Here is a 137,804-nt window from a genome sequence, read left to right as displayed (position 1 = left end):
CTCAATCTATCAAAAACCGAGATTCTGATCTTTCCGGGCAACAATTCCCCTCAGCAAAACCTTTCAATTCAAATTGGCTCGCTACTGTTAACACCCACGGCATCTGCAATAAGCCTTGGAGTTTGGATAGATGACAAACTGAGTTTGAACCATCACATTGCTGCGATCTCCAGATCCTGCAGGTTCACTCTCTACAACATTCGCAAGATTCTGCCTTTTCTCTCGCAACAGGCTACGCAGCTCCTCGTCCAGGCAATGGTCATCTCCAAACTCGACTATTGTAACTCTCTCCTGGCTGGAGCCTCTGCAGTCACCATAAAACCACTTCAGATGATCCAAAATATGGCAGCCCGTCTCATCTTCAATCAGCCAAAATACACCCATGTTACACCTCTTCTTACCTCTCTCCACTGGCTCCCGGTAGCTGCTCGCATTGAGTTCAAATCCTTGATGCTTGCCTACAGGGCTGTAAATTGATCTGCGCCCTCCTACATCAAAACAATACTACCTAGCTACACCGCTGCACGCTCTCTCAGATCAGCAAATGAAAGGAGACTAAAAATTCCTTCTTCACGGGGTCTCCGATTCCAATCATCTCTGTTCTCCGTTGTTGTCCCTGGCTGGTGGAACAACCTGCCCTCCTCCACACGACTAGCCGAGACTATCACCACTTTTAAGAAGCAGGTGAAAACCCTCTTGTTCAAAAAATATTACAGACAAATCTAACACTTACACACGCACATGCGTACACATTGCACAAAAATACAAAAATGTATAAATACATTATAATTTTTCTTTGTCTAGCACCTAACAATCTCTGAGCATGCTCTTCACTGACAAGTTGAGCCTTATCAGGGCTCTTAGTTTGTAAACTCAATATTCTATAGAAATCGAACGAGAATTGCTGGTGTCTTCCTCTTGTAAGTCGCTTTGGATAAAAGCGTCTGCTAAATATAGTAAAGTAAAGTAAAGTAGTCCGTAACACACTCACCTATGAACCAGAAGACCCAGGTTCAAATCTCACTTACTACAAGGTGGTAGTAGCCTAGTGGGTAACACACTCGCCTATGAACCAGAAGACCCAGGTTCAAATCCCACTTACTACCATTGTGTCCCTGAGCAAGACACTTAACCCTAAGTTGCTCCAGGGAGACTGTCCCTGTAACTACTGATTGTAAGTCGCTCTGGAAAAGGGCGTCTGATAAATGCTGTATGTGTAAATGTAAATGTAGATCACGACCCATGAGATTAAATGAGCAACAATTAGTGTACAAAAACAAATGCTTGAATAGTGAGTGAGTAGGAGAGAAGCAAGAAAGGGGCACGGTGAAGTATACTTTCACTTTAGTTCCAGTGACACCAATTGAGTAGATACATTTTCCACTGTGCATCATTCAGGGTAAATCAGAATTTTTTATTACAGAATAGGTCGCACCAGAATCAACAATAAAGGAGATTTCATCTCCATTGACAGTCAAATTGAACATGGGGAGAGACTGAACACTCTTCTCAGTGGGAATCTGCAGCATAATGTGCGGAATGTGTGTGTCTTCGTTTCGTGTCTGTCCTTTTGGGTGTGCATGACCTTATGTGGAACTTCCTTCAGGGCTGCAAGCATGCCTCGTCTGAAGCTCCACCTCGCGTCACCCAAAAATCCAATTGGGGATGGCCATGGTGGACGTGTCCTCCACTGTGTCCACATCTTCTGCCATGGGGGGCGCCACGTCTCCTTCCATGTCCTCTTCCTCTGTGTTTGTTTCTTTTCTTCTCTTTTTTTTCCCCAAATGCAGCACTGTAAAAGGCTTAAAACACTTCTCTATTCTTAGATAAAATAAAATAAAATCAAAACCAGAAAAAACACGCACCCATAAGCAAAGCACACATATAATAGTACAAAAATTGTATTATTAATCTATTTATTTACACTCAAAGCTTTACTTGGTCTTACTTGGAAACTCAGGTTTAATAACAACTGGTCTTGCTAAAATAAACTCACAAATTTAACATTGATCTTGCACTTGGCTCACAATTCTCCCGTTTGACTTTTTTCTCCATTGATCTTGCCTATTATAGCTCACAAATAACTTACAGAATCTCATCCTAATGACTCACAGATTAGCTTTTACAACTGATCTTGCTATAAAGGCTTACAAATAATTTCCATGATCTTGGCTCACAGGGCTTTAACCTGTTCTCGTGTGGTGGGAATTTTCCCGGCTGGGGAGCTACAATAAAGAATGTCAACTCAGTTGATTGCCAAGTATAATTGACCATGCACATTGGGGTAACTCGCAAGAGAACTCCCACCCCCTGATTACAGTTCACAAGCTTTTATACAATGGGGCATACAAGGTTGAAAGACAAGCTCAAAACACTTTGGATAGTGGCGCCCATCAAGGTCACAGAACCTTCCCCTTATCAGCTTATGTTCAGCTTTTGCTTCAACAAGGTCAAACATAGGATACACAGTTGTCTTCTGATTGTTTCATGACCAAAGGTGGTGGTCAAATAACACGTGAGAAGTTCAGGCCCATACATTTTGTCACCGGATGAAGAAGAAATTCCGGTGCAGACAGCCGAAGACACTGACCGCAGTCCCAGTCACTCTGAACTCTAAGAAAGGTTTTGGAGACCCCTCCGTTCCGGTCTTCGATGGACATGCCTGAAATCCCACTTCTTGACACCAAATTGTTGTGGAATTCTTTCCAGCACCATACATCTGAGAAGCCACAATGAGAAAACAGTCAACTGAATTTAGTCAAGTTTTATTTAACGTGCACACGGAGGGAATCGCTATAACAGATACCCCAAAGTCTGAACATGTGTGTATATATAGTTTAGTGATTTCGCAACAAAAGCTCTGCTGGTGTTTTTCTGTGCCTCATCATGCCTGGAAGAGAAGATGAGCCCAAACATTCCTCAAAGATAAGGCTGAAGAACATGAAGATATATGGTCTTGTTTTGCTGGTCCTGCAGAGAAAGTCTATGTTCCAATACGTTCCTATGTTCCATACGTTTTCCTTCATTTAGAATGCTATCCTAGTGACATTATCTATGTGTGAATTGAATGAGAGACCTGCATCAATGATGACACCTAGATCCTTTACTTCAATACTTGGTGAAATAGAAAAGCTATCCAGGGTTATGGTGTAGTCTGCCATCTTATGACTGGCTGCTTGAGGCCCAAGTACAAGAGCTTCCGTCTTGTCAGGGTTTAACAGGAGAAAGTTGGTGAGCATCCACTGTCTAATGTCTTTCATACAATTCTCTATTATGTTCAGCTGCTGCCTCTGATCTGGCATTGCTGTCATCAGCATAGCAATGAAAGCTAATACCATGTTTGCGAATGACATGTATAGGGAAAAAAGTAACAGACCTAGGACAGAACCTTGTGGAACACCAAACTCTACTTTACTATGTGAAGACGTTATCTGAGATAATTTCAGATTGCGGAAGAGTAACTATATCTTCTATATTTAAACCGAAGGTTAGTACAAGATCGAGCGTGTGACCACCTTCATTAGTAGGTCCTGTTATATGTTGGTTAACTCCAACTGAGTCTAATAAAGACAGGAATGCTGTTCTTAGTGAGTCTTCTAATTTATAACAGTGGATGTTAAAGTCTCCGACAATTAGGGCTTTATCCACAGATACAACTAAGTTGGAGACAAAATCTGTAAATTCACTAAGAAACTCAGAATAAGGTCCAGGGGGTCTATAAATAATAATCAATAGAATGAATTTTATTTTGTGAGACTACATGAGTTATGTTGGTATGTAGAATCTCAAAAGAGTTAAATCCTTGTCCGGGTTTATGAGTAATACCGAGGTTATCCTTATAAATTGCTGCGACGCCACCTCCTCTTCCAGTTAAGTGAGGTTGGTGTACATAGTTCAGGAGGACTGGACTCGTTCAGTGCTACAAATTCGTTTTGTTTTAACCAAGTTTCAGTCAGGCACAGTACATCGAACCCCTGAACTGTAATAATTTCATTGACAATGAGCATTTTAGGTGTAAGGGATCTAACATTTAATAATCCTATTCTTATATCGGGGGTGCTGGTGGTACGTTCAGAGGGAATGATAGTAACGGGTAGTAAGTTGCTGAAACAGACACCCCGTCCAGCCTGGGGAACAGACACAGTGTCAGCATATTTATGAGTTTTATTATTAATGTTTCTTGTAGAATCTCTTGTTTTAATAGAGCGAGGTACAGACACAGTGTCAATATTGTACACGCTGGGTGACAGCTCTACGCAAATGGCAGACACTCGGTTTAGCCAGTCTGTATGCTGCCTGGTCTCGGCTCTGGTGAGTCAGACTATGAACTAAGTTTTTTGGACAACTGAGTGGCGCCCGCCCAGTTGGGGTGGATGCCATCTTGCCCAAAAAGTCCAGGCTTCCCCCTAAAATTTTGGCCAGTTATTAATAAAGCCCACTTTATTTTTTGGACACCACTCCGACAACCAGCGATTTATATCGAGGAGCAGCTACAGGTCTCATCACTACGCCGAAACTGTGGTAATGGGCCAGAGCAGATTACTTTATCCAACATCGTGTAGCGTCTGCGTAGGGTAATAGATGGCCGATCTTCAAAGACCCTTTTAACCTTTGACATTTACATATAAATTACAAACCTGGACCCTCAGCCTACACTTATATTGAAGCTGGATTGCCCCGTCCTCCCCCACTGTCACAAACATGATGCTAAACAGACTATGCTATGCTAATGCCCTCTTACAGGCCGCTTGCTAAAGTCAACAAACCGGTAAGCAAATACAAGTGTGGCCAGAGGGGTCTTCAGAGGTTTTACAGGACTGCTTTAACTCCACAGACTGGAATATGTTTAAACAGGCTGCCACTTACAACAACAGCATTGACCTCCAGGAGTACACAAAGACTTTTACAGCCTACATTAACAAATGCACTAAGGATGTAACAGTCACCAAAACCATCACTGTCTGTGCCATCCAAAAGCCATGGATGACAGGGGAGGTCTACAGGCTGCTGAAAGCTCGGAACGCTGCCTTCAGAGTTGGAGACGAGGCGAGCCTGAAGACAGCTAGGGCCAACCTTTCCCGTGGCATCAGAGAGTCTAAGAGACAGTACTTCAGAGGAATATCTTGTCACTTCAATGACAGCAGAGATACACGGAGCCTGTGGCGGGGCATACAGACCATCACAGATTACAAGCCCCCTCCACAGACCTGTGATAGCACCATCTCCCAGCTGAACAAGCTGAACACCTTTTTTGCTCGCTTTGAAGTGCAAAACAGCCCCACAGCACAGAAAACCCCACCCCCTCCTGGTGACCAGGTGATGACTCTGTCCCCGGACAGTGTGAGGAGATCCCTCAGCAGGATCAACGCTTGCAAAGCTCCGGGTCCTGACAACATTCCTGGTCGTGTACTGAAAGACTGTGCAGTGGAACTCACTGATGTCTTCACAGACATCTTTAACATCTCACTCTCCCAGGCTGTCGTCCCCACCTGTTTCAAAGAAACCACAATCATTCCGGTGACAAAAAAAGTCATCTCCTTCCTGCTTTAATGACTACCGTCCAGTTGCATTTACCCCCATCCTCATGAAGTGCTTTGAACGGCTAGTCATGAAGCACATTAAGTCTGTCCTTCCGATGATGCCATCTCCACTGCACTCCACTCAACACTCACACATCTGGACAAAAAAGACTCATATGTCCAAATGCTGTTCATAGACTTCAGTTCAGCATTTAACACTATAATCTCACAACAGCTCACACAAAAACTGATCCAGCTGGGGCTCAACACTTCACTGTGTAACTGGCTGTTGGACACAGGAAGACCACAAGCAGTACGGGTTGGCAGTAACACATCCATTTACATTTATATTTACAGCATTTATCAGACACCCTTATCCAGAGCGACTTACAATCAGTAGTTACAGGGACAGTCTCCCTGGAGCAACTTAGGGTTAAGTGTCTTGCTCAGGGACACAATGGTAGTAAGTGGGATTTGAACCTGGGTCTCCTGGTTCACAGGTGAGTGTCTTACCCACTAGGCTACTACCACTAGGCTACTACCACATCCAGCACCATCGTTCTAAACACGGGGGCTCCTCGGGGATGTGTGCTGAGCCCCCTTCTCTTCACTTTGCTGACCCACGACTGCACTCCATCACACTGCTACAACCTCTTCATCAAGTTTGCGGATGACACCACTGTGGTGGGTCTCATCAGAAACAGGGATGAGTCAAATTACAGAAGCGCGGTGAGCCGCCTGGCCAAGTGGTGCGGAGACAACAATCTCTCTCTGAATGTGGAGAAGACGAAAGAGATTGTTGTTGACTTCAGGAGAGGAAATATTCAGCATGCTCCTCTGACCATCAATGGTGCATCTGTGGAGAGAGTGAGCAGCACCAAGTTCCTGGGTGTGCACATCACTGAGGATCTCTCCTGGACAAATAACACCACTGCACTGGCCAAGAAAGCACAGCAGCGTCTCTACTTCCTCCGCAAACTAAGAAGAGCAAGAGCACCAGCCCCCATCATGTACACATTCTACCGAGGAACCATCGAGAGCATCCTGTCTAGCTGCATCACTGTGTGGTTTGGAGCCTGCAATGCGTCCTGCCATAAAACTCTCCAACGCATAGTCAGAGCAGCTGAGAGAATCATCGGTGTCCCTCTCCCCTCCCTCCAAGACATCTACAGCACACGTCTCACCAAAAAAGCCCTCTGCATAGCAGCCAATCCCACCCACCCAATGCAAACCTTCTTCAGCCTGCTGCCATCAGGGAGAACACTGCGGAGTCTCCAGGCCAGGACCAGCAGACTGAAGGACAGCTTCACCCATCAGGCTGTCAGGAAGCTTAACTCTGTCCCGGCTCTGTCCCCACTCCCCTCTTCTGCCCCACAAACTTTTTGAAACTTTTTTAATTCTAACACACACACACACACAAAAACTGACCTGCACCAGTCACTCTGTGCAGCATTGGTCTGCCAACTACCTCACACTACTCAGTCAGTTACAAGACTGCTCTGACACTTTACACTTTACAAGCTCTGTTGCACTACATTGTTCACATTGTTTACGTGGTTTGCACTCTCCACCACGTGCCCTTATTTGTATATTGTGTTTTTAAATTTTATATATTATGGTTATTTTTATACCCTTGTATTTAATGTTATTGTTGTATTTAATGTTACTGTTTGTATTTTAATGTTACTTGTATGCACCATGGGTCTGAGAGTAACGCAATTTCAATACTCTGTATGTCCTGTACATGTGGCAGAATTGACAATAAAGCTGACTTTGACTTGACTTTGACTTAGGTCATTACCCAAAGCTCATGACCATAGGTGAGGATTGGGACGTAGATCGACCAGTAAATCAAGAGCTTTGCTTTCTGGCTCAGCTCCCTCTTCACTATGACAGATCAAGCCCAATCCGCCTGTCAATCTCCTGCTCCCTTCTTCCCTCACTCGTGAACAAGACCCTGAGATACTTAAACTCCTCCATTTGAGGCAGGAACACTCTCCCGACCCGGGAGTTGGCAAGCAACCATTTTCTGTTTGAGAACCATGGTCTCAGATTTGGAGGTTCTGATCCTCATCCCAGCTGCTTCACACTCAGCTGTAAACCTACCCAGCAAGAGCTGAAGGTCTGAGCCTATGAAGCAGAGACGAGATTCTCCTGCCACCAAACTCGACATGCTCCACACCCTGGCTGCACCTAGAAATTCTGACCATATAGGTTCTGAACATATAAATTCTGACCATAACCAGTGACAAAGGGCAGCCCTACAAGCTCACGCTCCTCTGGAGCTCCCTTAATAAAAGGCCATCCACCCCATGCTCCTGGAGTGCCCCCTATAGGGTGCCCCTGGGGACAGGGTCATAAGCCTTCTCCAAATCCACAAAACACATGTGGATTGGTTGGGCAAACTCAGTCACTCCGTCAAGGGTAAAGAGCTGGTCCACAGTTCCACGGCCAGGATGAAAACCACAATGCTCCTCCTCAATCTGAGATTCAACTATCGACCAGACCCTCCTCTCAAGTAGTAGACTTTTCCAGGGAGGCTGATGAGTGTGATCCCCTTATAGTTGGAAAATACCCTCTGGTCCCACTTCTTAAATACGACTTTACTTTACTTTACTTTGCAGACGCTTTTATCCAAAGCGAATTACAAGAGGAAGACACCAGCAATTCTCGTTCGATTTCTATAGATTTTGAGTTTACAAAACTAAAAGCCCTGATAAGGCCTAACTTGGCAGAAAAAGAACATACTCGGAGATTGTTAAGTGCTAGACAAGGAAAATGTTTTAATTTTGTGCAGTGTGTGTGCATGTGTAAGTGTTAGATTCATCTGAAATACTTTTTGAATAATTGGGTTTTCAACTGCTTCTTAAAGGTGGTAGAAGTCTCGGTTAGTCGAATGGAGCAGGGCAAGTTGTTCCACCAGCCAGGGACAACAAAGGAGAATAGAGTTGATTGGAAATGGAGACCCTGTGAAGAGGGAATTTTCAGTCTCATTTCATTTACAGATCTGAGAGAGCGTGCCGGAGTGTAGATAGCTAGTAGTGTATTGATATAAGAGGGTCCACTTCCATTTACAGCCCTGTAAGTGAGCATCATGGATTTGAACTCAATGCGAGCAGCTATTGGGAGCCAGTGGAGAGAGGTAAGAAGAGGCGTGACATGGGTGTATTTTGGCTGATTGAACATGAGACAAGCTGCCACATTTTGAACCATCTGGAGTGGTTTTATAGTGACTGCAGAGGCTCCATCCAGGAGAAAGTGACAATAGTCGAGTTTTGAGATGACCATTGCCTGAACGAGGAGCTGCATAGCCTGTTGTGAAAGAAAAAGCTTAATCTTGCGAATGTTGTAGAGAGTGAACCTGCAGGATCTGGAGATCGCAGCAGCATGATGGTTCAGATTCAGTTTGTCATCAATCCAAACTCCAAGGCTTTTTGCAGACACTGGGTGTTAACAGTAGCAAGTCGATTTGAATTGAGAGGTTTTGCTGAGGGGAGTTGTTGCCCGGAAAGATCAGAATCTCATTTTTGTATAGGTTGAGTTGGAGGTGTCGCTCAGACATCCATGCCGATATGTCTGAGAGACAGGCCGAGATTTTTCTGTCGCACTAGTGGCATCTTCTGGTGGGAAAGACAAATAGAGCTGAGTGTCATCAGCGTAAGAGTGATAAGAGAAGACATGTGATGGGATGATGTGATCAAGTGAGCAAGTGTATATTGAGAATAGAAGGGGGTCAAGGACAGAGCCTTGTGGAACCCCTGTAGTTACCCTAGAGAGGACAGATGTCTCACCTCCCCATGATACCTTGAAAGACCTGTCGTGAAGATAAGAGGTGAACCAATTTAGTATGGTTCCTGTAACTCCTAAATCTGTGAGTTTGGTGAGAAGAATTTCATGATTAACTGTGTCGAAGGCAGCAGATAGATCAAGTAGGATAGGGAGAGATGATCTGTGGGCCGCTCTTGCAGCACAAAGGTCATCCATCATTGCCAGGAGAGAGGTTTCAGTCGAATGTCCTTTACTGAAACCAGACTGAAAAGGGTCGAGAAGATCATGCTTGTGGAGAAATGAAGAAAGTTTGTGTGTCAGAGCAGATACTATGGTGGGCTGTATGGACTGAAGGAGGTATGAGGGGATTGGATTCAGGGAGCAGACCGGAGAAGTTTAGACACGTCCAATTGAGAGAGCGACCACCACCCCAGTCTGCCACTCCATCGGAACTGCCCCCGATGTCCACGCAATGTTGCAGAGACGTGTCAGCCACGGCTGCCCTACAACATTCATAGCCATGAGATGTCCAGGACGGATCTCATCCACCCCCAGGCTCCAACGCTGTGTAGCTGTTTGACTACCTCAGCAACTTCTGCCCCTGAGATTGGACAGTCCATACCTAGGTATCCCAGCCCTTGTTCCTCCTCGGAATACGTGTCGGTCTGATTGAGGAGCTCCTCAAAGTATTCCTTCCACTGCCCGACTCTAGCCCCAATTGACATCAGCAGCTCTCCATCCCTACTGTAAACAGTGTGAGCGAATTGCTGCCTTCCTCTCCTGAGGTGTCAGATGGTTTGCCAGAACCTCTTTGGAGCTGATCGGTAGTCATTCTCCACGGCCTCACAGAACTCCTCCCACGCCCGAGATTTTGCCTCAGCTTGGCCATCCATTACCTGTCTGCTGCTTCTGGAGACCCACAAACCAGCCATGCCCTGTAGGCTTCCTTCAGCCTGACAGATCCCTTAACCTCTGTCCACCAGCGGGAACGGGGGTTACCACCATGACTGGAACCGGCCACCTGACGACCACAGCTAGCAACAGCTGCCTCAACAATCGCAGAGTGAAACAAGGTCCATTCGGATTCAATATCCCCCACTGCTCTCTGGATGAGGTCAAAGCTCTGCCGGAGGTAGGAATTATAACAAGAAAGAATGCTATCCTAGTTATAACAAGACCATATTGACAGGTTCTTCTTCCAGCCGTTCCCAGCAGACCCTCACTATACATTTGAGTCTGCCAGGTCTTCGTGGCATCTTCCCCAGCCATCTGATCCAACTCACCACCAGGTGGTGATCAGTTGACAGCTTCGCTCCTCTCTTCACCCAAGTGTCCAAAACATAAGGCCGAAGGTCACATTATACAACTACAAAGTCATTCATTGACCTGCAACCTAGGCTGCCCTGGAACTAAGTGTACCAATGCGTATCCTTATGTTTGAACATGGTATTCGTTATGGCAAATCTGCAGTTTGCACAGAAGTCCAATAACCAAACACCACTCGAGTTCAGATCTGGTGGGCCATTCCTCCGAATTACACCTGTCCAGGTCATGCTGTCATTGCCCACGGGAGTCCCCAGTTGGAGTATCCCAGGGACTCCCAAAAGGGTGGGTACTCTGAGGTGCTATTTGGCGCATAAGTGCAAACAACAGTCAGGACCCATTCCCCAACCCTCTCATCCCCCGGGGTAAACCCCAACAAACAGGCTGGGGGTAACAAAAAGCCAACCCCAGCCCTCCGCCTCTCACCCGGAGCAATTCCAGTAAAGTATAGTGTCCAACATCTCTCAAGGACTTGCGTTCCAGAGTTAATGCTATGTGAGTCCAACTATATCTAACCGGTACCGCTCAACCTCTTCCACAAGCTCCAGCTCCTTCCCCACCAGAGAGGTGATGTTTCATGTCCCAATAGCCAGTTTCCTTTTCCAGGGATCAGATCGCCAAAGCTCCCGCCTCGGTCTGCCACCCGATCCACATTGCACCGGACCCTTCATGTTCCAACTGCGGGTGGTGGGTCCACAGTTGGATGAGCCATGGGCGAAAGCCCGGCCACCGGGAGCACTCTCACAGTCCCCAACCCCAGGCCTGGCTCCAGGGTGGGACCCCGGTAAACCTCCGGGCCGGGTACTCTGACTCTTTGTTGTTCCTTCCATGCAAGATCTTCTGAGCTTTTCTTTGTCTCACCCTTTACCTAAGACCAATTTGTCATGGGAGACCCTACCAGGGGCACCAAGTGGCCCAGACAACCTAGCTCCTAGGATCATTAGGGCTCTCAAACTCGTCCACCACAATAAGGTGATGGTTCAAGGAGGAGAAATTAACAAATCGATTTTAAAAAACTTCTTTTTTTTTAGTTTTTATTGAAATTCTGTATCAATTGTTACATGTACATCCATCTTAAGTATTAATCACAAAGTATCAACATGAATGTCTGTTTTCCAGAAATAAAGAACATAACTAAAATTAAATAAATAACTAAATAAATAATAATTTTTAAAAAAGGGTAACAAAACAAAAAAATTGAACACTTAGGGAGTGAAGTATGGTTACTGCTACGTATACAACATATTATTGTCTCAGGCTAAGCAAATCAAAGTCTGGCCCTGTGTGGTGTTAAATAGTCCATCCATTTCTTCCTGCGTAAAACAAAGAAGTCCTTCTTATAGTTCAAATCTGCAGTTAATTTCTCCATCCTGCATATATCCATCATGATGTCCATCCACACGGTCAATGTTGGACTCTCCTTGAAAGCCATTTTTTGTAAGTGCCTTTTTGCCTGCCACTAACAAAATACTAAACAAATGTTTGTCTCAATTGTCGATCCATCAGGCATAAGTCCAAAAAAAGACTTTGCTTTCCAAGGCTCCAAGGCTCCAAGGCTCCAAGGCAGGTGGCTCCCAAAAATTTATTGTATTGCTTTATGTATTTCCTTCCAATAAGTTTTAACAACCTGACAACCCCCAAAAAAATGATAATGATTTGCATTTATATTTCCACAATTTCGCCAACAGGTGAACAGACCTTTATAGTGTGATTTTTAATGAGGTGTAATAAAATATCCTATTAGGTTCTTCCAGCCAAACTCCTTCCAACTTTGCGAGCTGCTACATTTCCATTGATATTCCCAGATTTTTTCCCATTCATCCTCTGACAGCTCTATTTCACCTTTCCTTTCCCACTTTGCTTTAATGTACAGGGTTGAATGTACTTTCTTGTTTATAAGCCCTTCATATAAACCTGAAATAATTCCCCTATCTTTGTATGCACCATAAGCCCTTTTAAACAGATCTAACAGCCGATTACTTGATTCAGATACATACTTTAACTTGTCTCTGATAAAGTGTCTCAGCTGCAGGTAGCGATAAAAATCCTGTGACTCTAGAGCATATTTCTCTTTAATTTGTTCAAAACTAAGGACTGTATTTTATTTTGTTATCTTGCATAGAGCTGTTACTCCTTTATTTGTCCATTCCTTAAATCTTGTATCTAATTTATTTGGGACAAACTGTGTGTCGTATGCACACCATTTAAGGACCACAATATCCTCTTCTAATTTGTCTTCTGTTATTACTGTTTTCCATATTTTAAGTGTCAACTTTAACCATGGGTTTTCCATATTTTTCATGAATTCTTGCAGTCTACTATAAGTGCTTGTATGGGGATGGAAGTCAGACCCTCTTCAACTGTGCATCGTATGATGGGTTACACCAATATATCATAGGTCTCAATTGTGCTACCCAGTAATAATCCCAGTAATAAGTCCCCATCCCCCATTTCCTTTGGTCAATTGAAGGGTTTTAAATCGGATTCGGGGTCTCTTATCTTGCCAGATATATCTGGACAACATTTTGTCCCATTCATTAAATAGTTTTTGATCTATTTCTATCGGTAGGGTTTGAAATAAAGAGTAATTTTGGTACAATGTTAATTTTAATCGAATCTATTCTTGAACTGAAACTTAAATATGGAATTAAATTCCATCTTTCTATATCCTCTTTAATTTTCTTTTGTATCGGTAAGTAATTATATTGCATATATATAGTTCTGTGAGATCCTTCGGTATTACAGCCCCCAAATATCTAAGATATTCCGTTTCCCATGCTAAGTCATCTTTATTCCTAATTTCATCTGGTGGTATATAATTGTAATTAAGCAGTTGTGTTTTATTTATGTTAATTTGGTTTCCTGATAGTCTGCCAAAGTATTCAAACGATTGCATTAATTTGGGTAGGGAATTTGTTGGTTGCCCCTGAAAAATCTAAATATCATCCGCGTAGCAGGCCAATTTCTGCTCTTTATCCTGGATATTTATGCCTATTATTTCTTTGTTTTGTCTTATATATTGGGTTAACGGTTCTAAATACAATGCAAATAGGAGAGGTGAACATGCACAACCTTGCCTCGTGCCCCTTTCCAATGTAATACTATTAGATAAGCTGCCATTTACCTTAATTGTAGCATTGGGCTTATCATATAATGCTTGTATTGTTTTAATTATGGTCTCGTGTAGGCCAATTTTATGTAAGACTCGATAAAGAAAAAAGTCAAAAGCCTTTTCTGCATCAATACTACTTATCAAATACTACTTGTAAAACCCATTCTTTTCAATTTCTCATGTTCCTTAAAATCCAGGTGGGGTTCTTGTAAATATACTATTTGTGCTTGTTCTTTTTTCATTTTAGTTAGTATCTTATTACGTTTTATAGGATTTAACAGGCCCTTTACATTATATGAAGTAATTTTTATCTTGCCATTAGCCATAATCTAATTGTCTGGGTGTTTTTGAAATAGCAAAACCTGGCGCAATCCATACACTCCCTGAACATACATAACCAACCATTATATAAACATTGGAGCTGTATTGAACAACAGCTGCAAAATGAACATTGAATTGTATTTGAACAAATACAGAATACAGAATGTTGACTTCCAACTGTGGGGTCATCAAAAACACCCTGGGTAAGCCCCGATGAAAGGGGGGCTTTGAGGGAGGTCCTCCCTCACCTGTAGGTGCGAGAGGGCTTTCATGCGCTGTCCGGCTGCTGTCCATTCTTTTCACAGCACAGATAGAACTCCTGACCATTTTAATGATCTCTATTGCCACATTTAATGAAGTTCCAAAAAAAAAAATTCTTTCCTCTCTTCCTTTCCCTTCTTCCTCTCTCCTTCCTCCCCTTTTCAAAACAAAGAAACCCCTTATGCTTCTCACCTTAACTATCTCTTCGGGGGGAAAAAAGAGCAAGAGAAGAAAAGAGAAAGAAAAAAAAAAGGTGGAGAGAAACACCTCACCGTCAGTCCTCTCCATATGTCAGTTTTCATGTCCTGTTGTTACTCCTGTTCCTTTCATCTGACTGCTTGGAGTTTCTCCTTGTAACCCCGGGTCCCATCCTTACCCATCTGACCCCTGGTCTTTCTTGTTGTGCACCACGTTAGGCGTCAGACTTGTTCCGTAATGGTCTCCGGGCATTTAATGACCGTGACCGGGAATATCCTTTTCGCCAGATCGCTAGTTGCTTCCTCCACCGAGCCGTATAACACCGGCCTCTCTGGATAGAATACTCTCATCTTTGCTGGAAATGGACTCTGGAACCGGATTTTCTTCTCTTTTAACACAGATTTAACCTCTGCATATTCCTGCCATTGCTTCAGAACCTCCAGTGCATAATCATGATCCAGGTTAACTTTGTTACCGAGATACTCAAACCCACGTTTCCGCCAGGCTAATTTTAATATTTCTTCTTTTGTTCTGTAACTGGCCATTTTGGCAACAATAGACCTTGGCGTCGCATTAGGTACGAGGGCGCGGTGTGCTCTCTCCACTCGCACTTCAGCTGACTCAGGCAACTCCAGTTTGTGCCTTAATAAACGAAAGCAACCATTGATGGTGCATCGTCTTCTGATCCCTCTTTGACACCGTATATCCTGATATTTTCTCTTCTGTACTGCCCCTCCAGATCCGTCAGCTTCGCGTCCATTTCAATATGCAGTTTAAGCATCTCAGTTACTGCTTCCTCATTAGTTTGTATTCAAGTTTCAGCGTCTTTGATTCTTTCCTCCACCTCCTCCACTCTCGTATTTGTCTTACTTATATCCTCTCGGATCCCCTTTAGCTGCGCATCGTTATCTTTCCCAAATTCCTTCAGTTCTCTGAGTATGAGGTTCAGACTTGCGTTGCTAGCTTGTTCTCCTTCGTCTATTAGCACGTTGTTGTCCTCCATAGCGCTGCTAGCAGACGCGGTCTCTGTCTCTCTCGTGTAACTCACTCTGTGTAGATTTCTTATTGCTTTTGATTCTTGGCATCTTTGAGGTCCCTTCTTATTTTTTTTTTTGCAAACCTTTTTACGAATTTGAGTTACTGTTTGCTGTTTTTCGTCTCAAAGTTCGGGAGCACGTTCTCCTATGCTGCCATCCTCTTTCAGGCCAAACCAGAATTCCAAAAAATCAACTTCAATGATTTATCAATATTTAAAGGTTACGGCACCTGGTATTCCCAGGCAGTCTCCCATCCAAGTACTAACCAGGCCAAAACCTTCCAAGATCAGACGAGATTGGGGGTTCTTCGGCTGGTATGGCCGTAAGCAAACCTTGCATGAAAATGTTTGACTTTTAAAGGAAAAAAAAGAAGGAAATGGGCAGGAAAACAAATCAAAGAGTGTAAATACTGACTGCGGTTTGGGATTGCTGTGCAATTTGTAATGATTCCAGTGCAGTGAATGGAAGTGGGTCCAACCATGAACACTGGTTTCACCTGTCTCACTTGTCATTATTTTTAAAAATAGCAATATTTTTTACTGTGTTACTCCTCCTCCAGCAGTGAGGGTATTAGTGAATTACTGAACTCCCAAAGGAGGAACACCTCCTCTTACCTCCCTCCACTGGCTCCCGGTAGCTGCTCGCATTGAGTTCAAATCCTTGATGCTGCCTACAGGGCTGTAAATGGAACTGCACCCTCCTACATCAACACACTACTACCTAGCTACACTCCTGCACAGAAGCTACAATACTACCTCCTACATCAACACACTACTACCTAACTACACTCCTGCACAGAAGCTACAATACTACCTCCTACATCAACACAATACTACCTAGCTACACTCCTGCACGCTCTCTCAGATCGGCAAACGAAAGGAGACTAAAAATTCCTTCTTCACGGGGTCTCCGATTCCAATCATCTCTGTTCTCCGTTGTTGTCCCTGGCTGGTGGAACAACCTGCCCTCCTCCACACGACTAGCCGAGACTATCACCACTTTTAAGAAGAAGGTGAAAACCCTCTTATTCCAAAAATATTACAGACAAATTTAACACATACACATGCATACACATTGAACAAACAAATACAAAATGTATAAATACATTATAATTTTTCTTAGTCTAGCACCCAACACTCTCCGAGCATGCTCTTCAATGACAAGTCTAAGCCTTATCAGGGCTCTTAGTTTGTATACTCGATATTCTATAGAAATCGAACGAGAATTGCTGGTGTCTTCCCATTGTAAGTCGCTTTGGATAAAAGCGTCTGCCAAATAAAGTAAAGTAAAGTAAAGTAAAGGAACATGGCTATTTTCCAAAACAAATTAACATTAACACACACACTTCCCTCGATTTCAAATATTGCTGCCATAAAATGAAATCATTTGAGAGTACATCTGTCTGTTTAAACATATGCAAATTTAGTTTTCTTTAATAAATAGAGGCTTACAGAGGTTGTGTGTGCACTCCTGGTTTTTAATGCAATAAACCTGACAAACCTGGATGAGTCTGCACCCAGTGTCCCTGGATGGGCTCAGGCAGTGAGTGAGTTAACTAAATTATGTCCAATGCACAGTCCTGGTGCATACATGTGAATTAATGAGGAGTGTGCTGTTTTGGTTTGTTTTATTTATCCCCTTTCTCTTCATTCACAATTTTCTTAAAAATCACATCCAAATTAATCTTACTACAACAGCAGTTCGTTATGGACTCAGGACCGGTTTTCGCAACAAGTATTTCAAGAAAAACTCTACAGCCATTCCTGTCGACACCGATGACGTTCGGAGGACGTTTCCGTGGAAATCCGATGTTCCACCAATCAAACCGCGTTCTGCTGTCAGTAGAAATAACTCAGAGTGGTTATATGCCAGGATTCGACACCATACACCTAGTACTTTACAAATGGCCGACTCAATTAATTTATTATGACAATTTCGTGAAAATTAACGTCGTATTTTTCTATTTAAAACTTTGCTTGTAAGATCTGAATAGGGTTATTCGTACCAGCGTGTCCTTTCTGTGTTTTTTTAACGTTTCATCCTAGACGCTAAGAGCACATTCGCATGAATTGAACATTCAAGATGGCGACCAGACTTCCGTAGACAGGATGAGAGTCTCCATTCCAGTGTTCTGTCTCTACTGAACCGAGCTCAGGCTGGTTTCGCTGACGGCCCGCCTGCGTCGTCTGCCGGACAGATCGGGCTGAAAGAGCGGAGAACTACAGAGAAGAGCCACGGAGAAGAAGGCGAAATGTTAAACATGTGGAAAGTGCGGGAGCTGGTGGATAAAGCGTGAGTTTTTCCAGAGATACTTCATTTTTTGGGCGATTAAAATGACACGTACCCACTCCTGACGTCAGGGCGGCGTGTTTCCTGCTGCTGCTGCTACGAGACTTTAAAAGAAAAGTTTAGTAAACACATAAAGTCCCCTGGTGATGTGCGTGGATCACTGAACAGGTCACATGCTTATGAAAATTAACTCCGTTTTCTTTATTAATAGTGCATGTAATGTAATTTATTGCAAACTAGTCAAATGATCAAAACTAGCAAACGAGTTCCTAGCCACCGTGTTACTGTTTATTAACAAACAGAGGTCTGTTATACTGGTATGGTTGATCCGAATTTTAGTCTCTTTTAATGTAAAAGTTTTCCATTGACTATTCCCGGCATCCGATAAGGTTTTATTAGTGTCCGTGAGATCACAATATTCACGTTGGATGTTGTTTTAAAAAGATTTTATTAATTTATTAATGTTTTACTGAACCTAAGTCGTAATGTTACTTATTATTTTGAAGAGTTTATGTTCAGATTGAGTGTAGAGTGGGTGTCTGAATCTCACTTCCGGGTGTCAAAGTCCTTTCCCTGTCGGCGGATTATGGAGTTTAAATCCTGCAACTTTTTAATGAACAATTCCTGCTAATGTGATCCAACGTAACGTTGGTGAGTAGAGGACTGTAAAGTAGACCTGATGTTTATAGCAGCACTGATGAAGATCATGATGAGCTGCTGTAGTTATTGGGTCATTCCATGTATAATGCTTTGCTTTACTTTACTTTACTTTACTTTACTTTATTTAGCAGACGCTTTTATCCAAAGCGACTTACAAGAGGAAGACACCAGCAATTCTCGTTCGATTTCTATAGAATATTGAGTTTACAAACTAAGAGCCCTGATAAGGCTTAGACTTGTCAGTGAAGAGCATGCTCAGAGATTGTTAGGTGCTAGACAAAGAAAAATTATAATGTATTTATACATTTTTGTATTGTTTGTGCAATGTGTACGCATGTGCGTAAGTGTTGTAATTTGTCTGTAATATTTTTTGAACGAGGGTTTTCACCTGCTTCTTAAAAGTGGTGATAGTCTCGGCTAGTCGTGTGGAGGAGGGCAGGTTGTTCCACCAGCCAGGGACAACAACGGAGAACAGACATGATTGGAATCGGAGACCCCGTGAAGAAGGAATTTTTAGTCTCCTTTCGTTGGCAGATCTGAGAGAGCGTGCAGGAGTGTAGCTACCACTATGTACCATCCGACCTCTACAACTAATACAAAATGCAGCAGCACGACTAATCTTCAACCTTCCCAAGTTCTCCACACCGTCCCTCTGCTACGTTCCCTCCACTGGCTCCCAGTAGCTGCACGCATCAGGTTCAAAATACTGATGCTGGCCTACAAAGCCAGACATGGAGTAGCACCATCCTACCTCACAGCCCTTATTACACCTCGCACTGCACCTGGTATACTCCGAGCCTCCAGTACTGCTCGCCTGGTCCCTCCATCTCTGAAGGTACGAGGAAGACGCTCATCTAGACTCTTCTCCGTCTTGGCCCCTCGGGGGTGGAATGAACTTCCAGCTCAGTCACTGAGCACCTTCAAACGACAGCTCAAGACCTTCCTCTTTAGAGAAGATTTAGATTAAATTGTAATTTTCTTGTTGTCGAACTTTGTACAGAATCTACAACAGAGTGAATAAAATAGATGTATTCATAGTTGGGGGTCCTAGTGAACCGGAATTGATCTCTTCATCGATGGTAACTTGAAAGCACGTTGTAAGTCGCTCTGGATACGGGCGTCAAATGCCGTAAATGTAAATGTAGCTAGGTAGTAGTGTGTTGATGTAGGAGGTAGTATTGTAGCTTCTGTGCAGGAGTGTAGCTAGGTAGTAGTGTGTTGATGTAGGAGGTAGTATTGTAGCTTCTGTGCAGGAGTGTAGCTAGGTAGTAGTGTGTTGATGTAGGAGGTAGTATTGTAGCTTCTGTGCAGGAGTGTAGCTAGGTAGTATTGTGTTGATGTAGGAGGTAGTATTGTAGCTTCTGTGCAGGAGTGTAGCTAGGTAGTATTGTGTTGATGTAGGAGGTAGTATTGTAGCTTCTGTGCAGGAGTGTAGCTAGGTAGTAGTGTGTTGATGTAGGAGGTAGTATTGTAGCTTCTGTGCAGGAGTGTAGCTAGGTAGTATTGTGTTGATGTAGGAGGTAGTATTGTAGCTTCTGTGCAGGAGTGTAGCTAGGTAGTAGTGTATTGATGTAGGAGGTAGTATTGTAGCTTCTGTGCAGGAGTGTAGCTAGGTAGTATTGTATTGATGTAGGAGGTAGTATTGTAGCTTCTGTGCAGGGGTGTAGCTAGGTAGTAGTGTGTTGATGTAGGAGGGCGCAGTTCCATTTACAGCCCTGTAGGCAGCATCAAGGATTTGAACTCAATGCGAGCAGCTACCGGGAGCCGGTGGAGGGAGGTAAGAAGAGGTGTAACATGGGTGTATTTTGGCTGATTGAAAATGAGACGGGCTGCCATATTTTGGATCATCTGGAGTGGTTTTATGAATGCTCCCACTCCACCGTCTCAGATTTGACTGGAATTCCAATTCCAGGAGGTTCACTTCCCAATAACAAATGTCCACATTTTTAGCTCCCAACACCTAATAGTATTTTACAAATAACCTCTGACCCATTTTGAGTAGAATTCTGGGTTATTGTGTGTATGTTTCTATTGCTCGGTTCTTGTTGTGCGTATGTAGATGTCGCTTTGTTCTTGTTGTGCGTATGTAGAATTTAAAAAAAAGAATTTTCCAGGTCTTGAAAACTTTACTTAGTGAGCAACGTCATGTGGTCCTGCGTGGGTTGCTTCCATATTTCAGCACCTTTGCCGCTACGTGTGTCCCTTTAAAGGTAAATTACTGCTAATCTTCACCGGAACCTGATGCTGGCCATTTTATTTTGGCCCGGGCTTGCGTGTTCAATGTTTTGGTTGCACCGGCGAGGTGTCTGCATGCTGAAATTGGGATAATAAGCTGTCGCCGAACTTGGAGGAAGAAACGCTCTGTGCTCATTCTGGCCGGAATAAGAGTTTTATATTTGTAACAGGGTGGCTGCTCTCTGACACTACACAACGAAGACGTTGCCTAACCATACACTGACACCAAACTGTCTTTAACTCCCATGTGACACACATTTCAACAACAATTTACATCCAACCCGCTCATTTCCTTTCGTTCTTAAGGCAGAAATATACTTGCTGTTAACTAGGTACTTAGGTATGTATGTACAGCCACGGTCCAAATCCACAATGTTCTTTTGTGGCGGTTTTTGTCCACATACTCAAAAATGAACAGAATGTATATAGAGATGCAATACCTGCGTAATTTTATTGGGGCGGTGTTGCGAGATCTACACTCAACAGACTGGAGTTGTACATTTCAGTGAGAGAAAAGGTGGCGACCAGTTAAAGGTCCCCTATTATGATTTTTTTGGCTTTTATATACGTAGGTCTGAGTGGTCCCGTAATACGTGTATCTGAAGTGTCTTTCCGATATTCCGCTGTGGTGCCACTTTTAGCGACCTTCACCAACAGAGGGATCTGGCTGCAGCAGTTACCACCTACATCCACGGGAGCTAGTCAAGGAGTATAAATACCTGAGCACCATCTTTGACCACCTACTGAAGTTCTCCTCAAACACAGAGATCCTTAGAAAGTGTGATCAGTGGCAATACCTCCTTAGGAAGCTCAAGTCCTTTTGAGTCAGAAAAGACAATTTATGGACCTTTTACTATTCCTTAATAGAGAGTGTCATATTATTCTCCATCATCTGCTGGTTCCATTTCACCAGTATGCTGAACAGAAATCGGTTACAGAAATCAGCGCTGTCAGCATGTGCTCCAAGATTATTGGACTGCCTGTGAGATCCTTATCACACATCTGTGACCAGCAGACATGCAGCCTGGCACTAATTAGAGACCCCTCACATTTACATTTACCCTTATCCAGAGTGACTTACAATCAGTAGTTACAGGGACAGTCCCCCCCTGGAGACACTCAGTGTTAAGTGTCTTGCTCAGGGACACGATGGTAGTAAGTGGGATTCGAACCTGGGTCTTCTAGTTCATAGAACTCTGCCTTTGAGTGGCTCCTGTCCAGACGCCGGCTATGATGCCCCGGCTGCAGGACACAGAGGAGGAAGGTTCCTAAAGCTGTTGAAATCTGGACATCCCCCCAAAACAACCATTATCACCTCACACACTTTTTAAATGATGCACCTTACTGCTCCTGTTATGTATACAGTTATTTATCATTGTTCATAGTGCAATACGAGGAAAATGTTATTTTGTGTTGTAACAAGTGTTATACATGAGCTGCTCCACTGTGCCTTCTAAATTGCCCCTCGGAGACAAATACAGTTCTTTGAAATTGAAAGGACACGCTGTTTTGGTGTCTGTCTGTAGGGAGGAGAGAGAGAAATGATGTCATCAACACTCAGACAGGTCGTCGTGTCTGGATTTATCGTGATATAGCTTAAAAATGATGTTGTTGGTGTCTGTGTGTGTGTCTGTTTGTCTGTCTGTAGTTGCCATGTTTTCGTTATGGGTCTGTTTCTGTCATTTACATTTCCAGCATTTACCAGACGCCCTTATCCTGAGCGACTTACAATCAGTAGTTACAGGGACAGTCCCCCTGGAGACACGCAGGGTTAAGTGTCCTGCTCAGGGACACAATGGTAGTAAGTGGGGTTTGAACCTGGGACTTCTGGTTCATAGGCGAGTGTGTTACCTACTAGTCTATTACCACCCTTAGTCAGACTGGATTCAGCACAGGTTTCAGACACGTGGAGCAGGTTAGGAACCCTGAGGGCTTGTTTGATCACATGACTGAGGCCACTTGTTAATGTGTAATGTAGAATAAACAAGAAGCTAAAATAGTTATGACGAAGTATCACATAAAATGTCAACCTAGATCTTTCCAGGTTGGTGTCAGAGCTGAGCGATCAACAGGTTCCCAGTTCCGGTTTCTGCTGTGGTCTGTAGGGATTTGTGGGACCTGAGCAGGGTGATTGGAGTCCAGACTGGGCCTGCGGCTGTCTGGATGCTTTTGGGTGGTGGACAACTGATCCAGTCCAACATCCCAGCAGCACATCAGTGCATCTGAAGAAAGAAGAAGAAAGTGAAGTGATTGTCACGTGTGATACACAGCAGCACAGCACACGGTGCACACAGTGAAATTTGTCCTCTGCATTTAACCCATCATCCTGAGTGAGCAGTGGGCAGCCATGACAGGCGCCCGGGGAGCAGTGTGTGGGGACGGTACTTTGCTCAGTAGCACCTCAGTAGCACCTTGGCGGATCGGGATTCGAACCGGCAACCTTCTGATTATGGGGCCGCTTCCTTAACCGCTAGGCCACCACTGCCCCGCTATCTGGGCACATCTTACCACCTTTGTCTGGTGTCGTCAGCAGTAACTGACCCTGATGAACGGGCTGGGGTCACTTCATGTCAGTGAATCGCACTGTTGCCTAGTTTCACTGTAGTTGCTTCTGCTGTTATGCAGGTTCCAGTTTGAACAGGATGACCTCGTAAATCAGGGTCTAGTGTTTCCCTCTGCAACAGAGCTTTTCTTATTCATGTGTGTGTGTGTGTGTGTGTGTGTGTGTATTGGGGCTCAATTCTTTTATATTAGATAGGAAACTAGAATATAAAAAAACACATTACTTTTATAACCCCTTGAGATTCTGGAGTGAGAGTGGATGAGATGATTAGAAGATGTATCTGCTTATGTCCATGTGCTGTAGGTTTGTGCAAAAACAAGGAGGATCTTATTGGCTGTCTGGTATCATGGGTGGTGATGGTCTCACTGGTCACATAGGAGGTCAGAGGTCAGTCATGTGGGAAATGGCCACACCCATTTTACCAGTATGGTTGATTAGGTGGAGGCGTTTTTTTGGGGGTTTTTTTGTCTGTCTGTGTTTGCGTTGTTGGTGGTCATGTGACCATTTTGACTAAGTAATCAGAGTAGCTATATTCACCATGACAGATGCAACAGTGACAGATTTTAACAGTGTGTGCTGCAACACTGATTGTGATGCCTTCCTGGCTGCCTGCCCTGAAACAAGCCACATTACAAAACTCATATATAACTTAGTCCAACTCACTTTGCACCGATATGTTTCCCAGAAGGACCTGTGAGCTGTCCATGAGTGTGATATTAAGGAAATATTATTTTTGTTTTATATCTTTTCTGTTTACATTTTCTATATTGCACAGTTGCTTTTTATGTAGGAAAAAAAACAAGGAAAATTATTATGTGTCTAATATTTGGGAGATTTGACCTATGTTTTATTGTTTTTTCTTAATGGCAGAACCCACACACAAAATTGTTTGATCATTTAAGAATTTAATTGTTGCTTGCTAGATGTTCTCAACAAGCAATTTTTCCCAAAAAAATCAAACATAAAACTGCTCAATCTGGCAACAACATCCTTTCTCCTGTCAGAAGACAAACACAATCTCAGGACAACGTCCTCCACAAAACCATATGTTCGGGTAGACCATCAGCACTTTTTATTTTATTCTGAACTAGTGAATCTGACATTTCAGCATCAAAATACACCCTGTTTGATCCTCCCTCTATTCTTTGAGCTGCTCTCTCTCTCTCACTCACACACACACACACACACACACACACACATACCATCCGCCCCACCCTGTCTGGATCCTGACATTGCCTTTTGTATAATCATGTTCAGCAGGTTTTCAAGTGTATGTGTGTGCATGTTTTGGTAAGATTCTGTTGTCTCTTTAAGAAATTAACACATTGGAATCTCCTGATTTCTATAATATTGAAAGTGAATAAAAGATTGTATAAAATGAATGGAATTTCCTTTGTTTGTGGCTGAATTAGATGAATTTGTGGTTGTTTCATTTGCTCCTCTCATTCAGCACCAACGTGGTGATGAATTATACAGAGATAGAGTCAAAGGTCAGAGAAGCCACCAACGATGACCCCTGGGGACCGTCCAGCCAGCTGATGGGAGAAATCGCAAGGTGAATTAAATGAACAGTTTTCTTCCACACACACCTGCAAACTGTGCTCACATTTCATCTCTGTGTCTCAGGGCCACCTTCATGTACGAACAGTTTCCAGAGGCCTTGAACATGCTGTGGTGTCGAATGCTAAAGGACAATAAGAAGAATTGGAGGAGAGTTTACAAGGTGTGACCTTTTAACCGTTACCCCTGAGCACAGCGATTGTGCCTGTTATGGGGGTGTTTGTCCAGCTGTCTGTACCTCTATTAGAAAATGTGTCTAAAGACAAAAATGTTCTCATCAGTTTTATGTTCAGTATTTTTTTTGCGGGTGTAATCATGGCTGGTTGAGACACTGCAGATCCTGACTCCGCCTCTAACACGTCCCTCTCCCACAGTCCTTGCTGCTGTTGGCCTATTTGATCAGGAACGGTTCAGAACGTGTTGTCACAAGCGCTAGAGAACACCTGTATGACCTGCGCTCCATAGAGAGCTACCACTTCATAGGTATACACACACACACACACACACACAGAATGAATACACTTTCACTTCTAATTTGAATACAGCCACATCTCACAAATATATGCAGTGCCTTTGGTGCTGTCATCATGACATCCCGTTACTCACTGTTGTACCCAGTAAGATGGATTTTTTATAAAGGTGTAGATGCTGTGCTGTTTTTGTACAAGAAAAACAGTCAGATGCTGCATACGATCTGTGTGGCTTACGTTAAATGAATAATTCAGCCAAAACCACATAACATAACATAACTGAATTTTGGACTATATTGGTATACAACAGTATTGATATTTGATGTTTCTGTATCAACACAATATCACCACGTAAAATATCACAATATATTGCTGTGCTGATATTTTCTAACACCCTTACGTATAACTACCTATTCTCTGTGTGTGTGTGTGTGTGTGTGTGTGTGTGTGTTAGATGAGAATGGTAAAGACCAGGGCATCAACGTGAGGCAGAAGGTTAAGGAATTGATTGAGTTTGTTCAGGACGATGACCGTCTGAGGGAGGAGAGGAAGAAAGCGAAGAAGAACCGAGATAAATACATTGGTGTTTCTTCAGACAGCATGAGCGGATACCGATATTGTGAGTCATCAAAAACACACACACTGTCTCATCCTGTCTTCTTTTTATCTCATTCACACACTTCTTGTCAGTTTTAATATCAGATAGAACAACATACACTTTTATACACACACACACACACACACACACACAGAGCTGTAACGGCCTGACAACTAAAATCCCCGGCTTTATTGGCATGTGCTAGACTAAGAGGAAATGGAAAAGTAAAGTGAAGTTATTGTCACACGTGATACACAGCACACGGTGCACACAGTGAAATTTGTCCTCTGCATTTAACCCATCACCCTGAGTGAGCAGTGGGCAGCCATGACAAGCGCCTGGGGAGCAGTGTGTGGGGACGGTGCTTTGCTCAGTGGCACCTTGGTGGCACCTTGGCAGCTCAGGATTCAAACCGGCAACCTTCTGATTACGGGGCCACTTCCTTAACCGCTAGGCCACCACTGCCCCAGGAAATGTGCGGGAAAGTGAGTGGGTTGAATGTTGTATATTTGAGATGTGGGGTTAAACAGAGTTTATTGTAGATGGGCTGTTAGGCACAGTCTCCATTGTGCGGTGCCAGAGAGTATTGATTACACCGCTGGTTCTGCCCACCAGCTTGTATTAATTAAAATTCAAGAGTGAGTCATTTCAAATCCTGAACCACCAAGGTGCCACTCAGGTCCCCTTGAACAAGGTACTGTCCCCACACACAAAACGGCGTGTGGGGTCAGAGAACCGTGCGCGTTCCACATTTCCTGCGACGCCTCTGAAGGATACAATCAATAAGTGCACCAATCAAATTACAGTTATTGATAGTCAATAGTCCAATTTGCCAAAACATATTTGAGAGAATTTTTTCACATTTTTAAATGCCTTTTGTGACTGCTTCAGACCCATACGATTTAGTCTTACAATAATTCACCATCTAATCTAAACTGAAGCACTGCATTAAGGGATCTGTAGATTGTGTTATCAGTGCTTGATCAACATGATTTTAACTTTTCATGCTGGAAAATCAAATCTATTATCATGCACAGGATGATTCAAGTGGAGTTGTGCTTGTACCACCAAACCAATCATGCAGACAGATTATCAGTTTATCAGGCATCTCTTTTCATCTTGCCACATGAAGCACCCTGATTCTGGAGTTTCAACGAGGCGCATATTTTACGTGTGCTGCATGATCACCAAAATAATTACTTAAAAATAGCAGATAAAAAAAAACTATTATCAGTTCTTAGTCTGTGTCTAAAGCCACAGTTTCTGAGCAAGACACTTAAACCTGAGTGTCTTCAGGCTGACTGTCCCTGTCACTAAATTGTAAGTTGTTCTGGATAAGGCCGTACGATAAATGTCGTAAAAATGTACATATATGATCATTTTAATAGTAATCAGTAATCAGAGTAATTAATGGCATTCCACTAAAAATGTATGTCATATATTGAACTAAAATGAATTGATTTAACCTGTACATAAAAATTACACATTCAAGCAAATACTTCTGTACTTTTACTCAACTAGAAATGTAAATGGAGTAAACTTTTACCCAGGGTAAATCTACTTTTACTCAAGTACTTCGTCCACCACCGGTCACTGTGTGCTGTGCAGCCATGTTTTACAATGACTTTCACTTTCACATCTCTCTCCCAATAATTAAAATGCATCACCTGACGACGGTGGTTGAGATTTGCAAATCAAATAAACAAATCATAAAAATGAACCTTTAATAAACCAAATTTACAAAACTCTTAACTAAGTGAAATAAATATATAAGCAGCGAATCATACTGAAAGGACTGGTACTGTAGATCGAAGTTTGTGTTTGAGGATCATTACCGCACGGACTCGACGTGACCGGCAGGTTACAGCTCTAACACACATCATTCTCCAGCACATCAGCTCTCCTCAGGCTCCTCAAGGTGTCCAGACCTCCCAGCAGCCTACAATCATCAGGACTGTTCTGCTGTTCTGTCCCAACAGTAGTGGACTTCTACACATTCTTGTCTCTCTCCTTCAGCGGGAGACCAGTATGAGTCTCGGGAGGGACGCTCTCGCTGGGATGATGACTGGGACAATAAGGGCGGCTTCCCATTTAGTGAAAAGCTGGGGGAAATTAGCGATAAGATCGGCAGCACGATTGATGACACCATCAGCAAATTTCGGCGGAAAGATCGGGACGAGTCACCTGACCGATTCAGGTTGGTCAAATCGCTCGCTTCATTTGTCTTCCCCCCCCCCCCCCCCCCCCCCCAAACTAATTACCAGTTTTCTCTTGTTCCCAGTGACATGGAGGAAGAGAGGAATAGAAGAGCTCGTAATGGCAAGTCTGAATTCAAAGATGAGGAGGAAACTGTGACAACAAAAAGTGTACAGATCGTCCAGGCAACAGAAACAACCACCGCAAGTCGCAAAAAAAGTTCCACCCCATCCAAAACCGTGGACCTCGGAGCTGCAGCACGTTACACTGGTGACGGCGCTGCCCAGATGAGGAGTGACGAGGTATGATGCTTCTGTGGGAATTTGACTCGTTGTGAACAATGCCCTCTGATTGTGGCTTTTCTTGTAGAGCTCAGATTCTTCAGCCAGCCAACGTACTGGTGGGGGCCTAGTAGACCTTCTAATGGTGGACTCCACCCCACATCCTACAAATACAGGTAACCCCTGAAGACACACCCAGCCATCTGAACTGAATATACAGAAACGAACACACACATCAAATGCAAGTAACTGACACACACCCACAGAGTGACTTCTGGCTCTGTTAGGATAAGTCACTGTGAAACACAGCACAGCACACTGTGCACACAATGAAATGTGTCCTCTGCTTTTAACCAGGCAACCTTCTGATTGCGGGGCCGCTTCCTTAACCGCTAGGCCACCACTACCCATAAAGACCGTCACTTTGTATTTATAGTTCATATCGTGCACCGATGCACCAGGTCTGTAATGGAACCCGGAGTGTATGAGTGGACGGACGTTTCTGTAGCAGGATGAATTCAAATTCAAATTTTATTTGTCACATACACAGTCATAAACGGTGTGATATGCAGTGAAATGCTTTTAGCAACTGATACAGACCACAGTATCGCAAATGTTGCAAGTATACAATGAAAACCAATATGCAAATATTGCAAACATTACCAAATATTAAACTTTTATGTCTTTAACATAAAATATGTGTAACAGGTAGGGTGAAGGTGTGCAAATGAGTGAAAGTCAATATAAAGATAAAAAAAAATAGTAAAAAGAGCAGAGATTATGTGCAAAGAGTAAAAAGAGCAGAGATTTCAGAGAGTCCAGAGTGATTGAAAGTGATATTGCTGATGATGACAACATGTCCTTCACACACAGGTGGATCCTCAGATCTTGGAGGATTTGCTGATTTCTCTTCAGCAGCTGCTGCAGCCAGCCTCTCAGCAGGTGTGTGTGTGTCTGTGTGTGTCTGTGTGTCTGTGTGTCTGTGTGTCTGTGTGTCTGTGTGTCTGTGTGTCTGTGTGTGTGTGTGTGTGTGTGTGTGTGTGTGTGTTTTTCTAATGTCCCCAGTAGGGGGAGCCCATGCACTGATCAACCTGTTCTGTACCTACAGGGGATTTGTTTAGCACTAATTTTGTGTTTTTTTTTTTTTTCATTTCAGACCTTAACATATAATGTGTGTGTGTGTGTGTTGCAGCTGCAGGTGGCAAAGATAATGGAGAATTTGGTGAATGGAATACATTCCCCTTTGCTGCACCTCCCGTCCAGTCTGGACCTTCTGCGGCGACAGACCTCTTCGCTGCGTTCCAGTCAGCCCCAGACCTCATAAGCCCCAACCCCACCATCACTTCAACTAGCTCCGTCACTGCCACAGATCTGTTCGACCTCATGGGTCCACCCACCCACACGTCGTCCCTTATTGCATCCCAAAGTGTGTCCTTCACCACAACGTCCCACTCACAGGTGTCCCAACAACTCCACACTTCTGGATTTAATATACATTGTGTTTCAAATTAACAGTTAATTCGGCCTTTAAGGTCATTATAGTTATTTGATTAATTTTACTTAATTTCCCCCTGATAAATAAATAACTTGTGTGTATCTGTAGCCTCTCAATCTGGGGCAGCCACTGGAACCCAAAGCTGTGATGGAACAGAAGCCAAACCTGCAGGGTCCAAAATCCAGTATTCCATCCACCTGGTCTGACTCCAGCGTGAATATCAGCCTGGATTACCTGTCACCAGGATCACAACCACCAAAACTAGCCCAACCTACTCTTCATATGATGCAGCAGCAAGGTGATGCGCACACACACACACACACACACACACTCTCTCCTGAGCAAGGCCACCCCATGTGTTCCAGTCATCTTCATGCCTCTCTGTTACTGTAGCCACCACGCCATCGTCAATGTTGAAAATGATCGTGTTTTTATAAAGCACTTGTGCCACTTACTGCAGAATCCAAACCTGCCAGGATCTGAACATTTGTTTTTCTTGCAGCAGTTCAGACTCCGGTTGGCATGGTAACCCAAGGCCTTCATGGCATGACTCTGGGCATGCCAGCTGCCCCACCCGTCCGACCCCCCACCAGCCCTGTGATGTACAGCGGAGGTGGTACGATGGGGATGTCCACCATGTCCATACCATTTAACCAGGGAATGATGGGAATGAACATGAGCATGAACATGCCAGCAATGGCCATGGGAATGCCAGGGAACATGGGCATGGGGATGCCCATCATGGGAGTGGGCACCACTGTGCCAACAGCCAAATCCGATGCCTTTGCTGACTTTGCCAACTTTGGCAAATGAGGAAGAGCAAGAACGACAAAGATGAAGGCCTTATAAACAAAAGACTACTTGAAAAGATGTCAAACACAACCGCCCAGAGCATCTTTATTTTAATAAATGTAAATCTCTGTTATCAAATCTAATATAAATATTTTAATCAAATTGAAGCAAGAATTCTCACTGGAGACATTTTTCTATTGATTATGTAGGTGACAGAAAATGATTTTATGTAACAATTACTGCTAAACTTCTAATATTGGTCCAGATTGTAACACATACATCTCTTCTTCCAAGAGACTCTGTTCATTTCCCATGAATCCCTGCTGGCCGGAAAGCTGTTTGATTATGTGACTGTTGAGAAATGATCTGTCCACTGTGCAGAATCTGTAAAGAATTCTACCCAGCCAGCTGACATAATGAGATGTGAATTCTGTAAATTAACTGGCCAGTATAAGAAGTTTTATGGTAATTAGTGGAGTGGGGTTTTCCTTTTGAAATGAATCAAACCCAGAATTGCAAAAAACAGTAGAAAAGATAAAAAAAAATGTATCTACACTCTGGTGTTTGTGCTTTGGAACTGAAGGAAAAATGCTGTTTGTGTGAATGTCTTGAGGGCTTTTGGAGTATCAGTGAACTTTGACCCAGATCCTTTAATCCTGACTCATTCTTGTTTTATCGATTTAAATGAATGGTTTTGTGTGTGTGTTCAGAACCTCCACTGCCAAGTTTCAGAATGTGTGTGCGAGTCAAGAAATGTGCTTATTCAGATGAGGCGTGGCCAAACATAGATTTCTGAACACTGATGGGCGGAGCTTGTACAGGTTCAGTAACCTGCACTTAACATAGCATGACAATCCCTGTGGGCAGACATCCCAGAATAATTAATTGCACTGATGTCCTGTAGGTGTGACATCAGTGTGTGGTGTGCCTTCTGCAGATACCAAGGCCTTAAAAGAATGTGAGTGTGTGCGTATGTGCGTGCATGTGTGTTATTTTGTTTGCAACATGAATAAGCCTTCCAACCTTCTGAGTACAGAGGGAATCTTCTTCCTGTTCATGGGGCAGTTTGGCCTTTCTCAACATCCACCTGGAGATTTTTCTGTTAGCTGGTTTAAGTTACAATTGAAGTCATGATTAACCAATTGGTAGTCATAAATACTTCTCTCTTAAGTTAACCCAGTTATCTAATGAAGTGAACAAGATTTGAGAAGATGGTCCAACGCCTCCTGTAGTTTTGAGATTTTGGTCAATCTGCTGTCTGTTGCGTGGGGGTGTTTATGAAGAACACTAGACTGTTATATGAGAAATCACTGTCTTCTTTGTTTTTGAGCATTAAAGGGTTGATTTTGCCTTTGAAAGATGAGGTCAGTGGTTTCTTTGTTAAAAGAGAAATGGCAATTAGTCCTGAAGCGTTGCTAATGAAGAATAAAAAGGGGGTGAAGGAAGCGCTGGAGACAACCGTAGAACATTCTGCACTTTATTTCCATTTCGACAATACGTATCAACATGATACAACAGACCTCCCCAGACCTGACCTACCTGGAGAGGTTAAAGGCTCCACCCTGCATGGGTGTGTGTGCACACGTGGGTACTCGGTCATTACATCTCATAGCAGGCGTGGTCAAGTCGGTGGGATATTAACCAACAACACGTTTTCACCCCGGATGAAGATCTGGTTGAGGTGCCGAGTGTGGACCCTCCCATACGGGGGTCCATGTTGTCCCACCTGCTGGTCTGGACCTGTCGCTCTGCTGGTCTCCTGGCTCTCCTGTACTTTCAGCTTCTCAAAAAGCTAGAGAATGGCATTTTATATCCTTACTTCTCTTGTTAACAAAGTTTGACCTTTGAACCTGTAGTCTGAAGCGTATAATTTTTAAACTAGCAGCATGCAGACACTTCTGTAAAATAAGACCTGTTACCCGTGTGATGGTGAGAGCTTTCTCGTGGTAAAGTGCCTCCCCCAGCAACGGTTCCCTGTACGTCTCATCAACGTCGACCATCGCCTGGTGTGAACACACACAGTTACACGCGGAAACATCTCCGAACATCTTCTATTATCCTACACACTCAGGGTTAAGTGTCTTGCCTTCAATACGACTACAGTTATGGGTGCATCCCATCCGTTCTTCGATACGTGGGAGAGAGGAGTTTAAACCTCGTCTGAAGCAGGTTTGAGCTTGTGACTGGTGGTTAACTGTCATTTTACTGAAATGCCACCAGTTACTAAGAGAAGTGAAGGTTTACCAGGTTCCAGAACTTGTCGAATGCCATGATGAACCCGGAACACACCCCCCGAAGCCCTTTAAAGGTGCGGATGTGAACTTTGATGCGAATCTTCTCCTGAATGCAGCGGTTCAGCTCTCCGAGGGGACTGCCGGCAAGAGCTGCAAAACAGAAGAACAACTTCTTCAGATCTTCTGACTCTGTAGCAGCTCAGGGTTCAGACCCCAGTCAAGCTGGCAGGGAGGAGTTCTGCATTCATAGAACTTTCTCTCACTCGTTTTTACTCTGCACGGTTTAGCTTTTTAACAATTTATCGGCTGCAGCAATTGAAAAGGCAACGTGTGAACTTCGTGAAAGTGGAGAACCGCCTGCCAACTTGACTGAGGAGGAACATCAGAACTCCAGCAGTACGGACCGGCCATCCTGGTCAGGACGTTTTTGGGGGCTCGCTGTTTCCGTCCGCGCCTCTTATCTCCGCTGGATCCCGGTTCTTCTGCTGCTTCTGGCTTGATGATCAGGTTCCTCAGCCTCTCCAGGCGCTCCGGGTCCGGAGCTGCAGCCCGCGCCTTCCGCAGCTTCTTCTCCACGTTCTCCGGCTTCGCTCGGCCCCGGCCGCCCTTCAGGAAGCTCTGGTACTCCGCCACGTTGTTGAAGCGCTTGATGTTGGGGAAGGGAAGATCCATCGTGGGGGAATAGAGAGCCAGGAGGGGGTCAAACCGCTCCGAGCCGATGTCCAAACGCCCGGCGCGGTCATCGTCGGGGATCGGGCCGGCCGTGGGTGCAGCAGTGATGGATTCCGGCTGGTCATTCCTACCGGGTTTGGGGAGCTTCTCTGCACTCTCCTCCATGTTTGAATGCCCCGCAGACCAAGTTGGAGGGGATTATTGTTGGTTCTGCACTCTGTTTTCACTGTGAACAGAGACTGTGAACTGTTTGAAGTATTTACGTTGTGTTCAACCTGCAACACCTGCCGTGCAAACGCAACACGGTTAACAATAACGTGGTAGCGGAACCAAAGTTTGAGTCTGTGTTTACACGGCACTCTTTCAGAGTTGCAGCTGTTTCACTGGTCTGAGATCAGTTTTTCGGTCTGATTCTGCGATATCAGCCGGGCTTGAAAAATGATCCTTTATTAGTCCAGTAAGTGGGATAAAACTTTACATGGATGGTTTTATCTGGACGTGTTAATGCATTTTCATCATTAGATAGCGCAAATCTAACACTTTATCAATCAAGTCGTCTCCGCGCACCACACCGTGAAACGGACAATAAGCAGTAATACAGACTACATAAAAAAATCACGTTGCAGCTGGTAAAATGTATATGATGTATTTTGTTACAATGACATGGGGGCACCTGAATTTGTATTTTATACAGATTTTTGTAATAGAATTTTATAAGATAATTGTCGGTGTCGGAACCATTGAAGAGGGTCGATGTAGCACGTCGGCGCCCTTTACGTTACGGGCCCCCGCGGTTCTCGTGTGAGTTCTGTAAACAGGATTGTACTGAACCCGACACCTTGTTCGTTCTATATGTTCCACATTTGTATATATCGTCCAGAAACGACAGATTTTGTTTGTGACCGCAATGAAAAAGGAAACTGAGAAGCCGAATGGGACTCAGGTCACGCTGATTACACGTATGTTACACACACATGCACACACACACTTTCTCAGTCAGCTAACTGTTTCATACTGGTGACACTCGCAGTGATCTATTTACAAGGAGATACATACTAAGAAATGTATAAAGATAATGAATAAAACACAACAAACACACTTACCTCCCATTGGTATCAGTCAACACAAATTCAGACTAGTTTTTCCATTTACTCCGTTATCCTCAATCTCTTCAGACAGATCTATATTTTGGATGAATTACATCATCAAAGATTTCATGTTTCCCCTTTAAAACACAAGTCTTTATATCATTTGCCTTGTCCATAAGAGTGATTTTAGGTCCATTTGTCCTCTTCCATAACATTGCTATACATCTTTGCATTTAACAGACTGAGGTCCATCAGTGTCCACCAGCTCTTATTATTATAACTGGGTCCAGTGGGACTGGTTTAGAGATCATCTTCTCCATCACAACCCGCAGATCCTCCCAAAATGTTTTAGCTTTATTACACTCTCAGACACAATGAAACAGGGATGTTTTTGATAAATCTATTACGTTTTTCTGGTGTTACATATGTCCGCATTAGCCATTTGTATTGTAGTTACCTAACACTTTGATACATACAGTCTGCCATGTTTTAAATCTGCTCTCCATGCATCCAATTTACACAATGAATTTTCAGTTGATTGCGATACTAGCAAGTTACAATTTTCTGAAAGGATTCTTTTTCTTAAATGGTCCCTGAACATACGTTCATCAACTCGTGTTTGTTGAGGTTTTCCAAGCACACCTTTCTGTTCTTTATATATAAAAGGTACTTATGGACATGTTTATTAAGTTTATATTTGTGTCTGAGCTCTTCAAGTGACTTCATGCTTTCTACAAAGTATAAAATGCAACTGCACGTTTTCTCACTGGTACAAACAGGCGAGATCACATAACCTCGATCTTAGACTCACTACACTGGCTCCCTGTCTAAGTTCGTGTTAAAATTTATTTTATTAGTTTTTAAATCACTGAATGGCTCGACACCAGACTATTTGTCTCTCATTACAAGCACAGAGGTGACAGGGCCTTTGTCTCATTTAAATATTCACTTTTACACCCTTGTTTTTAACCCAGTGTGACGTGGTTCTTGTACGGAGTTCTTATGCAGTGTTTTATGTGGTTTCTTATGCAGTCCTTTCTGAACTCTTTGTTGTCTTAAATATTTTCTGTTTTATTTAACCCCTTTTTTAATTCAAATTGCTGCATATTTTTCTCTTATTTTATTCTGTCCTGTTCATGGTAATTTAATTAATTTTTTATTTTAATGGTCAGCTCCTTGTTTGTGCCTTATAAATAAATATGCTGGTGTAATAAAAATCTCTCCTGTTTGGGTAAATGTATATTATACTCTGTTTATACCGCTGATAATGATAACTGATATCAGTATACCTTCTGAGGAGAAGGATGTCTGCCATGAATCCAGTTTCAGATTCTGTGTAAAATTTTGAGTGTGTGAATTGATATCATATCATTTTTTCTCTACAGAATCCATATGCAGAGACTGATAACCCAGACGTTGTTGAGAAGGTTTCTAAATAAATGTCCCACACACACAGATCGTTTGATCTCCCTGAGTGCCAGGATGGCCAAGAGTAAATTTGAGTACGTGCGGAACTTTGAGATTGATGACACATGCCTACGGAACTGCTACATTGTGGTCCGACTGGATGGACGCAACTTTCATAAGTAAGAAATTTTAATGTGAGGAGAAATAATCAAGATCCCAGTGCAAGGCCTGAATATTAGTATGACAGATGAAATGCCCCGTCAGGAAGTATCGTAAAGTTGAGTTGGTTTTTTTTAACACAGTTTATCAGCTGAAAGGGGAAGGATGTGGTCACATCAACGTTAGAAGTTTGCACGAGGTACAGATGTTGTCACGGCCGCATTGCTGAATCAGTATCGCCCAGCACCAGTGTGACCAGATAAAAGGATGCAGACCAGTATAAACCCAGCACCTGCTATGAGTGTCCTGCTATGAAATGCTTGATGCCAAAGATGATGATTGGTTGTGTTTGGCAGGTTTGCAGAAGATCACAACTTCTTGAAGCCCAATGATGATCGAGCTTTGGCCCTTATGGTCCGAAGTGCCACCTCTGTCTTGGAGGAGCTGGAGGACATCAACATTGCTTACGGTCAGAGCGACGAGTTCAGCTTCGTCTTCAAACGCTCCAGCACCTGGTTCAGGAGGAGAGCAAGGTGATCCCCACCATCCCAATTACAAACAGGAAGTGGTGAAGAACTAACAGGAAGCTGACTGCTAGACTACAAAATGAATTGATATTTAATAAAATGAACTGGATTTATAAATACTGTAGATCCAAGAATCATTTTCCTGTCACTAACTAGAACGTAGTGAGATAAAATGATCACAGCAGATATAGAGCTAAACTGACGGTTGTCTAACATGCAGACATACCAGACTTTTCTTGGTGGAGGGAAATGTAGAAATCTGGAATATTGATGTTTGATGAGGTACAAGCAGAAACATTAAAACAAAAAAAAAACCTTCTCCTCCTGCAGTAAACTGATGACTCATGTGGCGTCTCAGTTCTCGTCCAGTTATGTCTTTTATTGGGGGGAGTTCTTCTCTGACCAGCCGTTACTCCACCCCCCAAGCTTTGACGGGCGTGTGGTGTTGTATCCTAGCAACCGCAACCTGAGGGACTACCTGAGCTGGCGCCAGGCTGACTGTAAGAAATCCTGTTAGAAGTTAGAGGTTCCAGGTGGGGTCCAGACATCTTCATGTTGTTTTGTTTTGTCCAACATCTCCAGGCCACATCAACAACCTGTACAACACGGCATTCTGGGCTCTGGTGCAGAGGGGCGGCTGCACTACCGCACAGGCTGAAGAGCGCTTGAAGGTAGGAGGAAGTATGCTTTATCCCAGATGATCAGGGTTCCTGAGGTTCAGCCACATGATCACAAATAAATCCAAACCTCCTTTTTTTTTACCGTCCACTCTTCTGAAACTTTACCCTACGGTGAACTCTGCTGCTGACCAGGGCACCGTGGCTGCAGATAAAAATGAGCTCCTGTTCTCCGAGTTTAACATCAACTACAACAATGAGCCATCGGCCTACCGGAAAGGGACCACGCTGCTGTGGGGGCGGGTGAGTCGGTCCTGTTGCAGGACAGGAATGGGATGATTGGTCCATGAATAAGAAGCACTGATCTCAGTGGAAAGCGATGCATGTTCAGAAATAAGATCTGGTGGGAAAGTGGGATTCGATTCATTCTTTGTTTTTTGGGCTTTACAGACAGACGAGGCTTCCACAAAGAAGATTAAACCTTCCAATGGGGATGAGAGGCAGGTGCTGGTGACACGCAGCAGGCGACAAGTCACCACCCACCACTGTGACATCATTGGGGACCAGTTCTGGGATGAACACCCAGATATTCTAGAACCAGACGACTGATTCCAGCATTCCAGATGTTGTCAGACTGTAATGGAACAGGATCGCCTTCTAATAAAATCTTTCATCTCAACCTGCTTCTTAATTGAGCCTGAGGTGCAGAGCTAGGTGACATCAGATCAAGAACATTTTCAGGGTTTTTAGAAACACACCTGTAGAACGGGAGAACCAGCATGCTGTGCTTCATGTTAGGTCCTACGGTAGGACTGCGAGAGCTGTCAGTCATGCCTACAGGCTCCTCCCCCTTTTTAAGATAAGATAAGATAAACCTTTATTAGTCCCACAAGTGGGAAATTGCACTTGTCATGACAGAAAGTGGACAGAAGCAGAAGGTAATAACAGCAAAAACAGAGGTAATAGCATCACAAAAAATAACATAAATATGTATCTGTATATATGTACAAGTTAACAATTTAACAGAATGTGCCAAAGGCACATTTTAAACTTTGCCACACCTTTGTTTTTTACAGATTTGAGTTTTTGCATGAGGTACAGGCATCTTGTGTGCTGGTGTTTAGTGGCAGATAAATGACCAGGACATATTTTAATATACAAGATCTGACACCTGGTCACCCAACCGGCAGTTTCCCTCAGTCTCTTTAATCCTGGTGATGGGTTTGGGGTCGTTATCGTGTGGAAATACCATCACCATCCCGATCAGCAACCACTGGAAACCACCATCACCTGGTGACACCAGCCTGGCGCCTTAAAAATAACGACAGTGTCCGTGATTTTCCTCCAATGTCTATCTATTGATTTACGTACATACAGTACATGTGCAATGAATTCACAGCGTTTTCAAATCTCCTCAGAATTGTACCCACAGAACGCCATAATGACGAGGTTGAGGTTATTGAGGTAAATGTATTAAAAATACGATGCTGTGTGACCGTGAGGAAGCGTTGAGGGGCGGGGTCTTTTTGGATGACGCTGAAAGGGGCGGGGCGACGCGTCTGATCAGCGCTGCAGGACCGCGCGTTGCGTTTCTTTGCGTTGCGTTGCTTTGCTCATCATGTTTCCGCGACTCCGGTTCTTTGTTTCTTATCTGCTGTTTTTCTGCTGTTGGAGATGCAGCGCTGGTGGAGGTAGGAAGAGCATCCCTGCTCTCATCTCCTCATCTTCTGCCATGGAATGACGGAGAGCGATGCATTTATTAGAAATTAGATTATTTAATTTTTGGAATTGGCATTGTGCTCCTCAGAACTCCGGACATTTTCCGGATAAGTTCGGCTTCTGTGTACAAATGCTGCAAACTGATGAAATATTGAAATATTAGCACTTATAATACAGCATAATAACCAGAGTGCACTTATAATCATACACAGAGGAGCGACATTTGACTCAAAATATATCAAAAATGTTATAGAAAATTCCATAAAACGGAATAAACATGTTGAGGTTCCTTCATATTGAAGCGGTTTCAGGTTGGTTGTGGATGGTCATCAATGGAACTGGACATCTAGACACTGTACACTGTCAAGGTGGTTGTTTTGTGTGCAGTGACCCTCCAAACGAATGATGGAACGTATGAGGTCACACGTCCCCAGTGGCTGCAGCTGCCCAGAGTTCAGAGGTCAGCTGGTGAGCAGGTAGCGAAGGTTACTCTGGTTTTATGTCCCTCGTCCCTCGTCCTTCGATGATGAAACTGTATTTATTTGTTGTTGTGGTGGGCGCCGCACCTCCAGCACCCTTCCAGAGTGGAGGTGGCGATCAGGGCTGGAGGGGAGCAACTCGTTCTGGACCTCCACAAGAATGTGTGAGTAGAATCATCTTCTCATCTTTCTGACTGTCAGCAGAACAAAACTCTCTGAGAGGCGGAGTCTGTCGAGCTTTTCAGAGGCGGGGCATATGCATTCTACACACCCAGAATTCCACACTGGGGGTTGGCATTCAGCTTCTAACACACACACACACACACACACACACACACACACACGGTGGAGTAGCTGTTGCTAGGGCGATGCTTTATCCAGAAGCTGGCACTGAGCGTTGCATTACTCAGATGTGGTGACAGCTAATGGCCCAGTGTCACAGAGTTTGTGTGTGTTTGAAAGTGAGGTGACAGAGGCTTAGCAGAGTTCAGAGGTCAATGACAAAGTATAGGTGACGCCCCCTTTCAGGCCATGATTTACAGGAGATTCATCTGAAGAACACACATACACACACACCACAGAGCAAATGTTGAAATATTTCAACAGTGTGTGTGTGTGTGTGTGTGTGTGTGAGAAAGAGAGACACTGACTCAGCAAAGCCACACCCATCTCTTAACAGGATTACTGCTCTACACCACTCACATCTTGTCATTAAGATAAAAGCATTGTGTGTGTGTGTGTGTGTGTGTGTGTGTGTGATGAATTTCTCAGTGAAGGTTTGAAAGTGATTATTTGTCCCATGTGACACAACACAGCACAGTGAAATGTGTCCCCTGCATTTAACCATCACCTGAGGGTGCAGCCATGACAGGCGGAAGCAGTGTGTGGTAACGCTACCTTGATCAAGGGGACCTCGGTGGCATCTCAGTTAGAGATTCGAACCCACAACCTTCCGATTAGGGGTCCCCTCCCACACTGCCCCTCAAGACAGAACACACGTGCACACTCTCTCTGTGCAGTCCAGTTTCTGCCATTAGAAACCTTGATGCATCAGTATTACATAAAGAGTGTGTCTGTGCAAGATAGAGAGAGGGAGATAGCAAGTGTGTGTGTGTGTGTGTGTGTGTGTGTGTGTGAGTTTTGAGCATCCCTCTTGTTTTGTCCAGTGGTCTCTTCTCTCCCGGGTATCAGGAGGTCTGGTTCAGTCCCACCGGCGGCCGACACGCCTCTACGCGTGCTGCAGGGGTGGGTCCTGCAAACCAACACAAAATATACAACTCGTCCCCGACTCCATACAACATGGTGTGTGTGTGTGTGTGTGTGTGTGTTGCAGGATCACTGTTTCTACCACGGTGCTGTCCAGAACATTGATGGTTCCAGTGTTGCTGTAAGCAGCTGCTCTGGTCTCAGGTAACACAACCAGGCACTAGAGTACAGGCTGACACACACACAGTTCAGCACCAGATCCAGAGCAGCTGAGAAGATGCAGCTGTGTGGAGAACCTCAAATAAACACACACACACACTTGTTCCTGGCCACTCCAGCTGAGTGTGTTTCTCTTCTCAGGGGTGTGATTGTGCTAAACAGCAGTGTGAGTTTCTTCATCGAACCACTGGACAACCAGACGGAGCCTGGAGGTCACGCGGTGTTCAACACTCAGGACCTGAACTTGTGTCACAGCTGCAGCCGTCACCATGACAACGAGAATCACAGGCGCCTTCTGAGAGATTTCATTGGTGGAATGGCTCACACACACTGGGGAATGAGGGTGAGAGTGTGTGTGTTGGTGCGTTGAATATGGCATTGTGTTGCATTTTGGGAAATAAAAGTTGAACCGTTTCCTGCAGGAAAGGCGGGACATCAGCAGAAACATGAAATATGTCGAACTGATGATAGTGGCAGACTATGCTGAGGTACCGTGTGTATGTGTGTGTTTGTGTGTGAATATCGGAGCCACATCCTGATGATGTTGTGTCTAGTTTGTAAATCAGGGGCGGGACTTGCACAGAACGAGGATGAAGCTGCTGGAAGCAGCCAACCTGGTCGATAAGGTGAGTCTCACACACACACATACGCACAACTACACATGTAAACACACAAACATAGTTCTGCATGTCTGTGTGTGTGTGTTCAGTTCTACAGAACCCTGAGGATTCGAGTGGCTCTCATCGGCCTGGAGATCTGGTCAGATCGGGACAAGATCCCTGTCTCGGAAAACCCGTACAGCACCCTGGGAGCGTTCCTGCACTGGAGACAGACAGAGCTGCGCCGCCTGCCCAATGACAACGCCCAGCTCATAACGTACGTCTGTCAGCGGCCAATCACAACTCTCAATGTAATCATGTCAGTTGGCGTCCTGACATCTGAAAGTGTGTGTGTGTCCGCAGGGGTCTGCGCTTCCAGGCCTCCACCATTGGCCTGGCGCCCCTCAGAGCCATGTGTTCCGAGTACCAATCAGGAGGAGTCAACTCAGTACAGCACACAGACACACAAACACACACTCTCACACTGTCAGGCCCCGGCTGTAGCTTCTCGCTCCTTTTCTGTGTGTCAGGATCATTCCGAAGTCGCTGTAGGCGTGGCTGCGACCGTTGCCCACGAGATGGGACACAATTTTGGCATGAACCACGACAGCGAGAGCTGCTGCCAGGCCGACCCGGCAGATGGAGGCTGCATCATGGCCGCTGCTACAGGGTGAGAGAGGCCTCTGAACCAGAAGACCACTTACTACCACTGTATCCCTGTGTGTCTCCAGGGGGACTGTCCCTCTAACTACTGATTGTAAGGATTGTGTGTGTGTGTGTGTGTTCAGGCATCCGTTCCCCCGTGTCTTTAATTCCTGTAACCAGCGAGAGCTCCAGCGATATTTAGACTCTGGAGGCGGGAAATGCCTTTTCAACTCCCCCAACACACGGATGATGGTGGAGGGACGTCGCTGCGGCAACGGATACCTGGAGGAGGGGGAGGAGTGTGATTGCGGTGAGGAAGAGGTGAGAGTTGTGATTGTGTGTTTGTGTCACAGTACTGGCTGCTTTACATATAAATGTATCAATGTGTTAATGTCAATGTTAATAATACATGTCAATGTGTCAAGCAGTCATTGTGGGTCAGTGGTGGCCTAGCAGTTAAGGAAGCGGCCCCGTAATCAGAAGGTTGCCGGTTCGAATCCCAATTCGCCAAGGTACTACTGAGCAAAGCGCCGTCCCCACACACTGCTCCCCGGGCGCCAGTCATGGTGCCCACTGTCACCAAGGGTGATGGTTAAATACAGAGGACACGTTTCACTGCGTCACCGTGTTCTGTGCTGGTGCGTTTCACAACGACAATCACTTCACTTTTACGTAACAAGAAACCAAAAGTCCAGAAAAAAATTGAATAAGTGCGGGCATTCATAAAAATAAAGTAAAAAAGGTCATTTTAGTTTTTGACTTGTCGTGGAGGCGATAAACATAACGGGTGGGTTTTCAGCCTTTTTACCACAGTTTTCCGTGTTTTTCCTGATTCTCCCAACACCTGTTGGCAGCACTGACACATTCGATATGTCAAATTGTGCACCTCGCCTCGACTCGCCTTCAACGGATACCCACAGGGGCCAAAAACAAGAATAAGTTGTCTGTCATGACTGACAGGCCCAAACTGACAAAAGACAGACACACAGAGAATAATCCAACAACAGACCGTTGTCCTGTAACAGCAGACCCCCTCTCTGGTGTGTGTGTGTGTGTGTGTGTGTGTGTGTGTGTCAGGAATGCTCCAGTCCCTGCTGTAATGCTGGTAACTGCACTCTGAAGGCCGGTGCTGAATGCGCCCATGGGATCTGCTGTCATGACTGTAAGGTACAGTTCACCTTCACACCCAGACAGGAACAGAAATGGTCAGATATTTGTTTGGTTTTTGCTGATACTGACGCTTGGGTGGAGTTCCCGTGGTCCAAGAATATGATGGACATGAACGAATATTAACGTTGGTCCAGTGATCCCTGTTCACTTGTCCTGCAGTTGAAGGCACCAGGAGACTTGTGTCGGCCACCCGTGGGACCATGTGACCTCCCGGAGTACTGTGACGGAAAGTCTGAGGCGTGTCCAGCTAACTTTTACCTGCTGGATGGGGCGAGGTGTGCAGGGGGAGGGGCTTACTGCTACACAGGCATGTGCCTGTCTTTGGAATCACAGTGTGTGTTACTGTGGGGCCGAGGTACAGCACACACACACTAATGAGTGTTCAGTTGGCTGTTGTGCACTGTGTGCAGTGCTTAGCTAATTGTCTGTGTGTGTGTGTGTGTGTGTGTGTGTGTGTGTGTGTGTGTGTGTGTGTGATAGATGCTCGTCCTGCTCCTGATGTTTGCTTTACGGAAGTGAATCAGGCTGGAAATCTGTATGGAAACTGCGGCAAAGACCTGATGGGAAATTACAGAGCCTGTTCTCCCAGGTACACACACACACAACTACACAGCCTGTTCTCAAAAGCACATATATCTTGTATAATCAGGCCATATAGTCAGCTACTTAATCACCTGATCAGAATCAGAATCGCATTTATTGTCCAAGAACACATAGAAGGAATTTCATTCCGGTTGATGGTGTCTCATGCACAAAAGTCAACAATATATATAAATATGTTGGTGGCAGTGGTGGCCTAGCAGGTAAGGAAGCGGAATCAGAAGGAATCCTGATCCGCCAAGGTGCTACTGAGGTCCCCTGGATGAAGGTACCGTCCCCACACGCTGCTCCCCGGGCGCCAGTCATGGTGCCCACTGCTCACCAAGGGTGATGGTTAAATACAGAGGACACATTTCACTGTGTCACCGTGTGCTGTTCCTTTCATTGTGTACTGTTCTACTCCATCATCTTCCTCACTTCTCTTATCCATTTCCTGTAATTTGTCATTTTTCCCTTCCTTCTCCTGAAGCTCTTGTAAAACTTGAATCGTGTGTGTTTGTGCGTGTTTGTCTTAGAGATGCTATGTGTGGAAAGATCCAGTGTGTAACATCAGCAACAAGTCCCATTGAGACCAATGCCGTGGCCATCGACACCACTGTCCGCATAAACACACGCTCCATCCTGTGTAAGGGCACACACGTGTACCAACCAGTCATCCTGCAGGGCGACGGGGCGGAGGCGGGGCCGGGCGACACCCTGGACCCGGGACTGGTTCTGACCGGGACCAAGTGTGCTGAGAATGGGGTGAAGCAAACATAGTTCACCAGTGATCACTTCACATTGTGTCTCATTCCATATGGTTTTTATTCATAACTGCACTACATGAAATATCTCTGTGTGTTTTTAGGTCTGTTTTGAAGGAGAATGCAGGAATGCCTCTTTCCTACAAGAGAATGAGTGCAGCAGTAAATGTCACGGACATGGTGTATGGAGTTATTTCACTCTTCTCTCAAACACACACACACACACACACTACAAACACATATCAACATACCGTAATCAATCCATTTTCATTTATACAGCACGTATTACAATATGAGCAGAAAGCGGCTGACACTAGAACAGCAGCCAAAGGTGACAGTGGCACATTCCCTGAAAAAGGGGAAGCCGTACTCTGGTCACCACTGGATCACCCAGGAATGGACCCGTCAGTCACAGTCCTAGTGAAGAGCGAGATACAGCATAGACAGATTATTGCAGTCATATATTAGAGATCTAGGCATTTTTTGTAAATGATCTCCAATGAGGGCTGTACATTAATATCCTTTCCTGTTGGTGTTGGTTAAGTGTTTGTTAAGAACTTGAGTGTATAAGTAGGTGTTTGAATGCTGTTGTGGTATTATTGTATTTTTCTGTATTGAAGATATTAGACTATATTGTATATCAACCAGAATTAAATGCAATTCAGATTCTGAAATATTGAGTAAAGCAGCAAAACATCCATAAAACTGATATTTACAGTTGTCTGATATACACATATTTACCATCCAGTTAAGACGCTCTGTTACAGTTTAATCTGTAATGATTGTGACTCTTCACAGCGGTGCAACAATAACCACAACTGCCATTGTGAAGCGGGCTGGGCGCCACCATACTGCCACACGGGGGGGTCTGGAGGCAGCGAGGACAGTGGCCCGGTCATTCATACCTGTAAGATCTGAGTTATTGGTGCTGCTTACTCTATGAAATAGCAGGGATGTTTATGAATATGACAGTGATGTGTCTTTTTGAGTGTCATGACTTTATTTCAGTCCAGTTGATCAGATTTACATAAAGAGATATTGGTATTATAGAACAAATGTTTGCTTCCACAGACAACCTACTTCCTGTCATTTTACTCCTCCTCCTCTTTCTGGGGATCATGGGATTGGGATTCTGGTGGTTCTACAAGCATAAGCTCCACCTACTAAAAAGACCTGCCAATCATGGGCCTGACGTCAAGTAATGTTTCTTCAACCTTTAATATACATTGAGAAGATTTAAACATATAGTCCCACACCCTCCCTGTCAAGTTCTACTGATCATTAAAAAAAAAACATTTATCCATTCAAACATTCAATCTAACCATGTCCTTTACTACTGATGATGGTGTGCCTTTTGAACTCACTGTGTGTGTTTCTCCAGCCCCTCAGGTTCTTCTTCTGTCACGCACGGTCACTCCAACCCCACGTACCAGCTGAAGAGTGCAGAACCAGACAGATCTGAACAGGTAGCACTGACATGTAATGAAACTAATTAAAGCAGCTAATTGAAGCAGATCTCCTGTAACTCCCTGTGTTTCGTCTCGAGGCACGTCAGCACTCAAGCCCCGCCCACTCCATCATTCGACCAGCAGTGAAGCCGCCACCAATCCCTGTTTACGCTTCATCAGGCAACATGCAGACCTCACAACCTGCTCACAAGCCTCAGATAGAACAGCCACACCTTCTCAAAACCCGCCCTCAACACCCAGCCACACCCCAGTTCAGAGCTCCAGCACAAGCCCCGCCCCTCTCTCTCTACACTCCACCATCTTCTGCACCTCTTAAATACCGCCCCCCTCCACCCAGCCGCCCACCGCCCCCATGCCCCTCTCCTAAACCAGCTCAGGTGAGTGACCCCGCCTTCTCACAGCGCTGCTGTATTACTGCTGTATTCGAAAAGAAGTACAACTAATACTGCATCCATATTGGTGCAGAGCTGCCATCGTAACAGCTTTTGATGATTTTGTACATCTAATTTTGAACACTATAATAAAATCCTTCTCCACAGCAGGACGTTTAAAATGCTGCCACCTGTTGGACAAACTAAAACCAGGTAATGGTAGACGGGTTCTGCTAACATGGGTTCATGTATTAATAACTTTGAATAAATAATATTTACTGCTAAATAATTATTTACTGATAAGTAAAGTAAAGTAAAGTAAAGTAAAGAATAATCCAGGTATCTCCATTTTTGTACGTTTCAGACAAAGACACATCTGTGGCATTATCAATAATTCTGGACATGATGACTGGTCTGCTGTTCAAAAACGACGTTTGAAATGTGGTTTTAGTGCAAATTTCACCCAAACTGTGCTGCTGTGGCAGCTGAATGTGCATCGTATCAGCACAGCGGTATTTGTCGTATATCTTGATGCGCTGGGATGTTGTAGGTGGCATCAGTACCTACACTGTCAAGTCACTCTGAGAGACTTTTGGTATCTGTAGTGGTGGCCTAGTGGACCCGAAATCATGGCTGCCCACTGCTCACTATGGGACACATTGTGGCACTGTGTGCTGTGCTGCAGTGTATCACAATGACAATCGCTTCACTTTCACTAAATCTAAGCGTTGACCTATAAATCTGGCCAAATCATTTCATGTAATATTATGTCTACCCACATCAAGAAGCCTGGGGAAGTCTAATATCACTTTTGAATTCTGTATTGTTGTTTTGCATATTTTAATGCATATTTGAACGGCGATTGGACAGTATGTTGGTGTGGCGTCTGTGCCTAAATGCACAGTAAACCAGCGTCTCATTATTACCTACCTGGCCTGTCCATAATGGGACCTCAGGAACAAAGTGTGTTTCCTGGCTGAAACTGTGAATATGAACTTCATCTCTGCGCATGTTTACCTTGGCCATGTTCACATATTCAGGAATATTTCCTGAAACCAGTGGTTAATTATTAGTAATTGACAACATGAATACCTCCACCACACCCTGGGGATGTACGTACAAGAATGGCCTCGACTTTACTGTCAATATGGTGCTTACGGCTGGTGTCAACTGGACCATTTCTGTAGTTTTATATCATGATGTTTTAACGCTGTGCACTTTAATATTTTGATTCAGCTGTACTGTACTCTGCCTTATCACTTGCACCTACAATAAAAGCTGCAGACGTTGCCTTCAGTGCTTCTTTAACTACATTCAGCGCATTTTCGTCCAGATCCGACTTTCTCTGTTCCAGAATCAGTTCATTAAAAACCTTTCTTAACGATTTAAACTTCATCGACTTGTTAAGCGTGTCCTGAGATCGGTTACGTTTACAGCCAAACATCAGCCAATAACAGTCTTCGAAAAGTTGACCACGTGATTCATCTGACCACTGGCGTGGCAGGACGCTGGCGTGTCGCCGTCCAATCAGACGCTGTTTTCTCCCGTAATGGCGGAACTGATAGAAGCAGACGGCGTTGGGCTCAATGGCAGCGGGTGATCTTATAAACCTCTTTTTAAAACATTCTTTTTTTCCCGCGGCCTTTTAATCCCCTTTACGGAACGATTGGGGTTTCATTTCGCTTCGTCTTGTACATGAGAACTGGTATTTGTTAAAGGAAACGGAATGCTGTTTGTGCTGGATGTCCGCTGACCCGCTGTGTTGTCTGATCTGCAGCATGGCCCAGCCACATTTCCCCCCGCAGTTCGGCCTGATGCGGGGACCACCGCCGCCGGCCAGACCCCCGTTCACCCGACTTCCCTTTGACCCCAGAATGCCGCCGCCAATGGCCGCCCCAGTACAGGTAATAATGTACGATGTAATTATCATGGACTGTAGATAACAGTGAAAGTGACGTGATTGTAATTTTGAAGCACAGCACACGGTGAAACGGTGAAATGTGTCCTCTGTATTTGACCATCACCCTTGGTGAGCAGTGGGCAGCCAGTGATCAAGGGGGCCTCAGTGGCGGTTCGGGATTCAAACCTGCAACCTTCAGATCACGTTTTTGTCAGTTTTTTTCTAATTTTATAATTTGCTCCCTGAGGAACATGTTTTTGTGTTATTGACCTTGATAAATTGATTTCTTCTCTTATTCATCAAATTCCTTTGCAGCGCCCACCATTCCTGCCCCCTCCACCCGGTATGATGTTTCCACCAGGGGTTCCACCAGTGGCAGCACCAGCCGAAGAGATTTGGGTGGAGAACAAAACACCAGAGGGAAAGGTATGTGATGGAAACTGAAGTTACAGTTAGTTGTACTTTATGTTCCATCTGCTTTTTATTGCTGTGAAATGGTAAGTGTCATAACTGATAAATACAGGTGTATTACTACAACGCCCGAACACGGGAATCGGCCTGGGCAAAGCCAGAGGGTGTAAAGGTCATTCAGCAGACGGACCTCGGGCATCTGATGAGCGCCCAGCCCTCGGCCGCACTGGGAGCACCAGGCAACCCCGTAACCACTGACTCCCCACAGAATTCGGCCAGTCACCTGGACGGCAGCCCTCCTTCCACAGCCGCAGGTTGATATCCTCATCGCTTCCATTACTGTTGTGTATGCATGTCAAACACTCATCAATTTTGCTTCAATCCTTCAGCCCTTGAGCCTGTAGAGATGCCTCCAGATGTCATCACGGCCCCCAGCGCTATGGTGAGTGCGGTGGTGTCCCCTCTGGCTCCAGTCAGTGTTCCCACAATGGCTACTATTGTGACAACGGGACCCCACCCCCTCCCACCAACACTGGGTGCCACGGGACCCACCGTCCCCACGTTTCCGCCCATCATGGTGCCGCCTTTCAGAGTGCCTATGCCAGGGGTGCCCATACCTCTACCAGGTCTGTTATTACAGGACCATGTACACATCGTGTTTTAAAAAAACCAACATAAAACACTGTTTAAAGACCTGCTCACTGATTTCTCTATCTGTCAGGGATATTGCCAGGCATGGCCCCGCCTTTAGTTTCCATGATGCACCCCCCCATGTCAATGCTTTCTACCAACACTACTGCTGGCCCGCTGCTCTCTGAGTGGGTAGAGTTTAAGACACCAGAAGGGAAGTCTTATTACCACAACAGCCGAACCCTAGAAACCACCTGGGACAGGCCCATGCAGCTCAGGGATCAAGGTCAGAGTTCAGAGTTCATTGCCATGACTTGTTTGACAGTTTTCAGTATGTTAACGGTGATGCTTCTTGTTAGTAGAAAGTAGTCTGGAGAAGATGAAAGAGTCCAGCATGATGCCAGACCCAGCAGATCTGATGGACTTTCATGACATCAGACCCCAGATTAACCCAGCACTGCTTGTCAAACTGGTACCTCGGTTTCTCCAGGGTTCTCAACTACATACACCCCTGCAACTACAGAGCTGAGTGTGTGTGTGTGTGTGTGTGTAGGAGCTGAAGGAAGAGGAGATGACTGAAGAGGAGAAAGCAGCTCAGAAAGCGAAACCTGTGGCGACCACAGCCATCACTGGCACACCGTGGTAAGTCTAATTACATTAACGTTCCAGATGTTTTATCATTTCAGTATCTATGGCAGACAACACACACACACATTTATATACAATGCAAGAAAAAGTATGTGAACCTTTGAGTTAATTGGAGCCCGGTGTTCACATCCCTGGCAAGTCGATCAGAAAATAAGTTTGGAGATGTGGAGCTGCTCTGCAAAAAAAATCTCCTCGAACTTTGAGAATAAATACCCAGATACTCGTTCAGTCCCTAGTAATCTCACAACTGGATTACTGTAACTCCACTGGGGTAGTGGTGGCCTAGTGGTTAAGGAAGCGGCCCCGTAATCAGAAGGTGCCACTGAGCAAAGCACCGTCCCCACACACTGCACCCCGGGCACCTGTCATGGTGCCCACTGCTCACTCAGGGTGATGGTTAAATTTCACTGTGTGCACTGTGTGCTGTGCTGCTGTGTATCACATGTGACAATCACTTCACTTTCACTTTTAAAAAAACTCCCTTCAAGCAGGTCTACTGCTGACTGCCATCCGGCCTCTATAACTAATACAGAAAGCAGCAGCACCTTCCCAAATTCTCCCACACCACCTCTGCTATGCTCCCTCCACTGGCTCCCAGTAGCTGTCCCCCCCACATCAGATCCAAATATGGGGTTTCACTTATTATACCTAACACTGCTCCTCACACTCTCCAACCCTCCAGTACTGCTCGCCTGCTCCCTCCACCACTGAAGGTACGAGGAAGACACTCGTCTAGACTTTTCTCTGTCTTGGCCCCTCGGTGGTGGAATGAACTTACTCTTGAGGTCAGAGCAGCTCAGTCACTGAGTATTTTCAAACGGCAGCTTAACACCTTCCTCTTTAGAGAGTATTTAGACTAACTTGTAGCTTTCGTATAGTCTGACTTATGTAAAAAAAAAAAAAAAAAAAAACCTTACTACAGAGTGAAATATTTGTACAAAATGATTGTATTCATGGTTTGAGTCCTGGTGAACCAGAACTGATTACGTCACTGATGGTAACATGAAAGCACGTTGTAAGTCGCTCTGGATCTGCCTGTGTGGAGTGAGCATTTTTCTAACAAGACTGATATATTTGTCTAGGTGTGTTGTGTGGACCGGTGATGAACGCGTCTTCTTCTACAACCCGACCACACGCCTTTCGAAGTGGGACCGCCCAGACGATCTGGTTGGCCTTGTTGAGGTGGATAAGATCATACAGGATCCTCCGCACAAGAGAAGTTTGTATGGTCTGCGGAAGCCAGGTGAGCATGAATGGGTCAACCTGATTTGACCTCAGTTCTTTTTGCTCCTTTACTCCACCTACCACTGAATGGTCTGAAGACCCATCGCACTTTTGTACAGGCACTGTGCATTTGTAGAAATGTGGTAGAATTGTGCTTACTGGCTTAGAGGACTCAAGTATGCAGAGTTTATGTTTGAGAATTCACCTTTTCAGCTTGTACAATGTGGAATGTGTGTGTAATTATTGATTTAAGGGGATTGTGATTCATGACAAACTGACTTGTAGTTACAGTGGCTCCACCCGAGGATCCAGAGGAAGGACCTGAGGATCACCAAGAGATTGATCCATCTAAAGCCAAGAAGAGGAAGTAAGTTCCCATCATCCTTTTTGTGTATGTGGGTTAGTTTTTGTCTGACAAGTAGTGTTTTTAGGAAAGAGGACAATAAAGAGTCTGAGAAGGAGTCTGCGATGGAGGCGGAGCTCCAGGCTGCGCGGGAGAGAGCGGTGGTTCCCCAGGAGGCACGCATGAAGCAGTTCAGAGACATGCTGCTGGAGCGCGCGGTAAATAACACAAATAACCCAACAAACACAGAGGTGGAGCTGAAAGACGCCAACACATCTGTACAAATCGGGTAGTAAGGGTCATTTTTGGTTGCACTTTTTCTGGTTGCACATTTTGAAAGGTTTTCTGCGATTTTTTTTATTTTTTTTTAATTGACCTTTGTGTGTTCATGACCCATAATTACCCATATTCTCTTAGAGCGGACGAGTGACTTCTGTCATCTGTAATTAATCTGTGTCCAGCGTTCTTTATTTCTAAATGTCGTGGGGCGGGGCCGGTTTGGGCTGTGCCCTTAGGGAAGCCAGGGGACATGAAAGCAGACTTTGAATCAAAAAAGGCCAAACATCAAGGTGCCTATCCCCCTGCTCAGAATAGCCTGTGGCCATATATGGGGGGTCACAGTTCCACCCTGTGTGTTGTCCAATTAGTGCAGACACGTTGGGGGAGGGGGCCGGAACCCTGACAGGCACCTTATTCATTAGTGTTGATGGACAGGAGTGATGAGACGTACACAGATTAATAATTATTGCAGGCAGCGCTAATTGATGTGCAAACCCTGTGTCAATGAGAAACAACCCAAGGCCGCTTTATAAGAAATGCACATGGTTCGCAGTCTCATTTTTAAATATTATGCATCATAACACCAGTATAAAATGTTTGCTAGTTAGAAAGAATCTCCCTTTTTCCTTTTTAGGTCTCAGCATTTTCTACATGGGAAAAGGAGCTGCACAAAATTGTGTTTGACCCCCGATATCTCCTCCTGAATACCAAAGAAAGGAAACAGGTGATGTAGTGTCCAGATCCCTAACCTGCCCGTATTACTCACGGCGCCGACCGTAACCACAACCCGCCCGTATCACTCAACGTACCGACCTTAACCATAATTATTAAATATATTCATACACATGGATGACTGTCCTGGAACTGTAGGTGTTTGACGAATATGTGAAGACACGAGCAGAGGAGGAGAGGCGAGAGAAAAAGAACAAAATACTTCACTGCAGGGAGGAGTTCAAGAAGATGCTGGAAGAGGCCAAACTCAGTATCAGGTAAGAGCTGCAGACCAGACTAGGCATCTCAGTTCTTCATTGCCTACAGCACTTCTTCATTCAGAACACTGATACATGGACATAGAATTAATTGGTTTGTTTGTGTGATTTCATGGATTCTTCTATACATTCAAGTTTCTCAGATAAACTGAGTCTCCCACATGTACAGCATTTTTTCCAGTGTGTTTTACAGTTGGGGTGACAGGGACAGTCTCCCTGGAAGAATTCAGATTAGTAAAGGACCAGACCACTCAAGATCTGTTTGTGTGTATACACATTTATTTTGGTCTGCAGAACTACGTTCAGTGATTTTGCCGCAAGGCACGCTAAAGACCCACGATTCAAAGCCATAGAGAAGATGAAGGACCGAGAGGCGATCTTCACAGAGTTTGTCACCGCCATGCGTAAGAAGGACCGGGACGGCACAAAGAACCGTGTTGAGAAGGTCTGATTTTCCAATTAAAGTCAGAATACAATATCTATAAATTGATCTGTGAAGCGGAGCTCTACTCATTAACTGTCTTTATACACATACACACACCTCACCGGCTCAAGTCTGTGTGTGTGTGTGTGTGTGTAATGAAAGGTCATATTTAAAGTTTAATGAGAAAGAAATGTCAGGTGGGCTGAGTTTAGTGAAGGAACCTGCCTTCTTCTCACCTCCCATCTGGGTCGTGAGCAGTCTCTATGTGTACTGTAGTGTCTGTGTGTGTCTTTCAGATTAAACAGGATTTCTTTGACCTGCTGTTGGAGCAGCATGTGGACGGCCAGCAGCGATGGAGTAAAGTAAAAGACCGTTTGGACTCAGACCCCCGGTACAAGGCGGTCGAGACCCCTACAGCAAGGGAGGAGCTTTTTAAGACTTTTATTGAGAGACTGTCCAAGGTGAGACAGCTTAGAACCTGACACCATTCATCTCCACCCCCTCTCTGGTTCTCTGGTTCATAACACACCTAGACAACGCAGCTCTTACATTTATACACACAAACATCAAACGATCTCCCACAGTTTACAGCTTGTTCCCTTGTGTTTCAGAACCTCAGTTCTGAGAAGCAGCGTGAGCTGGAGAAGCAGGCCCGGGTGGAGGCCAGCCTGCGGGAGCGTGAGCGGGAGGTGCAGAGGGCTCGGTCGGAGCAGACCAAGGAGATTGACCGTGAGAGAGAGCAGCACAAACGCGACGAGGCCATCCAGCACTTCAGAGCGCTGCTGTCCGACATGGTGGGTGTGGCCCTGTCCTGCAACATTCTGTCAGTTTTGCGCTCTTTAACCCCGCCCACCGGCTCCTCAGGTTCGCTCATCTGATGCATCGTGGTCCGACACCCGCCGGCTGCTGAGGAAGGACCACCGGTGGGAATCTGCGTCCCTGCTGGAGCGTGATGACAAGGAGAAGCTGTTTAACGAACACGTGGAGGCGCTGGCCAAGAAGAAGAAGGAGCTCTTCAGGCAGCTGCTGGACGAGACCAGCATGGTGAGAACCTCCACCTGTCCTCTAAAACTGTCATGACATGGAAAAGTGAGTGGGATGATGTGTTCCAGGATGTGTAAGGGATTGAGTGACTTTAACCAGAATCTCCAAAATGTTTCCCACTATACACCAACATGTATAAACAAGCATAAATATTAAACAGGGCAATAGCATATAAATGCATTCTTTGTTTATGTATTTAGACATTAAATTTGAATCTAATCCACACAAAATATTCAATGTGTGTGTGGTTTTTTTTTTTTTTCACTATTTTATTATTTTATCCCATTTTAAACTGAGAGGTATTCATGAAGCACTAGATACCAGCACCTGTTCACCTGTGGAAGCTTCTTGACTAAAATAATCTGTGTTTGTGTGTTTAGATCACACTGACCACCTCGTGGAAAGAAGTGAAGAAGGTGATTAAAGAAGATCCCAGATGTACCAAGTTCTCCAGCAGTGACCGGGTACATATCACCGCAACCCGCTCACATGTACACAAACGCATAAACAGCAGTTTAATTCATTACCTATAGTTACTAGTTAGTTACTTTCAGAATTAGTTCCAGAATAGTAACTGGTTTAGAGAATTATAAAGTAAATTAGTTACCAGGGAAAGGCGTGGCTCCCCCTCTTCCTTCATTAGCGGCGCTCACATTAGCGGCCCCCACATGTGCTGCTGTCAACTTCCTTGTGTTCTTGGCCGTGAGACGATGAGATTTGAGTTGCTCGTTACCGACGCGGATAAAGACTTAGTTCCAAGGCATGAAAAGAGCTTCATTACAGTAACGCGTTACAACCACGTTATTGTGAGTAACTATAAAAGTGCTGTAACCATAAAAACAGTAATTGGTAAGATTGCCCGTTACTGAAAAATTCTTCTTTTTTTTTTCTCTTCTTTCCCCACTCGCCATTATTCCATCACTGATAAACACACACTCATCATAAACGTGCCTGTCTGCTACAGAAGAAGCAGCGAGAGTTTGAAGATTTCATCAAAGACAAGTACATCACGGCCAAAGCTGACTTTAGGACCCTGCTCAAGGAGACCAGGTTTATCACCTACAGGTGTGTGTGTGTGTGTGTATCTGTGTATCTGTGTGCATATTTATTTATATTTTATTCTTTCTCTCTCTCTCTCAGATCGAGGAAGCTCTTGTTTGACTCAGACCAGCACCTGCATGACATTGAGAACATCTTGCAGAATGATAAACGTTACCTGGTGCTGAACTGTGTCCCTGATGAACGCCACAAACTCCTCATCTCCTACATTGAAGATCTGGACCGACGTGGTCCACCCCCTCCCCCCACTGCCTCCGAGCCCGTCCGGCGTTCCACTAAATAATCCTCACCCCCCCCCCACTAGAATTCTGGCCAGGGTTTCCCCATCAGTGGAACAGATCTGGCTACGTTCACAGTGACACACTCCAGATATACATATATAGCATTCAGCGACATATCTTTACTGCGGTTTACTGTGCTGTCATGTCACTACGAGGTTTTTCTTCCCAGACACAAGCTGGTTCAGAAAATAATTTGGTTTGAAATTTGTAGCAACTGCTAAGCTGTTAAACAAGCTTTGCGTGAAGTATTGATATATGGTGATAATGCCCTAAATCAACCCTGGAAGTGGAAATAAGGCCAACATCTCACCATCCAAAACATGTAGGTAACTGGGAACTGACAAAATGAGAAATAAGACTTCAGTATGACTGTGTGTAGACATACTGCATACTTAAAGTAATATTTTGTAATTCTGATATGTGTGTGACATTCCATGCGTAGCCACCTGGATCTCAGGGGACGTGTTCAGGATTTTAATTGCCCCGAGTCTCCACTTACAGGAGTCGTTCTGCCAAAAATGGATAATGAGACGGGCAGTGAACAATGCTGCACCACTCTGTGAGGTCAATTTAGCATGTCTGTTATCTGTTTTTGGCGACATTATTATTTTTTTTGTATGGTACTTTAATTATTGCTGGTTGAATTAGGAGTTTGTTTAGCCGACTTGGGGCTCCAGTTTATTCATTTTATATTTTCTAAAATTTGTAATTTTTTGCTGTTGCTACATTTCTGTAGCAACTGACTGGAAATAAATGCAAACTATTTTTTACACTGCATTTTTCTGGTGTATTTTTTAATAAAGTGTACGAGTGATTCTAGATACTTTATTTTATATCTAGTGTAAAATACATAAAAATTACTGTGTCTGATACAGTTATAGCTTATTTGTATGCACACACACACTCTCACACTCACAGCCCATTTACCCCCTTTTCTACTTCAGCCATTAAAACATCACCTGAGACTTGGGGGAACATTCTGATTAGTCAACTTACCTACATAATTACACATATGTACAGATCATTGTTTCTACCCAACATTCTGTTCAGAAACACAGATTAATTCTGTTCTACAAACCATTGAACCAACATAACAAATGTATCTAAATTCTGTTCCGTTTCAATTTCGTATTATTTTATAATCAAGCCACCAGTTTGAGTTGCACCGCTGTCTGATGGTTGAGTAGTGGAGGTTCCATCACTGGTGTTGTTGAGGGAGGAGGTGGCAGTGCTGGTGTCATGGTTGCAGGCGGAAGTTACGACTGGCGCTACTGTCGAGGATGTAGGTGGTGATTGTGGCACTTCTGTTGGGGTTGTAGGTGGTGGCGGCGGCATTAACATCATAGGTGGTTGTGGCCGCGCTACTGTTGTAATTTCAAGTGATGCTGGTGCTACTGTTCAGGTTGGAGGTGGTGACTTCAGCACTACAGTTGTGGTTGGAGGTGCCGACTGCGCTACTGAAATGGTTGGAGGTGGTGGTGGCGGTGGCAGTGCTGTCATAAGTTGAAGTTGGTAGGGGCGCTGCTGTCATGGTTTGTGGTTTAAGCTGGTAGTGGCGCTGGTGCTACCGTCATGATTGGAGATGTGACGGTGGCACTGCTCTCTAGGTTGGAGGTGGTGACTTCAGCACTACTGTTAGTTAAAGGTGGTGGCAGCGCTACCGTTGGTGTTGGAGGTGGTGGTTGCAGCGGCACTACCCTTCTGGTTTGAGATAATGCTGGCACTACTGTCGTGGTTGGGGGTGGCGGTGGCAGCGCTGCTGTTGTACGTTGAATGTGGTGGTGGTGGCTCTACTGTTATGGTTGGAAACGCTGCTGGTTGCGGTGCTGCTGTCATGGTTTGAAGTGGTGGTGGCGGCTCTGCTGTCGTTGGAGGCAGTGCTGGAAGTGGTGCTACTGTCATGGTTTGAGGTAGAGATGGTGGAGGAGGTACTTTGGTCGTGGTTGGAGGTGGTGGCAGCATTTTTGTCATGGTTGAAGGTGGTGCTGATGGCAGTGCTGCAGTTGTGGTTGGAGTTGGTGCTGGTGGCATCTCTGTTATCATGGTTGGTGCTGCTGGCCACACTGTTATCGTGGTTGGAGGCACTACTGTCGTGGTTGGTGCTGGTGGCAACACTGTTGTTGTGGTTGGAGGCAGTGGCAGTGCTGTTGTCATAGTCTGGTGTGGTGGTGATTCTACTGTGATGGTTGATGCTGATTGTGGCAATTGGAGGCGATAGCGGTGCTTTTATTGTAGTTGGAGTGGGTGGTGGCGCTGTTGTCATGGTGCTGGTGGCCTTACTGTTGTCGGAGGCAGTGGCGGCACTGTTGTCGCGGTAGGAGGCAGCGGCGCTTCTGACGTGGTTGGGTGCTGGTGGCGGCGCTAGTGTCGGCGTTGGTGCTGGTGGCCACACTGTTGTCGTGGTTCGAGGTGTTGGAGGCGGTGGCGGTGGTGGTGCTGGTGGTGGCGCTAGTGTCGGCGTTGGTGCTGGTGGCCACACTGTTGTCACGGTTGGAGGTGTTGGAGGCGGTGGTGGCGGCGCTAGTGTCGGCGTTGGTGCTGGTGGCCACACTGTTGTCGTGGTTCGAGGTGTTGGAGGTGGTGGTGGTGCTGGTGGCGTTGCTAGTGTCGGCGTTGGTGCTGGAGGCGGCGTCGGTGCTGGTGGCCACACTGTTGTCACGGTTCGAGGTGTCGGAGGTGGTGGTGGCGGCGATACTGCCGCGGTTGGAGGAGTTGGAGGCGGTGGCGGCGATACTGCCGCGGTTGAAGGTGTTGGAGGCGGTGGCTGCACTGTTGTCACGGTTCGAGGTGTCGGAGGCGGTGGTGGTGCTGGTGGCGGCGCTAGTGTCGGCGTTGGTGCTGGTGGCCACACTGTTGTCACGGTTGGAGGTGTTGGGAGGCGGTGGCAGCGCTACTGTCGCGGTTGGAGGTGTCGGAGGCGGCGTTGGTGCTAGTGTCGGCGTTGGCGCTGGCGGCCACACTGTTGTCGCGGTTAAAGCCGGTGGTCGTACTACCGGCCTCATTGCCGGTCGCCGGGGGCGTCCTGGTGCTCCCAGGGCACGGGGTCGTTTTCGTCGGCATGGGAACCGCCCTCGCGCTCGTGCCAGAACTGCTCCAGGTCGGGCAGCACCACGCCGTCGTTGGGGGGGCTGTCTGGCTGGCGGGCGTCGTCCTCGGGCTTGGGGAGGTGGGCGGTCTCGGGGCGGGGCGTGGGGGACCTGGGCGCGGTGGGCGTGTGGGGGCCGGCCTTGGGCTTGGTGGGCGGCGGCTTGCGGAGGGTGAGGCGGCGCCACAGGTCCTTGTAGCTCTCGCGGAACTCGTCGGACAGGGCGAGGACCAGCAGGGGGTCCAGCAGCGCCGCGCCGAACACCAGGACCTTGGCGGCCACGGAGAGGAGCGGCGGGGGCGTGGCGGCCGCGTGCCGGGACCACACCCACCACACCCACTGCGGGAGCCACAGCGTCGCCATGGTGACGGTCAGGCCGAACAGCGTGAGCGTGAGCTTGCGGGAGCGCATCTGCGCGCGCAGGTTCTGCGTCTTGCTGCATCGCCGCCGGCAGCGGCCGCGCGCGCGCCAGAAGTAGAGCAGCGCGAGCAGCAGCGGCGCGCAGTACGTCATCAGCGGGTACAGCTTGACGTACACGGACATGAAGGCGCGCGCGTCGCCGGGCACCACCCGCGCGCACACGAGCGCGCCGCCCGCGCCGCCCGCGCCGCCCGCCGGACGCAGCTCCGCGAAGAGCGCGTCAGGCAGCGCGGCGACGCCGCCCAGCGTCCAGAGCAGCAGCAGCAGCAGCGCGACGCTCTTGGCGCGGATGGTGACGTGTTTGGTGGGCTCGCTGACGTAGCGCTCGCACGCTTTGGCCATGACGGCCACGGTGACGCTCTTGGCCGCCGTGCACGCCTGCAGGACCCAGTCGCAGCTCTTGCACGCCAGCCAGCCGAGCGTCCAGGCGGGGCGGGAGAAGGCGGCGGCCCGGAGCGGCGCGGAGACCGTCAGCAGCAGCGCGTCGGCGGCCAGGAGGTTGAGGATCAGCGCGTTGATGAGTGACAGCTTGGTCTTGCGCGCGCTGCTCACCAGCGCCGCCGCCGCCGTGACGTTGAGCGCGAGGCCGACGACGCAGATGAGCGCGAGTGTCGCCGGCACCGCCAGCCGCAGGTCCCCAGGAGGGAGGTGGTGGTGCGCGCCGCTGGCGCTGGCGTTGGCGCCCGGGGTGTCCATGGTGTCCACGGTGTCCATCCGGTCTCCGGCGGCACGTCAGCGTCTTTCTGATGAAGTTGCTGCTGGCGACCTGCTCCAGATGCCCCTTTATGAAGGGCGCGAGTGAGTGACAGCTGCGACCCCCAGCCGGCGACGTTTCATGTCACGAGGCCAATTAAAGACCCGCTTCATTAATTATTGCTCTCATTAGCGTACGTTAATGGGGTCAGAGGTCCTGAAAATTCCGATAAATGGTCGATTTTCATATTTAATCTTTCTCACTCAGCTCATATTGTACACGCACACACACACTCACACACACACACACACACACAGAAAGTTGATTTAACTCCGTGTGTGTTTCTGTGGAAGAAGGAGAGTGACAGCTCAGCAGGTGATGAAGAATGACCTTTGTGTGAGTGTGTGTGTGTGTGTGTGTGTGTGTGTGTGTGTGAGTGCATGTGAGTGTGTGTGGGGTGGTGAGGAACAGGTAAGGAAGCGCACTGAGGTCCCCTTCATCAAGGTACATTTCTGTCTGTGTTTTTCAGGCTAAAATGTAAAACGCCCCAGATGAGAACCGACATGGAACCATAACTTGACCTGACATATCAAAGATTAACACAACAGATGTTTTAAAAAGAAAAATTATTTCAGAGACTTCACCCACTTTGTGCTGCAGTCAAGAGATGTTATTAAATGAAATAATAATGAAATGACTCCCAATAACCACCAATAACAATAAATGACTTCAAATCTCTTGTGAACATGAAGGAAAATGAAGGATTTTATTTGGGAGATTATGAGTGCTAGAACAGTTCTGCATGTTCTGCTCAGTAAACTGTGTTGCTGTGCAGGCCGACACCCATCTGTCATACTGGAGCATTAAAGTCTGTAAACGGGACTTCTGGTTATGAGCTTTAAATCCGCCATGCACTCACATTTCTATAAGCTGGTGGCCATACTGCATCTTCTAGAACGTCAGGGCCTGTGGATGTTCTGTGCGTGTGTGCAGTTTTCCGTGCTCAGACATTTTAAACCCAGAAGAAGTATCAGGATGGACGTTAGTCTCCGTCTTTTGAAAGACCAGAGGAAAAACTCAGTAATGTGGTGAACGTGTTTTATTGGGCATCTCCAACTTCCCTATCCCATGATACAAGTGCAGCCCACAGCGATGCTCTCCACCGCCGTCCGGTAACGGGACCGGCACCGCGCTTTCCGCGGTTTCTCCCGCCGCTGTGGACAGTGGCGTCGCCGCACCGGGATTTTGGTGTAGATGAGCACGCTGGTCATGGAGCGGTCCTCCTGCATGGTGAAGGGGTTGATGCAGCCCGTGCAGGAGCACTTGGCCTCAGGGATGTCCACTGGCTTCCGGTTTTCGTCGTGGTTGATCCTGTTCAAGGTGGACCGTCACGTTTATCACAGTGACCCCGCTACGGAACCCTGTCTGATTCCGCTTAGAATTTCCAGATCTGCTAGATCGCTAATGCGCCACACCCTGTTCCGTCACTATTAAACACAATGAAAGCTCCACTTGGAGATGTAATATTATAAATAGTATAATGAAGATGTTTTAGATTGTGCTCAGCTTGTTGTACGAACCTGTAAGACCACGGTGAAAGGCTTCTGCTGTTAGACATCCACAGCTGGCGGTCCACCACACACTTACTTTTGGAGAGCGCCGGGTTGCTCCGGACCTGCGACACCATGTTCTCGATGCTCTTTTCAAAGTTCACCTCCCCACGGACCTCGGTGTCTCCATCGATCAGGTCAGGAGAGATTCTGTGAGGGTTGGGGTGGGGTTGTTTGGGTGTGGTTGGCCGCCGTCGTCTTTCTTGTGCCTTCTTCTGCTGCTGCTCACTTACTACGAGTGTGATGAGCATCGCCAACGTCACAACCACCTGCAGAAGGTCATGGTCCAGTTAGGAAATCTCACTTCTACTGAAAAGTTCCTTTTTTAGGTGCAGTTCAGATGCATCTAGAATTTCTGCTCTTTTATTCTATAAAGTAAATATCCGACCAGACTGTAATGTTACCAAAAAATGAATTCGCATCATTGGAGTTTATTTCTAGAATAATGCTCTTTAACTGCAGAGTATACATTTTAGCGTAGAGTAGAAATGTTCTATTTAAAAAGTGTTATTTAAAACATCTACCTTATGTGGATCTAAAAGATTTACAAGCATTCTTTAACGTTCCAGCATTGGCATGCTCTTAATTCTTTAACGTTTGCCGTTTTCAGGCCTTAATGGTTGAAATATTGAGACTAACGTGGAGCTGAAATATTTATATGCTAAACAGTAGACGGTTTAAATAAAACTGATTAAGTTAAAAGTTCATTTTTAGGTAAATTGTCTTTAAGTGACATCTTTAAGTAAAGCCGTATATTAAAATGCCGTATAATGTTCATACCTTAACACTGCAGAAATTCATGGTTCCCTATAGCAGAATCCAGAGTGGCGAGCGTGCTGTCCTGCTTCATTTGTCGGGTGTGATCTTCAGGGAAGCGTGCAGGTGCACCAGCATCCCCCGTGTGACCTCTACCTGTGCGTGCCATCAATAGGTTCCCGACATGACACCTGGGCGGCCGAAAGCAAGCTGCAAAAAGGCATCGCATGAACAAATGATACGTTCCAGAGCTCAATTTCTGCATAATACGTAATAATGTAATTATAAGATCCATGACTATTAAAACACAAGTTGGAAATTACCAGCACTTTGTGGGATCTGTTTTCTCCCCAAAACTGTGTTTTCTTCCATACACGACAAAACACACACTTCACCACATCCAGGGAACTCCCTCCACCTGAATGCACTGCACCACAGCGGATGTTTGCATCTCTGAAAGCCGCTGTGTGTTCTTGTATGCGTTTTGCCCAAACACGCCCATACACCCAAAACCCACAAAAGAAGCGCACCTGGACCTGCCCTTTATCTGCGACGGCACTCGGCCTTCAGGCTGAAGAATAGATAACCGCGAGCCAACTGGAGCCGACTAAAGAGACCGGGAATGAATGGTCCCAGGAATAATGTTGGGTCGCTACGTTCCCTGGGGTTAGGGTCATTTATTTTAGGTCTGAAGCTTTAAAACACAATAGGCTTACATTGTCTCCTCTAGATAAAAAGAGATGCCACATCCTCTTTCATATGAATTATGAATATTCAATAAGGATACAAATGTGTATCGTTTATGAATCAATATAATCTATATTAATGTGAGTTGTATGGTTTATCCATCTATCTATGCATTTTAATCATTACTATCCATCCTAGCCACTAAGCGCACCGATTATAATAAATGGAATTTGCCACACAGTCCCAGCTCTCTGTAATCCCGTTTAGTTCGTTGTTATCGCGAGATTTGTGCGGGAACTAATTCCAGCGGAAATACGTCACGATTCTCTTTTCCGGCGGCCATAGCGGAGTGTCGGCAGGGTAAGCGCCTGATGCTAACATGAAATAAAACATCTTCATCCATCCTCGCTTGTTTAGCGTTCTGTTGGCGTCTTGTCGACTCTTTGTGTTTGTCAGCCGTTCGCCGTTATTTTGCGTTAAGTATTACGGTTTTAGTTAATGATAAAGTCCACGGATGTTGACTGAAGTTACACGTTATTTTGCGCTGTTGCCCCTGTCACTTTTCTGTAATAGTTTAAAAACGCTCGTCGCGTCATGAGCGTGTCGCTGCCGTGTTCACTCTTGGATGCTAAATGTCCCCTGAAAGCCTGAATTCCGATTTAAACTCGGTTCCGGTGGTTGTGCCGGGTTAAGATGTTCCGTCTATATCTTCTTAACTCATGTGGAAAATGCAGTAAAGAGTTGGAATGATGTGCGAGCGTCTCTTCTCTGGCTTATTTAATGTTTTAAATAAATGAATAAACGGACTGATTTGATGTCTTGTGTGGTTTGTAGCAGCCATCATGAAGCTCAACCCGTTTGTGACGTCCTCCCGGCGCAAGAACCGCAAGAGGCACTTTAATGCCCCATCCCACATCCGCAGGAAGATCATGTCCTCCCCCCTGTCCAAGGAGCTCCGGCAGAAGTACAACGTGCGGTCCATGCCCATCCGCAAGGACGACGAGGTCCAGGTGAGTCTCATGTCCCCAACACTACAGTGGACGTCGAGGGTGGTGGTAGCCTAGCGGGTAACACACTCGCCTATGAACCAGAAGACCCAGGTTCACCATTGTGTTCCTGAGCAAGACACTTAACCCTGAGTCTCCAGGGAGGGACTGTCCCTGTAACTACTGATTGTAAGTCGCTCTGGATATGTGCGTCTGGTAAATGCTGTAAATGGGATGTAGACTTTGTCACAATAGCACTTGGTACAATAATACAAGATCGTGGTCCAGCCCACCAGCTCGTCGTGCAAAATTCCAATAGAGAAATAAAAAAAATACACATGTAATAAATACAAATCGATAATAGAATGTGCAATACTGGTGATGTTGCGGGTAAGGAAGTGGACCTGTAATCGGAAGGTTCGAATCCTGAGGTGCCCACACGCAGCTCCCCTGTCATGGCTGCCCACTGTCTCTTGACTGTGAGATGTCCTCTGTATGTACTGTGTGCTGTGCCTATCTTCACTTAAGTGGACTCAGCAATGAAAACCAGGACGGGCCATCTTAAAAGCAGCTTTTATTCATACGCAACTCGAACAAAACTGTTCTCCGTATACGTTCTTTCTCACAGTGTGAAGTAGTGTTCACACAACGTGCAACAGGCTGTAAAAATCCAGTGCAGTTTGTATATATTAGTTTTATTTCTTGTCTTGTTTTCTGTCTTTAACTGTGTACCACACTGAGTCGACTGCAGATTAAATTTCATTGTTCCTTGAAAAGTGACAATGACGATAAAGATTTTGTATGTTCTACAGAATGTTTTTATTTTAGTATGTGGGCAGTTTTGAGTTTTAAGTGTGTGTGTGTGTGTGTGTGTGTGTGTGTGTGTTCAGGTGGTCCGCGGTCACTACAAGGGCCAGCAGATCGGTAAAGTGGTCCAGGTCTACAGAAAGAAGTACGTGATCTACATCGAGCGAGTCCAGCGTGAGAAGGCCAATGGAACCACAGTCCACGTCGGCATCCATCCCAGCAAGGTACACACTGACAGTGTGTGTGTGTGTGTGTGTGTGTGTGTGTGTGTGTGTGTGTGTGTGTGTGTGTGTGTGTTTTTTAATAGGTGAAGGAGTCTCTCTTCAGGTCAGGTTTGGTGATTGGTGCCCCAGACCAGTGGTGGCCTAGCGGTTAGGGAGGCGGACCTGTAATCAGAAGGATTAGGGTTTGAATCCCAGTCCGCCGAGGTGCCACTGAGCAAAGCACCGTCCCCACACACTCCTCCCCGGGCGCCTGTCATGGTGCCCACTGTTCACTCAGGGTGATTGGATAAATGCACAAATCCACTGTGTGCTGTGCTGCTATGTATCACATGTGACAATCACATTGATAGAACTGCCAAGGTTCTAACCACACACTGCTCCACAGTGTATCACAATCACTTCACTTTTATTCTATTATTTCTGTCCTGATTCTGGACACTGTTTTCTCTCCATCTGATCTTCTTCATTCCAGCTGTAACATCACATCTTTCTCGGTCCTGCAGGTGGTGATCACCAGGCTAAAGCTGGACAAGGATCGCAAGAAGATCCTGGAGCGTAAAGCCAAATCTCGCCAGGATGGCAAGGAGAAGGGCAAATATAAGGAGGAGACCATCGAGAAGATGCAGGAGTGAACGTGATTTTGATCAATAAAAAGTTTAAAAGCGAGTCTCTGTCTTTGTCTGTTTTCTGTGCTGAAGCCCGCAGTTCCACAGGAATCATGAGTTTGGGTGGTGGAACACTGATTCTCATCCCACCACCTCATCACATCTGAAGAGCAGGAACACAGCGGACTGACCACCATTCAGGTTCTGTTTTAGAACCTTTCCTGTGGATGGGTGGTAGTAGCCTAGTGGGTAACACACTCGCCTGTGAACCAGAAGACCCAGGTTCAAATCCCACTTACTACCATTGTGTCCCTGAGCAGGACACTTAACCCTGAGTGTCTCCAGGGGGGGACTGTCCCTGTAACTACTGATTGTAAGTTTCTCTGGATAAGGACATCTGGTAAATGCTGTAAATGTCAACTCTGAATACGTGCAGAGATTCAGCCAGACTGCTGCCTGGAAAAAAGCCTTAAATCATCTGTAAATAATTTTTTCTCCTAAACTGAATATCAGTACTACATCCTGCACTTTAATCTCTCACCGCCTCAACACTGTGCTGCTGTGTTATCATGTCATATCACTAATACTACCATTATTATCATAGTATATCATATACACTATATACTAAATACATGCACACACTGATATACAGTCATATCACTCCTACTGACATTATTATAGTACATCATATACCATATACACTATATACATCCACACTTATATACTGTAATATCACTACTACTGTCATTATTATCATAGTATATCATATACCATATACACTATATACTAAATACATCCACATACTAATATGCTGTCATATCACTACTACTGACATTATTATCATAGTATATCATATACCATATACACTATATACATCCACACTGATATACTGTAATATCACTACTACTGTCATTATTATCATAGTATATCATATACCATATACACTTTATACTAAATACATCCACACAGCGATATATTATCATATTGCTGCTACTTGTCTGCCTGCTTTGTTTAGTTTGTCTCGACCTGCACTATTTTATGGGACAGTCCACAATGTCCCTTGTGGATTGACAAAGTTCTGTGGCTGCAGAATGAAACGTCTCTACATTAAAGAAAGAAAGTCCAGTTGCCGCCATGTGTTGTTGGTCTCTCCGTCTTTTTTTATTTATTTTTTTTGGTCTCTCCGTCTTTTTTTATTTTTTTTTTGGTCTCTCCGTCTTTTTTTAATTTTTTTTGGTCTCTCCGTCTTTATTTTTTTATTTTGGTCTCTCCGTCTTTTTTTATTTTTTTTGGTCTCTCCGTCTTTTTTTTATTTTTTTTGGTCTCTTCGTCTTTTTTTTATTTTGGTCTCTCCGTCTTTTTTTTTTTTTTTTTTTGGTCTCTCCGTCTTTTTTTTTATTTTGGTCTCTCCGTCTTTTTTTTTTTTTATTTTGGTCTCTCCGTCTTTTTTTTATTTTTGTCTCTCCGTCTTTTTTTTAATTTTTTTGGTCTCTCCGTCTTTTTTAATTTTTTTTGGTCTCTCCGTCTTTTTTAATTTTTTGGTCTCTCCGTCTTTTTAATTTTTTTGGTCTCTCCGTCTTTTTTTAATTTTTTTGGTCTCTCCGTCTTTTTTTTTTTTTTGGTCTCTCCGTCTTTTTTTATTTTTTTGGTCTCTCCGTCTTTTTTTATTTTTTTGGTCTCTCCGTCTTTTTTTTATTTTTTTGGTCTCTCCGTCTTTTTTAATTTTTTTGGTCTCTCCGTCTTTTTTTAATTTTTTTGGTCTCTCCGTCTTTTTTTTTTTATTTTGGTCTCTCCGTCTTTTTTTTATTTTTTTTGGTCTCTCCGTCTTTTTTTTATTTTTTTGGTCTCTCCGTCTTTTTTTTATTTTTTTTGGTCTCTCCGTCTTTTTTTTTTTTTTTTGGTCTCTCCGTCTTTTTTTTTTTTTTATTTTGGTCTCTCCGTCTTTTTTTTATTTTTTTTGGTCTCTCCGTCTTTTTTTTATTTTTTTGGTCTCTCCGTCTTTTTTTTTTTTTTTTGGTCTCTCCGTCTTTTTTTTTTTTTTATTTTGGTCTCTCCGTCTTTTTTTATTTTTTTGGTCTCTCCGTCTTTTTTTTAATTTTTTTGGGTCTCTCCGTCTCTTTTTATTTTTTTTTGGGTCTCTCCGTCTTTTTTTATTTTTTTTGGTCTCTCCGTCTTTTTTTTATTTTTTTTTTGGGTCTCTCCGTCTTTTTTTATTTTTTTGGTCTCTCCGTCTTTTTTTATTTTTTTGGGTCTCTCCGTCTCTTTTTATTTTTTTTTGTGGGTCTCTCCGTCTTTTTTTTTTTTTTTTTGGTCTCTCCGTCTTTTTTTATTTTTTTTTTTGGGTCTCTCCGTCTTTTTTTATTTTTTTGGGTCTCTCCGTCTTTGTATTTCCCTGAAGGCGGAAGTGCTGCGCGTCGCGTCACTCGTGGAGTTGCGGCGGAGCAGCGATGGCGGAGTTGCGCTTCGTGGTCGCCGTGTCCGTCATGACGGCGTTCTGGGGACTCGTGGGCGTAGTGGCGCCGTTTCTGGTCCCTAAAGGACCCAACAGGGGGTGAGAGACGGAACCGCGTTCCTTCCTTTCTGCTTCAACTTGTAAACTTGCTGCGTGCTTCTCTGTGGTTCTAGAGTGCGGATTCTTAGTTTGGTGTGTTGAGATTGTGGAAGTTCTGCTTGTTCCAGTCATGAACATGTGATGGGAACTTGGAACTCGGTCTGATGTCCCCTTCTTCTTCCTGCAGGGTTGTTGTTACGATGCTGGTTCTGACCGCGGTTTGCTGCTACCTGTTGTAAGTAACCGTCCACAGGAAAGGTTCTGAGGTTCTAAAACAGAACCTGAAGGGTGTTCAGTCCGCCGTGTTCCTGCTCTTCAGATGTGACGAAGTCATCTGGACAGCAGGAATGGCGTCTGTTCTCCAACATCTATTATTTATGAGTGGAACACATGTAATATGCAGCCGGGAGAACTGAAGGTGTCCTGTCCTGTCCTGTCCTGTCCTGTCCTGCAGCTGGCTGATCGCCATCCTGGCCCAACTCAACCCGCTGTTCGGCCCGGCGCTGCGGAACGACACCGTGTGGTACCTGCAGAACCACTGGCCCTGAGCGCGGTAGCACTGGGGGAACCGGTTGTAGTTCTCCCCCCGTAAACACCACGCGTGACCTGTAAACCCCGCCCTCTGTAAACCCCGCCCTCTGTAGGCCCCGCCCTCTCTTCATTTCAATAAACGTATTCATGTTTGTAAATGAACGCTGCGTCACTGTTCACGTTGGTTTCACCGTTTATTAAAACGTAATCAGACGTCGCGGGGGATCCGGGGGCGAGTGGCTGTACAGTCGCACTCCTCCCGCCACGCCCCGCTGACCTCTGACCCCTTGCGCTGGCACGTGGGGCAGCAGGCCGTGGTCCCGGCGCGGCGGCAGGACGGGCAGCTGAGGACGAGCTGGCGGCAGCGGCGGGTGGAGCAGAGCTGGTACTGATCCCAGGAGGCGCCGCAGTACCGACACGCTGCAAACACGACAGTCACGTGACCACAGAAGAGCACCAATCAGCACGCGGCGGGGACTGTCCCACGTGCGCAGCAGCTCTCACCTGAGATGATGTCGGCGTTGGACGCGATGGCGTAACGCTCGTCAAACACGAACAGCTTCCCACGGTAGAAGCCATCAGGAAAGCGCTCCAGGTACTTCTGGATTCCACCCTTGAGCTGGTAGACTTCCTTACACACTTCCTGCAGGACGTCCCACCAACACACACAATGGTGAACCAGCAACAAGTCGTCCAAAGGACAGAACGCAGGGTCTTACCTTGGAACAGAGGTAGGCGGAGCCTCTCTCGCAGCGGACACCTCCGGTGCAGTACATCAGAACCCGCTTCCCTCGGAACAGCTCCAGGTTCTGATCCACATAGTCCGGGAAGTAGCTGAACTTCCGGATGTCTGGAGCGAGACAGCAGCTGAACTGGCCCTGAAAGAACGTCAGACTTCAGAACCCTGTTCCCCACGTGCCCAGCTCTGATGTTCCTCAAACCACAGTGGCAGAGATGCTGACAATTTTACTCTCGTAGAAGTTCCTGCAGTCCAGCAGCACCGTGTCACCACAAGTGTCCCTGCTGGACAGCAGGGCCCGGACTTCTTCATGAAACTCCTCCGGTTCTAGGTGGCTTCCTTCCAAATGAACAACACATGAGGATCACATTCTTCCCTCTAAACGCACACCTACCAAACACACACTCACCGGCACGCCTGTACGAGATGAGCGCCGGGTCCACGCCCATCGGTACGATCTCCTCGAACACGCCCACTCTGAGCTCCGGGAAGCAGTGAGCTCCGCCTTCACTCCGCTACGGAACAGCAGCACAGTTACCGTCATTTGAAATCTTGACGAGAACACCTGATACATGAGGTGGAGAAGTACGCGGTTCTAAACGGTTCTAATCTGTGTGAGATCTCCGCCCGGTCACCTTGAAGTCGTCCTCCTGCATGCATCTGAAGGTCGGGTGGGCGAGCATGGCGCGGCGGTACAGACCCGTGGAGACTCTGGTCCCGCCCACCGTGCCGTTAATTCCCTCCGTCGCCACTCGCACCTGCGTCCAGGAGACAGGATGACGGGCGGAAGGCGGAAAGCGGCGCCGGGGCGGACAGAAAAGCGGGTACCTTTCCGGTGAGGCGGAGCCGCTGACACAGTTCTCGCTGCCAGGCGCTGATCTGCTGGGGATTCGGTAAATCGCAGTAGCAGTAGAACAGTAGAACCTCACCGGTGCCTCTGTGGGACAACAGAACCGGGGTGTTAGTAGCCTAGTGAACCAGAAGACCCAGGTTCAAACCCCACTTACTACCATCGTGTCCCTGAGCAAGACACAACCAGGGGGACTGTCCTCTGGATAAGGGCGTCTGATAAATGCCGTAAATGTAAAATGTAACCGTCAGCACTGAGAACTTTGGCAGGTCTATGGACCACCGAACCACGGGAACCGCAAACATAAAAGAACATCGGCCGGACCGCAGAACCGTCGGCACCAGGAATGTGAGTCCGACCAGGAAACGTTGGCAAGACCGCAGAACCATTGACACTGGGGACATCGGCCGGACCACAGAACAGTCAGCACAAGGAACGTGAGTCAGACCGCAGAACCGCCGGCACCTGGAAATGTTGGTTGTGGGGAGTTGTGGGGTCTCTACCGTGTCAGATCTTCTCCTGAAAGGTGGCTGATGTCTGGTATCCATGACGACACGTCCCCACCCTCCTCCTCCTCCATCTTCGGTTGCTGCTGCTGCAGCAGGGCGGCTGTGGTCAGATCCTGGATCTCAGGGCTGTGGGTCCGGGAGACATGTTGGTGGATGCCCGTGGTGTTGGTGAAGATCTGGCCACAGCAGGTCCACTGAGACATGGAGGTCTTCCTGGATTCCACGAAAATAGCAAACATCTACACAAAAAAAGACACAAAGCTTCCAAACTTCCATAACTCGCACTGTTTCGAGAATTCTGCAATTAAAATGTTTAACTTATAAAGCCCGCACCTTCTTGCTCGCCAGTCTGCAGCGTTTGTTAGGTTTTAGCTGCTGGTCAAGCAGGTCCAGGTCCTCCACCTTCAGGTGACGCAGCGGGTTCTCCTCCATGATCAGCTGTCAATTAATCCAGCTACGGAGAAGATCGATCATTTTTACACACAAAGTACAACTTCCCTGCGCGCGCTGAGCGGTGGGACGTAATGCGCATGCGCAGGATCTCACAGCAATTATTTAAGATAAATGTAAATTTAATACATCACACCAAACCGACGCTGTCCAGTATATGCAGAAGAAATACAATAGTAAATAATGTATAAAAGAACAAACTTGGCACCTTCGCATTGCGCCTGCGCGTAATTATCTACCGCCGGGTCACGACTGAAGTTCCACCGGAAGTGCTCGAGCCCGCTTCGCCTGTGTTTTTGTGCTGCGGCGCTCCACGTTTTTCTTCGTTTGATTCAAATCTGGTTTAGAGCTGCGAATTTTGGTCTTTTTTTTTACTTTGGGGAAATTAACATGTCCCGGAGGCGACACAGTGACGAAAATGACGGTGCGTGTTTTTCTATTTGCGTTATAACGGTTTTAATATTTGTATGAATCGTGTGTCGTTTTTGTCTGGTCGCATATAGCGTGGGAGTCTCTGGAGGCATGTGGGATTACATTACATTACATTACATTACATGAGATTACAATTCATTAGATGTAGTGAAGTGGCGCGTACAAAGTTGTCACCATCTCGCTTCTTTCAGGCGCGCAGCCGCACAAGAGACGGCGGACCTCCGAACCGATGGAGATCGAGGACCGTCTGGAGTCTCTGATCTGTCGAGTGGGAGAGAAGGTGACCCCTAACCCCTCACCCCTTACACTCTCTTTACTCCGTCCACGCGTCCTATCCTGCCTGTCGTTTTTTCTTCTTGCAGAGTACATCTTCTCTTGAAAGTAACCTGGAAGGTTTGGCGGGGGTCCTGGAGGCCGATCTCCCCAACTACAAAACCAAGATCCTCCGCATATTATGTTCTGTGTAGGTCAAATATAATGTTCGTTATATTATATTCAAATAAATAATATACATAACCCGCAACTGTTCCTCACACAAACTCCTCTGTGTATATGTGTCTCTCTCTCTCTCTCTGCGTTCTCTCTCTCTCCATGCTTTGTTTAACAGGGCGCGGATGCTACCTGAGAAGCTGACCGTGTACACCACCCTCGTCGGCCTTCTGAACGCTCGCAACTACAACTTTGGAGGAGAGTTTGTGGAGGCCATGATCCGTCAGCTGAAGGAGACCCTCAAGTCGAACCTGTACACTGAGGCGCTGTACCTGGTGCGGTTCTACTCTGGAGGTTCTCGTGTTGGTTGTTTTTTTTCCGTGTCTGAATCCTGCGTCTTCTGCAGGTACGCTTCTTGTGTGACTTGGTGAACTGCCACGTGATCGCAGCACCTTCCATGGTGGCCATGTTTGAGAACTTCGTCAGTGTCACACAGGAGGAGGACGTTCCTCAGGTGAGGGACTTGTGTGGTGAGAAGCTGATGAAGGTGCTGCAGGGCGGGGCCCAGTTCATGTATTTGTTTGTGTAGGTGCGCTGTGACTGGTACGTGTACACCGTGCTGTCCTCTCTGCCCTGGGTGGGGAAGGAGCTGTATGAGAAGAAGGACGTGGAGATGGACCGACTCCTTGGACAAATCGAAGTTTATCTGAAGTGAGTTTCTGCTTCTGGGGGGTGAACTGCACCAGAAAGCGGGTCCTGACCGCTGAGTCTGTGTTGCAGGGGACGCCAGAAGACCCACGTTCCCATGCTGCAGGTGTGGACTGCAGAGAAGCCACACCCCCAGGAAGAGGTCAGACAAGAGTTTAGATGGATTTTTGTCCAGCAGTAATGATCAGGGCTCCAGATGTGATCAGAAGCATTTAGCCACTAAACACACACACACCAAGACCCACATTTTATTACATTTTAAGGACCAGGTGAACCCACTTGTTTCAACCTCTAAAACAAACTGATCGATTAGTGAAACGTGGACCCGTCTGAAATGAGGTGAACCTCAGGAGTTGGTCTCACTCAGGTCCAATGTAAGTTGTTGATTGATTTTGGATTGATATGTGACTGGTTCCTCTTGCTCTGTCTGCAGTATCTGGACTGTCTGTGGGCTCAGGTGCAGAAGCTGAAGAAGGATCGGTGGCAGGAGCGTCACATCCTGCGTCCCTACATCGCTTTTGACAGTGTCCTGTGTGAGGCGCTGCAGCACAACCTGCCTCCGTTTACGCCCCCCGCCCACTCGCACGACGCCATCTACCCCATGCCCCGCGTCGTCTTCCGCATGTTCGACTACACCGACGCCCCGGAGGTGACCTGTCTGTGTTTGAGGTGACATCGCCTTGCTGGTGGACTGTTTAGTGACATTTTCTTTTGTCAGGGTCCTGTGATGCCCGGCAGTCACTCGGTGGAGCGCTATGTGATCGAGGAGAACCTCAACTGCATCATCAAATCCCACTGGAGGGAGAGGAAGACCTGGTGAGTCTCTTCTGTGTGGACGAGTGAGTGAGCGAGAGAGAGAGACCCAGATAGACTTCCTTATTAACTCTATGACCCTTGACCCTTTGTTGTCTCCAGTGCTGCCCAGCTGCTCAGTTACCCAGGGAAGAGCAAGATTCCTCTGAACTACCATATTGTGGAGGTATTTATCACCCCCCCAGCCTCACACACACACACACACACACACACACACACACACCCGAATGTGATAACTTCTCCTTTGGTCAGGTGATCTTCGGGCAGCTATTCCAGCTGCCGTCTCCCCCACACATTGACGTGATGTACACCACCCTGCTGATAGAACTCTGCAAGCTGCAGCCCGGATCTTTGCCGCAAGTTGTATCCTTGTGTGTGTGTGTGTGTGTGTGTGTGAGAAAGTGATTGTCATTGTGAAACACTGCAGCACAGCACACTGTGTCTCAGTGAAACGTGTCCTCTGTATTTAACCTGCATAACCCTTAGTAACAGTGGGCAGCCATGACAGGTGCCCGGTGCAGCGTGTGTGTGTTGAATGAGTTGACTTAACTCTTGAATTCAGTTGGCCCAGGCTACAGAGATGATGTACATGAGACTGGATACCATGAACACAACCTGCATAGACCGGTATGTTTTATCACACACACACACACACACACACACACACAGCCTGGTGTGTGTCTACCACTATGTACCATCCGACCTCTACAACTAATACAAAATGCAGCAGCACGACTGATCTTCAACCTTCCCAAGTTCTCCACACCGCCCCTCTGCTACGTTCCTCCACTGGCTCCCAGTAGCTGCACGCATCAGGTTCTAAATACTGATGCTGGCCTACAAAGCCAAACATGGAGTAGCACCATCCTACCTCACAGCCCTTATTACACCTCACACTGCACCTGGTATACTCCGAGCCTCCAGTACTGCTCGCCTGGTCCCTCCATCTCTGAAGGTACGAGGAAGACGCTCATCTAGACTCTTCTCCGTCTTGGCCCCTCGGTGGTGGAATGAACTTCCAGCTCAGTCACTGAGCACCTTCACACAGCAGCTCAACACCTTCCTCTTTAGAGAAGATTTAGATTAAATTGTAATTGTCTTGTTGTCGAACTTTGTACAGAATCTACAACAGAGTGAATAAAATAGATGTATTCATAGTTGGGGTCCTAGTGAACCGGAATTGATCTCTTCATCGATGGTAACTTGAGCACGTTGTAAGTCGCTCTGGATACGGGTGTCTGGTAAATGCTGTAAATGTAAAAATGTAAATGTGTGTAATGAACATGATGCATGTTATATTTTACAGGTTCATCAACTGGTTTTCTCACCATCTCAGTAATTTTCAGTTTCGATGGAGCTGGGATGACTGGTGAGTAGGGTGGGGGTGTGTGTGTGTGTGTGTGTGTTGGAGGATTCAATCAGTGTGTGTCTCTGCAGGGCTGACTGTCTGACTGTGGACCTGGATAAACCCAAACCCAAATTCGTCAGAGAGGTTCTAGAGAAATCCATGAGGTACAGAATTACACACAGTCACAGTCTGCAGGTTAGTTGGTGTGCTAATGAAGTGTGTGTGTGTGTGTGTGTGTGTGTGTTTTTTGCTCTCAGGTTGTCCTATCATCAGCGCATTGTTGACATCGTCCCACCGAGTTTCTCTGTGTTGATCCCGGCTGAACCGATTTTCCAATACAAATACGGAGATGAGAGCAGCAGTGAGAGACACACACACACACACACACACATTTTAGAGCTGTGCACAGAATTCTACATAATTCATCAATCACCGGTTTAGGTTCGTTGCTCGCTTACCCGGTGACCATCACAGTTGGCAACGCAATCAAGAACAGAGCGTCCAACGAGGAGATTCTCACAGTCCTGAGGGACGTCCCCAACCCCAACCAGGAGGAGGATGATGGTGAGACATTGTGACATTTCTCATTGTCATGTGTGTGTTTTTGGATGAATCATTTATATTTGCTTATGCTACATTTTGAAGAATCCAATGGAAGAAATCTATTTAATAATTGTTGTATCAGAAGAAAGCAAAGTATTTTTGAATATTTTTTTTCCTCTTCATTTCTGCTTTGTTCACTATTGTCATAATCAAAAGCCGCTTGATGGGATGCTCATTAACATGAGTGAATGAAAGAAAGTGTTCAGCATAAACCTTCAGGACTGTTGGACACAGTCCCTGTTGTCCAACTTGGTAAAGAGAAGCAATGCTAGCATCACAGCAAAAGCTCCCTGATTTGGAGAGCTGCAAATCTTCAACTTTTTCTGATTGTGTGTGTGTGTGTGTGTGTGTGTGTGTGTGTGTGTGTGTGTGTGTGTGTGTGTGTGTGTGTGTAGATGAAGGTGAGGGCTTTAACCCTCTGAAGATCGAGGTCTTCCTCCAGACTCTTCTTCACCTGGCAGCCAAGTCCTTCAGCCACTCATTCAGCGCCCTCGCCAAGTAAGTGCGGTTGTGCTCTCTCATTGTCCATGGTGGACAGGGTTAAGATGCCATTAAATACATAAGAAAAGATAAACATTGTCATTGTCACTTTGAAATTTAAGGTGCTGTCAACCAAATATAATAGTAGGTGGGTGGTAGTATGAACCAGAAGACCCAGGTTCAAATCCCACTTACTACCATTGCATTCCTGACTAAGACACTTAACCCTAAGTTGCTAGAGGGGGGGACTGTCCCTGTAATACTGATTGTAAGTCGCTCTGGATAAGGGCGCCTGGTAAATGCTGTAAATGTAAAATGTAGTAGTAAATATAGAGTGAGCAGCTCGCTTATAATGTGTGTGTGTGTGTGTGTGTTAGGTTCCATGAGGTGCTGAAGACACTGAGTGACAGTGATGAGGGTAAACTCGACGTCCTCAGGGTCGTGTATGACGTTTGGCGGAACCACCCACAGGTCAGAAAGAGGTCAAAGTTCATCTACAGCCCATGGACCATGTGTTGAGCTTAGGTTCTGTCCTGCTCCCAGATGATCTCGGTGTTGGTGGATAAGATGATCCGGACACAGATTGTTGACTGCTCTGCTGTAGCCAACTGGATCTTCTCCTCTAACATGGCTCACGACTTCACCAGGTCTTCCAGCTCTTACAGCGTATGCCATGGTTTTAAAGTATTTAATTGTTACAGATCCTGACCCTGGTTAGTTCTGCAGGTTCTATGTGTGGGAGATTCTTCACTCCACCATTAGGAAGATGAACAAACACGTGCAGAAGATCCAAAGGGAGCTAGAGGAAGCCAAAGAGAAGCTGGAGAAACAGCATCACAAGAAGGTAAACTGATTTATTTAAAAAGTTTCAGCCTACAGTGCTGCTCTAAAATGTCTGTGTTTTAGAGGGACAGCGGTGATGAGGAGGACATGGAGAAGCTCAGTGGAGATGAGGAGGGTCAGCTGGAGGAGCAGATCGAACGTCTGCAGGAGAAGGTGGAGTCGGCACAGAGTGAACAGAAGAATCTGTTCCTGGTCATATTCCAGGTATGGAAGTAGGTCCGGTACACGGTCCACTAGTCCCCAGAGGAAAGACACTGACGTGTCCCAATTTCAGAGGTTCATCATGCTGCTGACTGAGCACCTGGTCCGCTGTGAGACGAGTGGCATGGAGTTCAACACCAGCTGGTATAAGAACTGCATCGAGCGCCTGCAGCAGATCTTCCTGATGGTAATGAGCTTCTGAGAAGAAGGGCCCTCTAAACTACAGCTTGAAATCTTGGTCTGGTTTGGTTCAGGCTCAGTTTCTATAATTCCAGTTTGGGTGTGATTTGGTTCTATTTTATTTCTATTATTTCAGTCTGGTTTGGGCCCGGTTTCTATTATTTTGGTCTGCAAACACGAACTTCGGGTCTATAGTACCTATCTTTTCCATATGATTTGCTGCTTGTCAATTTGTTTTTGATGACCGCTTCTGAGTCTGAGACATGGGAAAATTGACCATGTGCATAATGAAAATAATGAGCCAATGGGTTACATGAAATGAGAAAGATTAAAGAAGCTGTACTTGTGGGTGGGTTTTTGTTGGACTCTTGCCACATCAAGTGAACATTTTAGGCCCAATTACATTTCTACACTAACGTGGTCATAACCTATACCCATAACTAGTATTATAATCAGAACCATATCTGTATATGTATGAAATGATCTATTCTCGTCCCATCCTGCAGCACCATGTGACCATCCAGCAGTACATGGGAACCCTGGAGAACCTTCTGTTCACAGCAGAGCTGGACCACCACATCCTGACCGTGTACCAGCAGTTCTGCGCCCTGCAGCTCTGAGACGGCACTGATGACTCCTTTTAGAGAGCGAGAAAGAGAGAGAGTGTGTGTGAGTGTTGGTGCTTAAAACCTTTTTTTTTTTTTTTTAAGAACTCCTGATGTGATGGAACAGAGAGAGCGAGCGAGTGTGAGAGTGAGTGGATCAGAGCCTCGTTTTTTGTGGATATTTTTTTTGTTTTATTGTATCGGCGGTGTGTGTTCTGTCCGCTGTACACGTATCTGTGATGAAATACACTGAAATAGTCTTCCTTTTTTAAAATCGGTGTGGTTTCTTTTATCTGTTGAAGAGATGGACACTCACACACACTTGCATGATAAACACATTATAAAAAAGGTTTGAGTGTGTACTTTTATTATCAAAGCTGAACTTTGACCTTGACCTTTCCTTCAAACAATTTTGTTCATTTTGTCCACCACATCACAAAATACAGACATCTTTATTAATCCATAAATAACAAACCATATTAATATATTCATTTATTGCCTGATATTTGGCATCGTACGTCATTTAATTTCAGCATCAGCTTACACAATGTCCGAAGCACAGTGTGTGAAGGTACTAGATCTGTTCCCATCACGCGTGTGTTACGTGTGTGCAGCGTCGATGTGGTCATGTGACCCTGATAGGACGGGTGTGTGTTCTGTAGCAGCCTGTTCTGCCTGCAGACGTCTGTAGTCTGTGTTGAAGAAGATCACGAACACACACGCTGCTAAACACCAGAGTCCAGCCATCACCAGTACGGGCACTGAGGAGAGAACACACAACACTCAGCATTGTGTTTCTGTATAACAAACAGACATACACTGATGTGTGTGAAATTCCCACCTCTCCAGCTCAGTGTTTCATCTGACACGGCACAGACGGAGAGCGGAGCGCTGGACAGCGGCCGGGCCAAAAGCTGGAGCAAGAACATACACACCATCGACAGGATCTGTCTGCACACACACACACACACACACACACAGTTCAATAATATTTACTTCTGATTTGTACAGTCGAGGACTCACCCAAGGCGTCTCTCACACACACACACACACACACACACACACACACACAGTTCAATAATATTTACTTCTGATTTGTACAGTCGAGGACTCACCCAAGGCGTCTCTCACACACACACACACACCTACGAGACATTCGGAGTTGCCAGTTCACCTACTGTACACGGGAGAAAACACTACATTTATCCAGAGCGCCTTACAACCAGTAGTGAACAGGACAGTCCCCCCCTGGGGACACAAGCATGTTACTACCCCCCTCCACCATGGGCAGAGTATGTAAACTCCAAACACGAGGTTCGAGCAGGGGGTTCAGACGTTCTGCTCATGCTGGTGGCACATGGAGACCCTCTTCTAGCCTCAGACTAGAAAATGAGCATTACGAAGGCAGCGCCGGCGTCTAGTGCCACATTTCCCTTCGTACCCAGCAATGAAGATGATTCCCGCTGACGTGGCTTCACCCACAGGATAAGAACATTCCACAGACAGCTCCATAGCAACGGGGTACATGGCGAATCCGAACAATCCGAAGAGACAGCAGGTGACGGCTACCGAGGTCTTCTGATCTGGCATCTGAGACACCTACAGTGAAAATGAAGTGATTGTCATTGTGAGAACAAAATGTGTCCTCTGCTTTTAACCATCACCTTAGTGGGCAGTGTGTGTGTGTGTGTGTGTGTGTGTGTGTGTGTGTGTGTATTGTCCCTCACCACAGCGAAGATGCTACAGGCCACGGACGCGAGGCAGATGCTGATCTTTGTCGTTTCACTGAACTTCTTGCTCTGGTCCACGTACCAGCTGGTGGCTCCAGCACCCAGCAGACCAAGCAAGATGAACAGGACACCACACTGTCCAGCAAATGCCTGCAGGGGTAAAAGGTCACAGTTGTACAGCAGCTACTGAGCGATTGTGTGTGTGTGTGTGTGTGTGTGTTGTGTACATACATTATTGTAACCCTTCACACACAGGATCTGTTCCAGGAGGGATGTGAAGCAGGTGAACACAGCAACGCCCAGTCCAAAACACAGAAGCAGGATCAAATAGGACCTGTTCTTCAGCAGCTGAACCACAAGCACAGACACACATTACACACTAACACACACTGCACAGTCAGGTTATTTGCACTAAAAAAGTTGGCTGGTGTGCATGTGTGTACCAGTTTGATGCTCTGCACAAATGGCTCTGAACTAGAGTTCTCTGCACTGGCAGAAGGTGGGGTGGGTGGGACACTTTGTCGAAGTCCCACAGTTGCTAGGAAGCAGATGATTGTTGGTGGGATTGAGTAGATAAAGAGCTGAGGGAGAGGAAAGGCAGAGTGATGTGATTCAGTGATTCTGTACATGATTGAGTGATGGTGTATTTCAGTCAGTAATGTTGTATGTGATTCAGTGATGCTGTATTTGAGTCAGTAATACTGTAAGTGATTCAGTAATGCTGTATGTGATTCAGTCATGCTGTATTTGAGTCAGTAATACTGTAAGTGATTCAGTAATGTTGTATGTGATTCAGTCATGCTGTATTTGAGTCAGTAATACTGTAAGTGATTCAGTAATGCTGCATGTGATTCAGTGATGCTGTATTTGAGTCAGTAATACTGTAAATGATTCAGTGATGCTGTATTTGTGTAAGTGATGCTGTACGTGATTCAGTGATGTTGTATTTCAGTCCGTAATGCTGTACGTGATTCAGTGATGCTGAACTTGAAGTTCAGTCTCAGACTTACCAGCATCACAAAGCTACTGGTCGAACTGATAATAACTGGAGACACAATGTTGGCCAGCAGCACACCGAGGGGATTAGCTGAATCAGAGACAATCAAAAGCAGTTATTTTCATCATTCGTTCTTTCTGTTTCCATGCACTTAATACAACTCTATTTATTAATTTATCCAGAGTGGATTATGTTCATTAACATAGCAGCACTAGTGTGTACTGCGTGTGTGTGTGTACTGTGTTTGTGTGTGTGTGTGTGTGAGAGAGAGAGACTGACACATTGATGCTGCCATGTTAGCCATAGCTCTCTGATGTTCTGGGAACCAGAGTGCTGCCAGTTTGGTTGGAGAGAAGATGACCAGTGGTTGAGCAAGACTGCAAACTGTCTGTCCCACCAGGACCAGGGGGAATCGTAGCCAATCCGGCACTGTTGCCAGAGCCCCGGTCATGCGGACAATACTCCCGATCATGTTTAACCAGGAGCCGAGCACAAGCTACACACACACAGATATATGTACTTCCCAGTTTTCACAGTTGTTATGATGCATTTCCTTAGCATATCAATTAATTTAGATAATTTTAGGAAAATATTTCTGGATTACATTTTATTACAGGGTCCAGAAGCATCATTTTACTGCTCCTCCTAATCCTCTAATAATAATAATATATAAAACTCATTCCTGATTTGGTCTGAACTTTACCGTGATACGAAGTCCCCATTTATCAATCATCCACGTGGTGCCACAGCTGACAGGTATGGCCACCACCATGTAGACCATCGAAAGCCAGTTGACCTGATACAGAGACACACCCAGAGTCTTCATGGTCTCATCCGCCACAGGAGCAAACGTCAGCCATAACTGAGACCCATACACACAAATTAGTCAAGTGCATATTGAACATCCTCCACAAACACACATATACCTAATCAATTATTTCAAGAACTAGTATTTTTGATGGTTGGGGTTTTTGTTTTAACTGTGTTTATTGGAATTAGATTATGAGCAATAACAATATTCTCGAGGTTACAAAAGAAAACAGCTCAAACAATCCCCATCTAGACCCCAATAAACAAACAAACAAACAAACAAACAAATAAAACAAAAAAATATATATATACACCCATACATACATACAGATACTACAATAACAGCCTACAATCATCCCCACAATCAACCTATATAAAGAAAAAACCCCACTGCAGAGCTCCATCCAGACATGAACTGTATCACCCAGGAAGAGAAGGGAAATTCTTATTCTTAACCAGATCGAGAAAAGGACCCCAGATCTTTTTAAATGTCTTAAGGGAACCCCTAAGTGAAAGTCTTATCCTTTCCAGTTTAACGAAATAAAGAATATCTTGTATCCAGTGAATTTGGCTGGGAGGTTTAGAGGATTTCCAGTTTGTCGTAATTAATCTTCTCGGATGGCTTGAGTTATTAATTAAATCAGTTCTACAGTCCTACCTAATCCTGGTGCAATTATTAAAACCCCCAACAATCATGGCACCACACATCATATGTAAGCTCCAGGGATGCGTCTACACGAGATTTTACAGTAAATTCCCGTTTTACGGGGTATCGCGTTTATTCGAGGTTTTACGGTACCGTGGCGTTAGACGAGTTGAGCAGACACAGCAGCGCCAGGACGAACCACCTCCTCCTGTAAACTTTAAAGTGGAGCAGCTTCGGGAGGTCCGGGCTGGGTTCGGCCTGGGACGGGATCAGGCCGTCAGACTCCATGGGTTTACGAAAAAACACCAGAAATGCCCTTCAGCATGCTGCTCACGTTTCGAATTGAGCAGAACAAAATATCATAACGAAGTTCTGACAATATTCCGGTCACGCGACTCTGGATTCCACTTCCTCGTTTTTATTCCCACTTTCTTCCGTGTTATGAGGCAGTTAACAAGTAAGAAAAATATGTGTCAACTTTCATATCCACGCTCCGAATTATATCCTGGCCGTTTACCCTCTAGAGCTGATGTGGTTAATAAATAGCTGCAAAAAAGATTTAGAAAATCTGCAGCCTGTCCAGGCCGTTCAGTCCGGGATCATGTCCACTGACGTTGTTCTCTCGGCTTCTCTTTCTCTGTTTCCATATTCCTATCGGACGTTCAGACGCGCGATCGTCTTCGACTTCAGTTTAAAGTTTTTTTCAGTTTAAGTAATTTCTTTTCCCGAGTTTCACTTCCGAATGATGCCGGTTTCCACCCAACTGCAGGTTCAAGTCTGATGTTGCCAGATCAGGCGAAAAAGGCATTTGAATGAAATTAGTTAATATATCAATTCTCATGCTGGACAAATATCTTTTAAAATATAATTTTACGTTAGAAATCGTCATTGTGGGCGAAAAAAAAACACGCTCAAAACTATACAACATAATCAATCACAAAAATAGACCGACATGGCAACAACGTACGTCATGACGCATCCGTATGACGTTGCGCGCCCTGCCTCGCCTTCCGTGGCTCGAAGCACAAGCATGAAGTGCTGCTGACAATTTTGTTTGGTGATCAAGTGTTCAATATCTTTCTTACAATAAAAATTTCAGGAATAATGAATAACAGTTTATTCACTCCGCCCACCTGTTATTTGTTAAGTGAAACCCAAGAAACCCTGTTCTAGACTGTCCTAAAAATAAAACGACTTTGTGTCATTTATGTTCTTATAAGCTTATTTGTTCTTTGCATGGTATTCTGGCAGAAAGTTTAATTACAATTCTATTATTATGTCGCGGTTCTTAACTTTTCATCCTAGTGCACGCCGGGCGCGTTTTCCGCGCATGCGCAGATCCTCGGCGCTACTCGGCTCCGATCGGCCTTTTTCGCGTCTTTGTTTTACTGCTGGTGGATTTAACTCGGATCCAGAGCCGGATCGGCCGACTCTCATCTTCTACAACAGGTCAGTTGGGCCCGACGCGGCCAGGTTCTGCGTGTCCGCGCGTTTTCGGCCCATTTTGCGGGTAAATGGGACTGTGTGTGTCCCTGCCTGCCTGCCTGCCTGCCTGTGTGTGTGTGTGTGTTCATGCTGCTATAGGCTGTGTGTATATGGCGACGCCGGGGCCCTGCAGTTTGTCTTTTACCCCCAGAAGTGTATCTTTCCGGGACTGTAGGACGCCGGCCGCGGGCCCCGGGGGTACACGGTCCTGTCCGGAGCCCCGGTTCTGGTTTATTGATGAAAGCAGTTTTCTCTGCTAACAGCCTGGAATGTTCCTGAACCCCCAGTCCACGAACTTTAACCCTTTCGGGTGGAGAAAAGTTTGGGTTTGGTCCCGCGACCTCGAGCTGCGACCTGGTACCGGGAGTCCCGAGTCAAAGTTCATGTCACAGCTCCGATTCCTCCTCAGATTCCTGCCAGACTGGTGGAGTTTCAGGGGAGGAATTGTTTAGTGAAGAACCATGATGGGTCTTGATCTGACCACTGTGGGACAGCAGGGTGAGGGTCAGGTTTACTGCCCTGGTTTGTAATGATCCAGGAGTTTTGGGAGGACCACCACCTCCAGAACTGGTCCTGAGGTCATGAGGTTGTCAGAAATGAAATGAAAAGTGAAAGTGAAGTGATTTGTCATTGTGAAGCACTGCAGCACAGCACACGGTGACACTGTGAAATTTGTCCTCTGCATTTAACCATCACCCTTGGTGAGCAGGCGCCTGGGGAGCAGTGTGTGTGGACGGTACCTTCATGAAGGGGACCTCAGTGGCACCTTGACTGTTCGAGATTTGAACCAGCAACCTTCCGATTACGTGTCCACTTTCTTACCCGCTAGGCCACCACTGCCTAGATGGCATGAGGGGGGGTCCAGCAGAAACTGACAACTGACGTCCTCACACACTGACCACCCAACAACGTGACAACGGATCGGGATTCGAACTTCCTTAACCACTGACCCGTCCAGATGGCGTGAGGGTGGTCCAGCAAAAACTGACTGGTGGACGTCTCTAATAAAGTGTCCAGTGTTGGGGCTTCAGCCTGCTTTGTGGTGAATGTTTGTAATTGGCCCGTGTCTGATGACTGTCATGTAGATGTCACCCTAGTTTATGGAGATCATCAGCAGGTGAAGTCAGGAAGTGAAGACACCACCTGGTTCAGTCTGTTCATACTAGGTTAAGTCGATGTGGTTAGCTGTGCTGCACAGGAAGAAGAAATGTCCCACTAACACTAGTAGTATTCTAGTACTGCACTAGTACAACTAGGAAGTTGTACCTCTCTGCCTCACTCCTTCCCAAGGTTTCCTCCTGTCTTTTTTTTTGTATGGCGTTTTTCTTTGTGTCAAGTGTTTGTGTGTGTAAAGTGATTGTCACACACAGCAGCACAGCACATGGTGCACCCATCACTCATGACAGGCGCCCGGGGAGCAGTGTATGGGGACCTCAGTGGCACCTTGGTGGATCGGGATTCAAACCGGCAACCTTCTGATTACAGCGCCGCTTCCTTAGCCGCTAGGCCACCACTGTAGGCCCATTGAGACATACAGCATGTGATTATGGGCTTTATAAGAAATAAATGTTGGTCTTGTTGTTGTAGTACCACCGCAGTTTGGATGGGGAGCTGCAGTTGTCTTACAGTTTAAGGGCGCTTTCACACCGTAGTTCATTTGCTTTTTCTGCAGAACTTGGTAAAAATATTATTACATAATTATATATGAATTTTAATATATAATTATATACAGTCATTGAATAATCAATATATGAGCATGCACATCAACAATGTTTCCTACTTCTCTTCAGTGTTGCTCTATAATTTTGTCATGAATATTATTCATAGTAGTTATTACACTGTAGGTTAAAAACATTATTACACCATACCTGGCCGTAACAATACTGAATAGTATAAATGTTATTACGCTGTGAATTATGTTTCCAGCCCAATGCTAGTCTTGTGCTCCCCTCATTACCTTGATTTGTTGTCATATGTTATAACATGTAAAAATGTCCTTGTCATTCATCATTCGGCATTTTTACTTGTTTCAAATTCAAATTTTATTTGTCACATACACAGTCATACACGGTATGATATGCCTATGAACCATAAGACCCGGGTTCGAATCCCACTTACTGCCATTGTGTCCCTGAGCAAGACACTTAACCCTAAGTTGCTCCAGGGACACTGTCCCTGTAACTACTGATTGTAAGTCGCTCTGGATAAGGGCGTCTGATAAATGCTGTAAATGTAAATGTAAATGTAAATATGCAGTGAAATGCTTTTTGCGACTGTTACAGACCACAGTATTGCAAACGTTGCAAGTAAACAATGAAGACCAATATGCAAATATTGCAAACATATTTTTTACCTTTAACATAAAATATGTGTAACAGGTAGGGTGAAGGTGTGCAAATGAGTGAAAGACAATGTATAATATAAAAAATAAATAAATAAAAAAGTGCAAAGATTTTGTGCAAAGAGTCCAGAGTGACTGAAAGTGAAAGTGCTGGAGTGTGTTGGAGTTCTATGTACTGTTGTTGAGAGCTTGGACAGCCTGCGGGAAGAAGCTCCTCCTCATTCTCTCTGTGTTGGACTTCAGGGAGCGAAAGCGCTTCCCTGATCGCAGCAGAGAGAAGAGTCCATTGTTGGGGTGGGTGAGGTCCTTCACTATCTTCCTGGCCCTGGTACAGCACCGTTTGCTGTAGATAGATTGAAGGTCAGGGAGCTTGGTACGGATGATGCGTTCAGCTGATGGAACCATCCTCTGTCGGGCTCGCCTGTCCTTCATGGTGCTGTTCCTGAACCAGGTTGAGATATTTCCCGTCAGGATGCTCTCTATGGTGCAGGAGTAGAAGTTCCTGAGCACCTTGGAGGGCAGTCTGAAGTCTCAGGCGTCTGAGTTGGTAGAGATGCTGCCGGGCCTTTTTCACCACGGTGTGGATGTGTGGGGACCATGACAGGTCATGCGTGATGTTAACACCGAGGTAACGGAAGCTGTCCACTCTCTCCACTGGGCTCCTGTTGATGACAGGGGTCTGGTAGGTCCTCTCCTGCTTGGAACTGAAGTCCACTATTAACTCCTTTGACGTTCAGGTGGAGATTGTTCCTCTGGCACCAGTTCACCAGATTTCCAACCTCCTCCAGGTAGGCTGTCTCGTTGTTGTCGAAGATCAGGCCCACCATGACGGTGTCATCTGCAAACTTGATGGTGGTGGAGTTAGTAGTGGCTGTACAGTCGTGGGTGTTCAGGGAGTGCCGAAAGTGATGTTTTTCGTGTGTTCATGTTTTGTTTTGTATAAGAAGGCTCATCTGCCGTCTTTATTTTATCAATCAAGCCTTTGCCCCCTTCCTTTACCCGTTCAACAAACCAGACACTGTGGGCTATAGAAGTTATTACACTGTAGAGTACTGTAATATTACTGTAGGTTTTAAAAATGATTACCTGTTGGTTACTAAAACGTTACTGTAGGTTATAAGCTATTACACTGTTTAATACTGTCATATTACTGTAGGTTATAAAAAGTTATTACCTGTTGGTTACTAAAACGTTACTGTAGGTTATAAGTTACTACACCGTTGAATACTGTCTTATTACTGTAGGTTATAAAAGTTATTACCTGTTGGTTACTAAAACGTTACTATAAGCTATAGAAGTTATTACACCATAGAGTACTGTAATATTACTATAGGTTATACAAGTTATTACCTGTTGGTTACTAAAACGTTACTGTAGGTTATAAGTTATTACACCATAGAGTACTGTAATATTATTGTTGGTTATAAAAGTAATTACCTGTTTTCTTTATCTCGAAAAGTATTTGATGTGGGTCTTTCAAAACTCTGGTACCAGTACTGTACACCAGATGGACTTTCTACACTTGTGATTTTGGTTTAATTCTACTCTACGCTCTGTGGCAGAATATTTGGAGGACTGTGGAAGTTCAAAAACCTGCACATACAACCTCACACACATGCTGTTCTCTAAAACTGTCTGTGATGAAAAGTCTGGAAATGTATAAAAATGTATGAAAATACATTTTAGCATCTATTTTACCTCCTGCTGTTAGGGGTGGCCACAGCAGATCCACTGTCTCCATTTCCCCCTGTCCTCTGCATCTTCCACACCAACCACATGTATGTCCTCTCGCCACATTCATCAACCCTCTACTAGACACAATCATTCTTGAATCTTAGCATCTTTAACTTTGTCTCTTTGTTCATGTCTGTTGTGTTTTTATCAGTTCCACTGTCTCCATTTAACCTTGCTGGTCTCACTACCCTGCCACATCCACCCTGCCACACTTCTCCGTCCATTCCACTCTGCAGTCCCTTCCTCACCCCTCCTTCACACTGCTGAATCCAAGTATCTAAGCTCTACTTCCTGTAAATGAGATTCTTCCTGTAAATGAGATTCTGATCTTTCCGGGCAACAATTCTCCTCAGCAAAACCTTTCAATTCAAATTGGATCGCTATTGTTAACACCCACGGCATCTGCAAAAAGCCTTGGGGTTTGGATAGATAACAAACTGAGTTTGAACCATCATGTTGCTGCGATCTCCAGATCCTGCAGGTTCACTCTCTACAACATTCGCAAGATTCGGCCTTTTCTCTCACAACAGGCTACGCAGCTCCTCGTCCAGGCAATGGTAATCTCCAAACTCGACTACTGTAACTCTCTCCTGGCTGGAGCCTCTGCAGTCACCATAAAACCACTCCAGATGGTCCAAAATATGGCAGCCCGCCTCATCTTCAATCAGCCAAAATACACCCATGTTACACCTCTCCTTACCTCCCTCCACTGGCTCCCGGTAGCTGCTCGCATTGAGTTCAAATCCTTGATGCTTGCCTACAGGGCTGTAAATGGAACTGCGCCCTCCTACATCAACACACTACTACCTAGATACACTCCTACACGCTCTCTCAGATCGGCAAACGAAAGGAGACTAAAAATTCCTTCTTCACGGGGTCTCCGATTCCAATCATGTCTGTTCTCCGTTGTTGTCCCTGGCTGGTGGAACAACCTACCCTCCTCCACACGACTAGCCGAGACTATCACCACTTTTAAGAAGAAGGTGAAAACCCTCTTATTCCAAAAATATTACAGACAAATTTAACACATACACATGCATACACATTTAACAAACAAATACAAAATGTATAAATACATTATAATTTTTCTTAGTCTAGCACCCAACACTCTCCGAGCATGTTCTTCAATGACAAGTCTAAGCCTTATCAGGGCTCTTAGTTTGTATACTTGATATTCTATAGAAATCGAACGAGAATTGCTGGTGTCTTCCCATTGTAAGTCGCTTTGGATAAAAGCGTCTGCCAAATAAAGTAAAGTAAAGTAAAGTAATCGGACCATCCCATTGTCCTCCCTCTCATTCACACACATGTATTCTGTCTTCACCCTACAGACTTTCATTCCTCTCCTGTTTAGAGAAGATCTCCACCTCTCCAGGGTCTGTTCCACCAACATTAAGTTCTTATATAGCCCATAACCACATACAGTATGTCTCAATGGGCTTTGACAAGCCCTACAGTTGACACCCCCACCCTTCTGCACACAAAATACTCTAGAACAGAGAAAAAAGAAAGGAAGTGATGCCGAGAAGGACGGCTGTGGCTGTGGTGACCCTCTGGTTTGTTTCATGATAATTTGTCTCATCAGCAGTTCATTGCCAGGTGTCACGTTCCTAAGTGCAGGGGTTTATGAAACGTGACAAGGGTGTGGCGAGGAGGACGTCCACTGTTATACACACAGCCAAACGAAGCGTACAAACAGTGCTTTTATATCCAGTGAATTAGCAGGTACAATAAAACAGCGGACTCAGCACAGCTAACCAGCATCAGTACAGCCTAAAGGAAGGGACGGTCCAGCGGGGACAACTCAAACACGCACAAACGTTAACGAACAGGGCTGTACATGAAGCTAACAGGCTAACACAGGCTAACAACAAAGGGTCTATCACACAAAGCAACAAGAAACATGAATGAGATCCCCAACAGAGCTCTTTGCAGATCTCCATGGACCCTGAAGACCTCCAAAAAGAGTGCGGGCCTAGCAGACCATGGGGACCTGCCGAACATCATCTGAAGTCTCTTTATATATGTGGAGGTGACCAATAGGCAGATGGGAGGTGGAGCTGGTAGGCGTCAACTCCTCCCATGAAGTCAACCTAAAAGAGACAGGACACAAAAACACAGCCAGCCACACAGAACATGTGGGAGCAAATGTCCAGGGACATAACACAGGGACTAGGATTCATCTGGTGGTCTCATCATTGGACTCTGCAGGTGGTCTACAGGCTTGACTCAGTGCCTCAGAGAGAACAAACAGAAACAGCAGCAGATGGTGACAGTATACAACTGGTACAGAAATACATTGTTATGGTGAAAGTTAAGAGCACACGGTGAAACGTGTCCTCTGTATTTAACCATCACCCTTGGTGAGCAGTGGGCACCATGACAGGCGCCCGGGGATCAGTGTGTGGGGACTGGACCTTCATCAAGGGGACCTCAGTGGCACCTCGGCAGTTCAGGATTCAAACCGGCAACCTTCCTTAACCGCTAGACCACCACTGCCCCAAAAAAGTAGCCTACAGTGTAAAAACTGTTGTACAGTAATGTACAGTAATGTTATATGTATGTACAGTAACATACAGTAATGTACAGTAACATTATATGTACAGTGACCTTCGGAGTAACAACTGTTACATTTACATTTACAGTATTTATCAGATGCCCTTTTCCAGAGCAACTTACAATCAAAACATACAAGATGATAAAATAAAATCGAATGCATTGATTATTATTATTACAGCCATACAGGGCACTAAAGTCCGGAGTTTTTGAATGATCTAGGAACCCTGTCCAAATATGAAGGCAGAATGTATGCATGCTGAGAGGCTGAATGCAACAGCTAGTGTATATATCTATGTTGTATATATCTATTAGGGTTTCCAAACTTTCTACCACAAATGTGGGGTCAACCCATCAGCATGTCTCACTCTGTCACAGTTGGAGGTTGCTGATCAGTGTATGCTTTGGTGGCTGCTTATTTAAATGTAAAAATCACTGACGATCATCATAATTTACTTGTGGCAGCTGTGGGTTTGTTTGAAGAAGTTGGGAGTGGAGGGACGCATGTGAAGGTGGTGGAGGACAGTGTATGTAAGAGGACAGTGTGACAGCGGCGAGGTCTGCAGTAGGAGTGACAGTGTTGAAGGTGGACTTGGGTCTTCATCGTGGATCAGCTCTGAGCCCTTTCTTGGTTGCTATGGTAATGGACATGAGATAAGACAGGTTTCCATGGACTCTGATGTTTGCTGATGACATTGTGCTCTACAGCAAGGATCGGGTGCAGGTTCGAATCTCGAACCGCCAAAGTACCACTGAGGTCCCCTTGATGAAGGTCCCGTCCCCACACACTGCTCCCCGGCGCCTGTCATGGTGCCCACTGGTCACCAAGGGTGATGGTTTCACCATGTCACCGTGTGCTGCGCTGCAGTGTTTCACAATGACAATCACTTCACTTTGACTTTTGTTACTGTGTAGGTCACTGTAACATTACTGTACATTTATAACAGTTATTACAACCTGAGCTTCTGGTTTTTACAATTCAAATACATTTACATTTACAGCATTTATCAGACGCCCTTATCCAGAGCGACTTACAATCAGTAGTTACAGGGACAGTGTCCCCCTGGAGCAATTTAGGGTTAAGTGTCTTGCTCAGGGACACGATGGTAGTAAGTGGGATTCGAACCCGGGTCTTCTGGTTCATAGACGAGTGTCTAACCCACTAGGCCACTACCACCCAAATATTTTTACTGTTTAAGGAATAAAGTTTTTTGTGCATCATGTGGCTGATTCAGCAGCAGGAGACGGTCTGTGTTGGACTTCAGAGATGAAGGTAGACCTGGGAAGAGGAATTGTAATATTGTTACAGCAGACTTTACTCACTTTAAGAGTATTGTGAATTGTAATTATTAATTAATGTGATTCAATGACGCTTGTACATTGTATTATATTGGTGTTTTTCTGATTTTGAAATTCCTTGAACTCATCCTCTAGATTTTTTTGTCTTGGGTGAAAATCTGTGGTTCTTTTTTCCAAATGTGATCATGTTCTTTACTCTGTGAGTTCTAAACTTGTCACGATACTGAAATTTTTAACTTGATACCGATACTAAGGATGGTACTCGATACTTAGAACTATTTTTGATGCTCGAGGGGAGAAAGAATACAGGAACTAAAATATATGCGTGTTCTGCAGTGACGGCAGTTCTTCTAGTTACTTACTTCAATGGTATTGTATGACAGTGACAAATAAAATACTCATATTACGTTTCAACATCAACTCCCCTCTCGAAACTCAGAGTTTTAACGCCGTTTTAAATGCTTTGAGAGTGACAACTTCTTGTAAACGGGCTTGTCCACATTTCATCTGGTTGATATCTGAAATACTTCCAGATGGATCTCTTGCTTTAAAATGTTTGGTGTCCTATCGTTTAAGCAAGCGGCCCCGTAATCAGAAGGTTGCAGGTTCGAGTCCCGAGCCGCCAAGGTGCCACTGAGGTCCCCTTGATGAAGGTCCCGTCCCCACACACTGCTCCCTGGGCGCCTGTCATGGTGCCCACTGCTCACCAGGAGTGACGGTTAAATACAGAGGACACGTTTCACCGTGTGCTGCGCTGCAGTGTCTCACTTCACTTCGATACCAGTGCTAACTGATAATTTAGTATCGATTAATGTCTGAGAATCGATAAGATAAGATAAGATGATGATCCTTTATTAGTCCCACAAGTGATGTCACCATGGATTGGTGTCACCATGGCATCCGTGCCTTGATTTAAAAAAAAAAACCTGATTCATCTGACCAGGACACTTTCTTCCATTGCCCCGTGGTCCAGTTCTGGAGCTGGTGGAGAACACAGTGTTGGCATCCTGACCAGTCTGCAGCCCCAGGTCTTTTTTTGAAGATCCTGAAGATCCATACTGCTAGAGCAGCAGTTTTGGAGATGCTGTAATTACATCATAATAATTGAATTTAATTTACAGTATTTACCAGACGACCTTATCCAGAGCAACTTACAACCAGTAGTTACAGGGACAGTCCCCCTGGAGACACTGTCTTAAGTGTCTTGCTCAGGGACACGATGGTAGTAAGTGGGGTTTGAACCTGGGTCTTCTGGTTCATAGGCGAGTGTGTTACCCACTAGGCTACTAGCACCTGATCTTCTGAGTTGTTTTTGATCCCGGTGGTTTCTGGTGTGTATTTTCTGCTTCCTGGTCTCTGCTACAGTGTTTCTTGAACCGGTGGCTCTGTGGTTCAGAGGCGGGTGTGTCACCTGCTAGGCCACTGCCACCCCATGTCATTTCAGACAGACGGTGAAAAGAGACGAGGTTCACGATTTACATCCTGTGCTCCTTTCAGAGTTTTTATTGTGCTTGTATGTGGGTGCATGTTTGTGTGTGTGTGTGTGTGTGTGTGTTTGTACGTATGTGTGGGTGCGTGTTTGTATGTGGGTGCATGTTTGTGTGTTTGTACGTACGTATGTGTGTGTGTGTTTGTACGTATGTATGTGTGTGTGTGTTTGTATGTGTGTTTGTACGTATGTATGCGTGTGTGTGTTTGTATGTGTGTGTGTGTGTGTGTGTGTGTGTGTGTGTTTGTACGTATATTTGTGTGTGCGTGTTTGTGTGTGTGTGTTTGTACGTATGTGTGCTTGTATGTGCTTGTATGTGGGTGCGTGCTTGTATGTGGGTACATGTTTGTGTGTGTGTGTGTGTGTGTGTGTGTTTCTCTGTGCTTTGCTACACTTCTGTTCTACATCACCTTTCTGTTTTCTGTTCTGTGTTTGTCCAGGTTCTAGCTGCAGCTCTATGAGGGCGTGTCCATGATGCAGCGTTAACCCTGCCCCTGTCAGACAGAACTGTCCCATCATCCTCTGCTGACACATGGCGGCAATAGGGGTAAGAATGAAAACCACAAACACAGTTTAAATCAAAGCAGCAAAACAGATGTTCCCAGGTATTGGAAATATCAGTATTGATGAATGATTAGTTCAGCATAATCAAAATAACGACACTGTGTGCAGAAGACAAACTGATAATTAATCATTACGAGAAACGCAGAACATCCCTCCAGTGATTGTTATATTTATTAGAATGTATAATGCTTTATTATAATTAGAACTGATTATGGAGTATGTTTTGGTGTTTAGATGTTATAGTTCAATTTACGATGATGTTTTACAGAACACTGAGATGCTGACCCGGAAGATCAAGCTGTGGGACATCAACGCCCACATCACTTGCCGACTGTGTGAGGGCTACCTGATCGACGCCACCACAGTGACCGAGTGCCTACACACCTGTCAGTCTCTCTCTTCTCTAGAACCATGGTCATTTACAATAATCATGATGCATGTTTCAGATCCCTGCTGTCAGTCTTTGTCTCTCTCTCATCTCACTCTTCTCTAGAACCATGGTCATCCTCTCTCTCTCTCTCTCTCTCTCTCTCTCATCTCACTCTTCTCTAGAACCATGGTCATCCTCTCTCTCTCTCTCTCTCTCTCTCTCCCCCACTCATCTCACTCTTCTCTAGAACCATGGTCATCCTCTCTCTCTCTCTCTCTCTCTCTCTCTCTCTCTCTCTCACTCATCTCACTCTTCTCTAGAACCATGGTCATTTAGAATAATCATGATCCACGTTTCAGATCCCTGCTGTCAGTCTTTGTCTCTCTCTTTTTCTCTCTTCTCTAGAACCATGGTCATTTAGAATAATCATGATGCATGTTTCAGATCCCTGCTGTCAGTCTCTCTCTCTCTCTCCCACTCATCTCACTCTTCTCTAGAACCATGGTCATCCTCTCTCTCTCTCTCTCTCTCTCTCTCTCTCTCATCTCACTCTTCTCTAGAACCATGGTCATCCTCTCTCTCTCTCTCTCTCTCTCTCTCTCTCTCATCTCACTCTTCTCTAGAACCATGGTCATCCTCTCTCTCTCTCTCTCTCTCTCTCTCTCTCTCTCATCTCACTCTTCTCTAGAACCATGGTCATCCTCTCTCTCTCTCTCTCTCTCTCTCTCTCTCTCTCTCTCATCTCACTCTTCTCTAGAACCATGGTCATCCTCTCTCTCTCTCTCTCTCTCTCTCTCTCATCTCACTCTTCTCTAGAACCATGGTCATCCTCTCTCTCTCTCTCTCTCTCTCATCTCACTCTTCTCTAGAACCATGGTCATCCTCTCTCTCTCTCTCTCTCTCATCTCACTCTTCTCTAGAACCATGGTCATCCTCTCTCTCTCTCTCTCTCTCTCTCTCTCTCATCTCACTCTTCTCTAGAACCATGGTCATTTAGAACAATCATGATGCATGTTTCAGATCCCTGCTGTCAGTCTCTCTCTCTGCTCTAGAACCATGGTCATTTAGAATAATCATGATGCATGTTTCAGATCCCTGCTGTCAGTCTCTCTCTCTGCTCTAGAACCATGGTCATTTAGAATAATCATGATGCATGTTTCAGATCCCTGCTGTCAGTCTCTCTCTCTGCTCTAGAACCATGGTCATTTAGAATAATCATGATCCACGTTTCAGTGTTTTACTGGTTGGAGCAGGATTATTTCAGCGCAGTCTGAGTTCTGAGCACTAGAGGGGGCTATAGCTCCTTGATTCACCCCGCCTTTCTCTCTCTCTGTGTCTGTAGTCTGTAGGAGTTGTCTGGTGAAGTATCTGGAGGAGAACAACACATGTCCAACCTGCAGGATTGTGATCCACCAGAGCCACCCCCTGCAGTATATTGGGTTAGTCCAGAATAAAATTCTCACACGCTCCACTCACTTTTATTTCATATAAGGGCTTTTTTAAAAACTGAAGTACAGCTCTTTGTCCCTGTTTGTTATTGTGTTGATGTATTATGGTGTGTTTGTGTGTAATTCTTTTCCTTGTTGGTATTTGTTGGGTCTGTACATGTGTGGTTCTCCATTCTTTCTCTGTTACAGTCATGACCGGACAATGCAGGACATCGTTTACAAACTGGTGCCTGGCCTGCAGGAGGGTGTGTTCAATTATCACACACCCACACACACCCACACACACCCACACACACACACACACACACACAGCTATGATGAAAGACTAAACTCCCATACCTGTGGTTCTCTAGCGGAGATGAGGAAACAGCGGGATTTCTACCAGAAACTGGGAATGGAGGTTCCTGGTGACATCAAAGGAGAACTGGGCAACCTGAAAACACACCTGGACTCACAGCGTAATGGTGTGTTTCACACACACACGCACACACACCCTTTACACATACATAATTTCAAATGCTTTTTAAAGATGGCCATCTTGGATGTCATGTGATCATCAGTTTCCTCCGCAGGAGACACCAAGCCTGACGACCCTCATAAAGACCCTGAAGACAAAGCAGAAGAGGACAATGACTATCACCGTAGCGATGAGCAGGTAGGTTGCACGCAGCAGATTTTTGTGTGTTTGTGTGTGTTCATACTCTCCTCTCCTCTGAAATGTTACACCTCTCTTACACACACTGCTGCTGTCATTTTCCGTGACTGAATGTGCTCCACCCTGCCGAGAGGGAAGATGTCGGTGGGCAGGCTGGGTTCTGGGTTCTGGGTTCTGGGTTCTGGTGTGTAAGTCAGCGTGTGTGTGTTTCAGGTCAGTATCTGTCTGGAGTGCAACAGCTCGAAGCTGCGTGGACTCAAAAGGAAGTGGATCCGCTGTTCTGCTCAGGCCACCGTGTTGCACCTCAAGAAATTCATCGCCAAGAAGCTCAACCTGACCTCCTTCAACGAGGTACAGCCCCTGCCTCTTCTGGAGCCCCTCAGGTCTTCTTCTGGAGCTCCGAGCATTTAACCTGCTGGGGGACACACACACTGTGAAGAACATGGAACGTTATCTTAAAATATTTGTTCTGTATTTCCAGCTCGATATCTTATGCAATGAAGAGATCTTAGGGAAGGACCACACCCTCAAGTTTGTCGTGGTAACGAGATGGAGATTCAAGGTGAAGGATCTGGTAACCAGTATAAACCAGCAAATTCGACTCATTCTTCACCTCTCAGTGTGCATATTCACACCACGTCTGTGTGTGTGTTTTACTTTGCAGAAATCCCCCTTGCTTCTACACTACAGGCCAAAAATGGATCTTCTGTAGAGAACCTCAACCAATGGATATAAACTGAGTGATGGTTCATTTATGCAGAGACGATCAACAACACGCTGCCGAGAACTCATACACACGCGCCCTCCCTCGCCAGCGAATCAGGCCAGCACAGGTACCGTCCACCTGCTGGCTTCAGGAACCCTCGGGAACGAAGGAATCTTTTTACTTTTATATGTGAGCGAGAGCTGAAGCTGGACGGATGGGGCTCTGTTTACAAATGACTCAGTTTCTATAGCAACGGACATCCCAGATACACCCCTCCACAGTTATATACAACATTTGTATGTAAAATGTTTGCTTTTGTCTTCTTTTTTTTTCTTCCCCCTTTTAAGTGAATTGTGAATAGACTAAATTTTTGTGTAGTATTTATGTTCTATACAAATATACAGATATTGTACATACAAAGGAATTATGGAAAAGAGAAGAACTGGAACAGCTCCTGACGTGCTGAGTTGGGAGGAGCGTTGGGCTTCAGTTGGCGAGGTCGGTTCTGATCACGAGGTTTTTATTTTTCACGGTAGAAACCAGGGACGGGCAGGCGTCGGAGAAGGACGTTCCAGACGTTCCTTTTCTCTTTTATCCAATCACCAGCTGAACATCCGAACAAGGAAAGAAGCTGGGAAGCAGATAGCTGAAGGGAAATCGTGACCTCATGCCTGCCCATTCCGTCTGCCCCCTCCCTCGGTGTAATGACCTATGACCTTTGACCTGTGCCCTCTTCAGAGCGCCTATGACAGGAATCATGGAGCAGCTTTTTGATATCAGAATGTAGATAATAATTTTTTATGGAGGTTTATTGCGTGTTCCTGCCATATCCAGCGTATTAAAGGCGTGTGACATCATTGTCCCATCCAAGCAGGTGACCTGCCAAACCAGCTACACCAAAACAGAACAAAATCTGAAACGCTGCGCTTTGCTTATGGAATATTTGATCTGTTGCTTGAATTTCTCTTGCAATTTTTAATATTACAATGTGAAATATTTCTGCTTTTTTATTTTGTATAATTTGTCTACAGCATTATACTGGGTTCTGAGCAGTTGTTCAGATGAGATTTTTCTTTTCACCTGAGATCTGAAGAGACATTGTTAAAGTGGGAGTCTAGCCTGCGTCACATGTTTCACTGTCAGCCAATGGGATCGGAGCTTCTGACCCCGAACCCAGGCATCTCCCACTTTACCTGCGTCTCGGCTCACGCCCCCCATCCCAGAGGTCCATTAAGTGCTGATTTCTCCAACACAACTCCCTCTCAGAGGTCCATTACGTACCAGTTACTCCAACACTACACAAAGAAAGAAACAGCTGATTACAGGATTCTACATTCCTATATGCAAATCAGCAAATAGTGTGAATCTGGAGTGCAGGGTGGGCGGGGCTTATCACACTGGACAGGCTTCCAGAGATGATCTAGCACTAGGTGTGTGTTATGGTGCTAATGTATTTTTAGTTTATTGTTACTGTTTTACAACCCAAAATGGTGCAGGGCAGGGGGCGTGGCCTCCTGTGGTGCTATAATCATTCTGTTTGCTTAGACCCGCCTATTTCACGTCTCTGGAGGTGGAGAGGTCAGGGTTCCAGGCCTGAGAGCAACAGAATGAGTGTATGTGTTGCACAGTGCCTTAGGTTTGGTTAATTGATTTTCTCTTTTGTCTCAATATATTATTTAAATTCAGATTGTAATTAATTTTTCAGCACAAATTTCAGTTTTTTCTCAGACCTGAAATATTTATTCAAAAAGCACCAACTAGTGATACGTTCCTGTATATTGCATATTGATAATTCTTGAAAGCTGGAATCTCAGCTAGAATCTGAGACAGTTTCATCAGACCCAACCTCAACATGCAAGATGGCTGCTCCCACAGACAGTGGCTGCCTGGAGTAGAACATCACGTGTCGTTTCTGGACCTGCTGTTAATTTCAAATGCACAATTATGATGAGTGCTAATTAGCATTCAGGTAGCTGCTTGCTTGTTCTTGTTGAAAAGAAAAGACGTTTCCCTAATACACTTTCAGATACGCCACCACGGTCTGGAGATGCACACTAGATCTCAGTTATATGATTTAAGAACAATATTTATTGAACTGTATTTATTCCAGCCTTTATAACTTCCAAGATGTGATTCTTCACCTCACATTCTAGTTCTGCCACACCCAGAATATTGTTGTTGGATGAAAATTAAAATATATTTATTGCAAAAATTGTTAGCTGACTGTCCAGCTCTGTGATTGGTCGTTCTCAGGATACTCTTACTTCATTGGCTGGTCACTAACAAATGGTGTGATGCTCTAGACCTGCGTTGCTGACCTGAGCGGCAGGGTCTGGGGGGAGGGGCTGTCTATGCTCCGCCTTCCCAACCCCCCGGCCACGCCCAGAGACGTGAAATAACGAATCACCAGCAGATTCGCCAGGATTATTGAATCTTTTTCTACTCTGTGTCTGTCTGTGTTAAAGGAGGCGTGTTTCTATCCTCCCGTTTGATGTGACACGTCCAACGGAACCGTTTTGAGCCATAAATGCATTTGTTTATGAATGATCATCTTATTTATTTATGCTGCGTGCGGTTTTATCCTGTTTCACTACATTTGGAGTTTTTTTTTTTTTTAAGTATTATTAAATATGGTAAAATAACAGCCTGGGGGTTAAGGCCGGCACTGATTACCCATGATGCTCGGAGAGTTTCTGACTTCCAGCTGAAATGTTTCTTACGATGGTGGTTATTACCATGGTTGTGGTGTTTTTATTTTTATCATTTGATCGTGTGTGTGTGTGTGTGTGTGTGTGTGTGTTGGATGCTTTTCAGCTCTTTCTTTTCCTCCTGCTCTGTTATTTATTGCACCAGTATGATTCAGTTCGAGTTTCTGGGGTCACACTGAAATGGGAGTTCCTTTAAGACGATGGAAAGTGTGGAATTAATCAATAAACGCTTTTGAGAAGAAGACTGGTTTATTCTTCTCTCTCACCGTCATCGTCTGGACCAGCTGGTGCTGGGAGCTCATTGCTGATCCAGCATGATCTAACAGGGCCTGTTCTTCGCAGGGCCGGTCTCAACCTGCTGCTGGTGTGCAGCCATATCCCACAAAACACACACACACACACACACACCTGCACTTGCTCTGACCTCCACTTTGGTAGGTGTTGTGTGTGTGTGTGTTGTGTGTGTGGTTGAAGGTGTTTCAGACAGGAAAATTCCATAGCAACTGTAACTGCACAGAACTCACACTCTCCACAGACTCGTCTGAAATCACACACCGTTCATTCTGAAAAGCAGGAAATGGCCACTTGTTGAATTTGTATATTTTGGGTGGGGTCATCAAGGTCACACTGCAGAATCAGCATTAAGGTTCTCTGCAGATAGATCTCCTTCACTGATCCCGCAGATGGTCGGGTCCAGGTCTGAAGAGGAGGGAGGGATGATGAAAGACTGTTTCTATCGACCCAACATTCAAATCGTTTTCTGGGAAACGGAAGGTCCTGTTCTTCTGTGTCTGTTCTCTCTGGGAAAATCATCATCTAATCAATACTCTTGATGTTGAGTAACTGTCTCTCCTCCACTGTGAGTGAAGGGCAGCTCACACACCCACACGGTGCTGCAGGGATCCACGCGACTCTTCAGAACCGGTTCCGATGAGGGATCAGCCTCCACCGTCGGTAATTTCCTCCAGGCTCTGCTGAGACCTGCTGCTGTCAGGGATGAAAAGAGAGACGTGGAGCAGAGCATCATGGGAATTTCCTTTGAAGGCAGGCAAGCAGCGATCTTCGCTGATGTCTGAAGGAACCAGAGTGGAAGTTAGGCAGCGATGACTAAGGGATTATGTAAAGGGGTTAAGGGTCATGTATTAGTGGATCATTATACCATTAGTGTCCACCATTAATCTCTGATTATGGCCACAAATTCTTGAGTATGAACCTGGACGCAGGATTCAAGTGGAGACCTTAAAAAGGGAATTCTGTCATCTTAATTTGACATGCCGTGGAGATGGAGCTGGGACATGGACATGGACATGTCAAAATCCACATCCAGATCTTTCTCACATTCAGCTTCACTTCAGCTAAGCACCTGAAGAACCCACATTTTATAAAATAATCAAAACAAGGTTTTAATTTGCCAGACCCAGTAAACTACACCCCAAACCACACCCAACCCCCCCAGACTGTAAACTACCCCCCCAAACCACACCCAACATGCCCACACCGTAAACTACCCCGAAACTACAACCCAATCTCTCCATACCGTAAACGAACCCCCAAACCACACCCAACCTCTTCACACCATAAACTACCACCCCAAAAACCACACCCAACCTCCCCACACCGTAACTACCCCAAACCACATCCAACCTCCCCACACCGTAAACTACCCCAGAAACCACACCCAACCTCCCCACACCATAATTACCCCAAAAAACCACACCCAACCTCCCCACATCGTAAACTACCCCGAAACTACACAAACCTTCCTACACCTCAAACCTACTTCCGAAACTACACCCAACCTCCCTACACTATAAACTACACTTGCCCTCCCTTCACCTAAAACCACTTCAATTTACACTAAACATACCCCAAACTCTGTACGCTTTCTTTCACCTGTCCTTTCCAGCACACTGAGACACGTCTGGCTGCAATCCCATCATTCAGCTGTAATTCACAGCTAAATATACAATGTGTGGGTGCAGGTCAGGTGGGGGTGGTGTGTGTGTGTGTGTGTGTGTGTGTCTGTATTTTAATACAAATAAACTTTGCATTTTGCTGGTACGAACTCACATCACAAATAGCTGAATTATGTGTGACCTGATGATTCGGGTGATTTGATATTTATTTGATGACAAATGTTCTCTGGAATAAACTTCATAATTTCTTGATTCATTTTTGCAGGATGCTTTGATTCTCAGGATGAGGGCCACCTACACACTGCTGCAGCCTCACAAAAGCTTCAAAAGAACCCCCGCCCACACACACACATTCTCATGTGGTTATTTTTGTGTCAGGACACGTTTGCCTGCTGCTTATTAGACATCAGCGTTTATTTACCTGCTCTTGTTGGAGAGCTGCCACGATTATATTATTTTCAGATTAAGATGTCAGGAATAACTTTTAATCGTCAGGGTCAGAGGTTGAGGAGATTGAGGAGATTTCAACATTTGGTTCTCAGTGTGAAAACTGCTGAATTAGTGGTGTTCTTTCTGGTAGCAGCTGCTTTTCTTCAAGGTTCCCTGAAGCTCATAAAGACAAACGCAGTTGAGTTGAGTTGTCATCTGCTGGTGCTTTCGTTTCTCACTGGTTTGGAGGTTGGCAGGAGACAGTAAAGCTGGATGCGGTTCAGACACTGAGAGGAACCTGAAGCCAGATGGCACGCAGTGATCTTCAGCTGCTTAATAGTGCTTGTTCTCTCTGTGTCTGTGTGTGTGTGTGTGTGTGTGTGTGTGTGTGTTTCCATTCTGTCCCCTTTTGTCCTCTAATGTGGCCATGAGTCTCCATCAATGTACTGCAGCTGGATAAAAGCAGACATTAACCTGAGCTGGCAGACCACAGACTGCTTGTCAGGGCACAACTACGTAAAGTTCTGTCTGACGTTAGAACGGTGTAGCGCTTGTAACTGCTTGTTAATTATCTATATCGTAATAAATAAGTATTAATACAACATAGTATAGATATTTATTATAACTTAGTATTTGGTAAAGAAACTGTTACAGAGGTCATATGTTTCCTGTAGGTCTTGACCAGGTTTCCATACACTGCAACAGGGATTTTGGTCCTCAAGAAAGACCTTCTCCAGATCTTTCAGGTTTCAGGACTGTTGCTGGGCAACACGGAGTTTCAGCGCCTACATAGATTTTCTTTTGGGTTCAGACCTGGACACTGGCCAGGCCACTCCAGGACGTTGCAATGCTTTTTACAGAGCCACTCCTTAGTTTCCTGACTGCGTGTTTCGGTTTAATATCCCAGCCACGACCCATCTTCAGTGCTCTTACTGAGGGTAGGAGGTTGCTGGTCAAAATCTCACCATACACACCCCATCCATCTGTTGTCCTAAAAAGCAAATGTTTCCACCCCATGCTTCATAGTTGGAATGGTGTTCTTGGGATTGTACTCATTGTACTCCTTCTTCTTCAAAACATGGAGTTTTGAAGAAGTCTCAGTTTCTTCTCCTGTGAACATCATTCTCATAGTCTTATATCGCCCTCCAGGGCCACTTGGGACCTTTATAGATGAATTGGACACTCTCCTCAGCACTTTCTCCTTAGAAACCCCCCTAACTCTCCTTGGTGACTTCAACCTTCCATCAGCCCAGCTACAATCATCCTGCCTTCTTCCCCTTCTCCACTCTTTCTCCTTAACCAACAGCAACATCTCTCCCACACACAAAGGAGGGAATGTCTTGGACCTGGTCTTCAGTCGTCCTTCTCCAACTTCTGACCTTTCTTCCACTCCCCTTCACATCTCTGACCACCACTTCCTGACTTTACACTCACTGTACCTACAGGATCCACAACTGTCCCCCGTCCATCCTTCATTAGACAAAACCTTCACACTGTCTCACCTTCATCTGTATCTTCCTGCATTCTTTCACATCTCCCAACCCCTGACTCATTCCTCTCCTTACCACTAGAGACCGCTACTAACTCTCTCCTCACCTCACTTTCCCTTTCCATTGATCAACTCTGTCCTATATCAACTAAACCCAAAAGGACTTCTCCCCCTGCGCCCTGCTCTCCGATACATTGCGTAGCAATCGAAGAGTTCTTCGAGCAGCGGAGAGAAAATACAAGAAATCTCAACTTGACTCAGACCTACTGGATTACCAGAATCTTCTGCGCAAATTTTCTACTAACCTCACTACTGCTAAAACTGCTTTCTACAAAACAAAACTAGAAGCCTCTGCCCACAACCCTCAAAAACTCCACAACATCTTCTTATCCCTACTCAACCCCCCCGACTTCCCCTGCCCCAACTTCATTAACAGCTGATGATTTTGCCAACTTCTTCACAGGGAAGATTGAAAAAATCTGTGAGACCATTCTCCACCACTAATCCTACTCTTCCCTCTGAAAATTCGACAACTACTCTAAATCAATTTTCTAAAATCACATCTGATGAAAATCATTCAGATTATTTCCACAGGCAACCCCAACCACCTGTCCACTAGATCCAATACCTTCTGCAATGTTTCAAACTATCCTCCCCTGACCTCATCCCTTTCATTTCTTATATCATAAACGGCTCAATCTCATCTGGCCACGTACCATCCGCCTTCAAAACAGCCAGGGTTCTTCCAATCCTAAAGAAACCCACTGCTGATCCTACAGACATTAACAATTACAGACCAGTTTCCCTCCTCTCGTTTCTATCCAAAATCCTTGAGCGCTGTGTCTACAACCAGCTATCACTCCATTTATCACAGAACAACCTCCTGGATCCTAACCAGTCTGGCTTCAGAACAGCTCATTCCCCGAGACTGCCCTTTTGGCGGTTACCGAGCAGCTACATGCAGCCAGATTGGCAAAACTGTCATCAGTTCTTATTCTCCTTGACCTATCTGCTGCATTTGAACCAACCGTTAAACCACAAGACTCTCTTGTCAAATCCTGAAGAGGCTTGGAATTCGGGGCTCAGATGGCAGTGGTTTGCTTCCTACCTTGATGAGCGATCTTACCAAGTGACTTGGAAAGGATCCACCTCTACCTCACGTAGACTCTCCACTGGTGTCCTCAAGGCTCGGTGCTAGGTCCTCTCCTTTTCTCCCTCTACACGAGATCACTTGGTGAGGTCATTTCCTCACATGGATTATCCTACCACTGCTATGCTGACGACACACAACTCCTCTTCTCCTTTCCTCCCTCTGATCTACATGCTGCTTCCAAAATCTCTGCATGTCTAACAGACATCTCGTCTTGGATGGCAGCCCATCACCTCCAACTCAATCCCACCAAAACTGAACTAATATTCATTCCAGCAGATTCTTCACCACATCAGGATCTTGCTATTTACCTAGACAACTCGCAGCTCTCTCCTTCTGCAACAGCCCGCAACCTTGGCGTAACAATAGACAACCAACTCTCCTTCTCAACTCACATCACAATCTTTCCCGCTCATGTAGATTCCTTCTCTACAATATCAGACGAATCCGCCCTTACCTGTCAAACCCAGGCCACCCAACTACTGGTTCAGGTCCTTAGTAATCTCACGACTGGACTACTGCAACTCCCTTCTAGCTGGTCTACCTCTATGTAACCATCCGACCTCTACAACTCATACAAAATGCAGCAGCACGACTGATCTTCAACCTTCCCAAATTCTCCCATACCACCCACCCTCTGCTACGTTCCCTTCACTGGCTCCCAGTAGCTGCACGCATCAGGTTCAAAATACTGATGCTGGCCTACAAAGCCAAACATGGAGCAGCACCATCCTACCTCACAGCCCTCATTACACCTCGCACTGCACCTCGTATACTCCGAGCCTCCAGTACTGCTCGCCTGGTCCCTCCATCTCTGAAGGTAAAAGGAAAACATTCATCCAGACTCTTCTCCGTCTTGGCCCCTCGGTGGTGGAATGAACTTCCCCTCGAGGTCAGAGAACAGCTCAGTCACTGAGCACCTTCAAACGGCAGCTCAAGACCTTCCTCTTTAAAGAATATTTAGATTAAATTGTAATTTTCTTGTCAAACTTTGTGTACAGAATCTACAACAGAGTGAATTAAATAGATGTATTCATAGTTGGGGTCCTAGTGAACCGGAATTGATCTCTTCATCGATGGTAACTTGAAAGCACGTTGTAAGTCGCTCTGGATAAGGGCGTCTGCCAAATGCCGTAATGTAAAAATGTAAATGTGAGTTCGTGCCCCTATTCCCTGACCTCTGCCCCACCAGTCAAAAATCCTCCAGCACCATTCAGCTTGGGTACATTTTGGTTTGGGAAAGTGTCCATTCAAAAAGATGTCCAGCACTCTTCAGTGTTGACCAGATGATCAAACAGGGTTCCAGAGCCAGAAGAAAGACCATTCATCTTTCCTGTGTACTTTCATGAGGTTAGACATCATCCTGTACCACTGGGTTACAGTAGGAGGCATCTCCTGAATCGGGTTTCTTCTCCCCAAGCGGTTTGCCTGTTGTCTTGTAGCCCATCCCAGCCCTGTGCAAGTCTACAAGTTTGTCCCTGGTGTCCTTGGGCAGCTACCTGGTCCTGCCCATAGTGGAGAGGTTGGAGTCTGATTAATTGATTGAATGTGTGGAAAGGTGTCTTATATACAGGTAAAGAGTAGAAAATGTGGAATTAATAGAGGTAACAAGTGGAGGATTAAAGACTTACATTTACATTTATGGCATTTATCAGACGCCCTTATCCAGAGCGACTTACAATCAGCAGTTACAGGGACAGTCTCCCTGGAGACACTCAGGGTTAAGTGTCTTGCTCAGGGACACGATGGTAGTAAGTGGGATTTGAACCCGGGTCTTCTGGTTCATAGGCGAGTGTGTTACCCACTAGGCTACTACCACCCCTACCACCCCTTGAAAAATCGTTAGTGTATCAAATACTGTATTATGATTCCTGTACTAATCCTGTACTAATAATCCTGTATTAATCCTGAGGATTGAAGACCAGCAGTCAATGTACAGCATTGCATGAAGCGCTAGTTTGAAAATAGCATCTGTGATGTTTTAGATTGTGATTATTCGGTTTAACAATTATTCTAAATTGTTTAGAATCAAGTATCTCAGCTTTTTTTCAAAATCATACCACTAATGCTCAAATGAAACTTTTTTTAAAGTGTCTCTTTAAATAGTCAACCTTTTGAACCGTTGAGGTGTGTGTGGAACACCAAAATAACGTTTATATTCCGAATATGTTCAGGAGGTGTACAGGGTCACATCAGCCACTTTAATATTCACACTTGGTAATGATGCAAATGAAATGCAAATGAATTCTTTAGACATTCTGCACATGTGCATTGAAGAGCTGCAGCCCAGCTGTTCGTGGGTCACAGAGAACCTGACAGATAGTCGTGATGAGTGACCTGCAGTATCTGGCTAGAATACTTGCTGTGATTTGATCATTTCAACCCTCGTTCTTTTCACTGCTGTTGTGTGGATTACGCCCTTCATAATGTGAGATGAATACAAGACAATACAAGACAAGGTTGATCGATGCTCATCCCCAAATCAAGAATTTCTGCTTTACTGTTTACTTAATTTTATGTTGCTCTCTGGCATGACTCAGGAATTCTTTTTTAGCCAATCAGTGAGCAGCTCTCGCTGTTGTGGGCTGGTTGTGGGTGCTCTTAGTGCTCGGTGTGGGTCTGATGATGAGGATGTTGAGGAAGGTGGTCTGGCCACTTCTCTCCATCTCCCTCTAGGAACAACAGAAGCTAATCTGTCACCTCAACAGTTTCTGTGTGTGTGTCAATCAATCAATCAATCAATCAATCAATCACTTGATCTATTTTTCTTTGTACAGGGAACCAGGGCTCAGAAAGGGGAACTGGTCAGAACTGGATCAGCCTGGGTTGTTCATGTCACAGTTCTAGCGAATGCTGGCAGATTATTGCACATCAGTTTTGTATTATGAGGTAGTATATTTGAATTGTAGTATCAGGAGGTGACTTGTAATGGTGTATGTGCTTTTGTCAGGGTTACAGACAGGCACACTCACATTAAACAGGGAATGTGCAGTAGACGGGTCAGTCCAATGTTCAAGGCAGGAAGCATTCCATCAGCTGACCCCAATTCCGAACATCCCTGTACAGGTGGGACCTGAGTGGGACAGGGACACATGAAATTCCGGATCCCGTTCTGAGAGGAGGAACACCTCCCTTAATACTATGTCAGCAGTTTGTACAGCCTTAGAAAGAGTATGGCCAGAAATCGGACCACCTTGGAGAGGCAGTTTATGAGGACCATGATGACATCTGACAATGTTATGTAAGGTATGTGGACCAGGGATGATGGGGCAGAACCAATCCATGAGGACTGGGAGCATCTCTGCACTGTCCAGTGCCTCCAAACATGGACGGATCCTTTTCAATGCACAGGTTTGGACTTCTTTTAATACCAATATTACACCTGTTGGACTGTTTAGTATTATTATTTATTGTTGGACAAATTATTACCCACCATGCACTGACACTTACTGTCCCCTCACTCCACCCTGGAAGGACATCCCTCTCACACAAACCTTCACAAGGTTCCTCCCTCGTATTTTGTATGAGGTTTTTCCTTGTGTTCAGAAGGGGTGAACGTGTGTTGGGTGTCACTGTAGCCCAACAAGAAAAACTGTATTTGTTTTTGGGTTAAATAAGAAATAAATGTAGTTGTTGTGTATGCTTGTACGTGGGTGTGTGTATGCTTACGTGTGTCTGTACACTGTGTGTGTTTATGATTTCTGTCTGTGTTGCTGCTATTAGTGGAATTCCTGACTAAAGCTTTTCTCCATCATGGCCTCTGACAGCTGCTAATGGCGTCTCATTATCAGTTCTCAGCAGCTCTGAGCTCCACCTGAAATCGCAGGAACCCCCACTTCTGCTGTAAAAACACTGCTGTAGACTGTATTAGTAGCCCCAACCCTTTACTGATACCGGCCACTTTATTAGAGACGTCTAACCCTAACCCCGATCTGTGTGGATATACAGTGGTTTTACTTCCAAATAACTGTTGCAGAAATAGTAATGATAATGTCTGATATTTCTATTCTCTTCGTTTTAAATGACACACACTCATTTGTTTTTCTGCCCAGACTTTGACAGATTAGTGTAGAGACGCTCTAATTATGACCGTGGACATCGGTGGACAATAGCATGGCATTTACAGCCAGGAAAAGGGCGAAAGCAATCAGCACCCGGCGGGTAATCAGGGGCTCCAGTTGTGCGGGTGCATGTGTGCGGGTGTGTGTGTGTGTGTGTGTGTGTTTCTCAGCTTTACTCCACACAGCACCAACAAGAACAACATTTATTTCTTATATAGCTCTTAATCGCATACAGTAAGATTACGGGTCCACTTTCTTACCCATTAGGCCACCACTGTCCACTTGCTGCAAGAGACGTTGGGAAGGCGTGATAGAGAGGGACGCCCTTCCAGGGTAGAGTGAGCCTGCAAGTGGTGTCACTGCAGGGCTGGTGATGGTTTGTCCAAGAAAAAGTCCAATAGTTGTAGTGGTGAAAAAAGTCCAAAGTGTAGTATAGAGCATCTGTCCATGTTTGGAGGTACTGGACAGTACAGAGTAGGTTTTAGTCCAGTGTCATGGTCTACATTGCATGTCCATTATGATGTTACTGGTCCATAGTTGTTACGGTGGTGGTGGCTCTGGTGACTCTCTGGTTCATTTCATGCTAAGTCGTCTCATCAGCAGTCCATTGCCAAGAACCAGGATTTATCTGGTGGTCTCTTCACTGGAGTCTGCAGATGGTCTGGGTCTTGATTCAGTGAGAGAACAAACAGAAGCAGCAGCAGATGGTGGCATAGTACAACTAGTACAGAAATATGTGCTTATAGTGATATTTTTGTGTAATAGTGGCCCGGTACACTAACTAGGACAGCCTAAGATTAATTTAACACTGTCTGTGTTTGACTAGGTGACTGTGTAATAAAGTGGACTAAATCATTGAAACTGTGTCTTGAGGCCCAAGTACAAGAGCTTCTGTCTTATCAGGGTTTGTGAAAGACTTAGTTGTGAACAGTAACTAGTTGTGTTGCTTGTTATAGTATATTATTCATGACTGACTGATTAGAACATCCTGTTTGGTGGACCTGTAGCAGATAAACGTGTTACCCTGGTGATAAACTGGAATTTCACTGTAAGTTTGTGTTGCCAGGAAGTAGCTGAATGTGAGAAATGTGAGCTCTCACACAGACTCTCACACAAACACTCTCTCACACACACACACACACACACACACACACACACACCACACACACTTCATTACTGTCTAGTTGCAATGCATGGGATGGCAGCAGTTTTGTAATGGAAATGCAAATTGAGTTGGATATAAAGGACACACACACACACACACACACACACACATTTCCTGTCAATCAAATCATGATCCTAAAAATATGCTAAATAAAATTCTAGGTTGCCTACATGGCAACTAATGGAAAATATATTATCCTGATACACATTAGAATAATGTGCAGGCGTGTATGTGGGTGTGTTTGTGTGCTTGTTCTTTTGGTTTAGTGGTAGACTTGTGTTTGACATAAAAAACACGACAGATGTTTTAAAAAGAGTACCTGTAACTACTGATTGTAAGTCACACTGGATATGGTTGTCTGATAAATGCTGCAAGTGTAAAAAAATTGATTATTAATGAACATGTATTATTATAGATAATTTTGTGTGTACAGGATTGTGGTTTTGATGTTAACTTGGTCATTAATAATTAAAAAACACAATATGTCCTTTGTTAGGTGAATTGGATGGACCCTTGTCAGCTTTGATGTGAAGATCCCTGAAAGACCCAAATCCCTGCATCACCATGACTACTAAGTATCTACGAGTGATTCTCCATGACGCCCACTGTCCTGTAGACATGGTCATCCAGGTGTTCAGAAAAAGATAAAGTGGTTGAGGAACAACGTTTCCAATACCAGCACCCATGACACATGTGGTGTGTAGAGTATGCATACAGTGTACAACTTCAGTAAAAAGTGAGTATAAAGTGTTTTTATCATTGTGATGCACAGCACAATGTGTGAAATATGTGTGTGTGTGTGTGTGTGTGTGTGTGTGCATGTGAGATATACAGAGTAAAAGTGATCACACATTCTCATGTCATGAGAACTAGAGTGCAGCATTTCAAATGAATAATTTACATTTTTAAATTGTCTCAGTGATATTTCTCATAAGGACAGGCTGGGGTATCAGACAATCAACTTAATCTCCCTCTCTCTCTCTCTCTCTCTCTCTCTCTCTCTGTGTTTTACTAGGTTGACAACAATTTCACTTACAATTTCAGAGCTTCAGATATTATAGTCCAGTTCTGATCAGTCCACTTCAGCTCAGTCCAGTTCAGTTCTAACCAGTACAGCTCAGCTCAGTACAGTATAGTTAATTCTGGTTCAGCCCAGTCCAGTTCAGCTCAGTACAGTATAGTTAATTATGGTTCAGCCCAGTCCAGTTCAGCCCAGTTCAGCTCAGTACAGTATAGTTAATTCTGGTTCAGCCCAGTCCAGTTCAGCCCAGTCCAGTTTAGCCCAGTCCAGTTCAGCTCAGTACAGTATAGTTAATTCTGGTTCAGCCCAGTCCAGTTCAGCTCAGTCTAACTCTCAGTGTTTAGATGCTGCAGCTGTTCTGATCCACCAGTCGCACCAGCTAGCAGAACAAACAAATCTCTGGCAGCTCAGTCACTGTTAATGAGAGCCACAGAAAAGCATTCTGTGGAAACTCACCGACTTTAGAGATCAGAGAGGCGAGCTGAAATAAAACAGGGAGGGATCATACATTATACATTACAGAGATATTTAAAGCCATTACCACGCATCCTGCATCATTAATTCATAACTGATTATGGTATTAATAACCCCTTTAGTGGGGTGTTGATATGTTGGGGGAAGGGGGTGATTCCAGCACAACTTTCTGGTGTTTCATCACAAGAAACAGGGAGCGCATGGAGTGCACAGTGTTCCTGGTGAAAAATGGAGCTGTGCAGTACATTGAACACGAGCTGAATGAATGAATGAATTTAAATGTAAATGTTGAGTTGGGAGAGCTGCAGCTGGGCCTCAGATGCTGCTCTGAACTGGGTCACACTGGAGCAGGGGGGAATATGAAGGGGCTTCAGTGGCTTTACTTCAAGTCTTTCTCGAAGAAGAGGTGCCAAGAGGATGTGCTAGTGTGTGAGTTTGTGCACTTCTGTTTCATAAATATTTAAATGATGCTATTGGTGGAAACAGGCCTTAAAATGAATATTTATGGATATTTAAACAGAACAGCAAAGGCTAATCTATCAAAGGCTCTAATAAGAATAAAATTCTGGAAAAATACATGAGAGACTGGGAAGGAAGACCAGTACCACCCAACTCAGGAGCCTTCATTCCATACGTCCAGGTGGGAAGACTGGTTTCTCAACCCCTCTCCTTGGGTCTTGGGTCATGAACCTCCCATCTCCTCCCACTACACTTCCCTCTGTGCTCCACCATTTGGACTTAGGGCTGGGGTCCACTAGCCCATTCAGCAACCCCCCAAAAATGAGCTGGACCAGGAGGACACTGAAATTAAACTAAACTTAAATACTTAAACACTAAACAACATCCTCATCAACATCATATAAGATGCTCAAAATGGCTGTGCACTAGATTAGGTATGTAGGATATTTCAAACAAGACACACATGACAAGACAAATGTGCAAACTGAGCAGATTTAGTGTGAAATATGTTGAAATTGGAGACCTGAGAGATGAAAACCCCAATGATGTGCTCTGCTGTAGGGCCTTCTGCTCAGTGACAGTGCAGTTCCTGTACCAGTCAGTGATTTAGCAGCAGAGATCATCTCGATTAATCACGATTAATCACAATGAAGATATTTATTGTTGCCCAGCACATGTTATGTTATAATGAGGTGGTGCAGGATTTTGCCAGAGTTGATCGGGTGATCAGAAGGTGACTGTAAATATGGTTGTCACGTCCATGCGGGCATGACGCGGCGGGTGAACGGAGAGGAGGACGAGGAGTGACGAGGAATGACGAGGAATGAAGGACGCTTTCACCTGACATCACGGAACAGGGGTTTAATTAGTGAATCACAGGACAGGGGAGACATCCGAGACGTAGACACTGGTGAACATGGAACATAACTTCAAAGACTTGACAGCGGACAGAAACAAACAGGGCAGCTTTATACAATTAACACAGGTGAAAACGATTAGGGAACATTACACAGGACAACAATGAAACTCCGGTCCGGATCCTGTTCCAGACCGGAGTAACCCCATTTCGGACCGGATCCTGACAATGGTATGCGGAGGACTTGACAACAGCAAAGATCTTTGTATGAGAAGACCCTAATAATGATTTAATTCTACTCCTATTGTGTGTGTGTTATATTCACTTTAATAATCTGAGCCACTTTATTATTTTAACTGATGAGTGACAAAGTGAATTTCAGAGTAAACATCTGATTCCCTCGAATTTCTGCAGCACTACCATGTGACTTTAGTTTGGCTTCTATTTAAAATATGTTACTGTTCTCAGTGTGTGAACATTTTAATTAAAACAGATTAAAATGCCTGAGATGTTGGCACCAGAAATGCTTTTTCTGCAGCGGAGGTTTGATTTCCGCAGTGGATTAATAAAAGTGAGAAGTAGATCGTGCTGCAGGCAGTGTGTGGGTGTAGCAGCCGAGTTTTTACGAGCGTTGCACTTTTCATAGCTCTTCCTTCATTCTTGCCAGATTTGTTCTACATATTGTGTGTTGTTTTACTGCATTAAGGGCTGCTGCTGATTGGGTGAAAGATGAAATATGATCCAGACAGTGAACAGCATCAGATCAGTGATAAATACTGTCCTTTTCCAAAAAATGTGTAAAATACATTAAAGCTCATCATGTACAGGTTTACACAGCAGATATACCTTACTAAGTAGATATAATAATATAATAATTTATAATATGGTTATTACAACAATCTTTAATTATGTGATTATCTATTATGACATCAGTGGTGGTATCAGTGGTGGCTCAGCGGTTAAGGAAGTGGCGCCGTAATGAGAAGGTTGCGGGTTCGAATCCCGATCTGCCAAGGTGCCACTGAGGTCCCCTCGATGAAGGTCCCGTCCCCACACACTGCTCCCCGGGCGCCTGTCATGGTGCCCACTGATCACCAAGGGTGATGGTTAAATACAGAGGACACGTTTCACTGTGTCACCGTGTGCTGTGCTGGAGTGTTTCACAACGACAATTACGTCACTTTCTTCTTCTTTTTCTTTTTAATAGATAGTAATGTGTTAATAGAGAACCATGTGATGAAAACTAGTACGGTGACCATAAATTGAAATATGATAATAGAAAGGCTTTTAGATAATGGATAGTAATGTGATAATAGATAATCATGTGTTTCAGGCATTTCTGTTTGTCTCTTGCTTCTTTAATTGCTTCCCTAATGGCAGAGAAGAGTGACAAAACAGACTTTGTTCAGGGTGATCTGTCCTTCCTCTCCTTGTTCAGTCTGGTTTTGATCTTGCAGCTGGAGAACAGAACAGTATGTGTGGTTTTCAGTTTGATCAAATGTTCATTAGGAAGCTTTTCATTGGCTGAGAGCCTCTCACTGCCTCAATGCTGAATAGGAATCAGGAAATTATGATTCTTGCAAGAATTCTGAGCCATCTTTTTTGATTCAGCTAGTTTCCTCGCTCATTCATTCTCTCTTCACATTGCTTTAAATATAACAGATGAAGTAAATCTGTTGTGTGTGTGTGTTTGTGCGTGTGTCAGGAGGTGGTGTGTTAGTGAACGTCTGATGGTGTCCAGATCCATGGTGTAGTCCATCTGCTGACTTCTTGTACAGAGTGCGAGTTCTGTTTTGTGTAGGTGTATTTTTGTCATTTGCAAGCTCCATCACAGCTCCACGCCTCGCCTCCAATTCTGTCTCCACTGACTGACCAGCCAATCATCCAACTGGAATCTGTCCCAGCAGCCCCCTCTTCTCATATTTTGAGAAACGCAGAGATGCTAAAGAGATTTTCATGGTTTTGTACGCCCACAGATGAGTGTAGTGGATGTTGCTCACCAGACTCTACCCAGCAGTGAACCTGACATGTTTGACAGCCATCGTGAATTTTACAGATTATTCTTAAAACCAGTGTTGGGGAGTAGCGAGTTGATATGGAATTTAATTACAATAAAAATTGTAATTCGTCATGGTTTAGAAGGAATGATGGGAGTGGTGTTTGTGTCCACTGACATTCTTAAGGTCCTTACGTAGAAGCCTTGTATCCTGCCACCAAAAGTTGTCACTAAAGGGTTAAAGTGCCTTTATAAATTAAAGGGACAAATTTTGACAATATTTCTATTGCTAGTCAGTGTCCTCCATTATGAAGTAAAGTGATGTCAGAAGAACAAAGGCATTTCAGATAAATGTTAATATAATTATTGGCATATAAAGCTTCTTCTATGCACACCACAGTCAAAAGTTCAGTTTAGCTGTGATGCATTGTTGCGTGAAGTGTTGAAGTGACGCTGAAACCAAGATGGAGGAGAGGTTAAGTGATTAAAAGATGGTTATCACCGTATCATGCAAGGCGGTCTGCTGGAGAAGCATGTCGGCTGTCAGGGGTCCGAGGTGAGAAGGGCGGAGGAACCCCAACCAACCGTGAATGGTAAATATTTGCTTTATGAGTGGTTTATAACTGTATGACATTGTGGTGGCTGTTATTATCTTATCTGTATTAAATTAATATGAAAGGAGTTATGTATTAGTAGTAGTAGCAGTAGTCAGTTTTTAGTACTGCTGAAAGGAAAACTGCCATATTACACAGTTTCAAGATGGTTAACAGTCAAGTCATTCCTAATTTATTAGAAAATGTGGAGCATTGTACAGTCATATGATGCATGTGAACACATGGGAGCAGTTGTAGATAAACACTGATAATAATTGTGTTGTACAGTACTTTCCTAATGGACGTTATTTGCTCTGGAGAGGAGCAGAAAAATGACTATGGAGACAGCGTCCGTAAGAAATCACTTTATTCTCTGTGATTTCCATGTTTTTTCCCTCTCAGGGTGTGATACAGTCTCAAATCTGTAATCATGCAGTGATCACACAAAAGGACACTGAAATACGACACACAGTGTATGCATGCACACAAAAGAGAACCAGAGAGAGGGGTGAGAAGAAATAAATAAAGAACACAAATCTCTGAATACATTCACCAGACGACAGAAAAACCTACAGACAGAAACACACCACAGCCTGGATCAGAAGGAGGAAACACGCAGGAAGACGATGCAGAGAAGAAGACATTAAATACAGCCATTAAATCCACGTTGAAGAAGCAGTTCAAAAAAGAGCGACAGCGATTTTCTATTCACTTCTCCTACCGCTGATCCTACAATAAAGTCAACGTATCACCATGCTGACCCGCCAGTGTGGTTCTGGGGTCACCATGTCGATCAGATATCTTACTTCTTAGTGAAATCAGCTTGTTAAAAACATAAACGCTAAGAGCAAGTAGAAAATCATTCATATTCAGTTCTTTAAAGGCGAAATCAGTACTGGCTAGCTTGTAGCTTCTATTCAGGATTATGTAGATTATGGGCAACTAACTGTAAATGAGAGGCAGTGTGTTGGGCCAGTCGTCCTGGTTAAGAATGGTTATCATGGCATTTAACCAGTGACTGCTGATAGAAATGATGTCGATCTGGATGTGTGCTTTAACATTATCTGTAAGGCGGGGTCTGTATAGAATAATGTGCTGAACAGTCAAATATTCACCGTTATCGAATATTTTTGGGTGGTTGGCAGCAGCTGCTTCTTTTGGACCAGCTGTATTCCAGAATCCGTTTCTGGAATGTTCTCTGAATGGAATGTTTATAATATGGCAGCCTGTAGCTGTGGATATCCACGCACTGAGCAGTGTAAAAATATTTTACTTCTGGAAATTTTAGATTTATGACTATTTGGCCAACCATCAAAATGAAAGCAATAATGGTCAAATTCTCAAAACTGAAAAGTGCATAAAATTACCAAACTGCAAAGAATGACATGAAAATAAAGGAAAATACATTTTTCAGTCTGGTAAAACAGACATACACGCACACACACACAAGTTAAGATGAACACGTAGAAATGAAGATTGTCTGTTTGTGCTGATTTTGCAGCAACACACAACAACTTCATTTGAAAAACGAATATTGCACGTTTGTCGCTGTCTGACCGCGTTTCAGGTTTTATTTTCCTGGTGCTATGCAGGCGACATGTTCTCCACATCAAGAACAGGAGAACCCTGAGCCAGTGGGAACCGGCCAGCTCGTGATCATGTCTCCTGTGTCAAGAATTAATGTTGCTTGGCACCATTAAAATGAAGCCTTTAGTTGAGTTTAGTAAATCATGCACAGCTAATATTTACAGCTACATTACCACAAATACCCTGGCCTGTAGCTCCAATGGATTTACTCTCAGTAACCTAACAAGGCACCGGCCAATCAGAAACCAACTGCTTGGTTTTGATTGGCTGTGAGTTTTCCACAGCAACAGTAAGAGTTTTACGATAACTATGATGGGGACACTACAACTGGCAGAACATAACCAATAAACAAACATTCATTTCTCTCAACCTTTTGTTTGGCAGTTAATTATCAGAATCAATATTCAAATGTTATATTATAAAATGTAAAAGATCACTCAAAACTGTGAATGTAAAATGTCTAGAAAATGTAACAGGTGCACGCTAGCTTTATAACTCACAATGAGCAAATAAGAACGGCATCTAGACCAAAAAAATCAAGAATTATTGCCTTAAATATTCATGTATTTCATCCTAAAAAACAAATGATTTCACACACATCATACTGCAATAACTTACAATTGCACATACATGCTGTGGAGAAATGTTCACCATTACCGGGTTCTTCTTTATGGATTCATGTGCAGTGATTATAACATTTTAACACTGACAGTTGATAATATCTTTGTGTGATGATATCAGTAAAAAAAGAAAACAACAAACCTTCCAAACGTGTTTATGATTTGGAGAATTTTCCAAGTCAAAATTATGGCTTTTAATCTTTGTTCTTTTATATATCATAATAATAATATATTACGATACTCAAGATATTTACAAAAAAATGATTTGCAGCATGAATGAGTTTTCGACTGGAGTCTGACAAACCTGACATTTGTGTCATATTTTGGGATACAAATAAAACATTGTGTCATATTGCAAAATAATATATAGTATAGTATACCATAAAACTTTTAATAATAGACCACTCCCTCAAATTATAATTATAATATTTATATATATATTAGATTTGAGAGTAATCAGAAAAGATCATAATTAATTTCTCACTGGTCTCAGTCTGAATTCAGACTTGAGCACCAGGGACATTTTGGCGTTGAATTTTTCTCAGGAAATACTCAGTTGAAGATAAATGTTACGGTGTGGTGGCTGATACCATCACCATAAATGTAGTGAAGTTGGTGAGCTTTGGGGCGTGGTGGTTATGTAAATATTATGTTAATTAGATGGTTGCTAAGTAACCCAGGCGTTACTTTTTGTTGAACATGTCTGCCAGCGGACCCGGCAGGAACTTCATCACCGTGTCCATGATGCCTTCTTCCTCTTCGTCGTCGTTGCCACACCCGGTTGGCACCGCCTTCTTGGGGCGGGTCAGCGAGCCCTCAGACGCCTGCTCCATTGCAGCCTGAGCCTCTGCCTCCTTCTCTTCCTTCTTCTTGATGCCGTACTGAAACCAAGTTTAATAAGACGCATGAGTAGGGCCACAGGTCAAAGGTCACGACTCCTCGCTTCTTTCCTCACCTTGTCTCTGATGCCCTGGCGGACGGACTCTCGCTCTGCCTCCATCCGGGCATATTTTGCCTTCCGCTCCTCCTCCTGCTGCCGTAGCGCCTCCTGCCTCTCCTCCTCTTTCCTCTCCGCGTCAGGATCCTTCTCTTCCTCTCCTCCCAGCATCTTCCCCATGTCTTTGGTGGCCCCTGTTCAGAAAACGCGAGATCAGTGGAAGACTTCTCCTGAACACAGTGTGTGAGAAGGTCTCAGGTCAGGAGGACCACGTCATATCCCATTACATGGCCAGCATCTTCATCCTCACATTCACTCATTTCCACTCAGTCCACATGTTTCAGCAGAACCTGAAAATGAATTCACAGTCCTCAGATTTTACTTCTGCAGCAGAACACACACCTGTGCAGCTAGAGATGACTAAACAAACGCACACGTATACAGAAAAGGAATCAGATGGGAGGTGTGTGTGTGTGTGTGTGTGTGTGTGTGTGTGTGTGTTTTCTGTCATCACCAGGTCGTATATTAAACCCAGAAATCAATAGTCATTAGAAAGAGGAGCCCAGTTCATCCCTCCCTGCCCCATCCAGCCCTGTTTATGATGGATGTGGGTGGAGCTCTGTGAGAAACTGCTGATGTCACATCAGTAAATCTTGCATCCACCCTTGAACTGCAAATATTTAACACTAATTTGAAATCTGCCCACAGATCCTGCTGGGCGACTAGTCTAGAACATTCTCTCCTGCTTTTCCTGTTTATGATTTGTCTGTAGTTTAACGCATTCATCCACCCACCTCCAACCCACTAATGAGCCCAGACCTCAGCAACACGTTGCTACCGCAGCTAATTAGCAGGAGCGCATGCAGACATTTCTTCATCATCGTCGCATTAGAAGGTGCTGCGTGTGGGTGGGGGGTGAGAGGGTGTGAATGATAAAGTCGGTATCTGGACGAGTGACTTGGACTCCGAGTTAAAACTTGGCGACGGAGGCAGCTGATACGTAAACAGTGCATTAATGATGCTGTAAATGTTGATCGTAGACCACGCCCACCACCGACACACCACCCGCATATACCACCATCCAATCACGTAATACGTTCTACGTCAATACACACAATGTTGTAGTGTGCATGTACAACACACTCATTCAAACGTTTAAAAGAACTACAGAATCTGGGCGTAAATATACATTATATCAGTTTACACAGAACTACAGAAAAAAGTGCTACACAGCAGCACAGCACACGGTGCACACAGTGAAATTTGTCCTCTGCATTTAACCATCACCCTGAGTGAGCAGTGGGCACCATGACCGGCACCCGGGGAGCAGTGTGTGGGGACGGTGCTTTGCTCAGTGGCACCTCAGTGGCACCTTGGCAGATCGGGATTCGAACCGGCAACCTTCTGATTACGGGGCCACTTCCTTAACCGCTAGGCCACCACTGCCCACTTGTCCAGGCCACCACTGTCATTTCTCCTAATAGTCTCTAAAGAAAGTGGACAAATTATCTCATAAGAAAGGATTTAAATTCCCTGGTTTCCTGCAGCAGCTGCTCATGAATATGGAAGATCTGCTCCACGTTGGGATAATCGCCGGCTGGAAAGTTCCGGACGGAAGAGACAGAGACGGTGCACGCAGGACTTTAACACAGTCAGCATGTAGACTGTAGTAGATGAATGGACTGATGTTTCACATACTGGAGACTCAGCAGTGGTAGCCACACCTGTGTTATGGTCAGCATGTTTGGACTACAGAAATATTCCTTTAAGGTCATGTGACAATCATGACGTTGTAGTTTTTTTGGTAGTTCCTGGTTTCATGATAAAAGGTATCTCACATGACCACCCTCTCTGGAAAAGTGTACACTGTACCTAGAAAGACACTTTAAATGAGTACTGTCCTGAGATCTGTCTGTACTACCCATGAATGATGAATGTGCCAAGTCTGTACTCATCTAAGGTCTGTATAGAGGAGTATAGAACAGGAGGAGGATGTATAGTAGATGAGGACGTGTTGAGGACATCACTGTACTCATTCTGTACTCGTTTGAGGTCTGTGTAGAGCAGTATAGAACAGGAGGACGTGTTGGACAATCCCTTTACTCAGTCTGTACTCGTTTGAGGTCTGTGTAGAGGACTATAGTACTGGAGGACGTGTTGAGGACATTCCCTTTACTCAGTCTGTACTCATCTGAGGTCCGTGTAGAGGGGTATAGTACAGGAGGACGTGTTGAGGACATTCCCTTTACTCAGTCTGTACTCGTCTGTGGTCTGTGTAGAGGAGTATAGTACAGGAGGACGTGTTGAGGACATTCCCTTTACTCTGTCTGTCCTCGTCTGAGGTCCGTGTAGAGATGTATAGTACAGGAGGACGTGTTGAGGACATTCCCTTTACTCTGTCTGTCCTCGTCTGAGGTCCGTGTAGAGGGGTATAGTACAGGAGGACGTGTTGAGGACATTCCCTTTACTCTGTCTGTCCTCGTCTGAGGTCCGTGTAGAGGATTATAGTACCAGAGGAGTACCAGAGGACGTGTTGAGGACATTCCCTTTACTCTGTCTGTCCTCGTCTGAGGTCTGTGTAGAGGATTATAGTACAGGAGGATGTGTTGAGGACATTCCCTTTACTCTGTCTGTCCTCGTCTGAGGTCCGTGTAGAGATGTATAGTACAGGAGGACGTGTTGAGGACATTCCCTTTACTCTGTCTGTCCTCGTCTGAGGTCCGTGTAGAGATGTATAGTACAGGAGGACGTGTTGAGGACATTCCCTTTACTCAGTCTGTACTCATCTGAGGTCCGTGTAGAGGGGTATAGTACAGGAGGACGTGTTGAGGACATTCCCTTTACTCAGTCTGTACTCATCTGAGGTCCTTCTCTGTGTGTGAAGGTCGTTACTCTCCACTACTGAGCTGAAGGTCGCCATAGAGAACAGAAGGAATGAATCATCCAGTCCAAACACTGTGATCTCCACTCGCTCTCATCTCTCTTTCACTTTGACTTTCTGTGCAGTCCTCCAGGGAAGCGGCAGGATTTAGAGTGCTCTTGCCCGGGAGCTAAAGCAGCATTTTTTTGTGTCTGGTTGCTAACAGTGACCCCGATTCTGTTCTCCTGTAGACTCCACCCCCGCCCTGAACAGCCGGACAGCAGAGAAAAGCAGAACTCGGAAGATGCAGAGACAGATGACATTTTAGATGTTATTCTAATGAGGATAATGAAATATGCATTATTAATTATGAGTGTAAATTCACTTTTAATTGAGTGGATGAATGACACACACCGGGGGCAGTGGTGGCCTAGCGGTTAAGGAATCAGAAGGTTGCCGGTTCTGAGGTCATCTGGATGAAGGTCCAGTCCCCACACGCTGCTCCCCGGGCGCCTGTCATGGTGCCCACTACTCACCAAGGGTGATGTTTAAATACAGAGGACACGTTTCACTGTGACACTGTGTGCTGTGCTGCAATGAAAATGACTTCACTTTCACACACATACATCACACTCTCTGAATGACCATGAGTGGACGATCTTGTTCGGTTTAGTGGGAGGGGCTTCCCTTTTGACAGGAGTAAATGGTCATCCTTCATTTCAAGATGAGCAGAACATCTTCCACGTCTGAGCAGTATGAGTAGAGGTGATGTATATCTGAGGATCGTGTGAATGGTGATGTGTGGAGATTTGGACATCTGTCCTGCTGCCTGAAGGACAGTGAGAGAGAGATTCTCTGCTGTCTCTGAAGACCTTTTCCACGTCACCATAGGCTGTGTGTGTGGTGTGAACTGCAGTTTGAGGACCTCAGTGTGTGTTAGTGTCAAGTTTGAGTCACTTGCCCAAAACCAAAGCATTGTGGCTAATCTGTTAAATGTTTGCTGACCTATACAGATTAGGCCAATGCCCTGCAGTCTCTCTCTCTCTCTCTCTCTGTCTCTCTCTCTCACACACACACACACACACACAACACACCCATCTGTGTACACTGCCATTATGTGTAGCGGTTCACTCACTTAGAAAAGTAATCTCTATCCTGCAGGGTGAAACTGATAGTGGCTGCAGCTGATGCTGTGTGTGTGTGTGTGTGTGTGTGTGTGTGTGTGAGTGTGTGTATCTACATTATGTTCCGCTCACTTGGAAAATAAACCTTTATGCTTCATGGTGAAACTGACACTATCTGTGTGAGCGTCTGCTGTGCTTATTGTGAACCTTGAGTGTCTCCAGTTAAGTTCATTATTAAGGGTTAAGTTTATGATGAAATTAGTTTATTTTTATGATGGATTTTTTCTTCTTTCTATCTCAGCCCAGTCGCTCTGTCTCTCTTTTCCATCCATCCACTTTTCCCTTGACCACCAAATCTTACACTCTGGACCTGGACACCTTCCCAGTTTTTGGGACAATTTGGCCCCCAAATTGTTTCTTTGTTGTAAGAATTAACATCAAAAATCGCGCTCAGCATTCTGTAAATATATTTCAAGCATAGCGTACAAAAAGCAATTACTTCAAGAAGATGCATTCATCCTCAGGAGAATGGAGGCATCCGTATTTTTATTACTAAGAGCTTCTCTTTGAGTTCTTTTTACGGATTTACATCCAACATTAATACAAATTGCCTGATATTTTGTCTGTCCCCCTAAACTGCTCTGACCATGCAAGATTTTCTTTGATCCAACCAGTTAAGTAATATGTTAATTACATATCTACAATATGTGGAGGATGCTAACACCCTGGAAGATGCCAACACAGGCTTATTTGATTTTGATGGTACTAGCCTAGTGGGTAACACCCAGAAGACCCGGGTTCAAATCCCACTTACTACCATTGTGTCCCTGAGCAAGACACTTAACCCTAAATTGCTCCAGGGGGACACTGTCCCTGTAAATACTGATTGTAAGTCGCTCTGGATAAGGGCGTCTGATAAATGCTGTAAATGTAAATGTAAATGATGTGTCTGAAGGTCCCCAGCGGTCAACTGGAGGACCACTATAATTTTTAATTTTTTTATTGCATTAGCTGAACCTACACAAGGCTGGTCCCAAACCCACAAGCTTGCTAGTAGAGGTGTATCGCTGAGATGGATAATTACCCAGAAGGCTCCTCCCTGGACCACATGCCATCAATCAGAGTCATTTTTTACACAATGGATTCCATGGGTGTATAAATAGGGAATGCATCTCCTGGTCATGGGCAGCCCACTGTGAACGTGTGTACCTGAATACCCACAATGCCTTTCATTATTGTTTGATGGTTATTGAGCCTTTTCTTCTGCTTTCTGGCCTTTTCACAGCTGCCATCATGCCTCACTGGTTATCTGGACGTCCAGAGGGAGTGTGTGGTGTGTGTTTGTGACCTCTGTGTGCTGCACAGCTCTGATACGCAGGAACAAAAAAAGGGCTGCAGTGGAATCTGGGTCTTTACTGTGGGAGAATATGTGCTTCAGATTGTGTGTGTATGTTGTATGTAAAGCTCTTTTCTATTCTGGAGATGTTTGACCTTTACTGCTACTACACACACACACACACACACACACACTCAGAATTCTACACACAACCCCCCATACTGACAATGTTGAAAAAAGAACAACAGAGAAATCGAATGTACATAAGTATTTACGGCCTTTGCTCAGTACCTTGTCGATGCACTTTTAGCAGCCTCTTTGCAGCACCTCTCAAACGGCATCAGGTTGTATGGAAACTGTTGGTTCACAGATATTGTAAGATCTCTCCAGAGATGTGTGCTTAGGGTCGTTGTCACTCTGGAGCAGGTTTCCATGCAGGATCTTTCCCTCTATCCTGACTAGTCTCCCAGTTCCTGCAGCTGAGAAACATCCCCCCAGCATGATGCTGCCACCACCATGCTTCACTGTAGGGATGGTTTTGGCCTGGTGAGGAACAGAGCCTGGTTTCCTCCAAATGTGTCGCCTGGCATTCATATCAAAGAGTTCAATCTTTGTCTATTAGACCATAGAATTTAGTTTCTCATGGTCTGAAAGCTATTCAACTCCAGACGTGTTGCCATGTGGCTTCTATCTGGCTACTCCACCATAAGGGCCTGATTGGTGGATTGCTGCAGAGATGTTTGTTGTTCTGGAAGGTTCTCCTCTGTCCACAGATAACCTCTTTAGCTGTGACAGAGTGACCATTGGGTTCTTGGTCACCTCCCTGACTAAGGTCCTTCTCCCCTGATTGCTTAGTTTAGGCGACTGGCCAGCTCCTGGTGGTCTGTTAAAACCTCAAGTAAACATTTTTGAACATTGTCATTATGGGGTGTTGTGTGTAGAATTCTCAGGAAAAAACGATTTAATCCATTTTGGAATAAGGCTGTAACATAAAAAAATATGGGAAATGTGATGCACTGTGTGTATGTATGTAAGTATGTATGTAAATATGTATGTATCATGTATACATAATGAGCACTGTTCTATTTGTTAGGCACTGTAAAAAATGCCATATAAATAAGGATTGGGTGATTGATATACATATACAGAGGTTCCTTCGATATTTTACAGTCAAAATGTTCAACCTTTACAAAACAAAGCAATTTCTGAGCTCAATTATTCATTATTTTTGCAATAAGCCTAAAAGGAAAATAGGAAATAGAAAATTAGCTGAATTTATAAATTAATGGTTATTTCAGCTTGTAGAACTTAAATAGAGCAGCAATTTACTCAGAAAGTTTCTGTCTTTGAACTGAATTATTTGCCATTGTGGATCTGATTAGAAAAAGTCACTATGTGGAGGTGAAGGGACCTTCATAATTATGTTGCGGGGGTCTAAAAATCATCTCTGTTCTGAATAAAAGCGTATTAGACTGATGAATGTGTTTGGAGCAGAATAAACAGATTAAAACAGATTTATAGCGACACCATTTATTTTTAAGCTGTGCTGCAGCACAGATAAAGAGATGAAAGGGTTAACATCTAAAAAGATGGAACCTCAGAGGGCCTGTTGTTGTTTTTCACTGTTCACTTCCTGCAGGCAGTCAGAGGAGCATCTCCCCAAAGTTCTCTCCACGTGAAAATAATGGAGTCTGAATTGGAAAAGAGGTGCTCACACCCTGCTGGCCACGCCCATCACCCACTCAGCAAGATTTCATCAGAGCTATGAAGTATCCAGAACGTCTGAGAGCTTCTCTTCTTCCTGTTCTCTGAAGGTGATCAGAGACTCTGCAGCCGCCGCATCAGGTAGTGAAGTGAGACGCTGCTCTTTTCTTGTCGGTTTCGCCTCGTAACTCCAGTTGACAGATCATTACCGGCCTTCAGATCTCCACAACACAAACCGCCTCCCAGTAATCCCATTCCAAGCGGCCCTCAGACCAGCAGGAACCCAAAATAGCAGCTTGGCACAAGGGAAAGGAGAAACGATGGCGAGTTTTGATGTTTTCTGTACTTTTACGCCCCTCTGAGCACCGGAGAGGTGGGATCTCCCCCTGGCAGATGGTGCTGAGACGCCACGCCTGATACGCCTGAAATCAAGAAATCTTCATTTTCATACAACTGCTCCACCATTTCCGGTCTTCAGAATTCAAAACCTTGGAACCTGATGAAAAGGGTGAAGCCAGGATTCACATTGGCTAAATTATGAGGACAAGGACCTCATAACCTTAGAACCTTATAAGGTTCTAAAATACTTTTCACTGCTGATAAATGGGATTGTGTTTCATTGCAGGGGTTTGTGTATGTGTGTGTGAAGTAGAGCTTTATTGTCATCTCTGCCATATACAATTGGGTTAAAATAATGTCCAAACTGAACAACTTCACATCCACACAGAGCAGCAGTGCAGATAATAAATAGGAAAGTAAAGTGTTACAGTGAAGAATATTTTTTTTAAATATTGTGTGTATACTGGACATGATTGAACCTTGTTTTGTGCACACGTGTGTTAGTGTTTTTGGGTCTTATGACGGAGCTCATGTACGTGTCCATTTGGCAGATGGCACCGACCTCCAGCTCAGTGTGTGGCCACCCCTTCATGACCAGTAGTTGGGGTTCCCGTACAGACCGCGTAATGTACAGTAAACACATACTGTACAGACAACAGAAATGCGTGTGAGCTTGCAATTTCTATCTGTATGTGTCTGTGTGTGAGGTGACCTTGAGGAATCTCCTCCATCTCTCTGACACTGAGCTCCTATTGGACAGCTCTCAGGAACCCAGAGTTCTGGGCAGCCGCCGCCCCTCCTGTGTGCCAACGATGACGCACTTTACCCAGCGGAGTCCCACTGCACCCAGCCGCTACCAAGGACACCGCACCACTTATCTAACTGCTCCACCTTCACGGTGACTCCATTGTCCATGTACATCATAAGCCTCAGGTTCTCAGTTGTAGTAAGCATTTTGATCAATGACCTATATTTGATTTGATTCCAGGAAATTAACGCTGTTAATAAAACCCTAATCCAACTGTCGACTAAAAATTTTAACAGTTTTCCGACTGTAAACTAAAAATTTTAACACTGATTCCAAATGTAGACTAAAAATATGAACACTGTTTCTGACTGTAGACTAAAATATTTTAATGCTGTTTCCGAGTGTAATTTAAAAATATGAACCCTGTTTCCGACTGTAGACTAAAAATAAGAACCCTATTTCTGACTGTAGACCAAAAATATGAACGCTGTTTCCGACTGTAGACTAGGGTGGTAGTAGCCTAGTGGGTAACACACTCGCCTGTGAACCAGAAGACCCGGGTTCAAATCCCACTTACTGCCATTGTGTCCCTGAGCAAGACACTTAACCCTCAGTTGCTCCAGGGAGACTGTCCCTGTAAATACTGATTGTAAGTCGCTCTGGATAAGGGCGTCTAATTAATGCTGTAAATGTTAAATGTTATAAATGTTATAGACTGTAGACTAAAAATAAGAACCCTATTTCCGACTGTCGACTAAAAATTTTAACGCTGTTTCCTACTGTAGATTAAAATTTTAACGCTGTTTCTCACTGTAAACTAAAAATTTTAACGCTGATTCCAAAATGTAGACTAAAAATATGAATGCTGTTTCTGACTGTAGACTAAAAATTTTAACGCTGTTTCCGACTGTAAATTAAAAATATGAACCCTATTTCTGACTGTCGACTAAAAATTTTAACGCTGTTTCTGACTGTCAACTAAATATTTTTGTTGTTTATGACCCTAAACTCAGAAACTGAATGCTGTTTCTGACTGTAAACTAAAAATTTGACCACTGTTTCTGACTGTCGACTAAACATTTTAACGCTGTTTCTGACTGTAGACTAAAAATATGAACACTGTTTCTGACTGTAAACTCAGAAACTGAATGCTGTTTCCGACTGTAGACTAAAAATATGAACGCTGTTTCCAACTGTAGACTAAAAATAAGAATGCTGTTTCCGACTGTCGACTAAAAAATTTGAACGCTGTTTCCGACTGTAGACTAAAAATAAGAACCCTATTTCCGACTGTCGACTAAAAACTTTAACGCTGTTTCCTACTGTAGACTAAAACTTTTAACGCTGTTTCTGACTGTAAACTCAGAAACTGAACGCTGTTTCTGACTGTAAACTAAAAATATGAACGCTGTTTCCGACTGTAAATTAAAAATAAGAACCCTATTTCCGACTGTCGACTAAAAACTTTAACGCTGTTTCCTACTGTAGACTAAAACTTTTAATGCTGTTTCTGACTGTAAACTCAGAAACTGAACACTGTTTCTGACTGTGGACTAAAAATAAGAACGTTGTTTCTGACTGTAAACTAAAAATTTGAACGCTGTTTCTGACTGTAGACTAAAAATATGAACGCTGTTTCTGACTGTCAACTAAACATTTTAATGCTGTTTCTCACTGTAAACTAAAAATATGAACGCTGTTTCTGATTGTAGACTAAAAATATGAACACTGTTTATGACTGTAGACTAAAAAATGTAAACGCTGTTTCTGACTGTAAACTAAAAATATGAACCCTGTTTCCAAGTGTAGACTAAAAATTTTAACGCTGTTTCTGACTGTCGACTAAAAATGTTAACGCTGTTTCTGGTTGTAGACTAAAAATATAAACACTGTTTCTGACTGTAGACTAAAAAGTTTAACACTATTTCTGACTGTCATCTAAAAATTTAAACGCTGTTTCCAACTATCGACAAAAATTTTTAAGGCTGTTTCTGATTGTAGACTAAAAATATGAACACTGTTTATGACTGAAGACTAAAAATGTAAACGCTGTTTCTGACTGTAAACTAAAAATATGAACCCTGTTTCCGACTGTAGACTAAAAATAACAACCCTGTTTCCCACTGTCGACAAAGATTTTTAACGTTGTTTCTGACTGTCGACAAAAATTTTAACACTGTTTTTGATTGTAGACTAAAAATATGAACACTGTTTCTGACTGTAGACTAAAAATTTTAACGCTGTTTCTGATTGTAGACTAAAAATATGAACGTTATTTCCGACTGTAAATTAAAAATATGAACCCTGTTTCCAACTGTAGACCAAAATTATGAACGCTGTTTCCAACTGTAGAATAAAAATATGAACGCTAATCCAGACTATTTATCTGTTCTTGTATTTTTGTTTTGTTTTTTCTGTGAGTGTGATTATTCAAATAAAAAAACAATAAAAATGTAAAAAAAAAAAATTTCATTGGAAAGAAAATATTTTAAAACATATCATGAATATTAATTCCATCTCCCGTTCTCATTTCAACATACATAAAGCCAAGATCAGAAATGTTCTTCAGGGCTGGCAGTGTGTGTGACCCGCTGGTGTCCAATCCATTTCCCTCTCACTGCAGAGCTAATGAAACCCGCACACACCCCTCCCCCAGTCCCTCCATCACTCTGAAGTGTGTGTGTGTGTGTGTGTGTGTGTGGAGTCGGAGGTCACCGTGTTCTTTATGGAAAAGAGTGTGGCAATTACAGCATTAGCTCTCTCTCTCTCAGGCTGTATGTCTGTGTGTGTGTGTGTGTGTGTGTGTGTGTGTGTGTGTGTTCAAGAGGGCTGGTCCTACAAGGTGCTGATGCTGCAGTCTTGTGTAAGTGTGCGTGTATTTCAGGCTTAGTTGAAATATGTTGAGTGTGTGTGTGTGTGTGTGTGTGCGTGCACCATCATGGGTGCATTTAAACACATTTTATGGATTTCTGCTCACTGAGTGTGCTGGGTGTGTTTGAAGTGCTTAGTAAATGCTGACGGATTAACCTCATACATTACACACTCACACCCAACTCACACACTTCCGCCTTCTAATCATCCTTCTGCACATTAACGTAGTAACAGCTTTAAATACAAATCTTCCTAATATATCCCAGAGATATGTAAATGAGATATTTACATTCCGTCTTCATTAGAGACTCTAAACCCTGGAGTTCCAGCTGTTAATGTAAAGGCTGTGTACAGTAACAGCTACATGTAATAATAACCGTAACTGTTATTGTTTTATTGTCATTTTCTCATATGATGTTCCGAAACAGTAAAAGCAATTGACAAATTTTATTTAGGTCCACGACTGATCAGTTGAGACCTGGATACCAGAAGATCTTAACCATCTGGTATAAAAGGAGGTGGTGAGATCTGATCCATCTGAAAACTGGGCTGGTGTGATTTGATGGGGTCATATAGGGTAGACGTGGGTGGAGTCATGGCTCATTTTGTATTGACGAGGGTTTCAGAATTGGGCGTAATCTAAATCTGTCGGCTCAGGGCTCGGTGCTGTGGAAAAGAACAACTGCTCTTCTGGTTTGGAGGTCCTGAAGGCATGAATCAACTAAATTGTACCCCCTGTGAATGAGTACATCACCAAACAGAATGCATATTTCAAAATTTTTAATAAAATTAATTGAAATTTCAATGTTTTTTTTCCCTGCAAAATTTCCACAGCACGTAACAGGTTCTTTCTGAAGCGAGTCTATGCAGCTACTGAACTGCGCAAAACCTGGCAACGCTCTGCAACACCAATCAACACGCAGCCTCTTTACCATACAGATGAGTCGAGACGATGCAGTTTTATATAAATATTGTCCGTTATCATCCACACTACCCCAGACAAGCATTAATAAACATGCACAGCATTTAAAATGTCTCACAATTAATATAAACCTTCATGTGAAGCGTTACGTGTGTTTAAACCACTCAGTTTGCATATACACTTCTTTACTCCTTCATTTAAAAAAAAATAAGGGAACATGCAGCTTGGCGGATTAAAATCATATTTAATATGACTTACCTCCCAGCGCCTGTTTCATTACAAAATTCATGATGATGGCTTTTAATTCCTTTTCCTGCCTCTTCTTCTCAGGCTATAACATTCAGCTGAGGTGCTGGAGGTCCTGGGGGAAGAGAAATGACGTTTCTTAGACTCTTCAGGCACCAGTCGTCTGAAAAGAGGCTTTTTTTCAGAGTTCATGCTCTCTACCAGAGCCTGTAAATATTCAGGCCTGAGAACTGAAAGAAGAATGAGTTAAAATGTAATGTCACCATTGCATGACTATGTTTTGATTGAAGCGCTATTATGACTGATTTCATCAGCTCGCGTTATGGAACAGCTTCAGATTCGTTCACTGTGTTTTAGATTCAATACTGAACTCCCATTGAATGAAGGCTCAGTAATTAAACGTGGCTCCTTAAAAAATAAAAACCACTCGTTCAAATACATCCTAAATAGACATTTTCTTGATTGAACATTTAATTGGAATATTTTTATTACACTCCAATCTGATGATTAGAAGAACCTGGTGTTTTTATAATTGATTGATTCACCTGTCACTGCTACATTATTAGCATTTAATCATTGTTTTCTCATAATGAAAATCTCTATTTTAATCAGTTTGGTATATATATTTGAATAGAGTAAATATGTCCACTGTATCTGCTCTGTAGGGAGATTTAAGAACCGTAACGTCTTCTACCAAGGACACCAAAGGTCAAGTGGCCAGATGATCCTCATGTTCTCAGGTTCATCGTCACATCAGCCTGCGTCCATCCCGCGGACATCCAACTTCCAACTTTGATGGCCGCAGCCCGACATTGTGCGACTCCGGGAAGTCGCTACAGCTGCAGGTTCTGGGTGTCCTGGCTGTCGCGGGTGTCGGATCATGTGGCTGCGGGCTGCGCGACAATAAAAAGCCGGACGCGCCGCCGTGTCGGTGGAAACGCGGAAAAACGGCGAAATCCTCACCTGATCCGCCGCTTCTGTCCCCGAAAAGCGCAGTGCAGCCGCGGTGCGTGTCGGTCTGGCGTCTCTACAGGATCCAGGTCCAGATCCAGACTCCCAGCATCCCTCCTACCGGGAGAGAGAGAGATGGGGGGAGAGAGAGGGAGAGACGGGGTGTGTGTGTGTGTGTGTGTGTGTGTGTGTGCGCGCGGTTGGCCGGTGGAGATGATGAAGGGGGAACCTCAGTAACACACACACACACACACACACACACACACACACACCGTCCCCAGCCGCCCAACGCTTTGAATTATTAACGACGCAGGAAGCGGCGACCTGCAGGAACGTCGCCGCCGCCGCGCGTTTCCAGGCGGGTTCACACGGTCCACAACACCTGGACACCAACACGACCTTGGATCGTGTTTACAGAGTAACACACACACACACACACACACTCACACATACACACACTAACTCACACACACACACACACACACATATACACTCACACATACACACACTAACTCACACACACACACACACACACTCACACATATACACACACTCTAACACACACACAAACATACACACACACTAACACACACACACACACTCACATTAACACACCCACATACTCACACTAACACATACACTCACACACACACACAGACACATACACACACTCACATATACACTCACACATACACACACTAACTCACACACACACATATACACACACACTCTAACACACACACAAACATACACTCTCACACACACAAACATACACACACATTAACACACCCACATACTCACACTAACACATACACTCACACACACTCTCACACTCACAAATACACTCACACATACACACACATATACACACACACTCTAACACACACACAAACATACACTCTCACACACACAAACATACACACACATTAACACACCCACATACTCACACTAACACACACATACACTCACACACACTCTCACACACATACACACACACAAATCCACACTAACACACACAAACATACACACACACACTCTCACACACACTCACACATACATACTCTCACACACATATGCACCCACACACAAACACACTCTTACACACACTCATACAAACACCCTCTCTCACACCCTCACACATCATAAATGGACTTATTACAACCGGAGCACTTTCTACAGGAAGGAGGATCTGCAGAGCTTCTCTTACCCAGTTCTACTGGCATTAAAGGTGCCTGAACCGTGTGTGTGTGTGTGTGTGTGTTGCTTGAACAACTCTCTGAAACTCAACACCATAGCAGGCAGGTATTTCTAATAAAGTGGCCGCAGGCAGGCCGGTTTTTGACTTGTCTCTATTTGAAATTCACAGTTGGTTTGTTGAGGAGGAAACAGGAGGAAGTTCACGGTTCTCCAGCCCCCGCGCTGGATCCACCAGACCCGGGAGATGATTCACCACCGGCGTCTCCCATCGCGCTGGGAATTTCACACTTGACATTTGGAGGTGTTTCATACACACACACACACACACACACACACACACACTTAGACACGTACACTTCTAAAAAGACTCCAGAGGACGGCGTGTGGGGGAGAAGCTTCATAAATCCTCCCATCTGCTGGGACACGTTACAATAAAAACATCTCTTTATGGAGTCTAATATTCCATATCAGAGACCTGTTTACATCTGGATCTGATGTAGACACGTCTTCACAGGAACTGCAGCAGCTGGACAATGTCCTGGTTTATTCCAAAAGGGTCAGAGGTCAATATCTGGCATTCCTTACAGGGATATGATTAATTTCCTGTTATTATGAAAATGAACAAATCAAATTGCCGCTGGCAGTCACACGCACATCATCCAACATGTCAGAAGATGGAGGTGGATCATCATTTACAGAAAATCTTCCACATGATGATACGATTTAGGTCTTGATTAATGGTCATCTGATGGGTCACATGACCACAGCCTGGCGTCTCGCTGGCTTTTATAAGACAGTAACGCAGGTCTGTAGCGATAATGCTGCGTCCGCTGGGGTCACTTTATTAAAAATGCTTCCTGGACCGAGCACCAACACACACAATTTCACTTACACACACATACACAATTACACATCCCATCACACACACACGTCTTACGTCCTGAATAATATAATCAGCATCAGTCTCTCCCACCGGCAGAGTCTCTCGCTGCTGTAGCTCCGCCCTGCTGTAGCCACGCCCTGCTGTAGCCCTGCTTTCTCCAATCAGTGGCAGGCGTGTCTGGGGTCCAGGAACCAATTAGAGGTAGAAATTGAATGCCAACATTGTTCAGTAGATTAAAAATGAAATGGCAGCAGATTATTACCAGGCGTCGTTCACTCAACCATCTCTACGGCAACTGGGCCTTGAATTACAGTGGCGGACGTGTTAAATGAGATATCTTACTGGATTAATGGAGGTTAGAAAGTGGCAAGTTCCACTTCTAACATCTGATTGGTTGAGCCATGTTTAAAGTAAAAAATCCACAATTTCACACCTGACCACCTCACCTATTATTGAATATATTATTGTGCATAGAGGGCAGTGGTGGGGGGCAGTGATGGCCTAGCGGTTAATGAAGCGGCCCCGTAATCAGAAGGTCCCCTTGATGAAGGTCCCGTCCCCACACGCTGTCACCAAGAGTGATGGTTAAATACAGAGGACACGTTTCACCGTGTCATCATGTGCTGTGCTGCAGTGTTTCACAAACAAAATCACTTCACTGCCTTTTTGTTGATCTTTTTATTAATTGTTCGGTTCTACACACCAGCCAGTTTTTTCCTTGTTTTTTTTCTGCTGGATCATTTTGAGAAAATAATAATAAACATGAATACAGCTTTGTGTAGTAATAATTACAACTTTTTATTGAGAGTAGAACCCGGGAGGCGTATTCAGGAACCACGCCGAGCCACGAGACCCACCCACAGTCTAATGAGGCTCCACCCACTCATCATACAGACACATTTTCATCTTGCGTGTTGTGAGTCTACATTAGTGGTCCAGTCAGGTGTGTTTCCGTGGTAACGGTGTAGGGTGGTCCGTGTTCTGGCATCGAGAGCGGCGAATTCCCACCTCGGGGGCCGCAAATTAAAAACGTGTCGGAGATTCGTGCCCCGACCCGCCGCTCGCCATAGCGCAGCGCTAATGATCTTCCCAGGATAGGTGTCACATTATAATGACCTGACCAATCACATCTCACTGAGCTGAGCAGAAGGTCTAACCCCACACACCGGGGTTTTTAATCTGGGAGGGGTCACATGTTCAATGTTCCATCCACCACACTCCATCACCCAAAATTCAGATTAAGGATTAATAAGTGAAGTAATGCCGGTTTTCCTCTCGTTGTCTGTCTCTCTCGTTCTTCTGCTCATCTGACCATGTTGATGTGGTCTGACTCTCTCAGTGTGAGACGGTGGCTCAGACGCCCCGCTGATTCCTCATCAAACCACATCATGACTGGAATTTAGCAGCGCCACCTCGCTTCCTATCAGTTCTGCAGCAGCACCAGAGGACCCTCAGCTGAGAGGAGGACCTGAGGACATCGTGGTGTCATTAGCTCCTTTCTGTCTGTCTGTGGATGTTAGGGTGGTGGGCTCAGAACCGGAGAACTGGTGGAGAACCGGTGCCTGTTGCCTCATTAGCGTCCCACCGCTGGGTGACCGCCGCCATTTGATTTGGGAAACTGTGGCGATAATGAGGGTGCGTGGCATCCTGCACTGACACAGTCAACTTCACACACACACACACACACACACACACACACACACACACACTGTTTTTCAGGTCTGAACACATTTCATTAGTCCATGATTCACACTGTTGCTCATATGAGATTCAGAATGAACTTCATCCTATACAATTGATTCTGTAATACTGTGTTTGTGTGTGTGTGTGTGTGTGTGTGTGTGTGTGTGTAAGGAAGCGCCACTAGATGGAGCTGTCAGAACAAGTTATCAGGTACATTTACATTTACGGCATTTACCAGACGCCCTTATCCAGAGCGTCTTGCAAGCAGTAGTGACAGGGACAGTCCCTCCTTGGAGACACTCAGGGTTCAGTGTCCTCCCAAGGGACACGAAGTGTGATTTGAACCTGGGACTTTGTTACCCACTACACCAGTATCAGGTGATCCATTCTACAACATGCATTTTACATAACTCATTTAAAATAGGACTAAATTTGCCTCAAATATATACTCATAAAATGCTATATACCTGCAGGTGTGAACTGATCAAATCATTTTACAAATTCTGGAAATTCACCAAAAATTCCCTCTCACGCAAACACACCGCATGACACTATAATCTATAATCTATAATCCATTCTGCACAGTCATGCAGAATATACAGGACGTATGCATCTTTGAGGTTGGGGTGGATCGGACAGGATTTTAGCCGGGAAGATGGGGGTTCTCTCTGCGTTCTCAGATGGTTTGTGGAGAACAGGAGGACCTGGGATGGCTGAGATCTTTTTTATGGTTGGCCTGTAAAAAGAGAGAGAATTTTTGTCACTGGACCTCCTGCTGTATTACATGAAGTGTGTTCTAATTACCTCAAACACAGAGTTCAGCTTCTCTTCCTTCTCACCTGGTCACCTCAGAAGGCCCATAATGCACCAGGGCCACTGAGGATCATAAAAGATCTAGTAGCTGCACTATGCAGTATTCAAGGCGGGAAACATGGCAGAGGACAACACAACAACACAGGTGTGAGTGTTGGTCTAGTGGTTAAGGAAGGTTGCGGGTTCGAATCCCGAACTGCCAAGGTGCCACCGAGGTCCCCTTGATGAAGGTCCAGTCCCCCACACACTGCTCCCCGGGCGCCTGTCATGGTGCCCACTGCTCACCAAGGGTGATGGTTAAATACAGAGGACACGTGTCACCGTGCCGCTGTGCTGCTGTATCACAATGACGTCTCTTCACTTCCTTCCATAAGAAATCATCTATGTAAAACGGGCCCAGGTTACCCCCCCCCCCCCCCCCCGAGTCAGGACAGTGACACTCGACCATCCTCCAATAAAAATAAAATATAACCAATAAACAAACAAATCAGTTAATTAATGATGTTGATCTTCTTTAACAAATTAATTACTGATCACAGATGTATTATTATTCATGAATAACTTATCTGTAATATTATTTATTTTGTTTCCATGGTGACAAAAATATCAGTTTCTGAGCGGAATTGGGTGTGTGTGTGTGTGTATATGTGTGTGAGTGTGTGAGAGAGCGTGTGTGTGTATGTTGTGTGTGTGTGTGTGAGAGAGAAAGCGTGTGTGTGTGTATGTGTGAGTGAGCATGTGTGTGTGTTTATGTGTGTGTATGTTTTGTGTATGTATGTGTGTGTGTGTGTGTTTTGTGTGAGTGTGTGTGTATGGGTGTTTGTCTTGTGTGTGTATGTATGGGTTTATGTTATGTGTGTGTGTATGTTGTGTGTGTATATGTATGATTTGTGTGAGTGTGTTTGTGTATGTTGTGAGTGTGTGTGTGTATGTTTTGTGTGAGTGTGTTTGTGTATGTTGTGTGTGTGAGTGTGTGTGTGTGTGTGTGTGTATGGGTGTATGTTGTATGTGTGAGAGAGCATGTGTGTGTGTATGTTGTGTGTGTGAGTGTGTGTGTGTGTATGGGTGTATGTTGTGTGTGTGTAATTGCACCCCTACAGGTAGTGTGATGGACCAGGACGCTCCATCTTGCTGTCGTCTCGCTTTCGTCCTCCCACCATTAACCCAGCCAGAGCTCACTGGCCAATTAGCCAGCAAATGATATCTGACCACCAACCCCAGGGGTGTTTCCCCAAACAAACCCATCTCCTGCGGTGATGGCCAGAGGCTAAGCATACGCTGACCTTTACAGAGACGCTAATGAGCGAACAGCTCCTACCTCCGCAGCCCAATTTCCATTCATACTGAGCGTCTACATGCAGACTAGCAAAAAGAGGGAATCTGGCTGGATGGTGGGGTTCACGACATCAGTGACCCCAACCCAACACGGAGGGTCATGTGACCTTCCAGATGCAAAACCAGCACAGACCAGCATGTACTCATGGTCCTGATCCACCAGTAGATCATGGTCCTGAACGGTCCAGTGCTGGTGAACATTTACATTTACATTTACAGCATTTACCAGACGCCCGTATCCAGAGCGACTTACAATCAGTAGTTACAGGGACAGTCCCCCCCTGGAGACACTCGGGGTTAAGTGTCTTGCTCAGGGACACAATGGTAGTAAGTGGGATTCGAACCCGGGTCTTCTGGTTCATAGGCGAGTGTGTTACCCACTAGGCTACTACCACCCTTGGTGAAGAGGATCCAGAGTTGGATCATTCTTAAATATTTCCATTAGCTATGTTGCAGAGAGTCACTCGAGAACCAATCATCAAACAGCATCATTTAGCAGAGATCAAAGCCCTGGACTGTGG

At 44.8% G+C, this 137,804-nt stretch overlaps 14 protein-coding genes across 23 annotated transcripts; 8 read left to right on the top strand and 6 right to left on the bottom strand.

The window, feature by feature from the left end:
- The first annotated feature begins 17,680 nt into the window (after positions 1-17,680).
- On the top strand, positions 17,681-32,036 carry LOC114782483 (clathrin interactor 1-like). 3 transcript variants are annotated; one of them, XM_028968377.1, is made up of 12 exons: positions 17,681-17,831; positions 24,737-24,841; positions 24,913-25,009; positions 25,221-25,329; positions 25,771-25,935; positions 27,931-28,111; positions 28,196-28,412; positions 28,480-28,567; positions 29,265-29,333; positions 29,590-29,849; positions 29,995-30,184; positions 30,389-32,036. In XM_028968377.1, the coding sequence occupies exons 1-12, from the start codon at positions 17,791-17,793 to the stop codon at positions 30,697-30,699; spliced, it is 1,833 nt and encodes a 610-aa protein (XP_028824210.1). In that variant the 5' UTR covers positions 17,681-17,790; the 3' UTR covers positions 30,700-32,036. The 3 variants fall into 3 exon arrangements, with proteins under 3 accessions (XP_028824210.1, XP_028824209.1, XP_028824208.1); XM_028968376.1 differs by having other exon boundaries at positions 29,584-29,849; positions 30,392-32,036; XM_028968375.1 differs by having other exon boundaries at positions 29,584-29,849.
- A 103-nt stretch (positions 32,037-32,139) lies between these two features.
- LOC114782457 (U7 snRNA-associated Sm-like protein LSm11) lies at positions 32,140-33,944 on the bottom strand. 2 transcript variants are annotated; one of them, XM_028968334.1, is made up of 5 exons: positions 33,317-33,944; positions 32,923-33,062; positions 32,765-32,803; positions 32,598-32,681; positions 32,140-32,470 (listed from the first exon to the last, which is right to left on the bottom strand). In XM_028968334.1, exons 1-5 carry the CDS (start codon positions 33,747-33,749, stop codon positions 32,300-32,302), a joined length of 867 nt encoding a protein of 288 aa, XP_028824167.1. In that variant the 5' UTR covers positions 33,750-33,944; the 3' UTR covers positions 32,140-32,299. The 2 variants fall into 2 exon arrangements, with proteins under 2 accessions (XP_028824167.1, XP_028824168.1); XM_028968335.1 differs by lacking the exon at positions 32,765-32,803 and having other exon boundaries at positions 33,317-33,943.
- On the top strand, positions 33,012-38,061 carry LOC114782456 (probable tRNA(His) guanylyltransferase). 2 transcript variants are annotated; one of them, XM_028968333.1, is made up of 7 exons: positions 33,012-33,533; positions 36,058-36,258; positions 36,595-36,771; positions 37,096-37,265; positions 37,348-37,436; positions 37,578-37,685; positions 37,833-38,061. In XM_028968333.1, the coding sequence occupies exons 2-7, from the start codon at positions 36,065-36,067 to the stop codon at positions 37,989-37,991; spliced, it is 897 nt and encodes a 298-aa protein (XP_028824166.1). In that variant the 5' UTR covers positions 33,012-33,533; positions 36,058-36,064; the 3' UTR covers positions 37,992-38,061. The 2 variants fall into 2 exon arrangements, with proteins under 2 accessions (XP_028824166.1, XP_028824165.1); XM_028968332.1 differs by having other exon boundaries at positions 33,015-34,543.
- An 881-nt stretch (positions 38,062-38,942) lies between these two features.
- LOC114782432 (disintegrin and metalloproteinase domain-containing protein 19-like) lies at positions 38,943-47,892 on the top strand. 2 transcript variants are annotated; one of them, XM_028968290.1, is made up of 23 exons: positions 38,943-39,073; positions 39,489-39,577; positions 39,674-39,744; positions 40,747-40,825; positions 40,914-40,990; positions 41,147-41,348; positions 41,428-41,493; positions 41,560-41,631; positions 41,715-41,881; positions 41,968-42,052; positions 42,135-42,274; positions 42,393-42,570; positions 43,327-43,416; positions 43,579-43,774; positions 43,900-44,008; positions 44,535-44,763; positions 44,867-44,944; positions 45,561-45,669; positions 45,834-45,960; positions 46,144-46,228; positions 46,309-46,608; positions 46,774-46,815; positions 46,967-47,892. In XM_028968290.1, exons 1-22 carry the CDS (start codon positions 39,001-39,003, stop codon positions 46,780-46,782), a joined length of 2,631 nt encoding a protein of 876 aa, XP_028824123.1. In that variant the 5' UTR covers positions 38,943-39,000; the 3' UTR covers positions 46,783-46,815; positions 46,967-47,892. The 2 variants fall into 2 exon arrangements, with proteins under 2 accessions (XP_028824123.1, XP_028824122.1); XM_028968289.1 differs by having other exon boundaries at positions 46,771-46,815.
- A 237-nt stretch (positions 47,893-48,129) lies between these two features.
- LOC114782431 (transcription elongation regulator 1-like) lies at positions 48,130-56,604 on the top strand. Its single transcript, XM_028968288.1, has 20 exons — positions 48,130-48,198; positions 48,380-48,506; positions 48,818-48,928; positions 49,026-49,227; positions 49,303-49,539; positions 49,635-49,829; positions 49,906-50,015; positions 50,097-50,185; positions 51,274-51,434; positions 51,701-51,782; positions 51,847-51,976; positions 52,672-52,761; positions 52,908-53,026; positions 53,321-53,471; positions 53,747-53,911; positions 54,062-54,244; positions 54,315-54,494; positions 54,875-54,958; positions 55,459-55,559; positions 55,635-56,604. The coding sequence occupies exons 1-20, from the start codon at positions 48,152-48,154 to the stop codon at positions 55,834-55,836; spliced, it is 2,766 nt and encodes a 921-aa protein (XP_028824121.1). The 5' UTR covers positions 48,130-48,151; the 3' UTR covers positions 55,837-56,604.
- A 2,084-nt stretch (positions 56,605-58,688) lies between these two features.
- On the bottom strand, positions 58,689-60,108 carry LOC114782468 (probable G-protein coupled receptor 151 protein). The gene has a single exon (XM_028968350.1). It carries the CDS (start codon positions 60,051-60,053, stop codon positions 58,833-58,835), a length of 1,221 nt encoding a protein of 406 aa, XP_028824183.1. The 5' UTR covers positions 60,054-60,108; the 3' UTR covers positions 58,689-58,832.
- An 851-nt stretch (positions 60,109-60,959) lies between these two features.
- Positions 60,960-62,833, bottom strand: LOC114782469 (interleukin-17B-like). Of its 2 annotated transcripts, XM_028968351.1 has the most exons (4): positions 62,723-62,833; positions 62,424-62,609; positions 61,614-61,912; positions 60,960-61,404 (listed from the first exon to the last, which is right to left on the bottom strand). In XM_028968351.1, the coding sequence occupies exons 2-4, from the start codon at positions 62,442-62,444 to the stop codon at positions 61,155-61,157; spliced, it is 570 nt and encodes a 189-aa protein (XP_028824184.1). In that variant the 5' UTR covers positions 62,445-62,609; positions 62,723-62,833; the 3' UTR covers positions 60,960-61,154. The 2 variants fall into 2 exon arrangements, with proteins under 2 accessions (XP_028824184.1, XP_028824185.1); XM_028968352.1 differs by lacking the exon at positions 62,723-62,833 and having other exon boundaries at positions 62,424-62,688.
- Positions 62,834-63,407: 574 nt separating this feature from the next.
- On the top strand, positions 63,408-65,769 carry LOC114782470 (60S ribosomal protein L26). 2 transcript variants are annotated; one of them, XM_028968353.1, is made up of 4 exons: positions 63,408-63,446; positions 63,921-64,096; positions 64,963-65,103; positions 65,607-65,769. In XM_028968353.1, the coding sequence occupies exons 2-4, from the start codon at positions 63,929-63,931 to the stop codon at positions 65,733-65,735; spliced, it is 438 nt and encodes a 145-aa protein (XP_028824186.1). In that variant the 5' UTR covers positions 63,408-63,446; positions 63,921-63,928; the 3' UTR covers positions 65,736-65,769. The 2 variants fall into 2 exon arrangements, with proteins under 2 accessions (XP_028824186.1, XP_028824187.1); XM_028968354.1 differs by having other exon boundaries at positions 63,410-63,446; positions 63,924-64,096.
- A 2,322-nt stretch (positions 65,770-68,091) lies between these two features.
- LOC114782442 (V-type proton ATPase subunit e 1-like) lies at positions 68,092-68,952 on the top strand. Its single transcript, XM_028968304.1, has 3 exons — positions 68,092-68,259; positions 68,447-68,494; positions 68,714-68,952. Exons 1-3 carry the CDS (start codon positions 68,156-68,158, stop codon positions 68,805-68,807), a joined length of 246 nt encoding a protein of 81 aa, XP_028824137.1. The 5' UTR covers positions 68,092-68,155; the 3' UTR covers positions 68,808-68,952.
- Positions 68,953-68,965: 13 nt separating this feature from the next.
- Positions 68,966-71,518, bottom strand: LOC114782441 (thiosulfate sulfurtransferase/rhodanese-like domain-containing protein 2). Its single transcript, XM_028968303.1, has 9 exons — positions 71,222-71,518; positions 70,883-71,127; positions 70,358-70,466; positions 70,165-70,287; positions 69,939-70,044; positions 69,753-69,868; positions 69,510-69,668; positions 69,295-69,433; positions 68,966-69,210 (listed from the first exon to the last, which is right to left on the bottom strand). The coding sequence occupies exons 1-9, from the start codon at positions 71,318-71,320 to the stop codon at positions 68,999-69,001; spliced, it is 1,308 nt and encodes a 435-aa protein (XP_028824136.1). The 5' UTR covers positions 71,321-71,518; the 3' UTR covers positions 68,966-68,998.
- Positions 71,519-71,591: 73 nt separating this feature from the next.
- On the top strand, positions 71,592-78,254 carry LOC114782439 (nuclear cap-binding protein subunit 1). The gene is made up of 23 exons (XM_028968299.1): positions 71,592-71,762; positions 71,962-72,050; positions 72,133-72,233; positions 72,378-72,534; positions 72,606-72,713; positions 72,789-72,910; positions 72,980-73,049; positions 73,341-73,556; positions 73,626-73,723; positions 73,823-73,886; positions 73,973-74,083; positions 74,283-74,347; positions 75,027-75,089; positions 75,158-75,232; positions 75,326-75,429; positions 75,510-75,632; positions 76,067-76,169; positions 76,529-76,622; positions 76,695-76,798; positions 76,878-76,995; positions 77,058-77,198; positions 77,269-77,382; positions 77,882-78,254. The coding sequence occupies exons 1-23, from the start codon at positions 71,729-71,731 to the stop codon at positions 77,993-77,995; spliced, it is 2,388 nt and encodes a 795-aa protein (XP_028824132.1). The 5' UTR covers positions 71,592-71,728; the 3' UTR covers positions 77,996-78,254.
- Positions 78,255-78,326: 72 nt separating this feature from the next.
- LOC114782440 (solute carrier family 49 member A3-like) lies at positions 78,327-82,976 on the bottom strand. 2 transcript variants are annotated; one of them, XM_028968301.1, is made up of 10 exons: positions 82,317-82,976; positions 81,411-81,569; positions 80,987-81,203; positions 80,721-80,797; positions 80,154-80,291; positions 79,942-80,058; positions 79,708-79,860; positions 79,422-79,579; positions 78,822-78,931; positions 78,327-78,741 (listed from the first exon to the last, which is right to left on the bottom strand). In XM_028968301.1, the coding sequence occupies exons 1-10, from the start codon at positions 82,449-82,451 to the stop codon at positions 78,581-78,583; spliced, it is 1,425 nt and encodes a 474-aa protein (XP_028824134.1). In that variant the 5' UTR covers positions 82,452-82,976; the 3' UTR covers positions 78,327-78,580. The 2 variants fall into 2 exon arrangements, with proteins under 2 accessions (XP_028824134.1, XP_028824135.1); XM_028968302.1 differs by having other exon boundaries at positions 81,411-81,503.
- Positions 82,977-83,504: 528 nt separating this feature from the next.
- LOC114782463 (polycomb group RING finger protein 3) lies at positions 83,505-99,760 on the top strand. Of its 2 annotated transcripts, none has more exons than XM_028968343.1 (10): positions 83,505-83,612; positions 93,508-93,614; positions 93,900-94,017; positions 95,344-95,440; positions 95,639-95,694; positions 95,803-95,913; positions 96,022-96,104; positions 96,318-96,455; positions 96,586-96,666; positions 96,769-99,760. In XM_028968343.1, the coding sequence occupies exons 2-10, from the start codon at positions 93,600-93,602 to the stop codon at positions 96,814-96,816; spliced, it is 747 nt and encodes a 248-aa protein (XP_028824176.1). In that variant the 5' UTR covers positions 83,505-83,612; positions 93,508-93,599; the 3' UTR covers positions 96,817-99,760. The 2 variants fall into 2 exon arrangements, with proteins under 2 accessions (XP_028824176.1, XP_028824175.1); XM_028968342.1 differs by having other exon boundaries at positions 96,010-96,104.
- Positions 99,761-115,477: 15,717 nt separating this feature from the next.
- On the bottom strand, positions 115,478-131,555 carry LOC114782487 (complexin-1-like). The gene is made up of 4 exons (XM_028968381.1): positions 131,385-131,555; positions 130,434-130,536; positions 118,290-118,465; positions 115,478-118,215 (listed from the first exon to the last, which is right to left on the bottom strand). Exons 2-4 carry the CDS (start codon positions 130,462-130,464, stop codon positions 118,018-118,020), a joined length of 405 nt encoding a protein of 134 aa, XP_028824214.1. The 5' UTR covers positions 130,465-130,536; positions 131,385-131,555; the 3' UTR covers positions 115,478-118,017.
- Positions 131,556-137,804: the final 6,249 nt, after the last annotated feature.

The sequence above is a fragment of the Denticeps clupeoides genome, unplaced genomic scaffold (genome assembly GCF_900700375.1).
Source record: "Denticeps clupeoides unplaced genomic scaffold, fDenClu1.1, whole genome shotgun sequence".
NCBI lineage: Eukaryota > Metazoa > Chordata > Actinopteri > Clupeiformes > Denticipitidae > Denticeps > Denticeps clupeoides.
This window is presented reverse-complemented; position numbering and strand designations above follow the sequence as displayed.

What these genes read in the sequence shown, in the direction of transcription:
- LOC114782483 (XM_028968375.1), top strand. Translation starts at nt 17,791, where the DNA reads ATGTTAAACATGTGGAAAGTGCGGGAGCTGGTGGATAAAGC. An exon ending in TGCAGCCAGCCTCTCAGCAG is followed by an intron (nt 29,334 to 29,583) that starts GTGTGTGTGTGT and finishes TGTGTGTTGCAG; the next exon opens with CTGCAGGTGGCAAAGATAAT. An exon ending in CCACAACGTCCCACTCACAG is followed by an intron (nt 29,850 to 29,994) that starts GTGTCCCAACAA and finishes GTGTATCTGTAG; the next exon opens with CCTCTCAATCTGGGGCAGCC.
- LOC114782457 (XM_028968334.1), bottom strand. Translation starts at nt 33,749, where the DNA reads ATGGAGGAGAGTGCAGAGAAGCTCCCCAAACCCGGTAGGAATGACCAG. An exon ending in TCGACAAGTTCTGGAACCTG is followed by an intron (nt 32,804 to 32,922) that starts GTAAACCTTCAC and finishes CACGTATCGAAG; the next exon opens with AACGGATGGGATGCACCCAT. An exon ending in AAGCTCTCACCATCACACGG is followed by an intron (nt 32,471 to 32,597) that starts GTAACAGGTCTT and finishes GCCATTCTCTAG; the next exon opens with CTTTTTGAGAAGCTGAAAGT.
- LOC114782456 (XM_028968333.1), top strand. Translation starts at nt 36,065, where the DNA reads ATGCAGAGACTGATAACCCAGACGTTGTTGAGAAGGTTTCTAAATAAA. An exon ending in GATGGACGCAACTTTCATAA is followed by an intron (nt 36,259 to 36,594) that starts GTAAGAAATTTT and finishes TGTGTTTGGCAG; the next exon opens with GTTTGCAGAAGATCACAACT. An exon ending in TGGTTCAGGAGGAGAGCAAG is followed by an intron (nt 36,772 to 37,095) that starts GTGATCCCCACC and finishes CTCCTCCTGCAG; the next exon opens with TAAACTGATGACTCATGTGG.
- LOC114782432 (XM_028968289.1), top strand. Translation starts at nt 39,001, where the DNA reads ATGTTTCCGCGACTCCGGTTCTTTGTTTCTTATCTGCTGTTTTTCTGC. An exon ending in ACACACACTGGGGAATGAGG is followed by an intron (nt 41,349 to 41,427) that starts GTGAGAGTGTGT and finishes CGTTTCCTGCAG; the next exon opens with GAAAGGCGGGACATCAGCAG. An exon ending in AACCAGACAGATCTGAACAG is followed by an intron (nt 46,229 to 46,308) that starts GTAGCACTGACA and finishes TTTCGTCTCGAG; the next exon opens with GCACGTCAGCACTCAAGCCC.
- LOC114782431 (XM_028968288.1), top strand. Translation starts at nt 48,152, where the DNA reads ATGGCGGAACTGATAGAAGCAGACGGCGTTGGGCTCAATGGCAGCGG. An exon ending in CAATGGCCGCCCCAGTACAG is followed by an intron (nt 48,507 to 48,817) that starts GTAATAATGTAC and finishes ATTCCTTTGCAG; the next exon opens with CGCCCACCATTCCTGCCCCC. An exon ending in TTATTGAGAGACTGTCCAAG is followed by an intron (nt 53,912 to 54,061) that starts GTGAGACAGCTT and finishes CTTGTGTTTCAG; the next exon opens with AACCTCAGTTCTGAGAAGCA.
- LOC114782468 (XM_028968350.1), bottom strand. Translation starts at nt 60,053, where the DNA reads ATGGACACCGTGGACACCATGGACACCCCGGGCGCCAACGCCAGCGCC.
- LOC114782469 (XM_028968351.1), bottom strand. Translation starts at nt 62,444, where the DNA reads ATGAATTTCTGCAGTGTTAAG. An exon ending in TGAATTTCTGCAGTGTTAAG is followed by an intron (nt 61,913 to 62,423) that starts GTATGAACATTA and finishes GACCTTCTGCAG; the next exon opens with GTGGTTGTGACGTTGGCGAT. An exon ending in CTTTCACCGTGGTCTTACAG is followed by an intron (nt 61,405 to 61,613) that starts GTTCGTACAACA and finishes CACCTTGAACAG; the next exon opens with GATCAACCACGACGAAAACC.
- LOC114782470 (XM_028968353.1), top strand. Translation starts at nt 63,929, where the DNA reads ATGAAGCTCAACCCGTTTGTGACGTCCTCCCGGCGCAAGAACCGCAAG. An exon ending in GCAAGGACGACGAGGTCCAG is followed by an intron (nt 64,097 to 64,962) that starts GTGAGTCTCATG and finishes GTGTGTGTTCAG; the next exon opens with GTGGTCCGCGGTCACTACAA. An exon ending in TCGGCATCCATCCCAGCAAG is followed by an intron (nt 65,104 to 65,606) that starts GTACACACTGAC and finishes TCGGTCCTGCAG; the next exon opens with GTGGTGATCACCAGGCTAAA.
- LOC114782442 (XM_028968304.1), top strand. Translation starts at nt 68,156, where the DNA reads ATGGCGGAGTTGCGCTTCGTGGTCGCCGTGTCCGTCATGACGGCGTTC. An exon ending in CCTAAAGGACCCAACAGGGG is followed by an intron (nt 68,260 to 68,446) that starts GTGAGAGACGGA and finishes TTCTTCCTGCAG; the next exon opens with GGTTGTTGTTACGATGCTGG. An exon ending in GCGGTTTGCTGCTACCTGTT is followed by an intron (nt 68,495 to 68,713) that starts GTAAGTAACCGT and finishes CCTGTCCTGCAG; the next exon opens with CTGGCTGATCGCCATCCTGG.
- LOC114782441 (XM_028968303.1), bottom strand. Translation starts at nt 71,320, where the DNA reads ATGGAGGAGAACCCGCTGCGTCACCTGAAGGTGGAGGACCTGGACCTG. An exon ending in CCGCCTACCTCTGTTCCAAG is followed by an intron (nt 69,434 to 69,509) that starts GTAAGACCCTGC and finishes GACGTCCTGCAG; the next exon opens with GAAGTGTGTAAGGAAGTCTA. An exon ending in CAACGCCGACATCATCTCAG is followed by an intron (nt 69,211 to 69,294) that starts GTGAGAGCTGCT and finishes TCGTGTTTGCAG; the next exon opens with CGTGTCGGTACTGCGGCGCC.
- LOC114782439 (XM_028968299.1), top strand. Translation starts at nt 71,729, where the DNA reads ATGTCCCGGAGGCGACACAGTGACGAAAATGACG. An exon ending in AACACAACCTGCATAGACCG is followed by an intron (nt 74,348 to 75,026) that starts GTATGTTTTATC and finishes TATATTTTACAG; the next exon opens with GTTCATCAACTGGTTTTCTC. An exon ending in TGCAGCAGATCTTCCTGATG is followed by an intron (nt 77,383 to 77,881) that starts GTAATGAGCTTC and finishes CCCATCCTGCAG; the next exon opens with CACCATGTGACCATCCAGCA.
- LOC114782440 (XM_028968301.1), bottom strand. Translation starts at nt 82,451, where the DNA reads ATGGAGTCTGACGGCCTGATCCCGTCCCAGGCCGAACCCAGCCCGGAC. An exon ending in AATGGGGACTTCGTATCACG is followed by an intron (nt 81,204 to 81,410) that starts GTAAAGTTCAGA and finishes GTGTGTGTGTAG; the next exon opens with CTTGTGCTCGGCTCCTGGTT. An exon ending in TTGTGCAGAGCATCAAACTG is followed by an intron (nt 80,059 to 80,153) that starts GTACACACATGC and finishes CTTGTGGTTCAG; the next exon opens with CTGCTGAAGAACAGGTCCTA.
- LOC114782463 (XM_028968342.1), top strand. An exon ending in CACCCCCTGCAGTATATTGG is followed by an intron (nt 95,441 to 95,638) that starts GTTAGTCCAGAA and finishes TCTCTGTTACAG; the next exon opens with TCATGACCGGACAATGCAGG. An exon ending in CCTGGACTCACAGCGTAATG is followed by an intron (nt 95,914 to 96,009) that starts GTGTGTTTCACA and finishes TGTGATCATCAG; the next exon opens with TTTCCTCCGCAGGAGACACC.
- LOC114782487 (XM_028968381.1), bottom strand. Translation starts at nt 130,464, where the DNA reads ATGAATTTTGTAATGAAACAGGCGCTGGGAG. An exon ending in AATGAAACAGGCGCTGGGAG is followed by an intron (nt 118,466 to 130,433) that starts GTAAGTCATATT and finishes TTTTCTGAACAG; the next exon opens with GGGCCACCAAAGACATGGGG. An exon ending in GCCAGGGCATCAGAGACAAG is followed by an intron (nt 118,216 to 118,289) that starts GTGAGGAAAGAA and finishes ACTTGGTTTCAG; the next exon opens with TACGGCATCAAGAAGAAGGA.